The 144,179-nt window shown below is 37.5% G+C and overlaps 1 protein-coding gene and 1 non-coding gene across 11 annotated transcripts; one reads left to right on the forward strand and one right to left on the reverse strand.

The window, feature by feature from the left end:
* The first annotated feature begins 18,037 nt into the window (after positions 1-18,037).
* Positions 18,038-18,144, forward strand: LOC127124555 (small nucleolar RNA R71). Its single transcript, XR_007804034.1, has one exon. It is a non-coding gene; the product is annotated as a small nucleolar RNA R71 (small nucleolar RNA).
* A 12,094-nt stretch (positions 18,145-30,238) lies between these two features.
* LOC127118706 (receptor-like protein kinase HERK 1) lies at positions 30,239-68,186 on the reverse strand. 10 transcript variants are annotated; one of them, XR_007802315.1, is made up of 4 exons: positions 67,960-68,186; positions 67,015-67,120; positions 35,960-36,013; positions 30,412-30,555 (listed from the first exon to the last, which is right to left on the reverse strand). XR_007802315.1 is itself a non-coding variant. In XM_051048964.1 (3 exons), exons 1-3 carry the CDS (start codon positions 64,780-64,782, stop codon positions 30,392-30,394), a joined length of 1,128 nt encoding a protein of 375 aa, XP_050904921.1. In that variant the 5' UTR covers positions 64,783-64,919; the 3' UTR covers positions 30,239-30,391. The 10 variants fall into 10 exon arrangements, 1 of the variants encoding a protein (XP_050904921.1); XR_007802318.1 differs by lacking the exons at positions 67,015-67,120; positions 67,960-68,186 and adding exons at positions 36,129-36,234; positions 37,074-37,304; XR_007802312.1 differs by lacking the exon at positions 35,960-36,013 and adding an exon at positions 66,846-66,899 and having other exon boundaries at positions 30,419-30,555.
* Positions 68,187-144,179: the final 75,993 nt, after the last annotated feature.

A 144,179-nucleotide genomic window follows, 5' to 3' on the forward strand; every position in this document is an offset into this window, starting at 1 on the left:
GTCATGTATGAGCCTGTTGATGGAACTTTATTTGTATGTTTTCTAGTATTGTCAGGTCATGTTTGAACCTGTTGATGGAACCTTTTGATATCCCACAACATTGTCAGGTCATGTTTGAACCTGTTATTGAAACTCTTTGAATATTCCAGTGATCAGGTCATGTATGAACCTATTGATGAAATTCTTTGATTTTTTCCAGTGTTGTCAGGTCATGTATGAACATGTTGACTAAACTTTCCTTGATATTCAAGTTATCATCAGGTCATGTATGAACCTGTTGTTCAAACCTTCTTTGTAAGTTCCGTAATGTTGACAAGTCATGTATGAACCTGTTGTTCAAACCTTCTTTGTATGTTCCATAATGCTGCCAGGTCATGTTTGAACCTGTTAATTAAGCACTCTTTGAATATTCAAGTGTTGTCAGGTCATGTTTGAACCTGTTGTTGAAAATTCTTTGACTATTCTGGTGTTGTCAGGTCATGTATGAATCTGTAGTTAAAATCTCTTTGCATATTCCACAATTGTCTTTCCTCCAGCAAAATTGTTATCCCTAGTGAATTTCTACCCTCATTTTTTGTTTTATATGCGCCACCTTTACCACATGTCTCCATCACTACCCCATAGATCTTTGTTTCATTCTACATCCATCATAAAACATCCTTATAGGGTTTATCTTATGTTTGATCATATCCCTAGCATATCAAAATAAAAAAAAGAGTCATGCATAACATATTATATCATGTCATAGGCATTCAAGATCAAAATTTGGATCTTCTTAGTATTTAACTATCTCCCACTATAATCATATGAAGAATGCTCTATTTTATATTTTCTGATCGAAGATACTTAAATAGGGGCAACTGTCACACCTTGATTTTGACCCTGAATCGCCGATTCGAAACATGCATCATGACATATACATCATCTGCATAGCCTAACATGCATTTCACACCGTATAATGCCTAGAATATCAGTCGAAGTAAATTTTCGGATCTACAGACAAATCGGTTGAATCATTTTTCAAATGTACGTCAAATCAGCGGGCGAAATGTTTTCAAATCAAGCTTGCATACATTAGTCTTATTAATATACGTTTCATGTAGTTTAACATGGTGTTTTTGATTTATTTTTTACTAATTTTTCGATCATATTTTGATCTGTTTGTGCGTTTTAACCGGATGTTTTCTATTTCAAAATTTGATCAAAACATGTATATTTCCGAGAAGTTTATTTCACGTTGATCATTTTGATGCATTCAGTTTAAATTTTCGTGAACTTTTGCATCCAATTTTTATTCATTTTTAATCATTTTCTTTTTATCCTTTTGTCAACATGTCCACAAAAAATTAATAGAATTAACTGTACTTTTATCTATGTTTTATTTTGATTATTTATAATAGTTTGAATTTTTTTAGTTTTATTTCTTTTAAACTTATGTTATCACCAATAAAATATCCAAGGGCATGTTGGGATTTAAGCAATATAAAAAATGCTACTTGTTCACTATATATGTTGTCATTGGCCAATCCTTACGGAGGAGAACAACGGCGCCTCACCCATCCACTACATACTCCCTCTCAAAACTCACAATCTGCACCTACCATACACTTTCTTTTATTTCACTGCCAAACTTCACTTTTTCCATTTCACATATGTACAAAAATCCACATTGTCTTTATCCATCCATTTTCTTCTTTTCATGAAATTACATCCTGCTACCATAATTCTTTTATAAAATTTACTCCCTCACTTGCATATTTCAACAAACCACATTCAAAATACAACTTACAAAAAAGCAAAAAGAAATTAAAAGGATCAATTTCTTTATCCTAAAAAAAAATGCTACCTCACCTTATAATTTTCCACCGTGAATCTGCTTCACTTCAATATACTTTCGTTACTTGTTCTGCTTATCTTTATTTTTCTTTGAGTTTTAGTTTTAAATTATAAACATTTATTTTCTATTTATGTTTATTTTATTTTGATATATATATATATATATATATATATATATATATATATATATATATATATATATATATATATATATAATCTCAATATAAAATTTAACACTAACAATATATATATATATATATATATATATATATATATATATATATATATATATATATATATATATATATCTTTCAATTTAATGTTAGTTTTATGTCGATTTTGTAGTAATATTAATTTATTGTGGATAGCGCGTGTGTGTTATGCCTTCACTTTATCCTTTAACACAACAATTTTCAGACTCTTAACAACTATTTCCCGATTATTCATCATCCTCATGTCAATCAATAACACACAAAAGTTCTTCATCATTCATAAAAAACACACACATGATTCAACATGCAACGAAATTGAGAACCATAACGACATAACAAAATTGAAGGCATAAACAAGAAATTGAAGAGCAACGAACGCATCACCTGGAGCCTCCGTTGAATCTGATAGGTTTTTCTTCCTTCAATTTTTTCCATTTCGCACGCAATTTTGGTATCGTTTCATTTTTGTGTTGAAATACCATGCGGATCCATCGCTTTCCTTGATTCTTCATGGAGGAAGAAATCAAATTCTTGATTGTTCGTTGAACATCCCTGGTTGTTCGCGAGATTTAAGTGCCACAAAGTGAGATTTTTCGGTGTCGATGATGAGTTTTTCGTGTTTGACCTGAGCGTGTGGTTTGTTTGAATTTGAAAGGCAAGTCTTCGGGCAATATTCATGTGAATCCGGGTTATGGTGTTAGGAGAGTGGGCCTTTTGGCCCAATGATTCCGTGTTTAAACTACACTCCTTTAATAATGGCTAATACCCTCTATGGCCCAATGTTCATGTTCTTGCTTAATCCTTCCTTAATCCATTTTAATTTATATTAATCTTAGTTACTTTTTGTGATTAACCTTGCTTCTATTTTTTTGATATTGTTAGAATTAGGATAAATATTTGATTTTGGATCATTTGATATATTAGGAATTAATTTATGTTTAATTGATAATTAGGATCATCATTAGAATTGATTAGGTTTAATTAGTTGGATCTAGGTTTAATCATGTTAAATACATCTTTTGGATTTTTCAGAAGTTAATTCAATTGTTGTTTAATCTTGTCATGAGTAGTATAATTTTCCATTAGGTTTTGTTGATCCATATTATTTCATCTTGTTCATGATTGATTAATATGTTTAGATATTGATTTTTCCATCATTTGTCCATTAGGTTAATTCTTCATTCAATTTGTGATTACCATGTTCATGGTATCAAATTGTGATTTAGATTGTCAATCTTCCTTTGGTTAATTTGAGTTCATAATCCATGTTTAGATTGACTTTTTATCATTAGAATTAATCATTAGAATTAATTAGGGTAATTGGTGGCTAATTAGATTTTTAGATTTTTGAACTAATTCCCTAATTTCTTCAATTTGTTCACATTGATAATTTTCCCTCTAGGGTTTAGGACGTCATAGATTTGCATGCTCCCTTAGCTTGGGGTTTGTATAGATGCAACTGGTTCAATTTGATTGATCATTAATTAGGTTTGTTGTGTACCTGAATCAACTAATCTTTCCATTACCATTGATTATGTTAATCAAAGTTTGCTTTGATTAACCAACTCCTTTGAACTGTGCTAATTCCCTCAAGCTTGTACAAGTGATCAAAAGACCCTTGATCACTTGATAGAGCAAGTCCCTTGTGTTCAAGTTGTATTGGACCTCCGGAGCTCAAGACCTCAACATTTCAAGACTTCAAATTCAGTACAAGGCATTCACATTGCAGATATAGTAGACTACTGTTCAAGAACAACAAAGGTGTATCAACACTTGCCAATCACGATTAGAATTGTATGCAATGAGCATTAAGAAAGGAAGAATGATGAGATGGAGTCTCTCCTACCCTTGTCTAGAGTGCTTTTGAGTACAGGACGTAGGCCCCAAGTACTCAAAGTATTCACCTTTGCTCATAGACTTTAGTGCAATTTGAATCAAATGATTGTCAAGCCTCTTCTTCACTAACAATATTGCAAAAACAAGATCAACAAGCAAAGGTTATTCTTTAACATACTTAACAGTTATGACGCGAATTGTGTGCCATGATCCTTAAGCAACGGAGAATGATGAGATGAAGTCTCTCCTACCCATGTCTAAAGCACCTTTGAGTACGAGGCGTATGCCCAAGCTACTCAAAGTATTCGCCTTTGTTCATAGACTTTAGTGTGATTCAAGTCTAACAACTGTTAAGTACCTGTCTACTCAGATGTGGGATGCAGATTGAAGACCAGACTTCAACCTTCTAGGGTTTTCTCTTCATCTTCCTTCCTTTCTCCTATAAGACTAAAACTATTTTGTGTATAAACTAAAAAACAATTAACCATACAATTAAAATTGTACGAAATGAGCCTTAAGCAACGAAGAATGATGAGATGGAACTTCTCCTAACCTTGTCTAGAGTGCCTTTGAGCACGTGATGTAGGCCCTAGCTACTTAAAGTATCTACCTTTGTTCATAGACTTTACTACAGTTCTAATAGAGAATTTATTTTCAGAATAAAAGAAAACTCACCTCATGAAACTCATTTTTGCCATTGGGCATAATTTTATTTTAAAACCTTTTCAGAAAGGATGTATTACTTTTGTTCTACCGTGAATGAAGCTTAAGTCTCCCATGCTCGAGCATACAAACAAATTGATAGTAGAATGTTAATGTTAACAATATTCAGTAAAAACAAATAACGCATTCGTCTTAGTTCCATGAACTACGAAGCTCTGATTTCCTTATTGCACTATGAGGATACATAGGCACGAGGGCCCCAATCCTTGGCGAGCACCCTAATTATTTCAAACCTTTTTATCCTTTCCTGAGTAATCTTTAGATAGTAACACCCGTTCTTATAAAGAACAATCGAAACGGTTCCCGTTGAGTACAACAAATATGTGGGATGTTAATACCTTCCATTTGCATAACTGACTTCCTTACCCTTTTTCTCTTCCCTTGAGTTTTATCAATGTTTTCCCTTTCCTTTGAAAAAAAATAAAGTTCGATGGTGAATCTAATGTATCTTTGAGCGTGTGATGCACTCAGGTATATTTCGCGTAGCTTCAGCTGGCAACTCTGCTAGGGAAACCTAAGCAAGTCGAGCCTAGTTTGTTTGCTTTCTTTGCATGCTTTGGGTGTTTATCTTTATCGCTTTTATCACTTTATCTTTTATGCTATTTATTTCTTTCTTTACCGATTTAAATATGAATATTCTGCATATTTTGGATATATCTGTTATACTCTCTGTTGGGTTGGGGCTATGTTACCTGAGAAAAAAGCTCTATACCCAAGGTTGAGCACATACATAGGATAGTAATATGACTAGAGTCATGTTTTAACCTACTTGGAGTTAGTCCTCAATCATGGTTGACACGAGATGTCACATCTTGAGTAGATCCTTTTGGGAGCATCATTGTCCGGAGAGTCATTTGTCTAAGACAATGGTGTCTCAAAACGGGTCCTTGACTCTAGGAACCTTTTTAGGATCACCTTTGGAGGATAATACACACCTGTGAGGGGGGGGTCTGGGTTTTTCTATAGGAAACCAAGACCTTACATACCTTGTTCTCACGTAATGTCATACCTTTGAACCTGTATCAGGCAGTATACACAGGCTATCCAGAAAATGTCAATCTTTTAACTTACATCATTGTATGCTATTGTTGTAGCACTGTGTGCATACTGACCTTAGAACTTGAATTGTTGCATCGTCGAACCTTTGAATCTATGATGTATTTGATACCATTACATCCCTTGAAAAAAATGAATTACATATCATTACATCCTTCACGCATCCATCAAACTTACATGCATATCTTCCCAACAAGACCAAACCTCATATCATCTCTCCATTTTTGAACAGCATTCTGATTACCCGACATCCGTTTTGGACTAGAAGCATGTCTCAAATCACCATCGAAGAACCTCAGAGAGGTCAAGAATCATTGAGGGTGGAAGTCAACCAACTGAAGACTCGGATGAGGTTGATCATGGAAATCCTGCAAGCAATGATGAGGAAGGAAGGCAATCCCACACCAGCTGGTGTACCATAAGTGAGAACATGCCTCCCCCATAACCTCTTCCTTCGGGATATGATGTGAATTCCAACTGTATGTTCCATTCTAGAGCACCCGGACACACCCTTGAGGATTATAAGGGTTTCAAGTACAAAATGTAGGACCTGATCGATTCAAAGGTTATTGTGTTCACATTGAAAGGCATACACATAGTATACATTCCCATGCCTCCACATGAGGGCACATCTGCAATGCCATGACCAGTGCAAGTGGAAGCTATGGTAGATTAGAAGAGTACGCATTTATGGGAAGAGTTTAAGAAGGATCTGCTTGAGGGATATTTTATCAACTTCTGCAAGCATAATAACTACAATATGTGGATAGGAAATAAGGCTGATTACACCAACAATCATTAGTTTGTTCAATCATTTTCATGTGTAATTTTCTTGTTCGTCATTTGCAATAATCATTTGTAAGACTCGTTCGTTTTCATTTGATAATGACAATGAAATAAATTTGGTTGTTTTGAATCAATCCATTCATGTTTACTCATACTCTACTTGTCTGTATCTAATAATTTGTTTAAGCAAAATCAAAAGGAGAATGATGAAATTGAAAAAAACACGAAATCACTTCACGTATGCTTTTGAAACAAACCTTGCTGACGATGTAAGGCATTATTTCAAATCCCTAAATACCAGAGTTATAAGGAAGATAATCCCTAGTCAACCCCTTCAGCTAATTTAACCATGTGTTCAGTTTTTTTTTATAAAAAAAAAAAAGAAGAAACAAAAGGGAGTGTCCTATCTGAGGATCAATCATACCTTATCCCTCACGAGAGGTCGGAAGCCACAAATTCACAATGGTTGTCTCTCGCCAACGAGAGGAACGAGGCAGTTACAACCCCTTCAAATCAAGTGAACAGATGTCATACGATTTGTTCTAACAAAAGAAAAAGAAACAAGAGATCAAAATCCAAAAGAGAAAGAAAGCCCACTAAGTCGAAAACTCGAAAACGAGTGACTTAGGCAAAAGTTAGGGCATCCCTATGGATTGCAAATTTCAATTAGTCCAACAAAAAAAGGGAAATCAAAAAATGAAGCAGCAAAAGAGGAATCAAAAGAAAAATCCTCAGCAAGAACAAATTTGTGTGGTTTGATAACACTGAAACACATAGTTTATTTTGACTTGATTTACACATGTTTTAGTGTCACTTTATTACATTTTGTAGTGTTATGCTGATAATTGGTGTATGTTTCAAGTACTTTACAAGTATGAGTCGATATATGAAGAAACTAGATGAAATGACGAAAAATAGAGAAAAATGGCAAAAAAAAACATTGATGGCCACCTACATAGCGCCTACCATGGCCCCAACCATGACTAAACAGTCATGGAACCCACCTGAACGAGAAAAGGAATAAAGAAGACGCAGTCAAAGAGCTGTGGCGACTGCCACACATACTGATACGTCTCGTGACTGTATATAGAATATAGTCTATCGGGTACTTGACTGCAAGTGCACAGTCCAGTCATTTTAGTTTTAAAAGATATCGAACCCACATGGACCGATGGTCAAACTAATGCTACCGACGTTACTATGTTTAGCTAAGGGGATGATTTTTAGAAGATTGGTTGAAGAAAATTAAATCTAAGGGAAGTTGAGTTTTAAGAAAGAATTAATAAGAGCAATCAGTATGCAACACATTAATCTTCAGGGATTCGATAAGTCACCGGTGTATAATTTAAATGCCAAATATCTTTCAGTAGAAAATACTTATTCAAAAGGCTTTATCTCACACTCTCGTGATTGTGGATTCGGCCTATACCTTTAAGTCAGAATGTACGCTCTCGCTGTCCCATTTGAGGTTAAAAATACTTTTTGAAAATAGATAAGTTCTAATTGCTTTTAAAGTGCTCTCATTGTTTTTAAAATCAATGCCTAGTTTTTACTATCCAGTTTGAGCCTCACGCTCTCGCAATTGTTCGTCTCACCTTAGTTAATTTCCCACTCTCGTGGCAAAATCGTATTAAATAGCTTCTCACTTTTGTGACAAAGTTAATTAAATTTAAATTAAAAACCACAGCTGAAAAGATTGTTTAAGATAAGAAGTTTTTCACCGATTATTATTAAATCCCGTCTAATTAAATTGTTACATACCGATATCGGTAGTTTAGCCGGACATGTTAAATAGCGCAAACACAGACAAGCATAAACAGATTAACAGTGCAACAAACATAATTATAACAATAACAGAGCAACAATAATAATAATTGAATAAAAACCTGGCAATTGGATTAACATAGTACGTCGAATCTTGAAGTACTTGAGCAGTCCTCCACAGGTCGGTAGAATTCTGCTTCTTCGAAACAATTGCTTAAACTAAACCAAGTAGATTGTAGTAGTTCCCCAGTGTAGGAAACTACTACTTTGGCTAACTGAAAAACGGAAAGGAAAAAGGAAAAACGGAAACTGTAAACGGAATGGTAACTGAATTGCGATAAGGGAAATAGTGTTGCTGAAGGAAAATAATACTAGAAAGCTAAGAATACTGTAGAAAATAAATTGCAGAGAGAAAAATTAAGCATCCCCTCTTTTCCAACCTCTGTCCTTTTTATATCTCTTGGTAAGTCATGGCAGTTGAGAAAAATAAGGATGACTCGGTTGAGTGAGGAATCCACGGGAAAGTGGTTATGTTCCTGGAATTTAGGCACGTTTTGGTTGCTTCTGTTGACTGCTTCAAGACGTTAATTTTGGCCGTGTGATTTTGGTCATGGGCCTGTGACGGTCGTCATACGCCTTGTGACGGTCGTCACATCAACAGTTTTTGTGTTCTTGTTTTCTGCTGCTTTCTCTTCCTTTTCTTGTTCTTTTTCTTCCTTTTCTACAGTTTTCCCATCTATGCATGGAGATTGAAATACCTGCAAAAATAACTCGAATACTTGCGGAATAATCGGAATATAAACGAAAGTGGTATGATCTTTGAGTGTAAATCAAGGCAAATATACGATGTATTTTCGCGTTATCAAACTCCCCTAAACTTGAAAACACTAGTTAAATGCGAATACATCTCCAATTCGTACGTGGTTGTTAGGACTTTGTTAAGATGGCAAATACTCAAGTAAAACACTAAAGATACAGTGACGACACAAGTAATAAGCATTAACGTAGATCTCTCCTTTGTACAAGCCAGTACATATCATGCTATTATAGCTCAACCTAGTGTCCCTCGTTCCTATTTCACCCGGTTTCATTCTAGCGCAATCACATTAAGCCCTTTGCCTTCGCATGCACTTAGTGAGGTAGCCGGTTAGTGACTTTGATCCTTTTCTTAGCACGGGGTCTGGTACAATGGTGTGGTACCCCTTTATATATCCCTTTTTTGAAGGTTGTGGGGGATCGAACTATAGTTCTCCCTACCGAGTCCAGTACCAGGCACCTCTTAACCAACCAGTCGGGTTTTTCTATTCCTTCTTTTTGTATATCTTGCTACCGTTTGTATGGTTCATTTATAGATTTCTCGATAGAAAAAGTATGAAGGATTTTCTTAATTCGTAGGCATCAAACACTTATATTCATCGGCTCTTCACATGGTTTGTGCTTGAGATGGTGCTGATTGCTAGTATAAACTACTAGGGGTTAATCTAGAACGGAGACTTAAGGTATCGGTATAATGGATATTCAAACTGATCTTGTAGAAGTGAGGGATCTAAGGTGTCGGGACGGTATCATTCCTGTTAGATTTTTCTCAGTTTCCTAACAGAACCTCTGTAAGACAACCTATATACTCGTAGGGTATGCATTTAATCTTAAGGACAAAAAATTTGTTATGCCAAATTATGTATAAATGAATGAATGATGGTAACGATTTAATAAGGACAAACAATTTTTTTTTGTATTGGCTAAAAATAGAAACAAGTAAAGGAAAGATAAGGATTTCCCCCCACATTTAAACAAAGCATTGTCCTCAATGCGACAATATACAAAAAAAAGAGAAGAAACAAGAAGATTGTTACTCGTCGTCACGCTGTTGGCCTCTGCGTGCTCTGGCTCTTGCTCGTGCATGCTCACCTCTTCCTCGCTTGGTAGGATCCACTCCTACATGCTGAGTGTATTCCTGGATGGCATCAACGCGATGTGTCAAGGCACTCATCTGGTCTGAAAGCTCTGCCATCCCCTGGTCGTGCCAGTTTTCATAGTCGTGTTGATCCTGCTATATCTGCTGGATTGTTTGCATCATTTTCGTCTGGCATTCTTCCATCCTCTGGTTGTGTTGCAACATCTCATCGTAGATATTTTCCATGATGATGGGTCGTTGCTCGTTTCTTCGCTGGCTTCGGGAAGATGTCTCCGCAGCGTACTTAGGAGGTGGTTGTGGCATGCCTCGGTCAAGTTCCTCCTCGACTTCATCAGCTCCATTATTAGGATCTCCTTCATTTGCCTCAGGGGCATTCAGATCAAAAATCCAATTTTCCATATTCTGTGGATCTGTACGGTTCCTGTTAGGCATGATGATGCTTCGGACTATCTTGTTTCTAACCATAGGATGATACTTCCCGTCGTCTCTGGCCTTAATGAGGTGTGAAGCACGACAATAGTCGATGTCGAGGAACTCGGCTGGCAAGGCTGGAAAGTCGGCGAGCCTATCCCCTAGATTCAGGCCTAGTGCTATGGAGGTGATGATTCCCCCAAAACAGAACGCCTGGCTGCCTCTCATGCATGCCGCCTGTATGTTGGCCAATAGGAATGGAGTGGCATTGAACGCGATTGGGGTGAACACACAGTGAAGAAAGAAGAGTTCCTTGGAGTTTACCTTGTGATTGTTGACTCTTCCGAAAACTGTGTGCCCCAGGACTCGGTGGAAATATCTTATAGCTGGGTTGTGAATGTAAGTTGCATTGAGCGTATCCCAGCTTGTGGCGTTCATATTAGTAAGGCTATACCATACTCCAAATGCTATTTCTGACCATCTGTTAGGGATACAACAGTGAACTCCCTATCCATGTTGGAAACCAAGCATTCGCGCTATTTGGGTTTGGTTTAGGGAATATCCGGTATCGAACATTCTGAATGTGGCGACTTCGGTGAGAAACTGAGTTGTGCCAGGGGGGTAATGTAGGAGAAGGAACTCAGGAATTCCAAGGTCAGCGCCTCGTAAGTTGGTTGCGGTGCGGTGCAAAGCTGTGTCAAGCTGGAGTTGGTCATCATCCAACCCACGCCATCTAAAAGTCCCAGCTCCGTCAGACATTCGTTATCGACATACCTCGTAGCTTGGACTGAGCATTGATACAATTTGAGATAGTTGTCTCTTTGGCGCTCGCCGGCTTCTCCATTTCTGAATACGACGGTTGAGAGGTCGGGAGCTGCTCTCTCTTGACGGGCCATTAGTGTGATTTATGAAGATATAGGTGTTGGTGGGAGAGATGGATTTCATGAGTTACACGCTTCTCGCTTAAAAGAATGTAGAGAATTGGTTAATGGAGAGAAGAGTGGTATGAGTAGGATGATTTGATGAGGAAGAAGAGAGGAAGTGCGCCTGTTTTTATAGGCGCGCCCTCTGTTTTCGTGACGGTCGTCACAGACCTGTTACGGTCGTCACACGTAATGGTTACGTAACGGTCGTCTACAACGGTCATCTATGTGTAACGGTCATCTGCATGCTGTGTGACGAGCGTGGTGGATTCGTGACGGTCGTCACACATGTAAGATGGGCGTCACACTCCATGTGACGGTCGTCACATGCTCGTTCATAAACTTTTCATTAAATGTAGCAGTGTAATCATAAAATGTAGCAGCAGTATAATAATAAAATGACTGGAAAATAAATAAAGTTGTAAAAGCATAAATAAATAGCAATGTTATTAAATTAAAGGATTAAAGTTAAATGTAATATTAAAAGAAACAATAACTATAATGATGCTGAATAAAATAAAAGAAATAAAATGTGCTCCCTCCCCACACCAAAACATAGCAGTGGCCTCATTGCTTAGTGCGAGTGGGAGAAATCAGTGGTTAGTGAAATCAGCCACGGTTCTGTCCCAATGTAGCTACAACCTCGTTCAAGTGATCAAATTGTTCGACGACTACATCCATTAGGACTAAGACATCAAGGCGCATGATCTTTATTTCTTCTTTCACAGCGGTAATGTAAGTAAGGAAATCATCCAGACGGGTAAGAAGCATGGCAAGATTATCAGCATAGGATGGAAGTTCCTGTTCATCTATGTTATAGTAGTTTGGAGGTGTTTCAGGGTCAGATTCATCAACATGGATAGGGTCATTTAAATACTCATATATAGGCGGTGTCTCAGGAGGTGAAGGTGGACCAATTGGGTGTTCATCTAAATCATAAAGCCAGTTATTTCGGTTATGAACACTTGTTCTCTCATGGTTAGGCAGGGTAAATAGTCGGATAACTTCGTTATTAATTAGGTAATCAAATGTATCCGGCCCAAGGTTTCCTATGATTCTACGGTTAAAGCAAAATTCAATGTCCATGGGTCGGATGTGTCCAAACGGTACATGCTTATAAAGTGGGCGTCTAAGTCTAATGGCATCAGCTATCATGGTTACTAGGCCACCTATTGTGATTGGGGTGCGATTGTCTCTACCGTTATAAGTGAAGTCCATGCTAAACAGCCTAAAGGAAATCAACCCTTTGTTAAGTCCATAACCATGCTCGGGGTTATAAACTAGGGAGCTAAGGAATTCTTGGGTGAGTTCACGGTAAGTGACAAACCTTCTCTTAATAGTAGCATTCTCCCATCCTAACTGGTTAAACATAAACAAGATGATGTCTCGGATACCTAACCTATCCATGGTAGGTCCATCATAATATATGGATAAAGCCATATCCTTCTGAGCTAAATAATCATAGCGCCTTCTCTGAACTCTGCCTCTGAAAACTGTGTCTACTGGTTGCATGATGAAAGTTAGTAACTAACTAGTTATACATTTGCCTGTTAATCAGTATCCAATGTTTCTAAGTTAGTAACTAGAAGCAACAAGTATTACTGCATAGAATCAAGGAAGGGGAGCAAAAATACAAATGAAAGTCAAAGAAGGAAAATACTTAGTAACAAAGATAACAAGTAAAAGAAAAGGCGGGTTGTCTCCCACTAAGCACTTTGTTTAATGTCGTAAGTTCGACAGTAATGTTGCGATGTACTAGTTTTGGGGTTGAGCAGGCATCTCTATAAGTCTTAGACTATTTGAATAGTCTCTATTGTCAATATTATGATAATGTTTTAATCGCTGCCCGTTTACCATAAATGGTTCACTATTCCGACCTTTGATTTCTATTGCACCGCTTTTAAGGATTTTTTTGATTTCGAAAGGGCCTGACCACCTAGATTTAAGTTTTCCCGGAAAAAGCTTAAATCTTGAATTAAATATTAGTACTATGTCGCCGACATTAAACTATTTCCTAGATATACGTTTGTCGTGCCATTTCTTGGTTCGCTCTTTATATATCCTGACATTCTCATAGGCGTCTAGTCGAAGTTCTTCCGATTCGTGAATGTCCAAAATTCGTTTCTCACCAGCGGAGGTATAATTTATATTTAGGGTCTTAATTGCCCAGTAAGATTTGTGTTCTAGTTCCACAGGGAGATGACATGATTTGTCGTAGACTAATTTAAGGGGTGTGGTCCCTATTGGGGTTTTGTAAGCTATCTTATAGGCCTAAAGAGCTTCGTTTAGTTTAGATGACCAGTCTTTTCTGGATATTCCGACAGTCTTTTCTAGAATCTGTTTGATCTCTCGATTCGAAACTTCGACTTGCCCACTGGTTTGTGGGTGATAAGGTGTTGCTACACGGTGTCGGACTCCATACTTCAGAAGAAGTTTTCCAAATATATTTGATATGAAATGGGAGCCACCATCAGTAACTACTAGTTTTGGCACACCGAATCTAGGAAAGATGATGTTTTTGAACAACTTAATCACTACTCGTGTGTCATTTGTCGGAGAAGCTACAACCTCGATCCATTTTGAAACATAATCGACAGCAACGAGTATGTACTTATTACCAAAAGAAGATGGGAATGGTTCCATGAAGTTAATCCCCCATACATCGAAGACTTCCACTTCTAAGATTCTTGTTTGTGGCATTTCATCGCGTCTTGAGATGCTACCAGTGCGTTGGCACCGGTCGCATTTTATAACCGCATTATGGTCATATTTCCATAGAGTAGGCCAAAAGAGGCCCGATTGTAAGATCTTAGCACAGGTTTTTGAAGTGCTTGCGTGCCCACCATAGGGAGCGCAATGACAATGAAAGATTATGTCGTCTATTTCATCCTCAGGAACACATCGAAGGAAAATACCGTCGGTACCTCTTTTGAAAAGCAGAGGTTCATCCCAGTAGTATTGTTTTAGATCATGAAAGAATTTCTTCTTTTGTTGGTAAGATAGGTCCGGTGGAAGTACTCTAACAGCTAGGTACTTGAAAAAATCAGCATACCATGGCAGAGTTGCATTCGCATGAATTTCTTCCACGGATTCTTCTATTTCGGTATCATTTATTGTTAGTTCAGACATGTCGCTTTCCATTTGGGCTATAATTTGTTCGTAAGGTAAATCATCATTGATTGGAATTTGTTCAGGTTTATTCCCTTTGATTCGTGATAAGTGGTCTGCTACTACGTTTTTAGTACCCTTCTTATCTTTTATCTCTAAGTCAAATTCTTGTAAGAGTAAGATCCATCTTAAAAGTCTTGGTTTGGCATCCTTCTTACTTAACAGATATCTAATAGTGGCGTGGTCAGTATAGATAATGATTTTATCCCCTACTAAGTAGGAATGGAATTTGTCCAAGGCGAACACAACGGCTAAAAGTTCCTTTTCAGTGGTGGCGTAGTTCATTTGGGCTGGATCTAGTGTTCTACTTGCATAGTAGATAGCATGAAGTGTCTTATCCTTTCTTTGTCCTAGTACTGCGCCTACGACGTAATCACTCGCATCACACATTATTTCGAAGGGTAATCTCCAGTCAGATGGTTGCATTATGGGTGCGGTGATTAAAGATGTTTTTAATTGGTTGAATGTTGTTAAACATTTTTTATCAAAGATAAAATCAGCGTCTTTCATTAATAAACCCGTAAATGGCTTGGTAATTTTCGAGAAATCTTTGATGAAACGTCGGTAGAAACCGGCGTGTCCTAAAAAGCTTCGTATTTCTCGTATGGTTTTTGGAGGTTGAAGGTTCTCTATGATTTTGATCTTGGCTTTGTCTACTTCAATTCCTCTGTCAGATACTACGTGACCTAACATGATTCCTTGTTGGACCATGAAATGGCATTTCTCCCAGTTCAAAACGAGGTTTACCTTTACGCATCTTTCAAGTACCATTTCAAGGTTTGATAGACATCCTTCGAAACTCTGCCCGCAAACAGAAAAGTCTTCCATAAAGACTTCCATAATGTCATCTATAAAATCAGCGAAGATTTCCATCATGCATCTTTGGAATGTTGCGGGAGCGTTGCATAATCCAAATGGCATTCTTCGGTAAGCGAAAGTACCATAGCGGCACGTGAAGGTTGTTTTTTCTTGGTCGTCAGGATGGATTGGAATTTGAAAGAATCCTGAATAACCGTCTAGATAGCAGAAGTGGGAATGCTTAGCCAATCGTTCAAGCATTTGGTCAATGAAAGGTAAAGGGAAATGATCTTTCCGAGTGGCTTTGTTTAGTTTTCTATAATCGATGCACATTCTATTTTCGGTCACAACTCTTTGTGCTATAGATTCACCCTTCTTATTCTTAACGACTGTAACACCCCCTTTCTTGGGTACTACATGAACGAGGCTAACCCATTGACTATCGGAGATCGGGTATATGATTCCAGCATCTAGTAACTTTTTTACTTCATCCTTGACTACCGTACTTAAGATTGGGTTGATCCTTCTCTGGTGTTCTCTAGAGGTTTTACAATCTTCCTCCAGCATAATGCGATGTATACAGATAGAAGGACTTATCCCTTTTAGGTCGGAGATGTTGTATCCTAACGTAGTTGGATATTTTCTTAAGACATCTAGTAACTTTTCAGTTTCCATCTGTCCCAAGTCAGCGTTGACTATTACTGGTCTTTTGAGTTCAGTGTCTAGGAATTCGTATCTTAGGTTCTTTGGTAGTGCTTTTAATTCCAAGTCAGGTTTCTTTGGGCATGGCATGTGGTTGGGCGAAAGTGCTAAGCATTCGCATAGACTGTCGTTTTGGTATGGTTCATGCCAATTATCGTCTTCAAAGATTGGAGGGATTTGGATTTTCATTATATTAGAGTATGTGGTTTCTTGCATCTCCATCTCTCTTACGCACTCATCTATGACATCAAGTAGATAACAGGTATCGTCTATAGCTGGCGCTTGTAAGAATTGTGTTAAGATGAATTCAACCTTTTCCTCTCCAACTTCGAATGTTAGCTTACCTCTCTTTACGTCTATTATGGCTCCGGCGGTAGCCAAGAATGGCTTTCCTAATATAATAGGTGTACTGGCATCTTCTTTGATGTCCATGATTATGAAGTCTGTAGGAATGTAAAATTGTCCTACACGTACGGGGACATTCTCTAGTATACCGACAGGATATTTGACTGAGCGTCAGCTAATTGAACAGACATCTTGGTTGGTATTAATTCTCCCATATTGAGCCTTTTACATATGGTTAAGGGCATTACACTAATGTTGGCTCCTAGGTCACATAGAGCTTTGTCTATGACGAATTTTCCAATGACACAGGGTATGGAAAAACTACCTGGGTCTTTTAGTTTGGGAGGCATGTTATTCTGGATTATTGTGCTACACTCAGCAGTAAGTGTAACTGTTTTGTTATCCTCAATCTTTTTATTATTCGATAGGATCTCCTTAAGAAATTTGGCATATGAGGGCATTTGTGTGATGGCTTCTGTAAAGGGAATTGTAACGTTTAGTTGTTTCAGAAGTTCAACAAATTTCCTAAATTGCCCTGCAGTTATAGAACTTGCGAGTCTTTGAGGATACGGAATGGATGGTTTATAAGGTGGTGGAGGCACATAAGGTTTTTATTTCTCTTCGGCCTCTTGGGTATTATCTTCCATTTCCTTTGGTTCAATTACCTGCTCAGTTGTGGTTTTGTCTGGTTTTTGGTACATGGCAGGGTTTTGGAGTCTTGGATCTACGGGTCCGTCTATTTCTTTTCCACTCCTCAGTATAACGGCATTTGCATGTACTTTTGGATTAGGTTGCGGCTGTCCAGAAAATGTTCCAGCTGGAGCGGCTGTAGATGCTTGTTGTTGAGCCACTTGTGAAATCTGTGTTTCAAGCATTTTATTGTGGGTGGCTAAGGCGTCTACTTTGCTCGCTATTGTTTAAGTTTCTCTCTAGTATGTATGTTTTGGTTCAAGAAGTCTTTGTTTGTCTGAGCTTGGGTAGCTATGAAGCTTTCCATCATTAGTTCTAGGTTTTACTTCCGAGGCATGTTAGGAGCATTATTAGCTGGCTTTTGATATCCAGGCGGAACAGCTGGTGCTTGGCCAGGTGCATCCAGGGCGTTGTTATTCTTATACGAAAAATTAGGATGGTTTTTCCAACCTGGGTTGTAGGTATTCGAATAAGGATTTCCTTGTGCATAATTCACTTGATCGGTTGGGACTCCTGCTAATACCTGACATTCTGGTGCAGTGTGTCCAGGGTTTCCACATAACTCACAGTTTGGAGTCACGGTGGCTGCGGGTGGTATGGTCAAGTTGTCTAATTTTTGAACAAGGGCATCTACCTTGGCATGTACATGGTCAAGGCTACTGATTTCGTACATTCTACTTTTTGTTTGGGACTTTTCTACTAGAGTTCTTTCACCTCCCCATTGGCAATGGTTTTGGGCCATGTTTTCAATGAGTTGATAGGCTTCGTTGTATGGCTTGTCCATAAGTGCACCGCCTGCGGCAGCGTCTACTGTCAATCTTGTGTTATACAGAAGCCCATTGTAAAATGTGTGAATGATCACCCAGTCTTCGAGACCATGATGTGGACATATCCCCATCATGTATTTGTATCTCTCCCACGCGTCGTAGAGAGATTTTACATCTTTTTGTCGAAATCCGTTGATTTGAGCTCTCAGCATAGCAGTTTTGCTCGGCGGAAAATATCGGGATAAGAAAATGTTCTTCAGTTCTTCCCATGTTGTAACTGAGTTGTATGGCAAGGATTGCAACCAAGCCCAAGCTCTGTCTCTTAATGAGAAAGGAAAGAGGCGTAGTCTTATCGCATCTTGAGATACACCATTTGCCTTTATAGTGTCTGCGTACTGCACAAACTTGGTCAGGTGTTCATTAGGGTCGTCCGTAGGATTTCCAGCAAATTGATGTTGTTGGATGGCTGATAATAATGAGGGTTTCAGCTCGAAATCGTTTCGATTGATAGCAGGGGCAACAATGTTGTTGTGAGGTTCTTGTTGGGACGGGGTAGCATAGAATTTAAGAGGACGATTATGTGGTCCTTCTTCAGCCATGGTTGGTTTTTCTTCTGGTTTAGCAGTAGGAAAGAAGATATCGGGAATATCGTACCTTTGTTGGTACTCTAGTATTCGGCGTCTTATATATAAGAAACGCTCTAATTCAGCGATTGGCGGTGCTAAGTTATCGCCTTGTGAGCGAGTACTTGGCATACAATCGGGGGAAATAAGGGAAAGAAGATTATTTTTTATTTTTACCTTAGTCTATACCGTGCAACGAAAGAATCGCACTATTTGACTAAATCAGGTCCCCGACAACGGCGCCAAAAACTTGATACGTCTCGTGACTGGATATAGAATATAGTCTATCAGGTACTTGACTACAAGTGCACAGTCCAGTCGTTTTAGTTTTAAAAGATATCGAACCCACAGGGACTGATGGTCAAACTAATGATACCGACGTTACTATGTTTAGCTAAGGGAATGATTTTTAGAAGATTGGTTGAAGAAAATTAAATCTAAGGGAAGTTGAGTTTTAAGAAAGAATTAATAACAGGAATCAGTATGTAACGCATTAATCGTCAGGGATTCGATAAGTCACCGGTGTATAATTTAAATGCCAAATATCTTTCAGTAGAAAATACTTATTCAAAAGGCTTTATCTCACACTCTCGTGATTGTTGATTCGGCCTATACCTTTAAGTCCGAATGTACGCTCTCGTTGTCCCATTTGAAGTTAAAATACTTTTTGAAAATAGATAAGTTCTAATTTCTTTTAATGTGCTCTCGCTGTTTTTAAAATCAATGCCTAGTTTTTACTATCTAGTTCGAGCCTCACGCTCTCGCGATTGTTGGTTCTCACCTTAGTTAATTTCCCACTCTCGTGGCAAAATCGTATTAAATAGCTTCTCACTTTTGTGACAAATTTAATTAAATTTAAATTAAAAACCACAGACGAAAAGATTGTTTGAGATAAGAAGTTTTTCACCGATTTTTATTAAATCCCGTCTAATTAAATTGTTACATACCGATACCGGTAGTTTAGTCGGACATGTTAAATAGCACAAACACAAACAAGCATAAACAGATTAACAATGCAGCAAACATAATTATAACAATAACAGAGCAACAATATTAATAATTGAATAAAAACCTGACAATTGGATTAACAGAGTACGTCGAATCTTGAAGTACTTGAGCAGTCCTCCACAAGTTGGTAGGATTATGCTTCTTCGAAACAATTGCTTAAACTAAATCAAATAGATTGTAGTAGTTCCCTAGTGTAGGAAACTACTACTTTGGCTAACTAAAAAACGGAAAGGAAAAGGGAAAAACAGAAACTGTAAACGAAATGGTAACTGAATTGCGATAAGGGAAACAATGTTGCTGAAGGAAAAGAATACTAGAAAGCTAAGAATACTGTAGAAAATAAATTGCAAAGAGAAAAATTAAGCGTCCCCTCTTTTCCAACCTCTGTCCTTTTTATATCTCCTGGTAAGTCATGGCAGTTGAGAAAAACAAGGATGACTCGATTGAGTGAGGAATTCACGGGAAAATGGTTCTGTTCCTGGAATTTAGGCACGTTTTGGTTGCTTCTGTTGACTGCTTCAAGACGTTAATTCTGGCCGCATGACGTTCGTCATGGGCCTGTGACGGTCGTCACAGGCTGGGCGTGCCGATCGTCATATGCATTGTGACGGTCGTCACATCAACAGTTTTTGTGTTCTGGTTTTCTGCTGCTTTCTCTTCCTTTTCTTATTCTTTTTCTTCCTTTTCTACAGTTTCCCCATTTATGCATGGAGATTGAAATACCTGCAAAAATAACTCGACTACTTGCGGAATAATAGGAATATAAACGAAAGTGGTATGATCTTTGAGTGTAAATCAAGGCAAATATACAATGTATTTTCGCGTTATCACATATCTGATAACATCGAAAAACATAGTTTATTTTGACTCGATTTGCACATGTTTTATTATTATTTAGTTGCATTTTGTTGTGTTATGCTGGTAGTTTAAGCATGTTTCAGGTGCTTTATGAGTAAGAGTCGATTTATGAAGAAACCAAATGAAAAGGGCAAAAAACAGAGAAAAGCAGCAAAAATACACACGTGGCCACTTACATGGCGCCTACCATGACTAGGCAGGCGTGGAACCCACTAGAGAGGAAAATGGAAGGCCGGAGACACAATCCAAGGCTTGTGGCGACCGCCACATGCCTCATGGCATTCGTCATGGACATAAAAAAGGGCCGGAAGTACAACTTGAACTTGTGGCGACCACCATGAAGTTCAGTTCCTAAAAAAACACAACAGAAGGAATTAGTCATTCCCCATTCCCCCACATTTTTGTCCCACAAAGTCCACACGACCTAGACTCATTTCAACACTTATTTTCACTATAAAATGTTAGTTTTGAGCAATTTTTGGATCCAAGTTTGTATGCAGATATTTTATTTCTTAGTTTTAAGCAGACACTATATTCAAATAGTGATAGAGCTCTCACATTAGGGGACTATCACACCATAGCTTTCAGGATCTGTTATTGTAATCTTGGATCAAAGTTTCCAGCATTTGAAGTTATTTTCCATTCAGTTCAGTTCACTCAAAGTACTTCCGCGTTTAGTTCCAGTTATAGGTTCTTCATAATTGCTTTACTTTAATTATGTTTGTTTGCATTTATTTACAGACAATGATGTTGTCAATTGATATTACTATGAATCACATATTTATGTATAATACCATGTCTGGCTAAACTGTTTTGAGTCCAGTATGTGAGAACCGTCGTTCGGACGAGACTTAGTAATAAGTTGGCGTAAACCTTTCATAAATCATTTTTTCTAGTTTTGAGTTTTAATTATAATTCTGAAAAGTTTTGCACGAGAGTGAAAACATTAAGGTTTCATGTCAAGATTCCACAAGAGTGTGAGACTTGAACCAGATAGTAAAAATCTGGCATTATTCCTAAATACAGGGAGAGCGCTTTTGGATTAATTAAAACTTATTGATTTTCAAAAAGTATTTCCTGAAAATGGGCTAGTGAGAGCAGGCATTTTATCTTGAGGTGTAGCTAGAGTCAAGATTTCAGTCTTCTAACTCATCCCTACAAGCATATTTGGGAACCTACTTCAATAACTTATTAGCCACTGATCAGGCTTGCATGCCATGAGCTTTAGGCAATAGGGAATGATAAGAGGGAACCTCTCCTACCCTTATCTAGAGGACCTCTATGCGCGGGGTGTAGATCCTAGTCGCTCAGAGTATTCACCTTTATTCATAGATTTTAGTGCAATTCAAGTTAATCCATTGTCAAGTCTGCAACTATCCATGAGGCTCCTTTTAACTCTCCTTTTGGTTTAAACACCATTGACATCACCTCTCTTTGGGACACACCTTTATGGTTAACTCATATTTCTTTGTTTTGACACCACAATTCAAGTTGACGACGTCAGGTTATACATATCCTCTTAGGGACACACCTCTATGGTTAACCCTCTATTCTTGGTTTAAACACCATTCCCTTATCATGTTAGTCCTTGTACTTTGGTAAGGCCCTTGTCATGTGAGTCCCCGTGCTTTGACAAGTTCATATCTTTTTTCTCTTGCCTTGTTAGTCCAAGTTTCTTAGGCAAACCTTTCCTTTTTTTTGCTCTTGGTTTAAACACCACAATTTGGGTTGGCACCGTCATGGTTATACATCTCTCTCCTTAGTTTAAGCACCACCTTTATCTCTTTTCCGGTTTAAACACTGATCCTTTGGATTAAACACCACCTTTTCTTTCTCTTTGGTTTAAACACCATTTCAATCAATTTCAGTCATTTCTGGTTTAAACACCACCCCCAATCATTCTCTCTTTCAGTCTTAGTCCTCCGAACTACGGAGCTCTGACTTCCCCTTTGCACTATGAGGATACGTAGACACGAGGATGTGAATCCTTGGCGAGCACTTTTCTTTCTTTTCCCCTTTTCTCTCTCTGGTTCCACGAACTACGAGGCTCTGACTTTATCATTGGACTATGAGAATGTGTAGGCACTAGGGCCCCAATCCTCCTCGAGCACTCTCTTTCTAAACCATATTTTGTTTTGCAGGTATGTGAAGATAACAACACTCATTCAAGCAAGAGCATTCAAAACAGTTCCCATGGAATACCATGGATGTGAAGGGTGCTATACATTCCCCTTGCATAACTGACTTCCTTACCCGTTTCTCTATTTCCCCTTGGATTTTATCGATATTTTCTCTTCCCTCTTTTGGGATAAATAAAGTTCGATGGCGTCTCTGTTGAATCTTCAAGCGTGCGATGCATTCGGGAATATTTCGCGTAGCTTCACAAGGTAACAAACCTCCTATAGATAAGCCAGATCAGGGGTTACCAAGAAGATTTAGATAGGGGTTTCGCTCCCATAGGGAGACCGAGATGATTATTTGGAAGATTACTTAGTCTAGAATGGTGAAAATCACTTGTTAGCTCTAAAAAGTCAGACTCCCCATTAACACCTCTAAGGCAACTCTTAGCAAAATTAACACGAAGACCTGAATCTAACACAAAACTCAGAAGGATAGATTTGATAATTCAAAAATTATCCATCGACGCTTCAGCCAAAATAAGGGTATCATTAGTATTTTGAAGGTGAGAGACTACCAATTCAGAAGATCCAACTCTAAAACCTATAAACATAACCAAATTTAAAGTCATGGCAAACAATCCACTAGGTCCTATCCAAATAAGGTTTCTGAAAATACATTGAAAAATACTTCATCACTTCCTACTGAATTTCACTCACACCTTCAATCTAATCCCTCTTACTTGAAGATTCATGATGCCATTCCTCATCTTCCTATTTTTAACATAAGCATGAAAATATCATGTATTTGTACTTCATTCTTTCAATCACCTACTCCAAGATCTTTGGAGCAAAAGAGAGACCCTTGGTCAACTCTAAGAGCCTAGACCATAATCTCCTTTCTCAACTCATCCAACTGAAAATCAAGATTACCAAATACTTTTATGCTTCATACTTTCATAACACACTTAAGAAACTTTAGCTTCTCTTTAAGAACAAATGATGCACCATTATTTTCTATAGCATGGATGAAACTAAAATCACAAAACTCATTACCCTAAAGAAAATAACGACAAAGATAATTTATCATGTTTGAAAAGTGTAGGGGTGTGAGATAAAATTCCCTACAACAACATGCATAACAAAAGTGCATAATCATGTGAGCCTAAGAGCACCTCCAATGAGAGGTTTTTGACCAATTCTTCAAAGAACGAACCAATATAATTGTTAAATTACCGTTGGAGTTGGCCGGATGAAAATACGATATCATGTTGAAGCTGGTTATTAGCATTTGCTTTAATAATAAACAATTACTTCATTATTTAATTATTTACAATATTCTATTCAACTTTTATCTCAAAAAATACCACTTATTTAAAAGAATTATACTTAAACTTTTTATAATATATTTTTTAATTTTTAATTTTGTCTTATGATTTAATGTAATTGATGTTAACTTTTATCATTTTTATATAAAAAACTAAATTTATCTATTTTTTTTATTTCATGTTAATTGTAATTAAAAATATTTAAACTAATATTTTTAAATTATAATAAAATCAAATATTAATAAAATATAATCCATGAGATAAATTTGTGTGATTAAGTATGAAATTATGAAGTTATTTAAAGTTGTACTATTAGAGTGAAAATTAAATAAGTTACTTCAAGATTCACAAAACAACAATGTGATTAACTGTACCATTAGATAGAAAGGGGATCTGCCTTCCACATTCGTTCCCAAACACTTTTCATTTAAATCAACCATTAGGATAGTGGGTCCCAAAAAAAGAAGAAGCTATGATTAGAAAAAGGGGACCAATTAGTATTCCTAGTATGCGGCAAGGAAAGCAACCGTGTGACAGTTCACAGTACTCTTCACACACGGTAGAGACCTTGACAAAGACATCTAGTTTAACTTCTCTTCTCCTACTAATCATGAGTGTCAATATTTTCCGGAAAAAATATATATACTTTTTGTTAGTCATTTGAGTTATAGACAGACGCTTGAAATTTTTTTTACAATTTTGACAATTTCAAAATACGTTTGGATCATTATTTTGTTTCATGTGTACCAAAATTTGGATATGGAGTTAAACAAAAATGATATTATGTAGGTTAAATAGTTTAACACAATTTATTTTGGAATAAGGTGTATTTTTATTTTTATTTTTGTCTTAAATAAATTTTTTATTAATATTAATCTTTTTATAATTTTTAACTCTTATCTCACTTTTACCTCAATTTTTTATCTCATTTGAAATTTAATTGATCTCCTCATTTTTGTATATATTAATAATTAAAAATATATATTTTTAACAAATTGGTACTATTAATTAGGATAACTTATTTATTGATTTTTTTAGTTAATAAATTAATTATTTTATTCAGTTTTGTATTATGATATTAATAATTAAAAATATATATTTTTAATAAATTGATAATATTGACTAGGATAATTTATTTATTAAAAAAATTAGTTAATAAATTAATTATTTTATTCAGTTTTGTATATATGACATTAATAATTTAAAATATATATTTTTAATAAATTGATAATATTGACTAGGATAATTTATTTATTAACATTTTTTAATTAATAAATTAATTATTTTATTTAAAAGAATTTTTTATAAATTTTTTAAATAATTAATAATTTAATTGATTTTAAGAAATTAATAATTAAAATATTTTGTTAATGCAATGTGTGTTTTTAGGCACATACTATGACAACAAATTTTTTATGGTCATTTTGTGTTTGTATGACATATTTCAACGATAATCATCACTTCATGTCAAGAGAGTACTTTTTATGGTGTGTGTTAATGTAGGAATTGTGATAGTTCTTCTGATTCCATATTTTGATTTAATCATGTTAATTTTTTGTGAATAAAATCCTTTTAAAATAGTTTTTTATTTATCTCTCATTGTGTTTCATTTGATTACTATATATATATAAGTAAATCATGGAAAGCAATATATTGAAGAGGATGAGAACAAATGAATGTGAGTGTTTTGGGTAATGTAGGTGAATATTGATATGTTGAAATTTGATTTTTTTTTTGGCAAAGTGCAATTTATAGTAGATGAACTTACTATGTGTCTTATCTCTTATCTTTCTTGTTTAATCAAAAGCTATTTTTTTCCCGTAGAGACTCAGAATGCGCACAAAACTCTAAGGAGAGCAACGTAACTCAATACAACAATGTGATTTACTAATGTGATTAACTGTACCATTAGATAGAAAGGGGATGTGCCTTCCATATTTGTTCCCAAAAACTTTTCATTTAAATCAACCATTATGAAAGTGGGTCTGTAAGACCCTAATTTTGACCCTAAGATCCCTCATGGCGTCATATCATTGTTCATGGCATTTGCCTCAAGGATCATAGCATCTTGGCTCCTTAACCCTAGGGTTGAGACTTGTATGAGCTGGTTTGAGACCACCAAGCATGCTTGAATTGTATATTATTGCTTTTCTTATTTTGTATACTAACCAAAAGCACAAAATATGTCACTAACTTTGTTTGTTTTGAAGCTTAGGCAGTCATGTGATCCAAGGCTCTTAGGAGGCCCCTATACTCAATGAATTGGCCAGATGAAGAGGAAAGCAAGCATGACAATGGTTCCCAAAGCTCTCAATCATCATATATGCCTCCCAAGTGTCTCAATTTGTCAAATTGATCAAGATAAACCAAAGGGCTTGAGGATTGTTTCCCAAGGAAACCCTAATGCAGCTGTGCATTGACTGTGCCTTGCTCATGAAGCAACCTCAACTTATGATCAAATAAAATCAAGGGAATTTCTTTCATTCATCATTTTGTGCATATATGAGCCTATGTGAGTATCCTCAATCATTTATTCATCAAGATTTGAAGTTTGGACTTGAGAAGTTGATCAGTCAATTCATCTGACTAAATTGAAATCCACTAAGATCTAATTATTGATGTGTTTGTCAAAATAAGATGACCCCAAGAGAAAACATGTTCTTAATAACCATATGAACAACTTTCATGTTCATAAAAAGTTCATTTGAAACTTGGAAGGTCATCATTCATATCAAAATATTATAGGTCATTTTGACTGAAACCCTAATTTTAGGTCAACTTCCCAAGGACCTAACTCCTTCATTTTTTATTATTTTGAGGTGATACCAAGTGAATTGGAAATTTTAAAATGTATACTTCAAATTTTATGTTGGACAAACTTTCATAATCCTAAAAGAAGTACATGTGATAATACAAAACATTATAGGTCACTTTGGACCAATGCCATTGAACCTTGAAAAAGTCCAACTTCAAATGCCCATAACATTCTCATAAAAAATCCAAATGATGCAAAATTTAAGTCCAAATTTATTGTCTTGAAAATATATACAACTTTGATGTTGGAGGTTTTTCCATTTGAGGCATTCATCATTGAAACATAAGGGCTTGAAGTTGGTCCTTTTTGGCAAATTTTCCAAATGCATGTTTTGTACCCTGAACTTCATGGCTAGTTTTCAATATTTTCCAAACTCCAAATGAATTTTTGTTCAACATAGCTTTTGTCCCTTATGTCAAGACCTTTCCAAGCATTACTCACATGCATATGTTTGGATTTTTCAAATAGGATTTTTGAAGAGATGAACTTTTATGACCATTTATGCATTTCATGTTACATCTTCATACACAAGCCATTGCCTTGCAAACTGCACGTCCAAACCATTCCATAATCATTTCAGCATTCATTTGCAATTGGTTTTGGGCCTCACATGCGCCTGTACAGGCCCATGTATGGAGGATCCAACTTCATGCACACGAATTTGCTCACACTTTCCTTGAAGCTGTGGCTATAAATAGAATGCTTACCTCACTTAAATCTCAACCTAAAGGCGCCTGAATCCCTGTTGAATTCATTTCCCAACCTCTCACCAAAGGAATTTGAATTTTCACTTTCATTTTTCAAGTTTGATTTTCAACAACATCAGTTGAATTTCAATACTAATTCCTAAGCCTAGCTCTCATACCAAGCATCAAGATCAAGCTGCAAGCAAAGGATTGGTTGAGTTGAGCTCATAAAAGCTGCACTACAAAGGTTTATACCTCAACTGTTTTGCTTCGAATCTCACTGAATATTGTGCATTGCTTGTGTTGGCTTAGTTTTTTGAAGTCCTCATGTGAGAGGCAAGCCAATGGTGGCTTTAATTTTGTGAATTGTTGAACTTCAGATTGAACACCTAGTTTTTCAACCTCAGATTTCTTCTTCCATAAGGATCTTGAGTGAAAACTAAGGTTACAGGGGTGATGTACATCACCCCAGCTTTATTTTGGTGTATGGATCGCATGTTTTAGTTGAGGTTGCAAAACCTGCAATTGGTGGCCGGACTGTGCCTTCTCATCGGAGAAGACGGTGGTTTCCACCACCGTCCCCACACGTTCAAACCATGGTCGTTGGATGATGATTACCAGATCTAATCCTGGCCTTGCATTGTTATGACTTTTTAAAATCCTTCATACTTCGCGCTTGACTCTAGCATTTGGTACGCGCGCGCTTCATGTCCCTTGAATCAGCCACGTCAATTAATGAGCGTTGATCCAAGCGCTGTAGTTTTTTTTTCTATTTTATTAATTTCTGTTTTATTTTCTTTAATTCTTTTTATTTTCAAAAATTCATAACTTCTTTATTTGGAATCACAAAAATATGGGACCAATTGCAAAAAAAATTCTCTTAAATTCTAGTTTCATAAAATGACTTTTAATTATTTTTTTGATTCCATTTAATATTTTTTGTGAATTATTTTATTTCTGATTGTTTTTAATTCATTTAAAATCCATTTGATATTCAAAAATGCCAAAAATATTTTCTTAACATCTTTGGATAATGATAAGTCTATGAAAAATATTCTCATCAATTTCTTAATTGATTTGAGATTTATTTGAGATTTTAGTCCAATTATGTTATTTTTGTTCATTATTTAATTGTTTAAAAATAGTTTCTGTTTTCAAAAAAGGTTCAGAAAATTTGTCAAACCTTGTTTGACCATGTTAGACTTATGATGATCCAATTGGACTAATCCAAGTTGATTTGAATTGGATTTGAAGTTTGACCTTTATTTGTTTATTTTATTTTATGCATTATTTTAATTCCCAAAAATACCAAAAATATGTTTGACCTTTCTTGACTTCTAATCTTCATTTCACTTCTGTTTACCATTGATTGATGTTGATTTCATTCATGTTTGATCAATGTGTTTTGGTTATGTCATTTGAATTTTCATTTTGTACATTCCATTTCCATCTTCATCTTCTTCTTTTTCTTTTGACCAATGAGTTAATGATTTGTGGTTAGCCTTGACATATGAGAGGCTTAATCTTCTTTGATCACTTCATGTCAAGAGGATACTTTTTATGGTGTGTGTTAATGTAGGAATTGTGATAGTTCTTCTGATTCCATATTTTGATTTAATCATGTTAATTTTTGTGAATGAAATCCTTTTAAAATAGTTTTTTATTTATCTCTCATTGTGTTTCATTTGATTAATATATATATATATATATATATATATATATATATATATATATATATATATATATATATATATATATATATATTAATCAAATGAAACACAATGAGAGATAAATAAAAAACTATTTTGGGTGTCAGAAGAACTAGTGTCAGAAATCAATGTTTTTCAATATTTTTGGGTGTCAAAACGTCATGCATTGAGCTTTAAATGATGTGTTACTTAGATTTACATAAAATCAAGGAAAGATAAAAGAAGATACAAAAACCAATTACATATGAGTTTTTGTGTGAGACAACATATCAAAATGAGCAATCCATTAGTTGAGTGCATATTACATATAATCCCAATCTCTGTTGGAAACCTAGGGGAGTAAGTTGCAGCAGGTTATGGTCTTATATGAGACACTATTGTAAAATAAGCTCTAGAAGTCCCATATTTGCGATAACCAAGATGCCTTACATATTGTTGCTAATTCAGTTTTTCATGAGCAAACTAAGAATATTGAAATAGATTGCCATTTTATCTGTGAGAAGATTGTGTCGAGATCTTTTGTTGGTTCTAATGATCAATTAACAAATATCATGACAATGATGAATAGGATGTATGCGAGGGTACAAAATTTGATTAATTGTATTATCATATGAAATTCGATACCAGTTATGTTATGTGCTAGTCCAATCTAATATTTTGATGTGTGCTATTTGCATTACATGATGCCTCCTTAATTTGAGACAGAAGAAAATTACTACTTAATATGAATTCACCAACTGTTTCTTGCCCAGTTGTAAAATTTACAAGCGCTTATGTTGCTACTTGTTTATTGTTGAAATAATATTTAGTGTTGTCTTTTCAACTAAAATTTAAATTTAAGGTGTATTTTTTTTAAAATTATTTGCAGGTCGGGAAAGGGGAAGAGGCCTTGGACGTGGTTGTGATGATGCGGTTCAATGTTCAGCTGCGGAAGATAATTCAGACATCATAGTGGAACTTGCTCCAACAAATGCAACAGTTTCTTCTTCTTCCGCTTCTGCAAATATCGAGGACTCACCTGATTTTATCTGATGAGGGCATCTAAAGTTAGTTTTCTTGATTTTTTATTTATTTTTAAATTAGTACAATATTTGATATTTCTGCTTGTTTTATTCACGACAACTATATTGATTCAGTATTGTAATTTCAATATCCTATCAAATGTCATGTAAAACATATAATTTAAATCCGAGGATATTCAAATTACAATACTGAATCAATATAGTTGTCGTGAATAAAACAAGCAGAAATATCAAATATTGTACTAATTTAAAAATAAAAATAAAATCAAGAAAACTAACTTTAGATGCCCTCATCAGATAAAATCAGGTGAGTCCTCGATATTTGCAGAAGCGGAAGAAGAAGAAACTGTTGCATTTGTTGGAGCAAGTTCCACTATGATATCTGAATTATCTTCCGCAGCTGAACATTGAACCGCAGCATCACAAGCACGTCCAAGGCCTCTTCCCCTTTCCCGACCTGCAAATAATTTTTAAGAAAAATACACCTTAAACTTAAATTTTAGTTGAAAAGACAACACTAAATATTATTTCAACAATAAACAAGTAGCAGCAGAAGTGCTTGCAAATTTTACAGAATTCATATTAAGTAGTAATTTTCTTCTGTCTCAAATTAAGGAGGCATCATGTAATGCAAATAGCACACATCAAAATATTAGATTGGACTAGCACATAACATAACTGGTATCGAATTTCATATGATAATACAATTAATCAAATTTTGTACCCTCACATACATCCTATTCACCATTGTCATGATATTTGTTAATTGATCATTAGAACCAACAAAAGATCTAGACACAATCTTCTCACTGATAAAATGGCAATCTATTTCAATATTCCTAGTTTGCTCATGAAAAACTGAATTAGCGACAATATGTAAGGCATCTTGGTTATCGCAAATATGGGACTTCTAGAGCTTATTTTACAATAGTGTCTCATATAAGACCATAACCTGCTGCAACTTACTCCCCTAGGTTTCCAACAGAGATTGGGATTATATGTAATATGCACTCAACTAATGGATTGCTCATTTTGATATGTTGTCTCACACAAAAACTCATATGTAGTTGGTTTTTGTATCTTCTTTTATCTTTCCTTGATTTTATGTAAATCTAAGTAACACATCATTTAAAGCTCAATGCATGACGTTTTGACACCCAAAAGTACTTAAAAACATTGATTTCTTACACTAGTTTTTCTTGACATGAGAATTTTTCTTCACATAAGCAATTAGTGAACGATTCTATTCTGACATAAACAAGTTTAAATGCAAAGGTTGTTGGGAGAGAAGTGGATGTGATGACCAATTTTAGCAGCAAGACATTACAATCAAACAATTTGAAGTGTTTCACATTCAATGAAGTAAAAACTGCTACAGGGAACATTCATTCATCTAAGTGGATGAAACTCAATTTGGGATCGATGAACACTGTGATGAGGCTTAAGCACAAAAGCAACCAAGGACACCCAGTAAATGGTGGGTGAGTGTCATTTAGGCTCAATAACTTAGAATACCTATAATGTTATAATGTATAGTTGAATTTAGTACAGTGTTAGTGTTATAGACTGAATTTTCTGAAAGCATACATCAGGATTAGTAGATTGCAATATCTATCACATTGATAAACTTACCAAGTTTTACACTTTAAAGCAGCATGGATTGACAATGCCAGTTCATGTCGTTTAAATTTTCTTCTTATTTTTCTTCCAATCTAAAAGGAGAGTATCTATCATGTTATACATCCTAATACACAGGTTAAGAAGTTTCCAAAATAATTGAAAAACTCTGTTCAAGTCTTGAAGCTACCTCTTGTAAATTAAGTTATTATCAAAACATGCATGGCTTCTTCGGAACCTCACAAGAGCATAGGGAGCGGGGAATATAGGAAGCTTTCAACGAGCGAGCTTATGGCTAGTGCAAAAGTGGTAGCAGAGACCGCACAATCAGGTTTCGGAAAAGAATCAATTGGTAAGACGATAGACAAAGGGTTAAGACAATAAGTGGATAAGGTTGTTGACTATCTATTAGTTTAGTTATTATCATTTCTTGTTTCCTACTACTCCTGCTATTTTGCAGTTTGAGCATCATTTCAATTAAAAATTTAGTTATGCACTGAGGAGTATGATGAGTATGAGGAAGGTCATTGTCTAAAGATGTTCAAATTGATGAAAGAAAAAAGTCCTGTTCTGAATGAGATTGTTGAGAAGAATTTTTTGCAACCTACAAAGGTGGTTTGCTGATGTTAGTGTAACTGTCAAAAATATTAACGGAACTGCATTTTTCTAGCAACAATGTAGTTTATATTGCAGCAGGCTACATTGAGAGGTATCGTTGAAATATCGTAAAAGAGATTACTAGAGTAATATACCATGAACTGGCTCATATATTGCAATGGAACGGAAACGGTGAGGCTCCTTCGGGACTCACAGAAGGCATAGCAGATTTTGCTAGGATGAAGGGTGAATAGGCTTTAGATCAATGCAATTCTGCAGGTATAGGGAGTCGATGGGACCAATGATATGAGATAACAGCTCACTTTTTACACTAATGTGAAAATATCAAAAACGGGTTTGTGGCGAATTTGACCGCGAAGTTGAAAACGGGTTATAGTGAGAATTACTTTAATGACCGGCTAGGTAAGTCAGTTTCTCATATGTGGCATGACTCAAAGCAATGTATAACAATAACACTAGCTAAATAATAAGGAAACTATAGTTAATGCTAATAAGGAAACATGTAATGTATATGTAATATCAGAACATAGTTGTGCTAACCTAAAGAGAAGACATGTATGTATTTGTAATATCAGAACAAAGTTGTGCTAACCTAAAGAGAAAGATAATATTAGAACAAATCAAGAAGATAAAAAACATCACATACCCTCATCCGATATTGTCAAAGAAAAATCAGGTGTTGCATATTGTGTAGCAAGTTCCACTATACTGTCGGAATTATCTTCGGCAGCCGAACCATGAAAAGCCGCTTCTTGAAATTGAAGACAACACTCCAAATTCCACAAAACATCCCTCATGGAGGGTCTGTCAGCACCGCGATCTGCAACGCATCTTTCTGCTATTTCCATAAACCTCTTTAGGGAATTAGGATTGATATCCCCTATAATCAAATGCGGATCGATGATTTGATCCCACTGCCCTTTCTGAATATGATTGATCGCCCAATCTTTCAAATTGATCACATCACTAGGAAGTGATGGATCAATGACCGGCCTTGCACAGAGTATTTCAATGAGGACTACTCCAAATGAATAAACATCAGATTTTTCTGTAAGTTGCTCTCGCACAAAATACTCGGGATCGAGGTATCCAAAAGTTCCCTTGACACCGGTGCTGACATGCGTCTCATGGACACTGGGACCTGTTCTTGATATGCCAAAGTCTCCTACTTTGGCATTGAGATTTCCGTCCAATAAAATGTTCACTGATTTCACGTCCCGATGAATGACCGCAGTAGGATAAGCCGTGTGTAGATAATTGAGTCCTTTTGCCGCTCCCATGCACACATTCAATCTTTCGTTCCATGATAAACTTTGAAGACCAGAACCATACAAATGACTTCTCAAAGTTCCTTTTTCAATGAACTCGTAAACCAAAATTAACTCGTGATTCTCGTCGCAGTAACCGATCAATGACACTAAATTCCCATGGCGGAATTTAAATAGGGTTTCTATTTCAGCCCTAAACTCTTGAATGCCCTGAAGAGAAGTTCTACTCCCTCTCTTTACAGCCACCTTTCTTCCATCCCTCAATTCTCCCCTATACACTTTACCGAATCCTCCTACTCCAACGACGAGAGATTCATCAAAATAATTGGTGCTTTCTTCCACTTCAGAGAGAGTGAGAAGGTACTGATACTCTCTTCTTGATATTGTGTTTGATGTTGTTGCGACATTTGAAGTGGTTGCGGTGTTTTGAGTGAGCTCCTTCTGTTTTGTTGTAAATTTTCTTCTCCTATAAATTAGTATCCAAACAATTAACAAGATGATAAGAACAACTACACCAGCAGTAATGATACCTGAGATGAGTCCAATGTTAGTGCCAGGAGGAGTGGAAGTCGCCGGAGGAGAAGGTGGAGACACTACAACAAAAATGAGTTTACGCTACAGCTGAAAAGCGCGGCTAAAAGTACAAAAACCGTAGCCTAAGTCTTTAGTCCACGGTTATTTAGGTGTGGAATATGCCGTCGTTGCCTTTTCGTATATGCTACAGTTTTTTCACTACCACCCACGAATGGGAAAAGCATCGCCTAAAATTATTAATAGGCCGCGGTTTTAAAACTAATTTTAGACCGCGGTTTTGATTAGACTGCACCTTTATAACCGTTGCCTATCAAACAGACCATGTTTATTTGAACAATTATAGTCCACGCTTTTTGTTTAGGCTACTCTTCTAAAACGTTGCCTAATATGTTTGCCACATCTTTTTAAATTCGGTTACGCCATTTTTTATTTAAAATTAAATAATGTTTATTTAACTATGGATAATATAAAATTTATTATAAAGGATAATATAATATTAAAGTAATGATAATATTTAGTTTTGTTATTTACTTCAAAGGATTCCACTGCAAACAGTAGTGTATATCATCATAAACTTTATTTATAATTAAATATACAATAATAAACAATCTCTCCAATAATATCCCTAGTATTCTCTTTCATAAAATCCTAACAAAATCTTTTTGCCTAAGATTCCTTGTAACAAATATTCATGTACCAGCTTTTAATCTTTGTTTTGCAGGTTGAGAAAAGCATAAGAAACTTTTTGAAAAAGATGTTTCTCTTCATCTAAAGTTTCTTTTCTCTCAAATTTTCAATAGCAGAACCTTTACATTTATCTATATCCTCCTTTGTCGTCATAGAATTTTGATTACTCTTGCTGCAAAATGGAAACAAAAGAATATGCATTACAAACTGAATGCTTGCTCATTCTCTTCATCTAACTACAAATACATGCAACATGCTGGAGTTAAACATGTCCCATCCCCTTCCCAAGCTACAAGTTACTAATGAATCAAAGCTACATGCTTACACTACACTACAACAAAAACCGACACAACAACACTGAACACACAAAATCAAGGTCTCACCTGAATATATAAGAGAATAATTAATAATAAAACCAACATCTACAAAATAATATATACTATCTTAAAAATAATAAACAACATAATCTATAAAAATAAAATAATATTAGGTATTTCAATTAATCTATTAAAAAATCACTTATGTTTCGTAATGGTTTATATGTTCATTATTGATAAAAGGTGTATATTTTGTTTTTAATTCAATTCTTTAGTATGACTTTAACCATGTTGTTCAATAGTGAGATATCAGTGCTTCAGTTTGAGTTTTCTTGTTAGACATTGGTGGTTTGTCATTCAAATGACATCTTATTATTTGCTTAGGATTATAAAACTAATTCTCATAACCTTTCTAAATTAATCAAAAGTAATACAAATAAATGAATGCACAAAGTACTACGGAATTTTTCCAAGTAGCCATACATTAATACGAAGTAAAATAAGAGAAAAACAAAGATATGTTATTCTAAAAACACAATGCCTCACAAATGCATTAAGAATATTACAGATTACTTATGAAAACTAGTCACTATAAAAGCAAATATTTAAATATAGAAACTATAAGAAGTGAAAATCAAATTGGGCCAGTCAAGGGAAAGAGAAGAATAATTTACATTATGGTATCATTTCCTTAAGAAACATTCTACCCAGTGAACTGCACAAGGCTTAGGAAAAAATATGTTTTTTTTTTCTAAGCTACATTATCATGTTAATTAAGAAACTAGATAAAATTATTTAAAATAACAAGGAAATATCTTACATTTCCAAGCCACTGTCAAGTGTGTCCTCTACTGGATGTTTCCATTCATCAATTCTATTAGATAAGAAGCAAAAGTGAATCACAATAATACTATTTACAAAACTTAGATACAACAAGATTAATATAAATGAGACAAAGAGTGTGTATGTAAGAGAGATAGAGATTGCACCAATCCATAATGACAGTCAAACAAAAGTTTCTTTGAAAACTTGTTTAAAGCTTGGAACATTGATACTATAGCTTTTGGATTCCATCTTTTTTCCTTCTTCTCTGCACTGAGTGTATAAAGGGCATACAAATAAAATAAACTCATGTGTTGATAGCCAAAAATAAAGAGAACCATGACCTAAAACCCATTTTCAACTTATTGTGTTTATTTTATAAATAAATCTCAATCTAGCAAAGGTAAAGTCTTAAATTGTACATAGATATTGACACGCAAAAGATAAAATATCCAGTGCCATTAAAAATATATCAATTTAAAATCTTTATGTGCTAACGATTTTTCTAACTCAATGACGTGCGGATTAGAATACATAACTATACTCAATGTTTTAACTCTCATGTCATAACTAAGCATAATTTCCCAATTCAATCATGTGAGGGTTAGATCCAATTGTTATTTTTATGAGTTAAGACATCAACCCATTTCATTACAGAAACACTACAAGTCATTAATGAAAATTTGCTCTTCCAATTTTTTCTAAACTAAGCCACATAATATTTAGCAAGAAACAGTGATATCTTTATCATCCAAAACATGTTTTATTCATAATTTGGTTCAACTAATTTTACAAACACCTTACCCTCATTCTTGAAGAAACCTCCCACAAACAAACAAGTATTTTTCTTGAACAACTATACCAATCAATGAGTTACTGATTATGAAAGTTTAAAGCCACCGCACATTAATACTTCAACAGTAATTTGGGTTTCATGGTTCAAATAAAATCAAAAACCCCAAATGAGAAAGGCAAATCTAAAACCCTAAATCAGATAATATAACATACAACAAATTGGAGAAAGCCAAATCTAAAACCCCAAATTAGAAAATCAAACAGACAACAAATTGCAATGGAGAAGAAAACAGATAAATATACAATCATTCACTTACCTTTTATGGGTTTCAAGTTATGAAGAAACCTAGAACGATTGAGTAGGAGGGTTGAATCAATTAAAGAGAAGAATGTATGTTGAACAAGAAGAGAAGCTTGCATACGAACGCATCATATGAATGAGGTGAAGAATCCAAGCACGGACAAGGAAAAACGGAGATGCGAGTGACGGCGCAGTGCAATAGAAATTTCTCGAAAACTACCGTTCCAGGTAGAAATTTGGTTTTTTTTTATTTTACTTATATCCCATGAAAAATTCTTTTCCTAACTAATATTTTATTTATTTAATTTAAAAAATAATAATTTATCTAATCCACGTCATTATATTGTATAGGTATGACATTTAATTTGTATATCATTACGATAAAAAAAGTCCCCTATATACAAAAGGGGACGGGTTATATTACACCCACGATTCTAAAATGCAGCTTAAAACCAATAGGAGGTGGATTTTCAAACAAATTTAAAAACTTGACAACTTATGAAAAACCGTTGCGTGTTACCTTTTTAGCTACGGTTCTTAAGGCATTGTCTAATATTTCGTTGCCTAAAGTAAAAAATGTTGTAGTGAGAAATATGAGGGGAAGTTGGATGAGGTGGTGGTGGTGGGTAATCTGTAATAACAAAGGGGTAAGGTGGAGAGTGTGGCTTGGAATCCATGAGAGAAAACAAAGAAGAAATGCAGAGGAAATGAAGGATTGCAAACAGAAGTTATAAAATGCAAAGAATTGAAGAAGAAGAAGAATATGATAACGAAGAGATGTCATTGTTGATAGCAAAAAATGGCAAGAGCTGCAGAGCAGAATTTACCTGTTAGAGTAATGTTCTGACTTGTGTTGATTTGCAAATCTCTTTTAAATAAAACTAAGTAGGTAGGTACACTTCTTTTACTCCTCACTTCAATTGCGTGATAACGGTAACATATTTTTCTATTCTTTTTTTAATAATTTAATTATTTTTTTAATTATAAATTATCATCTTTTTTAAATATATTATACTTCAATTTATTTATAATTTTACTCCTCTATTTTTAATGTTTATCTCTTTACTCTTAATTTTAATGTTCTAGTTATACTGTATGTGTTGTAATTATTAAATATTTTAAATAATTATCATATGATTTTTTTAATTATAATTGTTAACAAATAATTCTTATTTTATGTTTTATTTTACTAGAATTTTATTTTTAATTGACAAACATTTTGATTTGTGTTCATTGAACATTTCACTGTGATGATGATTGGATTGTGGTAATGGCAATTTTTCAATTTGATTTTGAGTACTTAAAGTCTTTAGCGTATTCATTTTTTTTAAGTAGCAAAACAATGATATATATTAACTATTAAAGGCATAAGCTATGCCAAACAATACAGCGAAATCAGAATCCCTGCTACTAGAATTATGCATGGACCTAAATAATAAACTGCTACAGCAGAAAAACAGACATCAGTACCATATCCACCCACCCACTTTACTTTAAACCCAAGCACCTAATAAATGAGGAAATTACAAAAAGAAAAACATACAAACAGTAATAGACATAATTAGACCCCAACTTCCAAACCAGAACCAGACTAAAATATTGGCACATAAACGAACTAGTTGCTCCTTGAACCAACTGTAAGCAAACAAAAACGGAATAACAAATCACTCCGCACCTGAACACATAAGCCGACCTAATAGGCTGCTGACTTAATACTTTGTTGATGGAATAATACTTTGTATTCATATATTTATTTGGACTAATAATTTGTTGATGTCTTCTTCAATGAAGTACCAAGAAAGAAGTTGTAGATAGGCCACATCAAATGTGTTTTGAAGAGTAGGGGGATAATGACAAAGTGGTCCCATAAGGATACCTACTTAAGGGATTTGTACTTTTTCCTTTTACTTTCATTTTCATTCTTTCTAAGTTCAAGTATGTCTAGGGGATGAAAGACATCAAAACCCCCTAAAAACAAAATATAAAATTTCTTATATTTTTATTATTATTATTATTATTTTTATTATTATTATTATTATTATTATTTATTATTATTATTATTATTATTATTATATTATTATTATTTATTCCCATTAATTTATATTTATATTTGCATCAGACTTTTATTTTAAAATTTAAGCTATTCTAATTTCTTTTTTAGAAGACATTTCTACTCTAACTAAAATTTTCACATATTTTTTATCTTAAGCTTTTTTCTTTTTTTTCACTTTAATTGGGAGCATGGTCATTATTTCTCTAAAGGAGCAACATAAATTTTTTTTCTCTTCTTCTTGTTATTATTTCCATTGAATATTTAAAGTTTGATTTTTTTTTCACTTTTGTTTTGCTATCGATTAGTTTATATTTATTAGTGCATTTATTCATGTTGGAAATTAACTAAACTCTCAATGTGGAATTTCTCGAAGAATTTCGAACCAAATTTTGATAAACAAGAATCGATCTTTCTAATTGATTAGTCCTCTCGTTCTTCACTCTTTACTTGAGTGAATCAACCAATCTTGGTTGCAAGATTATTTTACTACACAATGATTATTGAAGAAGAAAATATGAATTGGGGAAGAAAGGGAAATTAGGACTTTTGAGAAAAGAATGAGAAGAAGTATTTATGCAGAGAAACTTCTCTGCTTTTCACACTAAAATTTTATTCAACTATGCAACTGAATTCATTGTTTTGTGTTACAATCAATGATATGGGATCTCCCTATTTATAGGTTGAGATTGCTTGCACGCCAAACAATCTGCAACTAACCTAACTAACTCATCTAAAATAACAAATAAAGCTAAGTCTAAAATTGTATCGATATTTCGACAACTATACAATTCGACACACATAGTATTTCGACAACGACAAACTCTATAGAAAGTTTTGCTTTGACATAAAGAATTACATTCACACCACACCACTATCATACCCCAAAATTTTCCCTCTCCTTTTCATTTTCATCTAACATTTTGGTTTAAGGTTCATTTGCATTCAGGAATATCCATATCATCTAGTGCACTAACATCATCATAGATTCAAAAGTTTGAGGTCGATTTTAATTGACAAAGACCTAGAGTTTGTTTGAAAATTAAGCCTTAGGAGTTGTGATGCTAAAATCATTGTGGAGAGCTCATCATGGTAATCAAAGGTACAAAATCCTAATCAGAGACAGTTGGTGCTTGAGACCTAGGAGATTGCATCATAGTGTTCATTCATTGCTCAAATCCTAGTTTCTCAATCTTGAAGTTTGGTGAATCTTGTGGTTTAATTTGAGAGGTTATGAACTCTAGCTTGGCTTAAGGCATTGATGGTTTGTTACTCATTTGGTTTGAGGTTTGGTTGTTGTTTGACTTGAGGTTTGACCTAGCTAAACCCTAGTTCATGGTGTTATTTGATTGATTTAAGATGTGATTACTTTCTTGTTTCATTCACATTCCATTCACTTGATTACATTGTCCATATTCCATTGAAAAAACATTACAAATTACATCATTTTTGCATAAGTTAATTTTTGGTCAACTGTTGACTTTTTGGTCAACCAATTGACCAAAGTCAACTCATCATTCTTGATCCTCTAAGACATGTTTCTATTCATTCTATCATATTTCATTTCCAAATCCTTGTTTCCCTTGGTTTTTTCATGACTTTGGGGCTTGGTCCATTTCTAGGTCTGACCACCTTTTGGACCAAGAAACTAGGTTCATGACCAGGTTTAAAACCTATTCAAACCAACATTTGGACATACCCTAACTTTTTCCATTTTTAGCTTTGTTTCATTTCAATCAATCATTAGCCATGTTAAAATATTTTTAAGCCATTTCCATACATTTCAACCATCACATGTTCATTCAATTAAACTGCTGATTCTATTTTAATTTCCATACATTTTCATTTAATCAACATTACACTCCCATAATTAACCACATCCAATTCACATTTTTAATCAAACATTCAATTTCATATATTACAACCATAAACCAAATACATAATCCATTCGAATTACAACATAGCCCAAGTTATAATATCCAACTCAAGCTCCAATTTCAATGGTGCATAGAAATCACAAGCAACCAATGAAAAAGTCCAAACACGATTCAGCCCCTACATAACATGATAGCCCATTTCCTCACATCCAAGTGTTTTACCTGCAAAAATTGTAACAAGCCAATGATCCAATACCTGCATTTTTCAAACAGATGAATTAACCAAGAAACTAAGTCCATACAGATTAACCTGCAAACGCAATTCAATCACATGACAAACTAACTCAAAACCAACTAGCTACTCACAACCTACACTTGCAAAAACTTATAACAAGTTCAAAATGAAAACATAACCTTTCATTCACCTCACTCTAACAGAAAACAAATTTCATTTAATACAAATTTCATTTGCAGAACCTGCATTTCGAATTTCCAATTTTCAATTTCATTTCATTTCACATTAACATATCAACATAATCCCTGGTTTCCAATTGACATTTCAATTTGACTGAGATCTCATTTCAGCTAATTTCATTTCTTTTCACCCTTTCTCTCTCTGGTTCCATAGACTACGAGGTTTTGACTTTCTCATTACACTATGAGAATATGTTGGCATGAGGACCACAGTCCTCATCGAGCACTCTCTTTATAACCCATATTTTATTTTGCAGGTATAGGAAGATAATAACATCCATTCAAGCAAGAGCATTCAAAACCGTTCCCATGGAGTACCATGGATATGAGGGGTGATAATACATTCCCCTTGCATAACTGACTTCCTTACCCGTTTCTCTGTTTCCCCTTGGGTTTTATCAATATTTTTCCTTCCCTTTTTCGGGATAAATAAAGTTCGGTGGCGACTTTGTTGAATCTTCAAGCGTGCGATGCATTCAGGAATATTTCGCGTAGCTTCACAAGGTAACCAACCTCCTACAGATAAGCCAGATCAGGGGCTACATTGAGAGGTATCGTTGAAATATTGTAAAAGAGATTACTAGATTAATATACCATGAACTGGCTCATATATTGCAATGGAACGAAAACGGCGAGGCTCCTTCGGGACTCACAGAAGGCATATCAGATTTTGTTAGGATGAAGGGTGAATAGGCTTTAAATCAATGGAATTTTGCAGGTATAGGGAGCCGATGGGGCCAAGGATATGAGATAACAACTCACTTTTTACACTAATGTGAAAATATCAAAAACGGGTTTGTGGCGAATTTGAACACGAAGTTGAAAACGGGTTATAGTGAGAATTACTTTAATGACCGACTAGATAACTCAGTTTCTCATATGTGGCATGACTGCAAATCAATGTATAACAATAACACTAGCTAAATAATAAGGAAACTATAGTTGATGCTAATAAGGAAACATGTAACCTATCTGTTATATCAGAACAAAGTTGTGCTAACCTAAAGATAAAGATATTATCACAAAGTAAGCGAGGACGAATAATATTAGAAAGAAAACATATAATGTTTCTCTAATATCAAAAAAACGTTGTGCTAACCTAAAGAGAAAACATGTATGTATTTGTAATATCAAAACAAAGTTGTTCTAACCTAAAGAGAAAGATAATATTAGAAGAAATGAAGAAGATAAAAAACATCACATACCTTGTCCGATATTACCAACCCCGAGAACACTCTTGTCAAAGAAAAATCAGCTATTGCATACTGTGTAGCAAGTTCCACTATATTTTCGGAATTATCTTCAACAGTCGAACCATGAATATCAGCTTCTTGAAATTGAAGGTAACACTCCAAATTCCATAAAACATCCCACTTGAAATTGAAGGCAACACTCCAAATTCCACAAACCACGCTCAAAATCCAACTTGAAAAAAACAAAAAAAAACTAAAAGGATCCATTTTTTTATCCTTAAAAAAACGCTACCTCACCTTATAATTTTCCACCGTGAATCTACTTCCCTTCAGTATACTTTCGTTACTTGTTCTGCTTATCTTTATTTTTCTTTGAGTTTTAGTTTTAAATTATATACATTTATTTTCTATTTATGTATATTTTTTTTGATATATATATATATATATATATATATATATATATATATATATATATATATATATATTGTTAGTGAAGTGTCCAAAGTGAGGTAGCAATGCCCAAAGTGCCATACCAGCAACCACTACCTTTGGGTCTTCATTACCAATAATCCTGGTTTTCTCCTCATCCAAATCAACGAGCTCAAGGCCCGAGTATCGAAATCAACATCAAAATCAGCTTATGCCTCGAAATAACTTGGAAATAAGAAATGCTCCTCGTCATCCAATCCTCATGACATATAGCCAACTTCTACAACCTCTGATTCAAAACTCGTTGCTGGTTTCCAAGTCTCTCAAGCTGGTTCCACAACCTTAACCACCCGGGTATGACCCAAATGTGAAATGTGCATAGCATGCCAGATCAAACGGGCATTCAACTGAAGACTGCAACTCTTTTAAAGCCAAAGTACAACAGTTTATTGACAACAGGTACATAGCCTTTCAAGAAGTAAGCTTGGTGGTGAACGTCAACCTATCGTCTGGATAAGTGCGAAGACCTCAAGGGGTGTCTCCCGAAGTTAATGGATCAAGTTTGAAGAAGTCAATTCCCAAAAGTTGGCCATCATTTGGTTGTTTCAGCATTTCCTTTGTAATTTCCTTGCATGTTGATTGTTAGTTGCTTTTAAGCGTTGTTGTTTTCTTCAAATTGGTAAGATTAATGAAATGTTTATGCTTATTTTGAATTAATCCATTCGTATTCACTCGTTTTTCATTTATATTAAAAACAAAAGTACTTCTCTCATTCACTTTTGTTTATCAAACCGTTGTGTTAAGAAAGATTGGAATGAGGATGATGAAAACGAAAACCTGGAATTGTTGTGGTATGCTTTAGAAGAAAACCTTGTCGATGATGTAAGGCATTATTTTAAATCCCCAAACACCAGAGAGATAAGGAGTTAGTCCCTAGTCAACCACTTTGAGCCTTAACGTTAGTAGTTCTTTCGGAACTAAAACCTTTAATTTTAACCAGGGACAAGGTACTTTGTTCAGTTAATCTGACTTTGCATTTAAATTACAAGAGGAAACATCCCACTTTACTTTGCACACAACTTAAAGTGTCAAAGAAGTTGTGAATAACCCAATATTATAGCGGTTGTTCCTCAATAACCCATAACATGACAGTCATAATTTTTCAACAAAAAAAAAGAAGAAAAAGCCCGCTAAGTCAAACACCGCAAAAAAAACCACTTAGGCAAAAATCAAGGCATCTCGGTGAATCAAAAGCTTCAAAGAAGCGGTCCAGGCAAAAATTATGGATATAAAAAAAATCAATCAAAAGAGGACAGTAAATCCTCAACAAAAACAAAATAAGGTGACTGCCATTTCAAGAAAATAGCATCTTTAATCCTCATTTTCACCTTCACACCTTCGAAGTAGAATGTGTGTATCGAATTAACTGAACGTAGGAACTAGAGATCATCAAGAAGAAGGGGTGGGTAAAAATTAAATTTTGAGCCTTATATCCTTTTGTTTAAAAAAACGTGAACCAGACTATGTTAAAACCCTTTAAAAGACCTAATTGAGGTAATGTCTATTGGGGCAAGCCACCTCAGAGCTCAATGAGTCCAACTATCCAAAGGACGGTCAATCAGACGTCTACCATTCCAGGTTTTGGTTAATCAGGGTCAGATCAATGTGGTATTCAAACATTGGGTCAAGCCACCTTGAGATCATCTCATGTCAAGCTGTTTCAAACTTACTTTCAAGGTGAACATTTTCAAAGACCCAGCAGACTGGGGCAAGATGAGCCACAGATGGGAAGACCCCCTTCATGCTTTCAAACTGCTCAAACAAATTCTTCCATACGTAACAACTATTGAGTTTAAGACGAGTGCCCAAAAATTATGCTAGTATGATTCATTAATCCTCCAAAAGGATCCCATTGGCTAAGTTGTGGCTGTCAAGCTGGATAGAATTCTCCTTTGACAAAATCTATCACAAAATTTTGGTCTAGTTCTCGGTGTTGAGGAATCATGACCTCCATAAAAAGCCTTTACAAACTCCCAGTCCACTAAAGTGTCAGCATTTTCATATCATGATCATTCATAATAAAATTCAAATCATGTATAGCCGAAATGTACTTCGTGCTCATTTTGCATTGACATATGTCTTGTTGTTGATCCTATATCCTTTGACCTCTAACTCCAGTTTGTCTTTGGTTCACTTAAACCATCATCCATTTTTCGCAGTCATTTTCAAGTCCAACTCAGTTGACACCTGTTAAAAAAGTTTTGTCCATGAGGTTTATTTCCTTTTTGGTTTATTCGATGAATTTCCGAATTACTTATTTGTTTATTGATCTATTTCTATAACTTGTCTGATGTATTTCTAGATGTTTCCCCACCTATCTGATATATTCTCGAATATGCATGTCCTATATTCTGATGTATTTCCAAAATTTCCTCGATGTATTATCGGATGTGTCTGTATTCTGATGTATTTCCAGAATATCACTTGTAATTTTGATGCATTTCCAGAATTCATTTCTTTTACTCTCAAATCATGGACATTTCATTTTTGTTCTGACGCACTTCCAAAACCCATATTCCATTCCCTAGCATTCTTTCAAGGCTTATTGGTGTCTCCTAAAATTCACTGGCACTAGCATTATTCCAAACTCAGTTGTTACTAGAACTCATGTTAAACCCAATTGTCATTCGCATCATTGTCACTCCATTTGTAAATACAATTGTAATTGGTATCTGAAGTTTGGTTGTCACCAATATCATTTCAAGTCCAGTTATTGCTGGCAAACTCTGTTAGAGGCGGTATTTGTTTTACTAATGCCCTCGGTCAAGTCCAATTGTTGTTGGCAAAATACGTTAAAAGTTGGTTGTAATCCATTACTTACGGTCAAAGTCCAATTGTTGTTGGAACCTATCTTTTAAAATTTGGTTGTAATCCATTACTTACGGTAAAAGTCCAATTGTTGTTGACAAAATCCGTTAAAAGCTGCTTGTAATCCATTGCTTACAATCCAAGTCCAATTGTTGTTGGCACGCACAAAGAGTTTTATTACCCTGTTTTTCCTGATGGTTCCGTGAAAGTCATGTATGACTCATCATCTTGAGGAATTCCCAAAAGCTTAGAGGTTTTTTCGTGTTAGAAAACTCCAATGATGTTGGTTTTATTTGATGTCTTTGTAAAGAATCATCGTAGCCTTTTGCGTGGATGATCTACTTATAAGAAGACTCCCGTTTTTCTTTGTTTTGCATAAATTCCCTGTTAGGAATCTCCAAAATCTTTGATCGGATGAATTTCTTGTGAGAAATCTCCAAAACTGTCAGATGTATTCTAAAGTGTCAAGTCATGTATGAACTCGTTGGTCAAACTTGCTTTGTATGTTTTCCAATATTGTCAGGTCATGTATGAACCTGATGTTGAAGTTTTCTTTGGGTTTTCTAGTTTGTTAGGTCACGTCTGAACCTATTAATAAAATTCTTTGATTTTATCAAGAATTATCAGGTCATGCATGAACTTGTGGACATGCTTTCTTTGAATTTTCCAGTGTTTTCAGGTCATGTATGAACCTGTTGATAAAACTCTCTTTGACTTTTCCCAAGTGTTACCAGGACATGTTTCAACCTGTGGGTGAAACATTATTTGAATATCCAAAATTTGAGGTCACGTATGAACCTATTGATTAAAATTTCCTTGATTTTCTAGTATTGTCAGGTCATGCTTGAACCTGTTGTTGAAACGCTTTGAATTTTCCAATGCTGTCAGGTCATGTATGAGCCTGTTGATAGAACTTTCTTTGTATGTTTTCTAGTATCGTCAGATCATGTTTGAACCTATTGATGGAACCTTTTGATATCCCACAATATTGTCAGGTCATGTTTGAACCTGTTATTGAAACTCTTTGAATATTCCAGTGATCAGGTCATGTATGAACCTATTGATGAAATTCTTTGATTTTTTCCAGTGTTGTCAGGTCATGTATGAAAATGTTGACTAAACTTTCCTTGATATTCAAGTTGTCATCAGGTCATGTATGAACCTGTTGTTCAAACCTTCTTTGTAAGTTCCATAATGTTGACAAGTCATGTATGAACCTGTTGTTTAAACCTTCTTTGTATGTTCCATAATGATGTCAGGTCATGTTTGAACCTGTTAATTAAGCACTCTTTGAATATTCAAGTGTTGTCAGGTCATGTTTGAACCTGTTGTTGAAAATTCTTTGAATATTCTGGTGTTGTCAGGTCATGCATGAATCTGTAGTTAAAATCTCTTTGCATATTCCACAGTTGTCTTTCCTCCAGCAAGATTGTTATCCCTAGTGAATTTCTACCCTCATTTTTTTGTTTATATGCGCCACATTTACCATATGTCTCCATCACTACCCCACAGATCTTTGTTTCATTCTGCATCCATCATAAAACATCCTTATAGGGTTTATCTTATGTTTGATCATATCCCTAGCATATCAAAATAAAAATAAAAAAGTCATGCATTCATGCATAACATATTATATCATGTCATAGGCATTCAAGATCAAAATTTGGGTCTTCTTAGTATTTAACTATCTCCCACTATAATCATATGAAGAATGCTCTATTTTATATTTTCTGGTCGAAGATACTTAAATAGGGGCAACTGTCACACCTTGATTTTGACCCTGAATCACCGATTCGAAACATGAGTCATGACATATACATCATATGCATAGCCTAACATGCATTTCACACCGTATAATGCCTAGAATGTCAGTCGAAGTAAATTTTCGGATCTACAGACAAATCGGTTGAATCATTTTTCAAATGTACGTCAAATCAACGGGCGATTTTTTTTCAAATCAAGCTTGCATACATTAGTCTTATTAATATGCGTTTCATGTAGTTTAACATGGTGTGCTTGATTTATTTTTTACTAATTTTGCTATCACATTTTGATCTGTTTGAGCGTTTTAACCGGATGTTTTCTATTTCAAAATTTGATCAAAACATGTATGTTTCCGAGAAGTTTATTTCGCATTGATCATTTTGATGCATTCAGTTTAACTTTTCGTGAACTTTTGCGTCCAATTTTTATTCATTTTTAATCATTTTCTTTTTATCCTTTTATCAACATGTCCACAAAAAATTAATAGAATTAACTGTACTTTTATCTGTGTTTTATTTTGATTATTTATAATAGTTTGAATTTTTTTAGTTTTATTTCTTTTAAACTCATGTTATCACCAATAAAATATCAAAGGGCATGTTGGGATTTAAGCAATGTAAAAAATGCTACTTGTTCACTATATATGTTGTCATTGGCCAATCCTTACAGAGGAGGACAACGACGCCTCACCCATCCACTACATACTCCCTCTCAAAACTCACAATCTGCACCTACAATCCACATTCTCTTTATCCACCCATCTTCTTCTTTTCATGAAACTACTTCCTGCTACCATAATTATTTTATAAAATTTACTCCCTCACTTGCATATTTCAACAAACCACATTCAAAATACAACTTGAAAAAAAAGCAAAAAAAATTAAAAGGATCAAATTTTTAACCTAAAAATATGCTACCTAACCTTATAATTTTTCACAGTGAATCTGCTTCCCTTCAATATACTTTCGTTACTTGTTCTGCTTATCTTTATTTTTTTTTTAGTTTTAGTTTTAAATTATAAACATTTATTTTCTATTTCTGTTTATTTTATTTTTGATATATATATTGTTAGTGGTAACTTTTATATATTTCGTTTTAATATATATATAATATATATATATATATAATATATATATATATATATATATATATATATATATATATATAATATATTATATATATATATTTCAATTTAATGTTAGTTTTATGTCGATTTGTAGTAATATTAATTTATTGTGGATAGCGCATGTGTTATGCCTTCACTTTATCCTTTAACACAACAATTTTCAGACTCTTAACAACTATTTCGCGATTATTCATCATCCTCGTGTCAATCAACAACACACAAAAGCTCTTCATCATTCATCAACAACACACACATGATTCAACATGCAACGAAATTGAGAACCGTAACGACATAACAAAAGTGAAGGCATAAACAAGAAATTGAAGAGCAACGAATGCATCACCTGGAGCCTCCGTTGAATCTGGTAGGTTTTTCTTCCTTCAATTTTTTCCATTTCGCATGCAATTTTGGTATCGTTTCATTTTTGTGTTGAAATACCCTGCGGATCCATCGCTTTCCTTGATTCTTCATGAAGGAAGAAATCAAATTCTTGATTGTTCGTTGAACATCCCTGGTTGTTCGCAAGATTTAAGTGCCACAAAGTGAGATTTTCCGGTGTCGATGATGAGTTTTTCGTGTTTGACCTGAGTGTGTGGTTTGTTTGAATTTGAAAGGCAAGTCTTCGGGCAATATTCATGTGAATCCGGGTTATGGTGTTAGGAGAGTGGGCCTTTTGGCCTAATGATTCCGTGTTCAAACTACACTCCTTTAATAATGGCTAATACCCTTTATGGCCCAATGTTCATGTTCTTGCTTAATCCTTCCTTAGTCCATTTTAATTTATATTAATCTTAGTTATTTTTTGTGATTAACCTTGCTTCTATTTTTTTGATATTGTTAGAATTAGGATAAATATTTGATTTTGGATCATTTGATATATTAGGAATTAATTTATGTTTAATTCATAATTAGGATCATCATTAGAATTGATTAGGTTTAATTAGTTGGATCTAGGTTTAATCATGTTAATTACATCTTTTGGATTTTTCAGAAGTTAATTCAATTGTTGTTTAATCTTGTCATGAGTAGTATAATTTGCCATTAGGTTTTGTTGATCCATGTTATTTCATCTTGTTCATGATTGATTAATATGTTTAGATATTGATTTTTCCATCATTTGTCCATTAGGTTAATTCTTCTTTCAATTTGTGATTACCATGTTCATGGTATCAAATTGTGATTTAGATTATCAATCTTCCTTTGGTTAATTTGAGTTCATAATCCATGTTTAGATTGATTTTTTATCATTAGAATTAATTAGGCTAATTGGTGGCTAATTAGATTTTTAGATTTTTGAACTAATTCCCTAATTGCTTCAATTTGTTCACATTGATAATTTTGCCCCTAGGGTTTAGGAAGTCATAGATTTGCATGCTCCCTTACCTTAGGGTTTGTATAGATGCAACTGGTTCAATTTAATTGATCATTAATTAGGTTTGTTGTGTACCTGAATCAACTAATCTTTCCATTCCCATTGATTGTGTTGATCAAAGTTTGCTTTGATTAACCAACTCCTTTGAACTTTGCTAATTCCCTCAAGCCTGTACAAGTGATCAAAATACCCTTGATCACTTGATAGGGCAAGTCCCTTGTGTTCAAGCTGTATTGGACCTCCGGAGCTCAAGACCTCAACAGTTCAAGACTTCAAATTCAGTACAAGGCATTCACATTGCAGACATAGTAGACTACTGTTCAAGAACAACAAAGGTGTATCAACACTTGCCAATCACGATTAGAATTGTATGGAATGAGCATTAAAAAAGGAAGAATTATGAGATGGAGTCTCTCCTACCCTTGTCTAGAGTGCTTTTGAGTACAGGACGTAGGCCCCAAGTACTCAAAGTATTCACCTTAGCTCATAGACTTTAGTGCAATTTGAATCAAATGATTGTCAAGCCTATTCTTCACTAACAATATTGCAAAAACAAGATCAACAAGCAAAGGTTATTCTTTAACATACTTAAAAGTTATGACGGGAATTGTGTGCCATGAGCCTTAAGCAACGGAGAATGATGAGATGGAGTTTCTCCTACCCATGTCTAAATCACCTTTGAGTACGAGGCGTATGCCCAAGCTACTCAAAGTATTCACCTTCGTTCATAGACTTTAGTGTGATTCAAGTCTAACAACTGTTAAGTACCCGTCTACTCAGATGTGGGATGCATATTGAAGACCAGACTTCAACCTTCTAGGGTTTGCTCTTCATCTTCCTTCCTTTCTCCTATAAGACTAAAACCATTTTGTGAATAAACTAAAAAACAATTAACCATACAATTAAAATTGTACGAAATGAGCCTTACGCAACGAAGAATGATGAGATGGAATTTCTCCTAACCTTGTCTAGAGTGCCTTTGAGCACGTGATGTAGGCCCTAGCTACTTAAAGTATCTGCTTTTGTTCATAGACTTTACTACAATTATAATCAAGACTTTATTTTCAGAATAAAAGAAAACTCACCTCATGAAACTCATTTTTGCCTTTGGGCATAATTTTATTTTAAAACCTTTTCAGAAAGGATGTATTACTTTTGTTCTACCGTGAATGAAGCTTAAGTCTCCCATGCTCGAGCATACAAACAAATTGATAGTAGAATGCTAATGTTAATAATATTCAGTAAAAACAAATAACGCATTCGTCTTAGTTCCATGAACTACGAAGCTCTGATTTCCTTATTGCACTATGAGGATACATAGGCACGAGGGCCCCAATCCTTGGCGAGCACCCTAATTATTTCAAACCTTTTTATCCTTTCCTGAGTAATCTTTAGATAGTAACACCCGTTCTTATAAAGAACAATCGAAACGGTTCCCGTTGAGTACAACAAATATGTGGGATGTTAATACCTTCCATTTGCATAACTGACTTCCTTACCCTTTTTCTCTTCCCCTGAGTTTTATCAATGTTTTCCCTTTCCTTTGAAAATAAATAAAGTTCTATGGTGAATCTATTGTATCTTTGAGTGTGTGATACGCTCAGGTATATTTCGCGTAGCTTCAGCTGGCGACTCTGCTAGGGAAACCTAAGTAAGTCGAGCCTAGTTTGTTTGCTTTCTTTGCATGCTTTGGGTGTTTATCTTTATCGCTTTTATCACTTTATCTTTTATGCTATTTATTTCTTTCTTTACCGATTTAAATATGAATATTCTGCATATTTTGGATATATCTGTTATACTCTCTGTTGGGTTGGGGCTATGTTACCTGACAAAAAAGCTCTATACCCAAGGTTGAGCACATACATAGGATAGTAATATGACTAGAGTCATGTTTTAACCTACTTGGAGTTAGTCCTCAATCATGGTTGACACGAGATGTCACATCTTGAGTAGATCCTTTTGGGAGCATCATTGTCCGGAGAGTCATTTGTCTAAGACAATGGTGTCTCAAAACGGGTCCTTGACTCTAGGAACCTTTTTAGGATCACCTTTGGAGGATAATACACACCTGTGAGGGGGGTCTGGGTTTTTCTGCAGGAAACCAAGACCTTACATACCTTGTTCTCACGTAATGTCATACCTTTGAACCTGTATCAGGCAGTATACACATGCTATCCAGAAAATGTCAATCTTTTAACTTACATCATTGCATGCTATTGTTGTAGCACTGTGTGTATACTGACCTTAGAATCTGAATTGTTGCATCGTCGAACCTTTGAATCTATGATGTATTTCATACCATTACATCCCTTGAAAAAAATGAATTACATATCATTACATCCTTCACGCATCCATCAAACTTACATGCATATCTTCCCAAAAAGACCAAACCTCATATCATCTCTCCATTTCTGAACAGCATTCTGATTACCCTACATCCGCTTTGGACTAGAAGCATGGAAATCCTGCAAGATGAGGTTGATCATGGAAGTCAACCAACTGAAGACTCAGATGAGGTTGATCATGGAAATCCTGCAAGAAATAATGAGGAAGGAAGGCAATCCCACACCAGCTGGTGTACCATAAGTGGTCACTCCTGTACACATGCATGGCTCCACCCCCATGTCATGTTCAGCCTCGGGGATTTCATCCACAATCAGGACTTTCAAGGCCTCTCTATTAGAAGCCATTTCATGTTCCCTGACCAAGGCAGAGGTACCCAGTGTAGAATCATTATCCAAATCGGTAGCGAAGCTATGATCAATAGGGCCAGAAAAGACCAAGGATACCAGAGAAAGATCCAGTTCATATGTCATATAGTTGACTTCTCCCTCTTTTGATTAATAACTCTTTGGTTCAGCTAAGGGAGAACATGCCTCCCCCATAACCTCTTCCTCCAGGAGATGATGTGAATTCCAACTGTATGTTCCATTCTAGAGCACTCGGACACACCCTTGAGGATTATAAGGGTTTCAAGTAGAAAATGTAGGACCTGATCGATTCAAAGGTTATTGTGTTCACATTGAAAGGCATGCACATAGTGTACACTCCCATACCTCCACATGAGGGCACATCTGCAATGCCATGACCAGTGCAAGTGGAAGCTATGGTAGATTAGAAGAGTATGCATTTAGGGGAAGAGTTTAAGAAGGATCTGCTTGAGGGATATTTTATCACCTTCTGCAAGCATAATAACTACAATATGTGGATAGGAAATAAGGCTGATTACATCAACAATCATTAGTTTGTTCAATCATTTTCATGTGTAATTTTCTTGTTCGTCATTTGTAATAGTCATTTGTAAGACTCGTTCGTTTTCATTTAATAATGACAATGAAATAAATTTGGTTCTTTTGAATCAATCCATTCATGTTTACTCATACTCTACTTCTCTGTATCTAATAATTTGTTTAAGCAAAATCAAAAGGAGAATGATGAAATTGAAAAAAACACTAAATCACTTCATGTATGCTTTTGAAACAAACCTTGTTGACGATGTAAGGCATTATTTTAAATCCCTAAATACCATAGTTATAAGTAAGATAATCCTTAGTCAACCCCTTCGAGCCAAGGAGTAGGAATTTCTTTCTATACATAAATCCCTCAATTTTAGCCCGAGGCAGGGTAGTCTTTAGCTAATTTAACCATATGTTCAGATTTTTTTAAAAAAAGAAGAAGAAACAAAAGGGAGTGTCCTATCTGAGGATCAATCATACCTTATCCCTCACGAGAGGTCGGAAGCCACAAATTCACAATGGTTGTCTCTCGCCAACGAGAGGAACGAGGCAGTTACAACCCCTTCAAATCAAGTGAACAGATGTCATATGATTTGTTCCAACAAAAGAAAAAGAAACAAGAGATCAAAATCCAAAAGAGAAAGAAAGCCCACTAAGTCGAAAACTCGAAAACGAGTGACTTAGGAAAAAGTTAGGGCATCCCTATGGATTGCAAATTTCAAATAGTCCAACAAAAATAAGGGAAATCAAAAAATGAAGCAACAAAAGAGGAATCAAAAGAAAAATCCTCAGCAAGAATAAATTTGTGTGGTTTGATAACACCGAAACACATAGTTTATTTTGACTTGATTTGCACATGTTTTAGTGTCACTTTATCACATTTTGTAGTGTTATGCTGATAATTGGTGTATGTTTCAAGTACTTTACAAGTATGAGTCGATATATGAAGAAACTAGATGAAATGACGAAAAACAGAGAAAAATGGCAAAAAAAAAATACATTGATGGCCACCTACATAGCGCCTACCATGGCCCCAGCCATGACTAAACAGTCATGGAACCCACCTAAGCAAGAAAAGGAATAAAGAAGACGCAGTCAAAGAGCTGTGGCGACTGCCACACATACTGATACGTCTCGTGACTATATATAGAATATAGTCTATCGGGTACTTGACTGCAAGTGCACAGTCCAGTCGTTTTAGTTTTAAAAGATATCAAACCCACAGGGACCGATGGTCAAACTAATGCTACCGACGTTAGGATGTTTAGATAAGGGAATGATTTTTAGAAGATTGGTTGAAGAAAATTAAATCTAAGGGAAGTTGAGTTTTAAGAAAGAATTAATAAGAGAAATCAGTATGCAACGCATTAATCGTCAGGGATTCGATAAGTCACCGGTGTATAATTTAAATGCCAAATATCTTTCAGTAGAAAATACTTATTCAAAAGGCTTTATCTCACACTCTCGTGATTGTTGATTCGGCCTATACCTTTAAGTCAGAATGTACGCTCTCGCTGTCCCATTTGAGGTTAAAAATACTTTTTGAAAATAGATAAGTTCTAATTGCTTTTAAAGTGCTCTCACTGTTTTTAAAATCAATGCCTAGTTTTTACTATCCAGTTCGAGCCTCACGCTCTCGCGATTGTTGGTTCTCACCTTAGTTAATTTCCCACTCTCGTGGGAAAATCGTATTAAATAGCTTCTCACTTTTGTGACAAAGTTAATTAAATTTAAATTAAAAAACACAGCCGAAAAGATTGTTTGAGATAAGAAGTTTTCCACTGATTATTATTATTAAATCCCGTCTAATTAAATTGTTACATACCGATATCAGTAGTTTAGCCAGACATGTTAAATAGCGCAAACACAGACGAGCATAAACAGATTAACAGTGCAACAAACATAATTATAACAATAACAGAGCAACAATAATAATAATTGAATAAAAACCTGGCAATTGGATTAACATAGTACGTCGAATCTTGAAGTACTTGAGGAGGCAGTTGAGAAAAACAAGGATGACTCGGTTGAGTGAGGAATCCACGGGAAAGTAGTTCTGTTCCTTGAATTTAGGCACGTTTTGGTTGCTTCTGTTGACTGCTTCAAGACGTTAATTCTGGTCGTGTGACGTTCGTCATGGGCCTGTGCCGGTCGTCACAGGCTGGGCGTGCCGGTCGTCATACGCCTTGTGACGGTCGTCACATCCGTAGTTTTTGTGTTCTGGTTTTCTGCTGCTTTCTCTTCCTTTTCTTGTTCTTTTTCTTCCTTTTCTACAGTTTGCCCATTTATCCATGGAGATTAAAATACCTACAAAAATAACTCGAATACTTGCGGAATAATCGGAATATAAACGAAAGTGGTATGATCTTTGAGTGTAAATCAAGGCAAATATACGATGTATTTTTGCGTTATCACATACCTGATAACATCGAAAAACATATTTTATTTTGACTCGATTTGCACATGTTTTATTATTATTTTGTTGCATTTTGTTGTGTTATGCTGATAGTTTAAGCATGTTTCAGGTGCTTTATGAGTAAGAGTCGATTTATGAAGAAACCAAATGAAAATAGCAAAAAACAGAGAAAAGCAGCAAAAATACACATGTGGCCACCTACATGGCGCCTGCCATGACTAGGCAGGCGTGGAACCCACTAGAGAAGAAAATGGAAGGCCGGAGACGCAATCCAAGGCTTGTGGCGACCGCCACATGCCTCATGGCATTCGTCATGGACATAAAAAAGGGCCACATGCCTGGCTGCCTCTCATGCATTCAGCCTGTATGTTGGCCAATAGGAATGGAGTGGCATTGAACGCGATCGGGGTGAACACACAGTGAAGAAAGAAGAGTTCCTTGGAGTTTACCTTGTGATTGTTGACTCTTCCGAAAACTGTGTGCCCCAGGACTCGGTGAATGTAAGTTGCGCTGAGCGTATCCCAGCTTCTGGCGTTCATATTGGTAAGGCTATGCCATACTCCAAATGTTATTTCTGACCATCCGTTAGGGGTACAGCAGTGAACTCCCTCTCCATGTTGGAAACCAAGCATTCGCGCTATTTGGGTTTGGTTTAGGGAATACTCGGTACCGAAGATTCTGAATGTGGCGACTCCGGTGAGAAATTGAGTTGCGCCATGGGGGGTAATGTAGGAGAAGGAACTCGGGAATTCCAAGGTTAGCGCCTTGTAAGTTGGTTGCAGTGCGGTGCAAAGCTGGAGTTGGTCAGCATCCAACCCACGCCATCTAAAAGTCCCAGCTCCGTCAGACATTCGTTATCGACATACCTCGTAGCTTGGACTGAGCGTTGATAGAATTTGAGGTAGTTGTCTCTTTGGCGTTCATCGGCTTCTCCATTTCTGAATACGACGGTTGAAAGGTCGGGAGTTGCCCTCTCTTGACGGACCATTAGTGTGATTTATGAAGATATAGGTGTTGGTGGGAGAGATGGATTTCGTGAGTTACACGCTTCTCACTTAAAAGAATGTAGAGAATTGGTTAATGGAGAGAAGAGTGGTGTGAGTAGGCTGATTTGATGAGGAAGAAGAGAGGAAGTGCGCCTGTTTTTATAGGCGCGCCCTCTGTTTTCGTGACGGTCGTCATAGGCCTGTTACGGTCGTCACGCGTAACGGTTGTGTAACTGTCGTCTACAACGGTCATCTATGTAACGGTCATCTGCATGCTGTGTGACGAGCATGGTGGATCCGTGACGGTCGTTAGACATGTAAGATGGGCGTCACACTCCATGTGACGGTCGTCACATGCTCGTTCACAAATTTTTCATTAAATGTAGCAGTGTAATCATAAAATGTAGCAGCAGTATAATAATAAAATGACTGGAAAATATATAAAGTTGTAGAAGCATAAATAAATAAATAGCAATGTTATTAAATTAAAGGATTAAAGTTAAATATAATATTAAAAGAAATAATAACGATAATGGTGCTAAATAATATAAAAGCAATAAAATGTGCTCCCTCCCCACACCAAAACATAGCAGCGGCCTCATTGCTTAGTGCGAGTGGGAGAAATCAGTGGTCAGTGAAATCAACCACGGTTCTGTCCCAATGCAGCTACAGCCTGGTTTAAGTGATCAAACTGTTCGACGACTACATCCATTAGGCCTAAGACATCAAGGCGCATGATCTTTATTTCTTCTTTCACAGCGGTAATGTCAGTATGGAAATCATCCAGACGGGTAAGAAGCATGGCAAGATTATCAGCATAGGATGGAAGTTCCGGTTCATCTATGTTATAGTAGTTTGGAGGTGTTTCAGGGTCAGATTCATCAACAGGATAGGGTCATTTAAACACTCATATATAGGCGGTGTCTCAGGAGGTGAAGGTGGATCAATTGGGTGTTCATCTAAATCATAAAGCCAGTTATTTCGGTTATGAACACTTGTTCTCTCATGGTTAGGCAAGGTAAATAGTTGGACAACTTCATTATTAATTAGGTAATCAAAAGTATCCGGCCCAAGGTTTCCTATGATTCTACGGTTAAAGCAAAATTCAATGTCCATGGGTCGGATGTGTCCAAACGGTACATGCTTGTAAAGTGGGCGTCTAAGTCCAATGGCATCAGCTATCATGGTTACTAGGCCACCTATTATGATTTGGGTGCGACTGTTCTTTGCAAGGTGAATGAATCTCTCCATCATAAATGTCACAACATTGACATGTCGACCTTGGTCGACACAGAGTAAGATAAAAAGTTCATCTCGTGACACTATGGTGTCGTTCTCTTCCTTTCCAAACAGGGTGTGGGCTAGTATTTTATGGAAGTAGCGGATATCAGGGTTGTGGATCATTTGGGAGTGCATCTCGTTTGGGTTAGGGTGGTAGTCTCCAGTTAAACTACCCCAAAAGTAATCTAGGTCGATGTCATTGATTAATTCCTCCTGGCGGGTAGTGAAAACAAATGGGCCACTAGAAAATCCTAGGAGGTCAGCAAGGTCTCTACGGTTATAAGTGAAGTCCATGCTAAACAGCCTAAGGGAAATCAACCCTTTGTTAAGTCCGTAACCATGCTCGGGGTTGTAAACTAGGGAGCTAAGGAATTCTAGGGTGAGTTCACGGTAAGTGACAAACCTTCTCTTAATAGCAGCATTCTCCCATCTTAACTGGTTAAACATAAATAAGATGTTGTCTCGGATACCTAACCTATCCATGGTAGGTCCATCATAATATATGGATAAAGCCATATCCTTCTGAGCTAAATAATCATAGCGCCTTCTCTGAACTCTGCCTCTGAAAACTGTGTCTACTGGTTGCATGATGAAAGTTAGTAACTAACTAGTTATAAATTCGCCTGTTAATCAATATCCAATGTTTCTAAGTTAGTAACTAGAAGCCACAAGTATTACTGCATAGAATCAAGGAAGGGGAGCAAAAATACAAATGAAAGTCAAAGAAGGAAAATACTTAGTAACAAAGATAACAAGTAAAAGAAAAGGCGGGTTGTCTCCCACTAAGCACTTTGTTTAATGTCGTAAGTTCGACAGTAACGTTGCGATGTACTAGTTTTGGGGTTGAGCAGGCAGCTCTATAAGTCTTAGACTGTTTGAATAGTCTCTATTGTCAATATTATGATAATGTTTTAATCGCTGCCTGTTTACCATAAATGGTTCACTATTCCGACCTTTGATTTCTATCGCACCGCTTTTAAGGATTTTTGTGATTTCGAAAGGGCTTGACCACCTAGATTTAAGTTTTCCTGGAAAAAGCTTAAGTCTTGAATTAAATAGTAGTACTATGTCGCCGACATTAAACTCTTTCCTAGATATACGTTTGTCGTGCCATTTCTTGGTTCGCTCTTTATATATCCTGGCATTCTCATAGGCGTTTAATCGAAGTTCTTCCAGTTCGTGAATGTCCAAAATTTGTTTCTCACCAGCGGAAGTATAATTTATATTTAGGGTCTTAATTGCCCAGTAAGATTTGTGTTCTAGTTCCACAGGGAGATGACATGATTTGCCGTAGACTAATTTAAAGGGTGTGGTCCCTATTGGGGTTTTATAAGCTGTCTTATAGGCCCACAGAGCTTCATTTAGTTTAGATGACCAGTCTTTTCTGGATATTCTGACAGTCTTTTCTAGAATCTGTTTGATCTCTCGATTCGAAACTTCGACTTGCCCATTGGCTTATGGGTGATAAGGGGTTGCTACACGGTAGCGGACTCCATACTTCAGAAGAAGTTTTCCAAAGATATTTGATATGAAATGGGAGCCACCGTCACTAACTACTAGTTTTGGCACACCGAATCTAGGAAAGATGATGTTCTTGAACAACTTAATCACTACTCGTGTGTCATTTGTCGGAGAAGCTACATCCTCGATCCATTTTGAAACATAATCGACAGCAACGAGTATGTACTTATTACCAAAAGAAGATGGGAATGGTTCCATGAAGTCAATCCCCCATACATGGAAGACTTCCACTTCTAAGATTCCTGTTTGTGGCATTTCATCGCGTCTTAAGATGTTACCATTGACTATCGGAGATCGGGTATATGATTCCAGCATCTAGTAACTTTTTCACTTCATCCTTGACTACCGTACTTAAGATTGGGTTGATCCTTCTCTGATGTTCTATAGAGGTTTTACAATCTTCCTCCAGCATAATGCGATGCATACAGATAGAAGGACTTATCCCTTTTAGGTCGGTGATGTTGTATCCTAACACAGTTGGATATTTTCTTAAGACATCTAGTAACTTTTCAGTTTCCATCTGTCCCAAGTCAGCGTTGACTATTACTGGTCTTTTGAGTTCAGTGTCTAGGAATTCGTATCTTAGGTTCTTTGGTAGTGTTTTTAATTCCAAGTCAGGTTTCTTTGGGCATGGCATGTGGTTGGGCGTAAGTGCTCAGCATTCGCTTAGACTATCGTTTTGGTATGGTTCATGCCAATTATCGTCTTCAAAGATTGGAGGGATTTGGATTTTCATTATATCAGAGTATGTGGTTTCTTGCATCTCCATCTCTCTTACGCACTCGTCTATGACATCAAGTAGATAACAGGTATCGTCTATAGCTGGAGCTTGTAAGAATTGTGTTAAGATGAATTCAACCTTTTCCTCTCCAACTTCGAATGTTAGCTTACCTCTCTTTACGTCTATTATGGCTCTGGCGGTAGCCAAGAATGGCCTTCCTAATATAATAGGTGTACTAACATCTTCTTTGATGTCCATGATTATGAAGTCTGTAGGAATGTAAATGTGAGCAAATTCTTTACTTTGAATAAGTTTTGAATGATAGCAAATTGTGTGATCATTGTCTAATTGTTGGTTGTGCATTATTTCGCATGTTTCAATTGTGTTTTTAGCCTATAATATTGTTTCGTGTCTATATATAAAGATCCACATTGATACAATTCTTTAAAGAACTCATAAAAACTATTTTGTGTTAGCATGTATCAATACATGTTCTTTTGCATCGATACATACACCTGTTTTAAATTACAAAACGTTTTTGCTTCAGTATGTATCGATCCATACGAGCCTTGCATCGATACATAAACTTATTTTAAATCACAAAACGTTTTTGCTTTAGTATGTATCGATCCATACAAGCCTTGCATCGATACATAACCTTGTTTTAAATCACAAAACGTTTTTGCTTCAGTATGTATCGATCCATACGATCCTTGTATCGATACATGTTAGTTAAAATGTTCTATGGATCGATACATACGAGCTTTGTATCGATACATGCTTGTATTAATTCTCAAAAATTAATCAAAGCTACAACATGTATCGATGCATAACCTTTTGTATCAATACATAATTCTGTTTTGTCTACTAACAGCTTCTGTCTTTCATATAAGAAGCATTTTTGACAGTTTAGACGGGGTACGAATTCACAAGTGAAAAACAGTTGTAACACCAATCAAAGGAGTGTGTAGCAGCAATTGTTTGAGCAGTTAGAAACCTGAAAGATACTTCATCTTCTTCTTCTTCTCAATCACTTTTCTTCAAGAACATCAACACATAATCATTCTTGTTCTTTGGATTAAAGGATCAACGAGATAACGTTCAGTGGAACGATCAAGGATCTAGCTGAGGTGTTCAGTGGAACGATCGAGGATCTAGCTGAGTTGAAGGTTCAAGGGGGTTTCGAGGAAAAACCAGTTGGTTTGTCCTTCAAGAACTGGAGTGTTCTTGCGGGTTTGTTAGTCACGTTTGCAGAACAGATTCAGCCGCAGCGTAGGGTTTGGAAATTGGTTAATTTCGCAAACAGGTCGTGGAACCGGTGAATTGTTTGCAATTTCTTGCAGGAAATTCTTGATCGAGCTCAGATCAAGTGGAGGTTTATACAAGAAGAAGATCTTGAGATTTAGAATTATGTCTGTGTATTGAAACCTTGTATCAACAAATTCGGCATTATTGATAATTACAGTTCTCAATTTCATTTGAAATTGAGAGGGAGACGTACCCACACGCGTGGACGATGTGGGGAACTTCCTTACCAAATCTCTGCGTATCGTATTCTTTCCTTATCTCTTTTTATGTTTTCCAACAGTTTTGTGAATTCAGTTGGTGTTGTGTGGCTGTATTTTTAGTGATACAACATGGGCAAGAAAACGTCTTTATCTAAACGCCACCACTGTTCATCATTGATCACATACACACCAAGTGTTTGACAAAACTGTCAGCTGAAGTTTTATTCATTGGAATCAGAATTTAATGATAAGTGCATTTGATTAGATAACATTCTGGTGTTAATATTCTCTGTCGTTCTTATTCAAATCCAACAATAAATTCGTGTGTCCGGTTTTCTAGTAGCGGTTCAGAATAGACGAAAGTCGAATCGGGACTGTAATTTTCCGCCAAGTTTTAATAACTCTGATAAAATTTTAAAATCCGTTTATTTTCAAGAGGTGATCTATTCACCCCCCTCTCGATCACTAGCCACACCGTATAACAAGTGGTATCAGAGCACCGGTTCGTTGGTGTTCTGTGGTTGCCTGTAACGATATGGATTCTGAACCAAAGGGGGCGTATAATAGAGCGCCGATTTTCAACGGTGAAAATTACGGCTACTGGAAAGGCTGCATGCGAGTTCATATAAATTCTGTTGATAGGCTAGTATGGGCTGCCATTGAAAATGGTCCTTTTCAAATTACTATGACAAATGCGGCTGGCGCCATAGTTCCTAAACCAGAAGGTGATTGGAATGAGAAAGATGAGAAAAAGTGGTCAAGTGATTGGAGAGCTCGAAATATGCTAATTTCGGCACTTGGTGTTGATGAGTATTATCGAGTATCCCATTGCACGACAGCTAAAGAAATGTGGGATGCTTTAGAAGTTGCCCATGAGGGTACTACTGAAGTAAAACAGTCCCGCATTAACACTCTCAATCAAGAGTTTGAGCTCTTTCGCATGAAACAAGGAGAATCTATCTCCGACATGCAAAAGAGATTTACTCATCTCACTAATCGGTTGAATGCACTAGGAAAACCTGTTTCCAATGAAATTGCTACTAATAAAATTCTGAGGTGTCTTAGCAGGGAATGGCAACCTAAAGTAACAGCTATTAAGGAAGCCAACGATCTAACGAGACTTACGATTACAACTCTGTTTGGAAAGCTGGAAGAACATCAGCAAGCATTATAAAGTCTTGAAAAGTTTGAGAATAAAAGTAAGAAGGAAAAGGAGAAGAAGAGAGACAAAGAGGGAGAGAAGAAGCCAATAGCTCTTGTGGCCTCTAGCTCTAAGTCCTCACGAAAAGAGCAAAGTGACAATGATTCTAGTAGTGACAAAGATTAGGATGATCAGGAAATGGGACTGTTTGTAAGGAGATATAATAGATTCATTCGAAAGAATGGAGTCAAGCATTCCGACAAAAACCTCATGAAGTTTCGAAGACAATCTACAGATTCAAAACAGGAAGAGAATAGGAAGAGTAGAGGAAAAGGATCTTGTTTTAATTGTGGTAAATCTGGACATTATAAAACAGATTGTCCTATGAAGTATAAGGATCAAAGAAAAGCTCCACCAAAAGAGTACAGCAAACAAAGAAGAGCTTACATTGCATGGGAAAGCGATAGTGATTCATCAAGCACACAAAGTTCAAGTGATAGTGATGAAACCGCAAATCTGTGCCTTATGGCTCACACCAAAAATCTGTCCTACCACAAGAAGAAAATCAATGATATGAGATAACAGCTCACTTTTTACACTAAGGTGAAAATATCAAAAACGGGTTTGTGGCGAATTTGACCGCGAAGTTGAAAACGGGTTATAGTGAGAATTACTTTAATGACCGGCTAGGTAAGTCAGTTTCTCATATGTGGCATGACTGCAAAGCAATGTATAACAATAACACTAGCTAAATAATAAGGAAACTATAGTTAATGCTAATAAGGAAACATGTAATGTATTTGAAATATCAGAACAAAGTTGTGCTAACCTAAAGAGAAAGATAATATTAGAACAAATGAAGAAGATAAAAAACATCACATACCGTCATCCGATATTGTCAAAGAAAAATCAGGTGTTGCATATTGTGTAGCAAGTTCCACTATACTGTCGGAATTATCTTCGGCAGCCGAACCATGAAAAGCCGCTTCTTGAAATTGAAGACAACACTCCAAATTCCACAAAACATCCCTCATGGAGGGTCTGTCAGCACCGCGATCTGCAACGCATCTTTCCGCTATTTCCATAAACCTCTTTAGGGAATCAGGATTGATATCCCCTATAATCAAATGCGGATCGATGATTTGATCCCACTGCCCTTTTTGAATATGATTGATCGCCCAATCTTTCAAATTGATCACATCACTAGGAAGTGATGGATCAATGACCGGCCTTGCACAGAGTATTTCAATGAGGACTACTCCAAATGAATAAACATCAGATTTTTCTGTAAGTTGCTCTCGCATAAAATACTCGGGATCGAGGTATCCAAAAGTTCCCTTGACACCGGTGCTGACATGCGTCTCATGGACACTGGGACCTGTTCTTGATATGCCAAAGTCTCCTACTTTGGCATTGAGATTTCCGTCCAATAAAATGTTCACTGATTTCACGTCCCGATGAATGACCGCAGTAGGATAAGCCGTGTGTAGATAATTGAGTCCTTTTGCCGCTCCCATGCACACATTCAATCTTTCGTTCCATGATAAACTTTGAAGACCAGAACCATACAAATGACTTCTCAAAGTTCCTTTTTCAATGAACTCGTAAACCAAAATTAACTCGTGATTCTCGTCGCAGTAACCGATCAATGACACTAAATTCCCATGGCGGAATTTAAATAGGGTTTCTATTTCAGCCTTAAACTCTTGAATGCCCTGAAGAGAAGTTCTACTCCCTCTCTTTACAGCCACCTTTCTTCCATCCCTCAATTCTCCCCTATACACTTTACCGAATCCTCCTACTCCAACGACGAGAGATTCATCAAAATAATTGGTGCTTTCTTCCACTTCAGAGAGAGTGAGAAGGTACTGATACTCTCTTCTTGATATTGTGTTTGATGTTGTTGCGACATTTGTAGTGGTTGCGGTGTTTTGAGTGAGCTCCTTCTGTTTTGTTGTAAATTTTCTTCTCCTATAAATTAGTATCCAAACAATTAACAAGATGATAAGAACAACTACACCAGCAGTAATGATACCTGAGATGAGTCCAATGTTAGTGTCAGGAGGAGTGGAAGTCGCCGGAGGAGAAGGTGGAGACACTACAACAAAAATGAGTTTACGCTACAGCTGAAAAGCGCGGCTAAAAGTACAAAAACCGTAGCCTAAGTCTTTAGTCCACGGTTATTTAGGTGTGGAATATGCCGTCGTTGCCTTTTCGTATATGCTACGGTTTTTTCACTACCACCCACGAATGGGAAAAGCATCGCCTAAAATTATTAATAGGCCGCGGTCTATTAATAACCGTTGCCTATCAAACAGACCATGTTTATTTGAACAATTATAGTCCACGCTTTTTGTTTAGGCTACTCTTCTAAAACGTTGCCTAATATGTTTGCCACATCTTTTTAAATTCGGTTACGCCATTTTTTATTTAAAATTAAATAATGTTTATTTAACTATGGATAATATAAAATTTATTATAAAGGATAATATAATATTAAAGTAATGATAATATTTAGTTTTGTTATTTACTTCAAAGGATTCCACTGCAAACAGTAGTGTATATCATCATAAACTTTATTTATAATTAAATATACAATAATAAACAATCTCTCCAATAATATCCCTAGTATTCTCTTTCATAAAATCCTAACAAAATCTTTTTGCCTAAGATTCCTTGTAACAAATATTCATGTACCAGCTTTTAATCTTTGTTTTGCAGGTTGAGAAAAGCATAAGAAACTTTTTGAAAAAGATGTTTCTCTTCATCTAAAGTTTCTTTTCTCTCAAATTTTCAATAGCAGAACCTTTACATTTATCTATATCCTCCTTTGTCGTCATAGAATTTTGATTACTCTTGCTGCAAAATGGAAACAAAAGAATATGCATTACAAACTGAATGCTTGCTCATTCTCTTCATCTAACTACAAATACATGCAACATGCTGGAGTTAAACATGTCCCATCCCCTTCCCAAGCTACAAGTTACTAATGAATCAAAGCTACATGCTTACACTACACTACAACAAAAACCGACACAACAACACTGAACACACAAAATCAAGGTCTCACCTGAATATATAAGAGAATAATTAATAATAAAACCAACATCTACAAAATAATATATACTATCTTAAAAATAATAAACAACATAATCTATAAAAATTAAAATAATATTAGGTATTTCAATTAATCTATTAAAAAATCACTTATGTTTCGTAATGGTTTATATGTTCATTATTGATAAAAGGTGTATATTTTGTTTTTAATTCAATTCTTTAGTATGACTTTAACCATGTTGTTCAATAGTGAGATATCAGTGCTTCAGTTTGAGTTTTCTTGTTAGACATTGGTGGTTTGTCATTCAAATGACATCTTATTATTTGCTTAGGATTATAAAACTAATTCTCATAACCTTTCTAAATTAATCAAAAGTAATACAAATAAATGAATGCACAAAGTACTACGGAATTTTTCCAAGTAGCCATACATTAATACGAAGTAAAATAAGAGAAAAACAAAGATATGTTATTCTAAAAACACAATGCCTCACAAATGCATTAAGAATATTACAGATTACTTATGAAAACTAGTCACTATAAAAGCAAATATTTAAATATAGAAACTATAAGAAGTGAAAATCAAATTGGGCCAGTCAAGGGAAAGAGAAGAATAATTTACATTATGGTATCATTTCCTTAAGAAACATTCTACCCAGTGAACTGCACAAGGCTTAGGAAAAAATATGTTTTTTTTTTCTAAGCTACATTATCATGTTAATTAAGAAACTAGATAAAATTATTTAAAATAACAAGGAAATATCTTACATTTCCAAGCCACTGTCAAGTGTGTCCTCTACTGGATGTTTCCATTCATCAATTCTATTAGATAAGAAGCAAAAGTGAATCACAATAATACTATTTACAAAACTTAGATACAACAAGATTAATATAAATGAGACAAAGAGTGTGTATGTAAGAGAGATAGAGATTGCACCAATCCATAATGACAGTCAAACAAAAGTTTCTTTGAAAACTTGTTTAAAGCTTGGAACATTGATACTATAGCTTTTGGATTCCATCTTTTTTCCTTCTTCTCTGCACTGAGTGTATAAAGGGCATACAAATAAAATAAACTCATGTGTTGATAGCCAAAAATAAAGAGAACCATGACCTAAAACCCATTTTCAACTTATTGTGTTTATTTTATAAATAAATCTCAATCTAGCAAAGGTAAAGTCTTAAATTGTACATAGATATTGACACGCAAAAGATAAAATATCCAGTGCCATTAAAAATATATCAATTTAAAATCTTTATGTGCTAACGATTTTTCTAACTCAATGACGTGCGGATTAGAATACATAACTATACTCAATGTTTTAACTCTCATGTCATAACTAAGCATAATTTCCCAATTCAATCATGTGAGGGTTAGATCCAATTGTTATTTTTATGAGTTAAGACATCAACCCATTTCATTACAGAAACACTACAAGTCATTAATGAAAATTTGCTCTTCCAATTTTTTCTAAACTAAGCCACATAATATTTAGCAAGAAACAGTGATATCTTTATCATCCAAAACATGTTTTATTCATAATTTGGTTCAACTAATTTTACAAACACCTTACCCTCATTCTTGAAGAAACCTCCCACAAACAAACAAGTATTTTTCTTGAACAACTATACCAATCAATGAGTTACTGATTATGAAAGTTTAAAGCCACCGCACATTAATACTTCAACAGTAATTTGGGTTTCATGGTTCAAATAAAATCAAAAACCCCAAATGAGAAAGGCAAATCTAAAACCCTAAATCAGATAATATAACATACAACAAATTGGAGAAAGCCAAATCTAAAACCCCAAATTAGAAAATCAAACAGACAACAAATTGCAATGGAGAAGAAAACAGATAAATATACAATCATTCACTTACCTTTTATGGGTTTCAAGTTATGAAGAAACCTAGAACGATTGAGTAGGAGGGTTGAATCAATTAAAGAGAAGAATGTATGTTGAACAAGAAGAGAAGCTTGCATACGAACGCATCATATGAATGAGGTGAAGAATCCAAGCACGGACAAGGAAAAACGGAGATGCGAGTGACGGCGCAGTGCAATAGAAATTTCTCGAAAACTACCGTTCCAGGTAGAAATTTGGTTTTTTTTTATTTACTTATATCCCATGAAAAATTCTTTTCCTAACTAATATTTTATTTATTTAATTTAAAAAATAATAATTTATCTAATCCACGTCATTATATTGTATAGGTATGACATTTAATTTGTATATCATTACGATAAAAAAAGTCCCCTATATACAAAAGGGGACGGGTTATATTACACCCACAATTCTAAAATGCAGCTTAAAACCAATAGGAGGTGGATTTTCAAACAAATTTAAAAACTTGACAACTTATGAAAAACCGTTGCGTGTTACCTTTTTAACTACGGTTCTTAAGGCATTGTCTAATATTTCGTTGCCTAAAGTAAAATATGTTGTAGTGAGAAATATGAGGGGAAGTTGGATGAGGTGGTGGTGGTGGGTAATCTGTAATAACAAAGGGGTAAGGTGGAGAGTGTGGCTTGGAATCCATGAGAGAAAACAAAGAAGAAATGCAGAGGAAATGAAGGATTGCAAACAGAAGTTATAAAATGCAAAGAATTGAAGAAGAAGAAGAATATGATAACGAAGAGATGTCATTGTTGATAGCAAAAATGGCAAGAGCTGCAGAGCAGAATTTACCAGTTAGAGTAATGTTCTGACTTGTGTTGATTTGCAAATCTCTTTTAAATAAAACTAAGTAGGTAGGTACACTTCTTTTACTCCTCACTTCAATTGCGTGATAACGGTAACATATTTTTCTATTCTTTTTTAATTATTTAATTATTTTTTTAATTATAAATTATCATCTTTTTTAAATATATTATACTTCAATTTATTTATAATTTTACTCCTCTATTTTTAATGTTTATCTCTTTACTCTTAATTTTAATGTTCTAGTTATACTGTATGTGTTGTAATTATTAAATATTTTAAATAATTATCATATGATTTTTTAATTATAATTGTTAACAAATAATTCTTATTTTATGTTTTATTTTACTAGAATTTTATTTTTAATTGACAAACATTTTGATTTGTGTTCATTGAACATTTCACTGTGATGATGATTGGATTGTGGTAATGGCAATTTTTCAATTTGATTTTGAGTACTTAAAGTCTTTAGCGTATTCATTTTTTTTAAGCAGCAAAACAATGATATATATTAACTATTAAAGGCATAAGCTATGCCAAACAATACAGCGAAATCAGAATCCCTGCTACTAGAATTATGCATGGACCTAAATAATAAACTGCTACAGCAGAAAAACAGACATCAGTACCATATCCACCCACCCACTTTACTTTAAACCCAAGCACCTAATAAATGAGGAAATTACAAAAAGAAAAACATACAAACAGTAATAGACATAATTAGACCCCAACTTCCAAACCAGAACCAGACTAAAATATTGGCACATAAACGAACTAGTTGCTCCTTGAACCAACTGTAAGCAGACAAAAACGGAATAACAAATCACTCCGCGCCTGAACACATAAGCCGACCTAATAGGCTGCTGACTTAATACTTTGTTGATGGAATAATACTTTGTATTCATATATTTATTTGGACTAATAATTTGTTGATGTCTTCTTCAATGAAGTACCAAGAAAGAAGTTGTAGATAGGCCACATCAAATGTGTTTTGAAGAGTAGGGAGATAATGACAAAGTGGTCCCATAAGGATACCTACTTAAGGGATTTGTACTTTTTCCTTTTACTTTCATTTTCATTCTTTCTAAGTTCAAGTATGTCTAGGGGATGAAAGACATCAAAACCCCCTAAAAACAAAATATAAAATTTCTTATATTTTTATTATTATTATTATTATTTTTGTTATTATTATTATTATTATTATTATTATTATTATTATTATTTATTATTATTATATTATTATTTATTCCCATTATTTATATTTATATTTGCATCAGACTTTTATTTTAAAATTTAAGCTATTCTAATTTCTTTTTTAGAAGACATTTCTACTCTAACTAAAATTTTCACATATTTTTTATCTTAAGCTTTTTTCTTTTTTTTCACTTTAATTGGGAGCATGGTCATTATTTCTCTAAAGGAGCAACATAATTTTTTTTTCTCTTCTTCTTGTTATTATTTCCATTAAATATTTAAAGTTTGATTTTTTTTTCACTTTTGTTTTGCTATCGATTAGTTTATATTTATTAGTGCATTTATTCATGTTGGAAATTAACTAAACTCTCAATGTGGAATTTCTCGAAGAATTTCGAACCAAATTTTGATAAACAAGAATCGATCTTTCTAATTGATTAGTCCTCTCGTTCTTCACTCTTTACTTGAGTGAATCAACCAATCTTGGTTGCAAGATTATTTTACTACACAATGATTATTGAAGAAGAAAATATGAATTGGGGAAGAAAGGGAAATTAGGACTTTTGAGAAAAGAATGAGAAGAAGTATTTATGCAGAGAAACTTCTCTGCTTTTCACACTAAAATTTTATTCAACTATGCAACTGAATTCATTGTTTTGTGTTACAATCAATGATATGGGATCTCCCTATTTATAGGTTGAGATTGCTTGCACGCCAAACAATCTGCAACTAACCTAACTAACTCATCTAAAATAACAAATAAAGCTAAGTCTAAAATTCTATCGATATTTCGACAACTATACAATTCGACACACATAGTATTTCGACAACGACAAACTCTATAGAAATTTTTGCTTTGACATAAAGAATTACATTCACACCACACCACTATCATACCCCAAAATTTCCCTCTCCTTTTCATTTTCATCTAACATTTTGGTTTAAGGTTCATCTGCATTCAGGAATATCCATATCATCTAGTGCACTAACATCATCATAGATTCAAAAGTTTGAGGTCGATTTTAATTGACAAAGACCTAGAGTTTGTTTGAAAATTAAGCCTTAGGAGTTGTGATGCTAAAATCATTGTGGAGAGCTCATCATGGTAATCAAAGGTACAAAATCCTAATCAGAGACAGTTGGTGCTTGAGACCTAGGAGATTGCATCATAGTGTTCATTCATTGCTCAAATCCTAGTTTCTCAATCTTGAAGTTTGGTGAATCTTGTGGTTTAATTTGAGAGGTTATGAACTCTAGCTTGGCTTAAGGCATTGATGGTTTGTTACTCATTTGGTTTGAGGTTTGGTTGTTGTTTGACTTGAGGTTTGACCTAGCTAAACCCTAGTTCATGGTGTTATTTGATTGATTTAAGATGTGATTACTTTCTTGTTTCATTCACATTCCATTCACTTGATTACATTGTCCATATTCCATTGAAAAAACATTACAAATTACATCATTTTTGCATAAGTTAATTTTTGGTCAACTGTTGACTTTTTGGTCAACCAATTGACCAAAGTCAACTCATCATTCTTGATCCTCTAAGACATGTTTCTATTCATTCTATCATATTTCATTTCCAAATCCTTGTTTCCCTTGGTTTTTTCATGACTTTGGGGCTTGGTCCATTTCTAGGTCTGACCACCTTTTGGACCAAGAAACTAGGTTCATGACCAGGTTTAAAACCTATTCAAACCAACATTTGGACATACCCTAACTTTTTCCATTTTTAGCTTTGTTTCATTTCAATCAATCATTAGCCATGTTAAAATATTTTAAAGCCATTTCCATACATTTCAACCATCACATGTTCATTCAATTAAACTGCTGATTCTATTTTAATTTCCATACATTTTCATTTAATCAACATTACACTCCCATAATTAACCACATCCAATTCACATTTTTAATCAAACATTCAATTTCATATATTACAACCATAAACCAAATACATAATCCATCGAATTACAACATAGCCCAAGTTATAATATCCAACTCAAGCTCCAATTTCAATGGTGCATAGAAATCACAAGCAACCAATGAAAAAGTCCAAACACGATTCAGCCCCTACATAACATGATAGCCCATTTCCTCACATCCAAGTGTTTTACCTGCAAAAATTGTAACAAGCCAATGATCCAATACCTGCATTTTTCAAACAGATGAATTAACCAAGAAACTAAGTCCATACAGATTAACCTGCAAACGCAATTCAATCACATGACAAACTAACTCAAAACCAACTAGCTACTCACAACCTACACTTGCAAAAACTTATAACAAGTTCAAAATGAAAACATAACCTTTCATTCACCTCACTCTAACAGAAAACAAATTTCATTTAATACAAATTTCATTTGCAGAACCTGCATTTCGAATTTCCAATTTTCAATTTCATTTCATTTCACATTAACATATCAACATAATCCCTGGTTTCCAATTGACATTTCAATTTGACTGAGATCTCATTTCAGCTAATTTCATTTCTTTTCACCCTTTCTCTCTCTGGTTCCATAGACTACGAGGTTTTGACTTTCTCATTACACTATGAGAATATGTTGGCATGAGGACCACAGTCCTCATCGAGCACTCTCTTTATAACCCATATTTTATTTTGCAGGTATAGGAAGATAATAACATCCATTCAAGCAAGAGCATTCAAAACCGTTCCCATGGAGTACCATGGATATGAGGGGTGATAATACATTCCCCTTGCATAACTGACTTCCTTACCCGTTTCTCTGTTTCCCCTTGGGTTTTATCAATATTTTTCCTTCCCTTTTTCGGGATAAATAAAGTTCGGTGGCGACTTTGTTGAATCTTCAAGCGTGCGATGCATTCAGGAATATTTCGCGTAGCTTCACAAGGTAACCAACCTCCTACAGATAAGCCAGATCAGGGGCTACATTGAGAGGTATCGTTGAAATATTGTAAAAGAGATTACTAGATTAATATACCATGAACTGGCTCATATATTGCAATGGAACGAAAACGGCGAGGCTCCTTCGGGACTCACAGAAGGCATATCAGATTTTGTTAGGATGAAGGGTGAATAGGCTTTAGATCAATGGAATTTTGCAGGTATAGGGAGCCGATGGGGCCAAGGATATGAGATAACAACTCACTTTTTACACTAATGTGAAAATATCAAAAACGGGTTTGTGGCGAATTTGAACACGAAGTTGAAAACGGGTTATAGTGAGAATTACTTTAATGACCGACTAGATAACTCAGTTTCTCATATGTGGCATGACTGCAAATCAATGTATAACAATAACACTAGCTAAATAATAAGGAAACTATAGTTGATGCTAATAAGGAAACATGTAACCTATCTGTTATATCAGAACAAAGTTGTGCTAACCTAAAGATAAAGATATTATCACAAAGTAAGCGAGGACGAATAATATTAGAAAGAAAACATATAATGTTTCTCTAATATAAAAAAAACGTTGTGCTAACCTAAAGAGAAAACATGTATGTATTTGTAATATCAAAACAAAGTTGTTCTAACCTAAAGAGAAAGATAATATTAGAAGAAATGAAGAAGATAAAAAACATCACATACCTTGTCCGATATTAACAACCCCGAGAACACTCTTGTCAAAGAAAAATCAGCTATTGCATACTGTGTAGCAAGTTCCACTATATTTTCGGAATTATCTTCAACAGTCGAACCATGAATATCAGCTTCTTGAAATTGAAGGTAACACTCCAAATTCCATAAAACATCCCACTTGAAATTGAAGGCAACACTCCAAATTCCACAAACCACGCTCAAAATCCAACTTGAAAAAAACAAAAAAAACTAAAAGGATCCATTTTTTTATCCTTAAAAAAACGCTACCTCACCTTATAATTTTCCACCGTGAATCTACTTCCCTTCAGTATACTTTCGTTACTTGTTCTGCTTATCTTTATTTTTCTTTGAGTTTTAGTTTTAAATTATATACATTTATTTTCTATTTATGTTTATTTTGTTTTGATATATATATATATATATATATATATATATATATATATATATATATTATATATATATATAATATATATATTATATATATATATATATATATATATATATATATTATATATATATATATATATATATATATATATATATATATACAATATATATATATTGTTAGTGAAGTGTCCAAAGTGAGGTAGCAATGCCCAAAGTGCCATACCAGCAACCACTACCTTTGGGTCTTCATTACCAATAATCCTGGTTTTCTCCTCATCTAATCAACGAGCCCAAGGCCCGAGTATCGAAATCAACATCAAAATCAGCTTATGCCTCGAAATAACTTGGAAATAAGAAATGCTCCTCGTCATCCAATCCTCATGACATATAGCCAACTTCTACAACCTCTGATTCAAAACTCGTTGCTGGTTTCCAAGTCTCTCAAGCTGGTTCCACAACCTTAACCACCCGGGTATGACCCAAATGTGAAATGTGCATAGCATGCCGGATCAAACGGGCATTCAACTGAAGACTGCAACTCTTTTAAAGCCAAAGTACAACAGTTTATTGACAACAGGTACATAGCCTTTCAAGAAGTAAGCTTGGTGGTGAACGTCAACCTATCGTCTGGATAAGTGCGAAGACCTCAAGGGGTGTCTCCCGAAGTTAATGGATCAAGTTTGAAGAAGTCAATTCCCAAAAGTTGGCCATCATTTGGTTGTTTCAGCATTTCCTTTGTAATTTCCTTGCATGTTGATTGTTAGTTGCTTTTAAGCGTTGTTGTTTTCTTCAAATTGGTAAGATTAATGAAATGTTTATGCTTATTTTGAATTAATCCATTCGTATTCACTCGTTTTTCATTTATATTAAAAACAAAAGTACTTCTCTCATTCACTTTTGTTTATCAAACCGTTGTGTTAAGAAAGATTGGAATGAGGATGATGAAAACGAAAACCTGGAATTGTTGTGGTATGCTTTAGAAGAAAACCTTGTCGATGATGTAAGGCATTATTTTAAATCCCCAAACACCAGAGAGATAAGGAGTTAGTCCCTAGTCAACCACTTTGAGCCTTAACGTTAGTAGTTCTTTCGGAACTAAAACCTTTAATTTTAACCAGGGACAAGGTACTTTGTTCAGTTAATCTGACTTTGCATTTAAATTACAAGAGGAAACATCCCACTTTACTTTGCACACAACTTAAAGTGTCAAAGAAGTTGTGAATAACCCAATATTATAGCGGTTGTTCCTCAATAACCCATAACATGACAGTCATAATTTTTCAACAAAAAAAAAGAAGAAAAAGCCCGCTAAGTCAAACACCGCAAAAAAAACCACTTAGGCAAAAATCAAGGCATCTCGGTGAATCAAAAGCTTCAAAGAAGCGGTCCAGGCAAAAATTATGGATATAAAAAAAATCAATCAAAAGAGGACAGTAAATCCTCAACAAAAACAAAATAAGGTGACTGCCATTTCAAGAAAATAGCATCTTTAATCCTCATTTTCACCTTCACACCTTCGAAGTAGAATGTGTGTATCGAATTAACTGAACGTAGGAACTAGAGATCATCAAGAAGAAGGGGTGGGTAAAAATTAAATTTTGAGCCTTATATCCTTTTGTTTAAAAAAACGTGAACCAGACTATGTTAAAACCCTTTAAAAGACCTAATTGAGGTAATGTCTATTGGGGCAAGCCACCTCAGAGCTCAATGAGTCCAACTATCCAAAGGACGGTCAATCAGACGTCTACCATTCCAGGTTTTGGTTAATCAGGGTCAGATCAATGTGGTATTCAAACATTGGGTCAAGCCACCTTGAGATCATCTCATGTCAAGCTGTTTCAAACTTACTTTCAAGGTGAACATTTTCAAAGACCCAGCAGACTGGGGCAAGATGAGCCACAGATGGGAAGACCCCCTTCATGCTTTCAAACTGCTCAAACAAATTCTTCCATACGTAACAACTATTGAGTTTAAGACGAGTGCCCAAAAATTATGCTAGTATGATTCATTAATCCTCCAAAAGGATCCCATTGGCTAAGTTGTGGCTGTCAAGCTGGATAGAATTCTCCTTTGACAAAATCTATCACAAAATTTTGGTCTAGTTCTCGGTGTTGAGGAATCATGACCTCCATAAAAAGCCTTTACAAACTCCCAGTCCACTAAAGTGTCAGCATTTTCATATCATGATCATTCATAATAAAATTCAAATCATGTATAGCCGAAATGTACTTCGTGCTCATTTTGCATTGACATATGTCTTGTTGTTGATCCTATATCCTTTGACCTCTAACTCCAGTTTGTCTTTGGTTCACTTAAACCATCATCCATTTTTCGCAGTCATTTTCAAGTCCAACTCAGTTGACACCTGTTAAAAAAGTTTTGTCCATGAGGTTTATTTCCTTTTTGGTTTATTCGATGAATTTCCGAATTACTTATTTGTTTATTGATCTATTTCTATAACTTGTCTGATGTATTTCTAGATGTTTCCCCACCTATCTGATATATTCTCGAATATGCATGTCCTATATTCTGATGTATTTCCAAAATTTCCTCGATGTATTATCGGATGTGTCTGTATTCTGATGTATTTCCAGAATATCACTTGTAATTTTGATGCATTTCCAGAATTCATTTCTTTTACTCTCAAATCATGGACATTTCATTTTTGTTCTGACGCACTTCCAAAACCCATATTCCATTCCCTAGCATTCTTTCAAGGCTTATTGGTGTCTCCTAAAATTCACTGGCACTAGCATTATTCCAAACTCAGTTGTTACTAGAACTCATGTTAAACCCAATTGTCATTCGCATCATTGTCACTCCATTTGTAAATACAATTGTAATTGGTATCTGAAGTTTGGTTGTCACCAATATCATTTCAAGTCCAGTTATTGCTGGCAAACTCTGTTAGAGGCGGTATTTGTTTTACTAATGCCCTCGGTCAAGTCCAATTGTTGTTGGCAAAATACGTTAAAAGTTGGTTGTAATCCATTACTTACGGTCAAAGTCCAATTGTTGTTGGAACCTATCTTTTAAAATTTGGTTGTAATCCATTACTTACGGTAAAAGTCCAATTGTTGTTGACAAAATCCGTTAAAAGCTGCTTGTAATCCATTGCTTACAATCCAAGTCCAATTGTTGTTGGCACGCACAAAGAGTTTTATTACCCTGTTTTTCCTGATGGTTCCGTGAAAGTCATGTATGACTTATCATCTTGAGGAATTCCCAAAAGCTTAGAGGTTTTTTCGTGTTAGAAAACTCCAATGATGTTGGTTTTATTTGATGTCTTTGTAAAGAATCATCGTAGCCTTTTGCGTGGATGATCTACTTATAAGAAGACTCCCGTTTTTCTTTGTTTTGCATAAATTCCCTGTTAGGAATCTCCAAAATCTTTGATCGGATGAATTTCTTGTGAGAAATCTCCAAAACTGTCAGATGTATTCTAAAGTGTCAAGTCATGTATGAACTCGTTGGTCAAACTTGCTTTGTATGTTTTCCAATATTGTCAGGTCATGTATGAACCTGATGTTGAAGTTTTCTTTGGGTTTTCTAGTTTGTTAGGTCACGTCTGAACCTATTAATAAAATTCTTTGATTTTATCAAGAATTATCAGGTCATGCATGAACTTGTGGACATGCTTTCTTTGAATTTTCCAGTGTTTTCAGGTCATGTATGAACCTGTTGATAAAACTCTCTTTGACTTTTCCCAAGTGTTACCAGGACATGTTTCAACCTGTGGGTGAAACATTATTTGAATATCCAAAATTTGAGGTCACGTATGAACCTATTGATTAAAATTTCCTTGATTTTCTAGTATTGTCAGGTCATGCTTGAACCTGTTGTTGAAACGCTTTGAATTTTCCAATGCTGTCAGGTCATGTATGAGCCTGTTGATGGAACTTTCTTTGTATGTTTTCTAGTATCGTCAGATCATGTTTGAACCTATTGATGGAACCTTTTGATATCCCACAATATTGTCAGGTCATGTTTGAACCTGTTATTGAAACTCTTTGAATATTCCAGTGATCAGGTCATGTATGAACCTATTGATGAAATTCTTTGATTTTTTCCAGTGTTGTCAGGTCATGTATGAAAATGTTGACTAAACTTTCCTTGATATTCAAGTTGTCATCAGGTCATGTATGAACCTGTTGTTCAAACCTTCTTTGTAAGTTCCATAATGTTGACAAGTCATGTATGAACCTGTTGTTTAAACCTTCTTTGTATGTTCCATAATGATGTCAGGTCATGTTTGAACCTGTTAATTAAGCACTCTTTGAATATTCAAGTGTTGTCAGGTCATGTTTGAACCTGTTGTTGAAAATTCTTTGAATATTCTGGTGTTGTCAGGTCATGCATGAATCTGTAGTTAAAATCTCTTTGCATATTCCACAGTTGTCTTTCCTCCAGCAAGATTGTTATCCCTAGTGAATTTCTACCCTCATTTTTTTGTTTTATATGCGCCACATTTACCATATGTCTCCATCACTACCCCACAGATCTTTGTTTCATTCTGCATCCATCATAAAACATCCTTATAGGGTTTATCTTATGTTTGATCATATCCCTAGCATATCAAAATAAAAATAAAAAAGTCATGCATTCATGCATAACATATTATATCATGTCATAGGCATTCAAGATCAAAATTTGGGTCTTCTTAGTATTTAACTATCTCCCACTATAATCATATGAAGAATGCTCTATTTTATATTTTCTGGTCGAAGATACTTAAATAGGGGCAACTGTCACACCTTGATTTTGACCCTGAATCACCGATTCGAAACATGAGTCATGACATATACATCATATGCATAGCCTAACATGCATTTCACACCGTATAATGCCTAGAATGTCAGTCGAAGTAAATTTTCGGATCTACAGACAAATCGGTTGAATCATTTTTCAAATGTACGTCAAATCAACGGGCGATTTTTTTTCAAATCAAGCTTGCATACATTAGTCTTATTAATATGCGTTTCATGTAGTTTAACATGGTGTGCTTGATTTATTTTTTACTAATTTTGCTATCACATTTTGATCTGTTTGAGCGTTTTAACCGGATGTTTTCTATTTCAAAATTTGATCAAAACATGTATGTTTCCGAGAAGTTTATTTCGCATTGATCATTTTGATGCATTCAGTTTAACTTTTCGTGAACTTTTGCGTCCAATTTTTATTCATTTTTAATCATTTTCTTTTTATCCTTTTATCAACATGTCCACAAAAAATTAATAGAATTAACTGTACTTTTATCTGTGTTTTATTTTGATTATTTATAATAGTTTGAATTTTTTTAGTTTTATTTCTTTTAAACTCATGTTATCACCAATAAAATATCAAAGGGCATGTTGGGATTTAAGCAATGTAAAAAATGCTACTTGTTCACTATATATGTTGTCATTGGCCAATCCTTACAGAGGAGGACAACGACGCCTCACCCATCCACTACATACTCCCTCTCAAAACTCACAATCTGCACCTACAATCCACATTCTCTTTATCCACCCATCTTCTTCTTTTCATGAAACTACTTCCTGCTACCATAATTATTTTATAAAATTTACTCCCTCACTTGCATATTTCAACAAACCACATTCAAAATACAACTTGAAAAAAAAGCAAAAAAAAATTAAAAGGATCAAATTTTTAACCTAAAAATATGCTACCTAACCTTATAATTTTTCACAGTGAATCTGCTTCCCTTCAATATACTTTCGTTACTTGTTCTGCTTATCTTTATTTTTTTTTAGTTTTAGTTTTAAATTATAAACATTTATTTTCTATTTCTGTTTATTTTATTTTGATATATATATTGTTAGTGGTAACTTTTATATATTTCGTTTTATATATATATATATATATATATATATATATATATATATATATATATATATATATATATATATATATATATATATATATATATATATATATATATTATATATATATATTTCAATTTAATGTTAGTTTTATGTCGATTTTGTAGTAATATTAATTTATTGTGGATAGCGCATGTGTTATGCCTTCACTTTATCCTTTAACACAACAATTTTCAGACTCTTAACAACTATTTCGCGATTATTCATCATCCTCGTGTCAATCAACAACACACAAAAGCTCTTCATCATTCATCAACAACACACACATGATTCAACATGCAACGAAATTGAGAACCGTAACGACATAACAAAAGTGAAGGCATAAACAAGAAATTGAAGAGCAACGAATGCATCACCTGGAGCCTCCGTTGAATCTGGTAGGTTTTTCTTCCTTCAATTTTTTCCATTTCGCATGCAATTTTGGTATCGTTTCATTTTTGTGTTGAAATACCCTGCGGATCCATCGCTTTCCTTGATTCTTCATGAAGGAAGAAATCAAATTCTTGATTGTTCGTTGAACATCCCTGGTTGTTCGCAAGATTTAAGTGCCACAAAGTGAGATTTTCCGGTGTCGATGATGAGTTTTTCGTGTTTGACCTGAGTGTGTGGTTTGTTTGAATTTGAAAGGCAAGTCTTCGGGCAATATTCATGTGAATCCGGGTTATGGTGTTAGGAGAGTGGGCCTTTTGGCCTAATGATTCCGTGTTCAAACTACACTCCTTTAATAATGGCTAATACCCTTTATGGCCCAATGTTCATGTTCTTGCTTAATCCTTCCTTAGTCCATTTTAATTTATATTAATCTTAGTTATTTTTTGTGATTAACCTTGCTTCTATTTTTTTGATATTGTTAGAATTAGGATAAATATTTGATTTTGGATCATTTGATATATTAGGAATTAATTTATGTTTAATTCATAATTAGGATCATCATTAGAATTGATTAGGTTTAATTAGTTGGATCTAGGTTTAATCATGTTAATTACATCTTTTGGATTTTTCAGAAGTTAATTCAATTGTTGTTTAATCTTGTCATGAGTAGTATAATTTGCCATTAGGTTTTGTTGATCCATGTTATTTCATCTTGTTCATGATTGATTAATATGTTTAGATATTGATTTTTCCATCATTTGTCCATTAGGTTAATTCTTCTTTCAATTTGTGATTACCATGTTCATGGTATCAAATTGTGATTTAGATTATCAATCTTCCTTTGGTTAATTTGAGTTCATAATCCATGTTTAGATTGATTTTTTATCATTAGAATTAATTAGGCTAATTGGTGGCTAATTAGATTTTTAGATTTTTGAACTAATTCCCTAATTGCTTCAATTTGTTCACATTGATAATTTTGCCCCTAGGGTTTAGGAAGTCATAGATTTGCATGCTCCCTTACCTTAGGGTTTGTATAGATGCAACTGGTTCAATTTAATTGATCATTAATTAGGTTTGTTGTGTACCTGAATCAACTAATCTTTCCATTCCCATTGATTGTGTTGATCAAAGTTTGCTTTGATTAACCAACTCCTTTGAACTTTGCTAATTCCCTCAAGCCTGTACAAGTGATCAAAATACCCTTGATCACTTGATAGGGCAAGTCCCTTGTGTTCAAGCTGTATTGGACCTCCGGAGCTCAAGACCTCAACAGTTCAAGACTTCAAATTCAGTACAAGGCATTCACATTGCAGACATAGTAGACTACTGTTCAAGAACAACAAAGGTGTATCAACACTTGCCAATCACGATTAGAATTGTATGGAATGAGCATTAAAAAAGGAAGAATTATGAGATGGAGTCTCTCCTACCCTTGTCTAGAGTGCTTTTGAGTACAGGACGTAGGCCCCAAGTACTCAAAGTATTCACCTTAGCTCATAGACTTTAGTGCAATTTGAATCAAATGATTGTCAAGCCTATTCTTCACTAACAATATTGCAAAAACAAGATCAACAAGCAAAGGTTATTCTTTAACATACTTAAAAGTTATGACGGGAATTGTGTGCCATGAGCCTTAAGCAACGGAGAATGATGAGATGGAGTTTCTCCTACCCATGTCTAAATCACCTTTGAGTACGAGGCGTATGCCCAAGCTACTCAAAGTATTCACCTTCGTTCATAGACTTTAGTGTGATTCAAGTCTAACAACTGTTAAGTACCCGTCTACTCAGATGTGGGATGCATATTGAAGACCAGACTTCAACCTTCTAGGGTTTGCTCTTCATCTTCCTTCCTTTCTCCTATAAGACTAAAACCATTTTGTGAATAAACTAAAAAACAATTAACCATACAATTAAAATTGTACGAAATGAGCCTTACGCAACGAAGAATGATGAGATGGAATTTCTCCTAACCTTGTCTAGAGTGCCTTTGAGCACGTGATGTAGGCCCTAGCTACTTAAAGTATCTGCTTTTGTTCATAGACTTTACTACAATTATAATCAAGACTTTATTTTCAGAATAAAAGAAAACTCACCTCATGAAACTCATTTTTGCCTTTGGGCATAATTTTATTTTAAAACCTTTTCAGAAAGGATGTATTACTTTTGTTCTACCGTGAATGAAGCTTAAGTCTCCCATGCTCGAGCATACAAACAAATTGATAGTAGAATGCTAATGTTAATAATATTCAGTAAAAACAAATAACGCATTCGTCTTAGTTCCATGAACTACGAAGCTCTGATTTCCTTATTGCACTATGAGGATACATAGGCACGAGGGCCCCAATCCTTGGCGAGCACCCTAATTATTTCAAACCTTTTTATCCTTTCCTGAGTAATCTTTAGATAGTAACACCCGTTCTTATAAAGAACAATCGAAACGGTTCCCGTTGAGTACAACAAATATGTGGGATGTTAATACCTTCCATTTGCATAACTGACTTCCTTACCCTTTTTCTCTTCCCTGAGTTTTATCAATGTTTTCCCTTTCCTTTGAAAATAAATAAAGTTCTATGGTGAATCTATTGTATCTTTGAGTGTGTGATACGCTCAGGTATATTTCGCGTAGCTTCAGCTGGCGACTCTGCTAGGGAAACCTAAGTAAGTCGAGCCTAGTTTGTTTGCTTTCTTTGCATGCTTTGGGTGTTTATCTTTATCGCTTTTATCACTTTATCTTTTATGCTATTTATTTCTTTCTTTACCGATTTAAATATGAATATTCTGCATATTTTGGATATATCTGTTATACTCTCTGTTGGGTTGGGGCTATGTTACCTGACAAAAAAGCTCTATACCCAAGGTTGAGCACATACATAGGATAGTAATATGACTAGAGTCATGTTTTAACCTACTTGGAGTTAGTCCTCAATCATGGTTGACACGAGATGTCACATCTTGAGTAGATCCTTTTGGGAGCATCATTGTCCGGAGAGTCATTTGTCTAAGACAATGGTGTCTCAAAACGGGTCCTTGACTCTAGGAACCTTTTTAGGATCACCTTTGGAGGATAATACACACCTGTGAGGGGGGTCTGGGTTTTTCTGCAGGAAACCAAGACCTTACATACCTTGTTCTCACGTAATGTCATACCTTTGAACCTGTATCAGGCAGTATACACATGCTATCCAGAAAATGTCAATCTTTTAACTTACATCATTGCATGCTATTGTTGTAGCACTGTGTGTATACTGACCTTAGAATCTGAATTGTTGCATCGTCGAACCTTTGAATCTATGATGTATTTCATACCATTACATCCCTTGAAAAAAATGAATTACATATCATTACATCCTTCACGCATCCATCAAACTTACATGCATATCTTCCCAAAAAGACCAAACCTCATATCATCTCTCCATTTCTGAACAGCATTCTGATTACCCTACATCCGCTTTGGACTAGAAGCATGGAAATCCTGCAAGATGAGGTTGATCATGGAAGTCAACCAACTGAAGACTCAGATGAGGTTGATCATGGAAATCCTGCAAGAAATAATGAGGAAGGAAGGCAATCCCACACCAGCTGGTGTACCATAAGTGGTCACTCCTGTACACATGCATGGCTCCACCCCCATGTCATGTTCAGCCTCGGGGATTTCATCCACAATCAGGACTTTCAAGGCCTCTCTATTAGAAGCCATTTCATGTTCCCTGACCAAGGCAGAGGTACCCAGTGTAGAATCATTATCCAAATCGGTAGCGAAGCTATGATCAATAGGGCCAGAAAAGACCAAGGATACCAGAGAAAGATCCAGTTCCTATGTCATATAGTTGACTTCTCCCTCTTTTGATTAATAACTCTTTGGTTCAGCTAAGGGAGAACATGCCTCCCCCATAACCTCTTCCTCCAGGAGATGATGTGAATTCCAACTGTATGTTCCATTCTAGAGCACTCGGACACACCCTTGAGGATTATAAGGGTTTCAAGTAGAAAATGTAGGACCTGATCGATTCAAAGGTTATTGTGTTCACATTGAAAGGCATGCACATAGTGTACACTCCCATACCTCCACATGAGGGCACATCTGCAATGCCATGACCAGTGCAAGTGGAAGCTATGGTAGATTAGAAGAGTATGCATTTAGGGGAAGAGTTTAAGAAGGATCTGCTTGAGGGATATTTTATCACCTTCTGCAAGCATAATAACTACAATATGTGGATAGGAAATAAGGCTGATTACATCAACAATCATTAGTTTGTTCAATCATTTTCATGTGTAATTTTCTTGTTCGTCATTTGTAATAGTCATTTGTAAGACTCGTTCGTTTTCATTTAATAATGACAATGAAATAAATTTGGTTCTTTTGAATCAATCCATTCATGTTTACTCATACTCTACTTCTCTGTATCTAATAATTTGTTTAAGCAAAATCAAAAGGAGAATGATGAAATTGAAAAAAACACTAAATCACTTCATGTATGCTTTTGAAACAAACCTTGTTGACGATGTAAGGCATTATTTTAAATCCCTAAATACCATAGTTATAAGTAAGATAATCCTTAGTCAACCCCTTCGAGCCAAGGAGTAGGAATTTCTTTCTATACATAAATCCCTCAATTTTAGCCCGAGGCAGGGTAGTCTTTAGCTAATTTAACCATATGTTCAGATTTTTTTAAAAAAAGAAGAAGAAACAAAAGGGAGTGTCCTATCTGAGGATCAATCATACCTTATCCCTCACGAGAGGTCGGAAGCCACAAATTCACAATGGTTGTCTCTCGCCAACGAGAGGAACGAGGCAGTTACAACCCCTTCAAATCAAGTGAACAGATGTCATATGATTTGTTCCAACAAAAGAAAAGAAACAAGAGATCAAAATCCAAAAGAGAAAGAAAGCCCACTAAGTCGAAAACTCGAAAACGAGTGACTTAGGAAAAAGTTAGGGCATCCCTATGGATTGCAAATTTCAAATAGTCCAACAAAAATAAGGGAAATCAAAAAATGAAGCAACAAAAGAGGAATCAAAAGAAAAATCCTCAGCAAGAATAAATTTGTGTGGTTTGATAACACCGAAACACATAGTTTATTTTGACTTGATTTGCACATGTTTTAGTGTCACTTTATCACATTTTGTAGTGTTATGCTGTTAATTGGTGTATGTTTCAAGTACTTTACAAGTATGAGTCGATATATGAAGAAACTAGATGAAATGACGAAAAACAGAGAAAAATGGCAAAAAAAAAATACATTGATGGCCACCTACATAGCGCCTACCATGGCCCCAGCCATGACTAAACAGTCATGGAACCCACCTAAGCAAGAAAAGGAATAAAGAAGACGCAGTCAAAGAGCTGTGGCGACTGCCACACATACTGATACGTCTCGTGACTATATATAGAATATAGTCTATCGGGTACTTGACTGCAAGTGCACAGTCCAGTCGTTTTAGTTTTAAAAGATATCAAACCCACAGGGACCGATGGTCAAACTAATGCTACCGACGTTAGGATGTTTAGATAAGGGAATGATTTTTAGAAGATTGGTTGAAGAAAATTAAATCTAAGGGAAGTTGAGTTTTAAGAAAGAATTAATAAGAGAAATCAGTATGCAACGCATTAATCGTCAGGGATTCGATAAGTCACCGGTGTATAATTTAAATGCCAAATATCTTTCAGTAGAAAATACTTATTCAAAAGGCTTTATCTCACACTCTCGTGATTGTTGATTCGGCCTATACCTTTAAGTCAGAATGTACGCTCTCGCTGTCCCATTTGAGGTTAAAAATACTTTTTGAAAATAGATAAGTTCTAATTGCTTTTAAAGTGCTCTCACTGTTTTTAAAATCAATGCCTAGTTTTTACTATCCAGTTCGAGCCTCACGCTCTCGCGATTGTTGGTTCTCACCTTAGTTAATTTCCCACTCTCGTGGGAAAATCGTATTAAATAGCTTCTCACTTTTGTGACAAAGTTAATTAAATTTAAATTAAAAAACACAGCCGAAAAGATTGTTTGAGATAAGAAGTTTTCCACTGATTATTATTATTAAATCCCGTCTAATTAAATTGTTACATACCGATATCAGTAGTTTAGCCAGACATGTTAAATAGCGCAAACACAGACGAGCATAAACAGATTAACAGTGCAACAAACATAATTATAACAATAACAGAGCAACAATAATAATAATTGAATAAAAACCTGGCAATTGGATTAACATAGTACGTCGAATCTTGAAGTACTTGAGGAGGCAGTTGAGAAAAACAAGGATGACTCGGTTGAGTGAGGAATCCACGGGAAAGTAGTTCTGTTCCTTGAATTTAGGCACGTTTTGGTTGCTTCTGTTGACTGCTTCAAGACGTTAATTCTGGTCGTGTGACGTTCGTCATGGGCCTGTGCCGGTCGTCACAGGCTGGGCGTGCCGGTCGTCATACGCCTTGTGACGGTCGTCACATCCGTAGTTTTTGTGTTCTGGTTTTCTGCTGCTTTCTCTTCCTTTTCTTGTTCTTTTTCTTCCTTTTCTACAGTTTGCCCATTTATCCATGGAGATTAAAATACCTACAAAAATAACTCGAATACTTGCGGAATAATCAGAATATAAACGAAAGTGGTATGATCTTTGAGTGTAAATCAAGGCAAATATACGATGTATTTTTGCGTTATCACATACCTGATAACATCGAAAAACATATTTTATTTTGACTCGATTTGCACATGTTTTATTATTATTTTGTTGCATTTTGTTGTGTTATGCTGATAGTTTAAGCATGTTTCAGGTGCTTTATGAGTAAGAGTCAATTTATGAAGAAACCAAATGAAAATAGCAAAAAACAGAGAAAAGCAGCAAAAATACACATGTGGCCACCTACATGGCGCCTGCCATGACTAGGCAGGCGTGGAACCCACTAGAGAAGAAAATGGAAGGCCGGAGACGCAATCCAAGGCTTGTGGCGACCGCCACATGCCTCATGGCATTCGTCATGGACATAAAAAAGGGCCACATGCCTGGCTGCCTCTCATGCATTCAGCCTGTATGTTGGCCAATAGGAATGGAGTGGCATTGAACGCGATCGGGGTGAACACACAGTGAAGAAAGAAGAGTTCCTTGGAGTTTACCTTGTGATTGTTGACTCTTCCGAAAACTGTGTGCCCCAGGACTCGGTGGAAATATCTTATAGCTGGGTTGTGAATGTAAGTTGCGCTGAGCGTATCCCAGCTTCTGGCGTTCATATTGGTAAGGCTATGCCATACTCCAAATGTTATTTCTGACCATCCGTTAGGGATACAGCAGTGAACTCCCTCTCCATGTTGGAAACCAAGCATTCGCGCTATTTGGGTTTGGTTTAGGGAATACTCGGTACCGAAGATTCTGAATGTGGCGACTCCGGTGAGAAATTGAGTTGCGCCATGGGGGGTAATGTAGGAGAAGGAACTCGAGAATTCCAAGGTTAGCGCCTTGTAAGTTGGTTGCAGTGCGGTGCAAAGCTGGAGTTGGTCAGCATCCAACCCACGCCATCTAAAAGTCCCAGCTCCGTCAGACATTCGTTATCGACATACCTCGTAGCTTGGACTGAGCGTTGATAGAATTTGAGGTAGTTGTCTCTTTGGCGTTCATCGGCTTCTCCATTTCTGAATACGACGGTTGAAAGGTCGGGAGCTGCCCTCTCTTGACGGACCATTAGTGTGATTTATGAAGATATAGGTGTTGGTGGGAGAGATGGATTTCGTGAGTTACACGCTTCTCACTTAAAAGAATGTAGAGAATTGGTTAATGGAGAGAAGAGTGGTGTGAGTAGGCTGATTTGATGAGGAAGAAGAGAGGAAGTGCGCCTGTTTTTATAGGCGCGCCCTCTGTTTTCGTGACGGTCGTCATAGGCCTGTTATGGTCGTCACGCGTAACGCTTGTGTAACTGTCGTCTACAACGGTCATCTATGTAACGGTCATCTGCATGCTGTGTGACGAGCATGGTGGATCCGTGACGGTCGTTAGACATGTAAGATGGGCGTCACACTCCATGTGACGGTCGTCACATGCTCGTTCACAAATTTTTCATTAAATGTAGCAGTGTAATCATAAAATGTAGCAGCAGTATAATAATAAAATGACTGGAAAATATATAAAGTTGTAGAAGCATAAATAAATAAATAGCAATGTTATTAAATTAAAGGATTAAAGTTAAATATAATATTAAAAGAAATAATAACGATAATGGTGCTAAGTAATATAAAAGCAATAAAATGTGCTCCCTCCCCACACCAAAACATAGCAGCGGCCTCATTGCTTAGTGCGAGTGGGAGAAATCAGTGGTCAGTGAAATCAGCCACGGTTCTGTCCCAATGCAGCTACAGCCTGGTTTAAGTGATCAAACTGTTCGACGACTACATCCATTAGGCCTAAGACATCAAGGCGCATGATCTTTATTTCTTCTTTCACAACGGTAATGTCAGTATGGAAATCATCCAAACGGGTAAGAAGCATGGCAAGATTATCAGCATAGGATGGAAGTTCCGGTTCATCTATGTTATAGTAGTTTGGAGGTGTTTCAGGGTCAGATTCATCAACGGGATAGGGTCATTTAAACACTCATATATAGGCGGTGTCTCAGGAGGTGAAGGTGGATCAATTGGGTGTTCATCTAAATCATAAAGCCAGTTATTTCGGTTATGAACACTTGTTCTCTCATGGTTAGGCAAGGTAAATAGTTGGACAACTTCATTATTAATTAGGTAATCAAAAGTATCCGGCCCAAGGTTTCCTATGATTCTACGGTTAAAGCAAAATTCAATGTCCATGGGTCGGATGTGTCCAAACGGTACATGCTTGTAAAGTGGGCGTCTAAGTCCAATGGCATCAGCTATCATGGTTACTAGGCCACCTATTATGATTTGGGTGCGACTGTTCTTTGCAAGGTGAATGAATCTCTCCATCATAAATGTCACAACATTGACATGTCGACCTTGGTCGACACAGAGTAAGATAAAAAGTTCATCTCGTGACACTATGGTGTCGTTCTCTTCCTTTCCAAACAGGGTGTGGGCTAGTATTTTATGGAAGTAGCGGATATCAGGGTTGTGGATCATTTGGGAGTGCATCTCGTTTGGGTTAGGGTGGTAGTCTCCAGTTAAACTACCCCAAAAGTAATCTAGGTCGATGTCATTGATTAATTCCTCCTGGCGGGTAGTGAAAACAAATGGGCCACTAGGAAATCCTAGGAGGTCAGCAAGGTCTCTACGGTTATAAGTGAAGTCCATGCTAAACAGCCTAAGGGAAATCAACCCTTTGTTAAGTCCGTAACCATGCTCGGGGTTGTAAACTAGGGAGCTAAGGAATTCTAGGGTGAGTTCACGGTAAGTGACAAACCTTCTCTTAATAGCAGCATTCTCCCATCTTAACTGGTTAAACATAAATAAGATGTTGTCTCGGATACCTAACCTATCCATGGTAGGTCCATCATAATATATGGATAAAGCCATATCCTTCTGAGCTAAATAATCATAGCGCCTTCTCTGAACTCTGCCTCTGAAAACTGTGTCTACTGGTTGCATGATGAAAGTTAGTAACTAACTAGTTATAAATTCGCCTGTTAATCAATATCCAATGTTTCTAAGTTAGTAACTAGAAGCCACAAGTATTACTGCATAGAATCAAGGAAGGGGAGCAAAAATACAAATGAAAGTCAAAGAAGGAAAATACTTAGTAACAAAGATAACAAGTAAAAGAAAAGGCGGGTTGTCTCCCACTAAGCACTTTGTTTAATGTCGTAAGTTCGACAGTAACGTTGCGATGTACTAGTTTTGGGGTTGAGCAGGCAGCTCTATAAGTCTTAGACTGTTTGAATAGTCTCTATTGTCAATATTATGATAATGTTTTAATCGCTGCCTGTTTACCATAAATGGTTCACTATTCCGACCTTTGATTTCTATCGCACCGCTTTTAAGGATTTTTGTGATTTCGAAAGGGCTTGACCACCTAGATTTAAGTTTTCCTGGAAAAAGCTTAAGTCTTGAATTAAATAGTAGTACTATGTCGCCGACATTAAACTCTTTCCTAGATATACGTTTGTCGTGCCATTTCTTGGTTCGCTCTTTATATATCCTGGCATTCTCATAGGCGTTTAATCGAAGTTCTTCCAGTTCGTGAATGTCCAAAATTTGTTTCTCACCAGCGGAAGTATAATTTATATTTAGGGTCTTAATTGCCCAGTAAGATTTGTGTTCTAGTTCCACAGGGAGATGACATGATTTGCCGTAGACTAATTTAAAGGGTGTGGTCCCTATTGGGGTTTTATAAGCTGTCTTATAGGCCCACAGAGCTTCATTTAGTTTAGATGACCAGTCTTTTCTGGATATTCTGACAGTCTTTTCTAGAATCTGTTTGATCTCTCGATTCGAAACTTCGACTTGCCCATTGGCTTATGGGTGATAAGGGGTTGCTACACGGTAGCGGACTCCATACTTCAGAAGAAGTTTTCCAAAGATATTTGATATGAAATGGGAGCCACCGTCACTGACTACTAGTTTTGGCACACCGAATCTAGGAAAGATGATGTTCTTGAACAACTTAATCACTACTCGTGTGTCATTTGTCGGAGAAGCTACATCCTCGATCCATTTTGAAACATAATCGACAGCAACGAGTATGTACTTATTACCAAAAGAAGATGGGAATGGTTCCATGAAGTCAATCCCCCATACATGGAAGACTTCCACTTCTAAGATTCCTGTTTGTGGCATTTCATCGCGTCTTAAGATGTTACCATTGACTATCGGAGATCGGGTATATGATTCCAGCATCTAGTAACTTTTTCACTTCATCCTTGACTACCGTACTTAAGATTGGGTTGATCCTTCTCTGATGTTCTATAGAGGTTTTACAATCTTCCTCCAACATAATGCGATGCATACAGATAGAAGGACTTATCCCTTTTAGGTCGGTGATGTTGTATCCTAACACAGTTGGATATTTTCTTAAGACATCTAGTAACTTTTCAGTTTCCATCTGTCCCAAGTCAGCGTTGACTATTACTGGTCTTTTGAGTTCAGTGTCTAGGAATTCGTATCTTAGGTTCTTTGGTAGTGTTTTTAATTCCAAGTCAGGTTTCTTTGGGCATGGCATGTGGTTGGGCGTAAGTGCTCAGCATTCGCTTAGACTATCGTTTTGGTATGGTTCATGCCAATTATCGTCTTCAAAGATTGGAGGGATTTGGATTTTCATTATATCAGAGTATGTGGTTTCTTGCATCTCCATCTCTCTTACGCACTCGTCTATGACATCAAGTAGATAACAGGTATCGTCTATAGCTGGAGCTTGTAAGAATTGTGTTAAGATGAATTCAACCTTTTCCTCTCCAACTTCGAATGTTAGCTTACCTCTCTTTACGTCTATTATGGCTCTGGCGGTAGCCAAGAATGGCCTTCCTAATATAATAGGTGTACTAACATCTTCTTTGATGTCCATGATTATGAAGTCTGTAGGAATGTAAATGTGAGCAAATTCTTTACTTTGAATAAGTTTTGAATGATAGCAAATTGTGTGATCATTGTTGTAGCACCTCAAATTTGCACCTATCATTGTACATACATTCTCATATTAGGTCATAACATAACATGGTCCACTGCATAGCATTGCATTGTCCTATTTGCCTCAAGTGCAAGCCAATCAAGAGAATTAGGTCAAACTGGTCAGGAGATCAGTCAGTCAAGCAAGCAAGTGCATTTCTCAAGGAGCCAAGTGTAACACCCTTCTACCCAAACGACATATTTAAATAGATTATCAGAGTACAACATGTAGAAGAGTTTACATTTCTTACAACATAACAATTATCGCATCACAACATAAAACATATTATTTATTTTATTAAAACTTCGCAGCGGACAACAACATTAATATTATCATTCATCATATAACAATTCATAATAATGGTTCACATTATCTCAACAAAACATCTCAACATGTTAGTCATCATAAACAACGTAAAGAATAATCAGTTATCTATCGAATCCCATAAACCCGGTGTCACATGACCAGAGCATTTGACTCGACTCTGTAGAATAACTCTACACTTATTCTTCAAACCTCAACAATAGCTACTCCTCTTTATCTGCACATTGCTCATCACAGATGAACATAAACATATGCAGAAGGGGTGAGAATTACATTATTAAATAATAATATAACGACAGAAATATAAACATAAATATATTTCACATATGCCAACACAGCTCATCATAATCATCATAATCAACATATTCATGAACATCAACAAAACAACATATCAAATGCAATGCACACACCCATGCATGACTCAACACGACTCGGTATACCCATTTTGTGACCAACTACAGGATCACCACTCCCAGATTCATCACCATAGAATCCGAGTTCCCCGCAAGGAACCAAGCCTCTCAACAAGCCCGGAGTCAACAACATCATTGGAACTCAGTCCGTTCATCACTAGGCATCGGCCTTTCATGAATGCATGCACACCAAGCATGCATCATAATCAACATAGCAACAACAACATCATATATTCATGTTATCATCATCATTAACACATTCTATCACAAAAGCATATCACATCATGCCACATAATCAAACACAGTATTATCACACTCTACTAATATCTATACCACTCAAAGCAACGGGAAATGATCCCTCGTATACCATGCATCAGCTAAGTTACCTCGCTCAGCCTAACCAACCAAAACTGTACAACAACAGCCCAGGAAAGACCACAAGTCTGCCCATACGCGTATTGCCTATGCCCATACGCGTATTGCCCACGCCTGACCAAATCCATACGCGTATTGCCCATGTCCATACGCGTATGCTACGCGTATCACATTCCCATACGCGTACCAACAGAGACCAAAACACGTTCAAAACATCATCTTCCTCGTCCATACGCGTATTGCCTAGTGCCATACGCGTACCAGCAGTCTCATACGCGTATTGCCTAGTGCCATACGCGTATGACCAGAAACCAGATTTCCAGATCTGCAATGGCTTTTTCTGCTACGAGATCTATCCAAATTCATCCTTCCACAGTCCAAATTTCACACAAAATCACTCATATCATCTAATACAAATAGTCCCCTATTCGATTTCACAAATCCTAACATCATTGCATATGATTTCTACGAATTCCTTCGATTAAAATCCCAATTTCGTTCATCCAATATTTCACCATTTTCAGCATATTATTGTTTAATAAGGTTCATACCCCTTACCTCTTTGGATTGAAGGAAGCTCTGAGCAATCTTTGGCCTTTTCCTCTTCCTTCTCTTTCTCTTCAGCGTTTCTCCCCCCTTTCTCTGACTCTGAGGCAAAACACGTGAAAACAACCTGAGTCCTCACTTTGGCCTCTTTTATCCAATTTCCACTTTTACCCTTCCACTCTTCATATTCCATTTATTTTATTTATTTAATTATTATTAAAATAAATAACATCTATAGTAATAATAAAAATAATCCAATAATTCAACTTTATTTAATTAAATTAATAAAATAATATTAACTCAATTAAATAATTCTCTTATTTTAATCGGGGTGTTACAACTCTCCCCCACTAAAAGAGTTTTCGTCCTCGAAAACATACCTCAAGCAAATAGAGCCGGATACGACTCCTTCATCTGATCTTCACGCTCCCAAGTCAAGCTCTCACCAGCTGGACCTCCCCAAACAACTTTCACTAGAGCAATCTTCTTACCTCTCAGGGTCTTCTCTTCTCGGTCATCTATCCGAATTGGCAACACCTCAACGGTCAAATTATCCCTCACCTGGATATCATCCAACTGAACAACATGCGAAGGATCCGCAATATATTTTCTCAACTGAGATACATGAAACACATCATGCAGATTAGAAAGCGACGGCGGTAAAGCTATCCGATACGCCACTTCCCCAACCCTCTTCAAAATCTGATACGGACCCACAAACCTCGGAGTAAGCTTTTTAGACTTTAAAGCTCTACCCACACCTGTCGTCGGAGTAACTCTCAAGAACACATGATCTCCCTCTTGGAACTCAAGTGCCTTTCTCCTGTTATCATGATAACTCTTCTGACAACTCTGAGAAATCTTCATTTTCTCCTGAATCATCTTAACCCTTTCAGTCGTCTGCTGCACAATCTCAGGTCCGAGTACAACACTCTCACCTGATTCATACCAACACAATGGAGTTCTACACCTCCTACCATACAATGCTTCATATGGAGCCATACCGATACTAGCATGAAAACTATTATTATAAGTAAACTCCACCAACGGCAAATAACTATCCCAAGAACCACTCTGCTCCAACACACAAGCTCTCAACAAATCCTCCAAGGATTGGATAGTTCTTTCAGTCTGACCATCAGTCTGAGGATGATAAGCTGAACTCAACCTCAACTTAGTCCCCAACGCTTTCTGCAAACTTTCCCAAAATCTAGAAGTAAATCTGGGATCTCTATCAGACACAATACTGGATGGAATACCATGCAGCCTCACTATCTCCTCAATATACAACTCTGCCAACTTCTCTAAAGAGTGATTAATCTTCATCGGCAAGAAATGCGCCGACTTAGTCAATCGATCCACAATCACCCAAATAGAATCATTACCTTTCACCGTCCTCGGCAATCCCGTCACAAAATCCATGGAAATGCTATCCCACTTCCATTCAGGAATCTTCAAAGGTTGCATCATACCTGCCGGTTTCTGATGTTCAATCTTTGACTTCTGACAAGTCAAACAGGCATACACAAACTTAGCAACATCTCTTTTCATACCAGCCCACCAAAACAACTTCTTCAAATCTTGATACATTTTAGTTGCACCTGGGTGGATGCTCAATCCACTCCTATGGCCCTCTTCAAGAATACTCTTTTTCAATTCAGACACCTCAGGAACACAAACTCTACCTTTAAATCGCAGGATGCCATTCTCATCAATCTCAAAATTACCACCATTACCCTGGTTAACCATAGTAATATGATCAACTAGAGCGACATCAACTTGCTGACCATTCCGAATATCTTCTAGAATTCCACTAGTCAACTTCAGCATACCCAACTTTACACTATCAGCGGAAACTTCACAACCCAAACTCATATCACGGAACTGTTCAATTAACTCAAGCTCCCGAACCATCATCATAGACATATGTAGAGACTTTCTACTCAGCGCATCTGCAACTACATTAGCCTTACCGGGATGATAACTCAATTCAAAGTCAAAATCCTTCAGTAATTCTAACCACCTTCTCTGCCTCATATTTAACTCTTTCTGATCAAACAGATACTTCAGACTCTTGTGATCACTGAACACTTCGAATCTGGAACCATACAGATAATGCCTCCACATTTTCAACACAAATACAACAGCTGCAAGTTCTAGATCATGCGTAGGATAATTCCTCTCATGAACTTTCAACTGTCTAGAAGCATAAGCTACAACTTTACTATTCTGCATCAAAACACCACCAAGACCCATCAAAGAAGCATCACAATAAACAACGAAGGACTCACCAGGATTAGGCAAGATCAACACTGGAGCACTGGTCAACCGCCTCTTCAACTCAACAAAACTCGCTTCACAAGCTGCATCCCACACATACACTTGACCCTTCTTAGTCAACTGCGTCAACGGCAATGCCAACCTAGAGAAGCCCTCAATAAATCTGCGATAATAACCAGCTAACCCCAGAAAACTGCGTATCTCAGTAGCAGACTTCGGAGTCTCCCACTGTAATACAGCATCAACTTTAGCAGGATCAACAGAAATCCCACCACTCGAAATCACATGGCCAAGGAAACTCACTTCCTTCAACCAGAACTCACATTTAGATAACTTTGCATATAATTTCTTTTCTCTTAACACCTGCAAAACAATTCTCAGATGTCCTGCATGCTCTTCTTCCGTCTTAGAATATATCAATATATCATCTATGAACGCCACAACAAAATTATCAAGGTACGGATGAAATATACGATTCATATATTCCATAAACACACCTGGAGCATTAGATACACCGAACGGCATCACAGTGTATTCATAATGACCATACCTCGTACGGAAAGCAGTCTTCGCAATATCATCTGACTTCACTCGGATCTGATGATAACCCGACCGCAAATCAATCTTACTGAAAACATGAGCTCCAACCAACTGGTCCATCAAATCATCAATCCTCGGCAATGGATACCGATTCTTGATAGTCACCTTATTCAACTGCCGGTAATCGACACACAACCTCATCGTACCTTCTTTCTTCTTCACTAACAATACTGGTGCACCCCAAGGAGAAACACTTGGACGCACAAACTTCTTCTCAAGCAATTCTTCAAGTTGCTTCTTCAATTCAACTAATTCAGTTGCCGACATTCTATAAGGAGACATCGACACTGGACTTGTACCTGGTACTAAGTCAATGGCAAATTCGACTTCACGTTCTGGAGGTAATTCACTTACATCCTCCGGAAACACATCCTGAAATTCACAGACAACAGGCAAATCTACACTCACCACTTTCTTATCCGCTTGCAGAGACGCAAATAAAGCGAATATCTGAGCTTCATCTTTCACAAAATCCCCCACCTGCTTAGCAGATAGAAATCTTGCCTCATCCTTCTCACCAACTTCAGAAAATCGCACCGTCTTCCTATAGCAGTTGATAAACACGCCATAGAATTCTAGCCAATTCATTCCCAGAATAATATCGATTTGGTGCAAGGGTAAGCACACCAAATCAACCACGAACTCTCTCTCAAAGATCGTCAAATGACAACCTCGACAGACAACAGAAGTCTTCACAGAACCATTAGCAGGAGTATCTATCACCATACTTCCGCCTAGGGACGACATAATCACACCAATCCTGGTCGCACACTCATACGAAATAAACGAATGGGTAGCACCAGTGTCAATAATAGCAAGCAATTCAACATTATTAATCAAGCAAGTACCTTTAATCAGATTATCTTCTTTAGGAGCTTCAGCCCCACTCAGAGCAAACACCCTACCAGTAGTATGAGCTGCAGTAGCCGCCTTCTTCGGTTTCGAGCACTGCGAACTGATATGGCCTTTCTCGCCACAATTAAAACATGTCGGACCAGCATCCTTACATTCCGTAACTCTATGACCAGCCTGACCGCATCGGAAACATCTCAGCACTTTCTTGGTACAGCTATCCGCACGGTGGCCTGGCTCGCCACACTTGAAACATTTACCAGCTATGGGAGATCCTCCTCCACTTGGCTTCTTCTCATCTACCACTTTCTGCTTACCCTTACCATTCGGAGATGCATAAGGACTACCACGATCCTTATTCTTCTTCTCACTAAGACTCTTGTAGTGAGCAGTCCTAGCCTTGCTATCTTCATCAAATATCCTGCACTTGTTAACCAGTGTAGGAAACCTACGAATCTCCTGGTAACCAATGCCCTGTTTGATCTCGGGACGCAACCCGTTCTCAAACTTGACACACTTGGATTCCTCAGCATCAGCATTATTATAATGAGGACAATACTGTACCAGCTCCTCAAACTTCGAAGCGTAATCAGCAACAGACATGTTACCCTGCTTCAGTCCCAGAAATTCCATCTCCTTCTTACATCGCACATCAGCAGGAAAATATTTCTCCAGAAAGGCCGTCTTGAACCTTTCCCAAGTCATCTCAGCACCTGGTACTTCAATCCTCTGTCGAGTGTTATCCCACCAGTTTTCAGCCTCTTCAGATAACATATGCGTACCAAACTGCACCTTCTGTGCTTCAGTACACGTCATCACCCGGAAAATCTTCTCAATTTCCTTCAGCCAAATCTGAGCACCATCTGGATCATAGCGCCCCTTGAATGTAGGAGGGTTATTCTTCAGAAACCTTCCCAAATTCCTAAACTCGTCGACCGGCGGATTCTGCTGCGCCTGCATAGCCTGCGCCATAGCAGTCAAAGCCTCAGCAATCGCACGGTCATTTTCTCCAGCCATACTCTGCACGACACAACTACAACCGTTAAATATCGACAGTGTCATTTACACTAATCGACCAACAGGGAAAACATCACATTATGACTCGACTGGACTGACCATGCTCTGATACCACTAATGTAACACCCTTCTACCCAAACGACATATTTAAATAGATTATCAGAGTACAACATGTAGAAGAGTTTACATTTCTTACAACATAACAATTATTGCATCACAACATAAAACATATTATTTATTTTATTAAAACTTCGCAGCGGACAACAACATTAATATTATCATTCATCATATAACAATTCATAATAATGGTTCACATTATCTCAACAAAACATCTCAACATGTTAGTCATCATAAACAACGTAAAGAATAATCAGTTATCTATCGAATCCCATAAACCCGGTGTCACATGACCAGAGCATTTGACTCGACTCTGTAGAATAACTCTACACTTATTCTTCAAACCTCAACAATAGCTACTCCTCTTTATCTGCACATTGCTCATCACAGATGAACATAAACATATGCAGAAGGGGTGAGAATTACATTATTAAATAATAATATAACGACAGAAATATAAACATAAATATATTTCACATATGCCAACACAGCTCATCATAATCATCATAATCAACATATTCATGAACATCAACAAAACAACATATCAAATGCAATGCACACACCCATGCATGACTCAACACGACTCGGTATACCCATTTTGTGACCAACTACAGGATCACCACTCCCAGATTCATCACCATAGAATCCGAGTTCCCCGCAAGGAACCAAGCCTCTCAACAAGCCCGGAGTCAACAACATCATTGGAACTCAGTCCGTTCATCACTAGGCATCGGCCTTTCATGAATGCATGCACACCAAGCATGCATCATAATCAACATAGCAACAACAGCATCATATATTCATGTTATCATTATCATTAACACATTCTATCACAAAAGCATATCACATCATGCCACATAATCAAACACAGTATTATCACACTCTACTAATATCTATACCACTCAAAGCAACGGGAAATGATCCCTCGTATACCATGCATCAGCTAAGTTGCCTCGCTCATCCTAACCAACCAAAACTGTACAACAACAGCCCAGGAAAGACCACAAGTCTGCCCATACGCGTATTGCCTATGCCCATACGCGTATTGCCCACGCCTGACCAAATCCATACGCGTATTGCCCATGTCCATACGCGTATGCTACGCGTATCACATTCCCATACGCGTACCAACAGAGACCAAAACACGTTCAAAACATCATCTTCCTCGTCCATACGCGTATTGCCTAGTGCCATACGCGTACCAGCAGTCTCATACGCGTATTGCCTAGTGCCATACGCGTATGACCAGAAACCAGATTTCCAGATCTGCAATGGCTTTTTCTGCTACGAGATCTATCCAAATTCATCCTTCCACAGTCCAAATTTCACACAAAATCACTCATATCATCTAATACAAATAGTCCCCTATTCGATTTCACAAATCCTAACATCATTGCATATGATTTCTACGAATTCCTTCGATTAAAATCCCAATTTCGTTCATCCAATATTTCACCATTTTCAGCATATTATTGTTTAATAAGGTTCAGACCCCTTACCTCTTTGGATTGAAGGAAGCTCTGAGCAATCTTTGGCCTTTTCCTCTTCCTTCTCTTTCTCTTCAGCGTTTCTCCCCCCTTTCTCTGACTCTGAGGCAAAACACGTGAAAACAACCTGAGTCCTCACTTTGGCCTCTTTTATCCAATTTCCACTTTTACCCTTCCACTCTTCATATTCCATTTATTTTATTTATTTAATTATTATTAAAATAAATAACATCTATAGTAATAATAAAAATAATCCAATAATTCAACTTTATTTAATTAAATTAATAAAATAATATTAACTCAATTAAATAATTCTCTTATTTTAATCGGGGTGTTACACCAAGGCCCTAGGGTTGGTCCAACATGTTCACATGACTTGGGGATCCATTTGAAGTGTTTAGGTCAAAGATTGGATGTTCAGAAGTCATCAGTCAATGCACAGTTTGCCAGAAACCCTAAAAAGTCAAACTTGGTCAACTGTGTCTGATTTTATGGTTTTGATGGTTGGATTTGGTTTGAGAGGTCTCATTCATGTCCATATAGTCTTCATATATCATGTCAAACACCATCATGGAAGAATTTGAAGCCAGATCAGAAATTTCCAAAAAGGGAAACTGGACCTGTAATTGAAACTTGCCAAAAATGGAAAGTCTTGATCCTCAAACTTACATCATGATACAAGCTTCAAATGAATTTTTTCCCAACATGAAAGTTGAAGATCTTGTTCTCCCATTTCCAAAAAGTCCAAGAACACTCAATTCCCATGTATGGTTGGCAAGTTATGATCAAATCATTTTCAGAAATTTCTGAACTTCAAAAGGCCATATCTCTCAAACCATTTGGCCAAATTGGGTGGGGTTTTTTCCAACAAGTCAAATTTGATCCCCTCTTTCCAAAAATGTAACCATCACTCACCAAAACATCATAGATCAAAATGGCATTTTTTGACTTACTTGAATTAATTTCAAGTGAAGTGAAATTTTGACTTTTTGAAATAACCATTTGTAATCACTTTGGCCATTGGAATATGTTCAGAAATGATATTTGAGACTTGTTGGAAGCCCATTTTCATGCAGTACACACACCCATCACCTACTTGCTTGAAAATTGGCCAAAAGTACACTTTTTTTACCAACTCCATTCCACATTTTCATGGACCTTGATTCAGTACCACAAAACAGCAGATATATATCATTTTTTCTGCCATTTGAAAACCCTAGCAGCAGCCACAAGATATCACAGAAAAACACTTGCTCTCAAAAAACTCATTTTTCATCATCTTTCAAAATCTGCCAAAAAACTCCAAATAACCCGACCTTGCCTTTGTTGATTCATCATCCAAACAACATCTTGAGCTCATTCCAACATTGTTTCTCCACCTGTAGAAGCCTCTTGCCCGACTGTTTTTCCAAGGTGTCATCAATGGCAAAGTGTGGTTGAAGTCTTTTCAAGCTGTTGCAAGCCAAAGCATCTTCACCATTCATCATTAGGAGGGTTTTATAGCATCTGTTTCAGGCCAAAAACACAAGATAGCAACTGAATCCACACTGCCCTTCCACTTTGGTAAAATTTCGACCTCCTTGTTTCTTAAAATAAATACATGCTTTAGAAAGGTCTATCCATGCTGAGCTTCATGATGTTTTTGTTTTCGAAAATGGTTGGTTATTTCTGAAGTTATGTTGTTTTGAAGTTTGATGATAAAACTTGTTTGTGCTCGATTCATGATGTGTGTGATGTTTTAATGAAAAGTGATGATGGATTCGTGTTTGCCATGCCTTGATGATCATTTGTGTGTGTTCAATTGAGATTTCTGGAAAAAAATTGAGAAAACTCGAATTGGGGATGAAGATGATATACACTGTACATGAACCCTAGATGATCTTCATGCATTGCCCAAATTTTTCTGCTTTTCACGTTGCATGGCCACTGTACATCCATAACAGCCAATGAAAACATTTCCTTGCCTCGCCCTAAACGCAGCCGTTTGGTTTAAGTGCCCCCATAATTACAAGTTTGCCACTCGGGGCACATGACACATTGAATTATTTTGGTTTCTTTTTCATTTTAATTCCATTTGATCATCAAACTTTGAAAAATCACATCTCCTTCATTTTAATTCCAAATTTCATGAAAAGTTTTGCATAATCTTCATCATGAGCTCTACTTTTTTATCATAATTTTTTCAGAATTTTTTGATCATTGGATTTTATTTGGCACATTGGTTTGTGACATGTGCTCATATTTTGTACCTTTTGCCAAAACATTTGTGAAATGGTGATACTTTATCCAATGACCCCCAAATCTTTTGTGCTTAAACTAGGCACACTCATGGTGATTTTGGTGTAGAGTTTGTGAATTTATCATTGCTGGTTTGTGAGTTATGATTTTTTGAATTAGGGTGTGACAATTTGTGTCACACCATTGATGTCCAACTTCATGATTTTCATTACCATGCTTCTTGACCTCAAATTGGTTTGAATTTTTGCATGAATATACTCTTGGATGTCTAGTTTACATGTGAATTTTCTTGGAATTATTTGTGGCATTTCCTAATTGTTTGGGATTTTCTCCCCTGTTTGGTCTTATGTTGACTTTTTGTGACACATGTTCCCATTTCATTTGTGAAATTCTCATACTTTATTAGATGGACATGAAATTTCACATGTGATTACTAGACATCTTAAGCTTTGCCATGGTGTTGATCCCATTCATTTCTCATCTGTTATCATTGAGTTATGATTTTTTGAAGTTGATACATGTTTGTTTGACTTCTTTGTGCATGCTTGAAATTGTTTTGACTTCCTGATTTTAATTGACCATCTTCCCATGATCCAAATGAGCTGAAATTTTATATGCATGTCATGTTATGGATTGTGATTGAGCATGAATTATTTGTTGATTTTTGGAATTGTTTATGTTTGGTTTTGAGCTAAGTCTTGCTGTTGACTTTTATGAGCTCTCATTTGCCATGCTTTGACTTCTTTTGTCTATGAAATGATGATGATGCATGATATGAACTTGAAACCAATTGGGTTTGTTTCTTGATTGTTTGAACATGATTTTGGACACTTGTCATTTGCTGTTTTGACTTTCTCATTCTCTTTTGACCCTAGGCTTGTCCTAGTGGTCCTGTTACTCACCTTTGAGCTCATGTTTTCAGGTTGACCAACAAATGACCAATGAGACCAATTCTTTTTTGATTGAGCTTGCTTGATTATCATGAGCTAACCTCTTTGTTTTGTAGGTTGCTTGGCTCATATGCCTTGAGCTTTGTGCTTTGCACATTTGCCTGTTTATTTTGACTGTTGATTCCTACTTCCTGTTGCTTTAACTTTTGAATTGTGTACTGATCTGTTTGACTATTTCAGGTATCATTAGTTGCTTAGTTCTTTGAACTTGCTTTGCTTTGCTTTAATAGCAACTTGCTTTGAGGTATAATTCCTTTTTCTTCATGTAGTCTGGAAGACCTGGCCTGTTACTTGGCCAGGCAACTGTCTGAAGTCCTCCTTAAGAGGCGATGTTTGTGACTGTTTACATTTGTCCTTGCATAGAGTCAAAGACCTCCTAAGTGAAGAGGCAATTGGCAGAACCCAAGGGATATGCAACCTATCCCCTGCTATTCTGTGTGTCATCTGCTTTGCTCACACCACTGTGTTAATGCATTGCAGATACAAACCCAAGATCTTGTACAATTGTACAGTTGAGTCAGTTTCACATGTGTAGAAGGGTTCCCACTTTCTGAACCCACACGTTCTTGTCTTAAGCTCTCCCAGGCCAGGGATAAGAGCTGTGAAGTCTCATCTTCACTCACCCTTCATCTGCTTCACCTTGGCTCTCAATGTCAAGGTTAAGAGCAACAACTACCCAGTTCCAGTGGTTTGTTTGTTGAGGTTGATATGACCCCTCGACTAAAACCTGACCTTGTTTCAACCCATTGCTTGCATATAGTGTGTGCTACCTGTGCTTGTATGTTTGTTTGACTTGCTTCCTGTGCAAGTTAGGGTTAGTTTAGACTTGCTTCCTGTGCAAGTTAGGTTTTGCTTGGCTTGCTCCCTGTGCAAGTTAAGTGTGTGTGTGGCTTGCTTCCTGTGCAAGTCATGATTAGGATAGGCTGGCTCCCTGTGCCAGTTAGCTAGAAACCTTAACTTAGGGATGATTTGCATGATAACATCTAGGCTCGAGTCGTAGTCTCCCTAGTTGTGTCACCCTCTGTTATCTGGTTAGGCTAGTCCTTTTTCCCTCCGTAGGGGAACTACGTCGCCCTGATCCTCATACCAGATGAGGTACGTAGGCAGGAGATGAGCTGATCTCTCCGGGCGCCTGTGTCTTTGTTTTGTCTTGTTGTGTGCTTGGAAGCTGATGTAAGTCCATCGAGTGGCATTTGGGTTCCAGTGTGGTTTTGTTGGTTCGAATGCTGATGTAAGTCCAGTGATTGGCGTTCAGGCTCCACGTTTGCCTCTTTGTGTGTGTTTTGGTTCGGATGCTGATGTAAGTCCAGTGATTGGCATTCAGGCTCCACGTTTGCCTTTGTGTGTGTCTTGTTTGTGTGTGTGTCAGCCGAGCTACGAATGCTCTGATTCTCCTTCGTCCAAGGAGATACGTATGCATAGGATGCGATATCCTAGCGAGCATGTGCCGTTTCCCAGTCCGAACTACGTCGACTCTGATGTCTGTGCTTGACAGACTACGTAGGCCCAGGATGCGATATCCTGCCGAGTCAGTCTTGTCTGTTTTCTGTGTCTCTTTCAGCCTGTGTAGATGTTTATTTGAGCAGTGTTTTAGCAACCATTTTCCTTTCTATTGTGCGTGGATCCCGTCGAGTACGACGGATGCGTAGGGGTGCTAATACCTTCCCTTCGCATAACCGACTCCCGATCCCATTCTCTTTGGTCGCGAGACCACGTCTTTTCCAGGTTTACTCTGAGCGTTTCCTTTCCCTCTTTTGGGATAAATAACGCACGGTGGCGGCTCTGTTGTTTCTTCTTTTCCCGCCGGTTTTTCGCGTGATGCGACAGCTGGCGACTCTGCTGGGGATTCTAGAGAAGTTGACCTATGCTGGTCCATCTTCCCTAAGCGAGTCTCTCCTAGCGCTCTCTAGGTTAGGGTTTTGGTTGTTGTTGGCTGTTATCTATTGCATTCATTTGTATATATGTGCATTTATTGTTTGCATTTATGTTTGCATTAACGTTTGCATTCATATTCATCTGTTCACCTGGCTGGCTGGTTGTCTGTTTCTCTCTGTTGGGGTGGGAGTTACATGAGGTAAAAGGCCCAATACCCAGGCCATGAGTGAAATCTAGGATACTTAGGAATAGAGTGATTCATGGGAAGCGGGTGGTATTGCGCCACTTAGCAGAACATTGGTATCACGAGCAGTTCAGACCCTGGTGGGATATTATCGTTACATACTTCGGGTGTGTATATGATGATGTTCTGCGAAAGGTTATTTATGCTGCGTTTCTCTCGACCTTACCCTGGCCTAGACGACACCCGTGAGTGGGGAGGGAATGATCATTATTACAGGTACAGTTGGTGACTTGTTGGTGACTTGTTGGTGACTTGTGATCCTGTTGGTGACTATTGGTTCAGAATTTTGGGGTCTCAGATGACTTTGGGTTTCAGATGAATTTGTGGTTCCGAGTTCAAGCCGAAGCTTTGATCCTGTGTTCTGAGAGACACAGCCAACCAGTCGTGTCTGCATCATTTGCATCATAGCATGTTTATTTTCAAAAAAAAATACGCAAAAAAAAAGGGAAAAAAAAAAGAAAAAAAAACAAAAAAAAACTAATCCCTGCATGCATATCATTTCTCAGGTACATTCCAGAGCTTGTTCACTGATAGAGATGGCAACAGTCCCAGAGTTGAAGCGGAAGACTTGTTCCTACAACTTTCACCGTGAACCTTTGACGTCTCTGATTGAGTTGAGCAACCTTATGACCAGTGGTAACCAGAAGGGGTTTGTTGACCGGTATGGAGATATTCTGACACTGTTGAAGATGGTAGTCGATCCGGTGCCGTTGCAGACTCTTCTACAGTTCTACGACCCAGAGCTTCATTGTTTCACCTTTCAAGATTATCAGTTGGCGCCTACTCTTGAGGAGTACTCCATTCTGCTGAGTGTCCCGGTCCGGTATCAGGTTCCTTTCTTGGATGTGCCCAAGGAGGTTGATTTCAGAGTTGTTGCCAGAGCTCTCCATTTGGGTATCAAGGAAGTCAGTGATAGTTGGAAGTCCAGTGGGGATGTTGTAGGATTGCCTTTGAAGTTTCTGTTGAGGGTAGCTAGAGAAGAAGCAGAGAAGGGAAGTTGGGAAGCCTTTCATGCTCAGTTGGCCGTCATGATCTATGGGATTGTCCTGTTTCCGAGTATGCCCAATTTTGTTGACTATGCTGCAGTTAGTATTTTCATTGGAGGAAATCCAGTTCCTACTCTATTAGCTGACACTTACTATGCTATTCACAGTAGGCATGGTAAGGGTGGGGCTATCAGGTGTTGTCTCCCGCTTTTGCTCAGATGGTTCTTGTCTCTCCTGCCAGTCAGTGGACCTTTTGTGGATGCTCAGAGCACGCATAAGTGGACTCGGAGGGTTATGTCTCTTACCTCCTATGATATCAGGTGGCAATCTTACCGGATGGATGTGCGTAACGTCATTATGAGCTGTGGAGGATTCCGTAATGTGCCACTCGTAGGGACTAGGGGTTGCATCAATTACAACCCGGTTCTTTCTCTCCGCCAGTTGGGGTTTGTGATGAAGGGAAGACCACTTGAGGCTGAGGTAGCAGAAAGTGTGTATTTTGAGAAGCAGAGTGACCCGGCTAGATTGGAGCAGATAGGGAGAGCTTGGAAGTCTATTGGTGTGAAGGATGGATCTGTCTTAGGGAAGAAGTTTGTCGTTGCTATGCCCGATTACACTGATTGGGTCAAGGAGAGAGTAGAAACTTTGTTGTTACCCTACGATAGGATGGAGCCGTTGCAGGAGCAACCACCTTTGATCCTTGCTGAGAGTGTGCCTGCGGAGCACTACAAGCAAGCCCTGATGGAGAATCGCCGTTTGAGAGGGAAGAAGCAAGATACCCAGATGGAGTTGTACAAAGCCAAAGCTGATAGGTTGAATTTGGCTCATCAACTCAGAGGAGTGCGAGAAGAGGATGCTAGCAGACTGAGAAGCAAGAAGAGATCCTACGAGGAGGTGGAGAACATGTTAGATGCAGAACACCGGGAGTGCTTGAGGTTGCAGAGGGTTGAGGCCAGCTATCAGAAGAAGATCAGAGACTTGGAGAAGCAACTCAGAGATAAAGACATCCAGTTGAAGAAGGAAGTAGACTTGAGACAGGCATCAGAGAACCACCTTGGAGGAGAAGTGGTAGAGCTTAGACGACAACTGAAGGAGAAGATCACTCTTTTGCCAGAATGTTCAGAATGTGACCTGTTGATAGACCAGTGTCAGTACTTGAAGACTCTCATTCCGGGAGGCCGTTTGTCTTAGCTTGTATCTTTGATATGTATGTTGAGAATCACCTCCAGGCTTGTTGGATGGGATTCATTGTTGTACTCCGATTGTTTGGATTTTCTTTGTCGACTTTGTTGTATGATCCTGTTACTCATATAGATGAGGTTGTTGGTTTCACCCTGTACTCATCACTCTTGTGTATGTTGTTTCTGTGCTTCTATGTTGTTCTTGCCGCAGGTTGCCATCTTTTGAGGATGACTCAAACTCTTTGAATGCCTGAGGAATGAACATATCATGTGCATCATACGCATCATTAGCACCATACTCATATCATTTTGCATAACAGGTGTTCTTGGTCGTGACTTCTCACTCTTGGTTCCTGTTCAGGCAGGATAGCTGATCAACGTCCGCACCGCTACTCAACAAGACTGAATCAACAGAGAGGTATGGATCAAGTTCAAGCTGAGTTGGCTGAGATGAAGGCTAACATGGCCCAGTTTATGAATATGATGCAAGGGGTTGCGCAAGGTCAGGAAGAGCTTCGAGCCATGGTTCAGAGACAAGAGGCTGCAATTCCACCGGTCAACCATGCTCCGCCAGAGGGAGGCCCGGTCAATGATAATAATGTTGTTGCTGCTGTACCCATCAACAACTATGCTACAGGTGATGAGTTGGGGGGAATTCGAATCAACGGTCAACCTATTGCTCCAGATGCCGCTAATGCCAAAGCAGTCCGTGCCCCGGCCCGTAATCCTGTTCCGATTGTTGACAGACAAGAGGATATGTTCACTCTGCTCAGTGAAGACGAAGACGTTCTGGGAAGGGTTGATGAGAGGGATCGTAAACTTGATGCCCTTGCTGAGAAGATTAGAGCTATGGAATGTCAGAATTCTCTCGGTTTTGATGTTACCAATATGGGGTTGGTGGAAGGTTTGAGAATCCCTTACAAGTTCAAAGCACCGTCCTTCGATAAATACAACGGTACTTCTTGCCCTCGCACCCATGTGCAGGCTTATTATCGAAAAATCTCTGCGTATACCGATGATGAAAAGATGTGGATGTATTTTTTCCAAGATAGTCTATCTGGGGCTTCTTTGGACTGGTACATGGAATTGAAGAGAGATTCTATCCGATGCTGGAGGGATCTGGGTGAGGCCTTCTTGAGGCAATACAAACACAACATGGACATGGCACCGAGCCGGACTCAACTGCAGAGTCTATGTCAGAAATCCGGAGAGAGCTTCAAGGAGTACGCCCAGAGGTGGCGTGAACTGGCTGCTAGAGTTCAACCCCCTATGCTGGAGAGGGAGTTGACATATATGTTTATCGGCACTCTTCAGGGTGTGTTTATGGACCGGATGGGGAGCTGCCCATTCGGCAGTTTTTCTGATGTTGTCATTTGTGGAGAGAGGACTGAGAGCTTGATTAAAACTGGGAAGATCCAAGATGCCGGTTCCTCTTCATCTAAGAAGCCGTTTGCTGGGGCACCTCGTCGAAGAGAGGGTGAAACTAATGCTGTTCAATACCGCAGAGATCAGAACAGAAGTCAACGCTGTCAGGTTGCTGCAGTGACCATTCCGGCACCTCAACCTCGTCAACAACAACAACAAAGAGTCCAACAACCGCAACAACAACAACAACAACAGCAACGTCCGTATCAGCCCAGACAAAGGATGCCTGATCGACGTTTTGATTCGCTACCCATGTCGTACGCCGAACTGCTGCCCGAACTACTCAGGTTGGGGATGGTTGAGTTGCGTACAATGGCTCCGCCTACAGTATTGCCTCCTGGGTACGACGCCAACGTCCGTTGTGACTTTCACTCTGGGGCACCAGGGCATCATACTGAGAAGTGCCGGGCTCTCCAGCACAAGGTCCAAGATTTGATCGATGCCAAGGCGATCAACTTCGCTCCAATGCCTAACGTCGTAAACAACCCTATGCCTCAGCATGGTGGGCATAGAGTGAACAATATTGAGGGGAAGGAAGCTGAAGATCTGGTTGTTAGTGTTGATGATGTTCAGACTTCTCTGCTAGTTGTGAAGGGCCGTCTGCTGAATGGGGGTGTCTACTCGGGCTGTGATGAGGATTGTTTGGGCTGTGCAGAATCTGAGAATGGTTGCGACCAGTTAAGGGCCGGTATCCAGGGTATGATGGATGAGGGTTGTTTGCAATTCAGTAGGGCTGTAAAAGATCGTGGGACAGTATCAACTATTACCATTTACTTTAAACCGTCTGAAGGACGTGGACAAAGGGTCGTTAGTGCACCTGCAGCAAATGGTACCCCAGTTACCATTTCCGTGCCTGTAACCATCAGTGCTCCAACTACTATCGCTGCGTCGGGAAGAAGGGCTGTTGAGAGTAGTAGAGCCGTGCCGTGGAAGTATGATAATGCTTACCGCAGTAACAGAAGGGCTGAAAGTCAGACGAGACAAGTGAATCAAGCTCCAGTGACAATTGGTTTACCGAATAGAGTTCCTGCAACTGTTGGTCCGGCTGTGGATAATGTAGGGGGTCCAGGAGGTTTTACCAGAAGCGGTCGTCTGTTCGCACCGCAGCCTTTGAGGGACAATAATGCTGAGGCTCTCGCCAAAGCAAAGGGTAAGCAAGCTGTGGTTGAGGAAGAACCTATCCAGAAGGAAGCGCCCGAGGGGACATTTGAGAAGGACGTGGAGGAGTTTATGAAGATAATCAAGAAGAGTGACTACAAGATTGTAGATCAGTTGAATCAAACTCCGTCCAAGATTTCTATACTTTCACTGTTGTTGTGCTCTGAGGCACACCGTAATGCCTTGCTGAAGATGTTAAATTTGGCTTACGTGCCTCAGGAGATTTTTGTCAATCAACTGGAGGGTGTGATGGCCAATGTGAGCACCAGGCATGGTGTAGGATTCACCAACCTGGACTTACCGCCTGAAGGGCGGAACCATAACAAAGCCTTGCACATCACCATGGAGTGCAAGGGGGCAGTGTTGTCTCACGTATTGGTAGACACCGGGTCGTCGCTGAATGTGTTGCCTAAGCAGATTCTGAAGAAGATTGATGTGGAAGGGTTTGTACTTACTCCCAGTGACCTGATCGTTCGTGCTTTCGACGGCTCCAAACGTTCTGTGTGTGGGGAAGTTACCTTGCCTGTGAAGATAGGTCCTGAGGTATTCGATATCATCTTCTATGTTATGGACATCCAGCCCGCCTATAGTTGTTTATTGGGGCGTCCATGGATTCATGCAGCAGGGGCAGTCTCGTCGACTCTCCATCAAAAGCTCAAGTATGTCTGGAACGGTCAGATTGTGACCGTGTGCGGTGAAGAAGAGATTCTGGTGAGTCATCTATCCTCGTTCAAATATGTTGAGGTGGATGGCGAGATCCACGAAACCTTATGCCAGGCGTTTGAGACTGTGGCTCTTGAGAAAGTGGCATACGCTGAGCAGAGGAAGCCAGGTGCTTCAATTACTTCTTACAAGCAGGCTAAGGAGGTTGTTGATTCTGGCAAAGCTGAAGGCTGGGGCAAGATGGTGTACTTGCCTGTCAAAGAAGACAAATTTGGCGTTGGTTACGAGCCTCTCCAAGCAGAGCAGAATGGCCAAGCGGGTCCGAGTACTTTTACCAGCGCTGGGCTGATGAATCATGGCGACGTCTCTGCAACCGGTAGTGAAGACTGTGACAGTGATTGTGATCTGGACAACTGGGCTCGCCCGTGTGCACCAGGGGGGTCTATCAACAACTGGACGGCTGAAGAAGTGGTTCAAGTTACTCTTCTGACAGAGTAATTTTCTGTTGTTTTGTCATTTTGCATGAAAATCCTACGATCTGCCCAAGGCGTAGTGATTCATTGTAGGGCCTCATCATGTTTTAATGATTATCATTAATGAAGGACATTTTTTGAAATCAAACTTTGTGATCCCTGTCTTTCTATTTTTTGTTTTCATCCTTTTTCAAAAACAATAAAAATGGCAATGTTTTTGTTTTTTGTGACTTTATTGAACTCTTTTTTCTAAAACAAAGCATTAAACATGCAGAAGCGATCTTATGGCATTCACTATGAACAGTTCTGTTATGGCTCAGTATGATTTCGACAATCCCATCTACCAAGCTGAAGAGGAGAGTGAGGAAGACTGTGAACTTCCTGCAGAATTGGTCAGATTGCTGAAGCAGGAGGAAAGGGTCATCCAACCTCATCAGGAGGAGTTGGAGGTTGTTAATTTGGGTACTGAGGACGCCAAAAGAGAAATCAAGATTGGGGCTGCTTTAGAGGACTCTGTCAAGAGGAGGCTGATTGAGATGCTGAGAGAATATGTGGAGATATTCGCCTGGTCATATCAAGATATGCCTGGGTTAGATACAGACATTGTGGTGCATCGATTACCTCTTAGAGAAGGATGTCCTTCGGTCAAGCAGAAGCTTCGTAGAACAAGTCCTGATATGGCAACTAAGATCAAGGAAGAGGTTCAGAAGCAGTGGGATGCAGGTTTTTTGGCTGTTACGAGTTATCCCCCATGGGTGGCCAACATCGTTCCTGTGCCGAAGAAGGATGGTAAAGTCAGAATGTGTGTCGATTACCGGGATTTGAATAGAGCGAGTCCGAAAGATGATTTCCCATTACCTCACATTGATGTATTGGTTGATAATACGGCTCAATCCTCGGTATTCTCTTTCATGGATGGTTTCTCTGGGTATAATCAGATCAAGATGGCGCCAGAGGACATGGAAAAGACGACATTCATTACACCTTGGGGCACGTTCTGCTATAAGGTGATGCCATTTGGGCTAAAGAATGCTGGTGCTACCTATCAGAGGGCAATGGCGACTCTCTTTCATGACATGATGCACAAAGAAATCGAAGTGTACGTAGATGATATGATTGCGAAGTCGCAGACAGAAGAGGAGCACTTGGTTAATTTGCAGAAGCTGTTTGATCGGTTGAGAAAGTTCAAGCTGAGGTTGAATCCGAACAAGTGCACGTTTGGGGTGAGATCAGGGAAGCTTTTAGGTTTCATTGTCAGTGAGAAAGGGATTGAGGTTGATCCAGCAAAAGTCAAAGCTATTCAAGAGATGCCTGAACCGAAAACGGAGAAGCAAGTCCGTGGGTTTTTAGGGAGGTTGAACTACATTGCAAGGTTCATATCTCACCTAACTGCCACATGTGAACCAATTTTCAAACTGCTCAGAAAGAATCAGGCGATCAAGTGGAATGATGACTGTCAGAAGGCTTTTGACAAGATTAAAGAGTATTTACAGAAACCTCCAATCCTTATACCTCCAGTTCCAGGGAGACCTCTGATAATGTACCTGTCAGTGACTGAGAACTCGATGGGGTGTGTATTGGGACAGCATGACGAGTCTGGTCGAAAAGAGCATGCCATATACTACCTTAGCAAAAAGTTTACCGACTGTGAAACAAGATATTCACTGCTCGAGAAAACTTGCTGTGCTTTGGCCTGGGCTGCTCGCCGACTGAGGCAGTATATGTTGAACCATACTACCTTGTTGATTTCTAAGATGGATCCAGTGAAGTACATCTTTGAGAAACCGGCTCTCACCGGACGCGTTGCTCGTTGGCAGATGATTCTAACAGAATATGATATTCAGTACACGTCACAAAAGGCCATCAAAGGTAGTATTCTGTCAGACTACCTCGCCGAGCAACCGATTGAAGATTATCAGCCTATGATGTTTGAATTCCCTGATGAAGACATCATGTATCTTAAGATGAAAGATTGCGAAGAGCCTCTTGTCGAGGAAGGACCGGATCCGGATGACAAATGGACACTGATGTTTGATGGGGCTGTGAATATGAACGGTAACGGTGTGGGTGCGGTGCTGATCAACCCTAAAGGTGCTCATATACCTTTTTCTGCCAGATTGACGTTTGACGTCACCAACAACGAAGCTGAGTATGAGGCTTGTATCATGGGGATAGAAGAAGCCATTGATCTGAGGATCAAAACTCTTGATATATTTGGAGATTCCGCTCTAGTGGTCAATCAAGTCAATGGGGATTGGAATACGAATCAACCGCATTTGATTCCGTATAGAGATTACACCAGAAGAATACTGACGTTCTTCAAGAAGGTGAAGTTGTACCATGTCCCTCGGGATGAGAATCAGATGGCTGATGCTTTGGCAACTTTGTCGTCTATGATCAAAGTTCATTGGTGGAATCATGTGCCACATGTTGCGGTGAATCGACTCGAGAGGCCTGTGTATGTGTTTGCAGCCGAGTCTGTTGTGATTGATGAGAAGCCGTGGTATTATGACATCAAGAACTTCCTCAAGACTCAGGAGTATCCTGAAGGTGCGTCGAAGAATGACAAGAAAACCCTGAGAAGGCTAGTTGGAAGCTTCTATTTGAATCAAGATGATGTGCTGTATAAGAGAAACTTTGACATGGTCTTGCTCAGATGCGTGGACAGACCCGAGGCAGACATGTTAATGCAGGAAGTTCATGAAGTTTCCTTCGGTACTCATGCCGGCGGACATGCAATGGCTAAGAAATTGTTGAGAGCGGGTTATTACTGGATGACTATGGAATCCGATTGTTTCAAGTATGCTCGGAAGTGCCATAAGTGTCAAATCTATGCTGATAAGGTGCATGTACCACCAAGCCCTCTGAATGTCATGAATTCGCCTTGGCCGTTTGCCATGTGGGGCATTGATATGATTGGGAAGATTGAGCCTACTGCTTCGAATGGACATCGCTTCATTTTAGTAGCGATTGACTATTTCACCAAATGGGTGGAAGCAGCTTCCTATGCTAATGTTACCAAACAAGTAGTTATCCGGTTCATCAAGAAAGAAATCATATGTCGTTATGGAGTTCCTGAGAGAATCATCACTGACAATGGTTCGAATCTTAACAACAAGATGATGAAAGAACTTTGTAAAGATTTCAAGATTGAACATCACAATTCTTCTCCTTACAGACCGAAGATGAATGGTGCTGTAGAAGCGGCAAACAAGAATATCAAGAAGATTGTGCAGAAGATGGTCGTTACGTACAAAGATTGGCATGAGATGCTGCCTTTCGCTTTGCATGGGTACCGTACCTCAGTACGTACGTCGACCGGGGCAACCCCTTACTCCCTTGTGTATGGTATGGAAGCTGTCCTACCTGTTGAAGTGGAGATTCCTTCTCTGAGAGTTTTATTGGATGTCAAGCTGGACGAAGCCGAGTGGATTCGAACAAGGTTTAACGAGTTGAGCCTTATCGAGGAGAGACGGCTAGCAGCTGTATGTCATGGACAGTTGTATCAGAGAAGGATGAAGCGAGCCTTTGATCAGAAAGTGCGTCCTCGAAGCTATCAGATAGGTGATCTAGTTTTGAAGAGGATCCTCCCTCCCGGTGCAGATAACAGGGGCAAGTGGACTCCTAATTATGAAGGTCCATATGTTGTGAAAAAGGTATTCTCCGGTGGAGCCTTGATGCTTACAACTATGGCTGGTGAAGACTTTCCGTCTCCTGTTAACTCAGATGTAGTCAAAAAATACTTCGCATAAATTGACCCGCTGGACAAAAAAAAAGAGTCCAGGCAAAAAAGGGGCATCCCGGCGAACCAAAAAACAGAAAGAAAAGGTTCGGGCAAAAATTAGGGATAAAATGAAAAGAATTTGTACACCCGGTAAGTCGAAAACCCGCAAGGGCGGCTTAGGCAAAAATGGGTATCCCGGTGGATTGAAAACCCGAAAGGGCGATCCAGCCAAAAGAGGGATTAAAGCGAAGACTACAGTCTGAGTTGTCTGTACTTCATCGAGCTTTGTCGTCTGCCATCTCGAAAGATGTGATCCGTCCAGTCATTCTTCTCAGAAAGCAAGGAGTTGGGAGGAAAACTGATGATCTGTGAGTTATAACAGAATTGGGAAATAGTGGATGCCGTGTTCACGTTGCCATTAGGATAGATTTTTCCTTTTGTGCGCAATTACCTCTTTCTAGGAATTGCCTCCCAATGTATTTGCCTTTTCAGGCACATTTTCAATCAATAAAAGTCGTTATTCAGATAAATGGCTCTCTTGTTTTTATTTTTACTGTTTTGTTTGCAAAAATGTCCGAATTTTTGATAAGCATTGCATATAAGAACATGAAGGCTAAACAATAGCTTGCAGGATGATGAAACATTTGAAAATCATTTTGAATGTTGAGGACACTTGAGCGTATCTTGTCCATGTATCCCCTGGGGGCATTTTGTTGTGCTGTTTTTCAGGTTGGCATCTGTGAGGACGTTTCCTCAGCAGATATTTCCCCAAGCAAGTATGGAAGCTATCAGAGCTATGCTCCCCTGCGGAGACGTCTTTGGATAGTGCCTTCTATTCCCCAACAGATCTAAGGATTGCCTATCCCCAGCAGGCCTGTATTTGCCGATTTCCTCCCCGAGTGAGGCAGGTTCATTGAAATTTATCTCCAACATTTATCCTATCTGTGGACTGAAGGATATCCCCAGCGGAGTTTACCTTTCCCCAGCAGCAGTGCTATTCTCCAACATGAGTGAGAAGTCGTTGCTCTCCCTGCAGAGTCTCCCCGCAGAGTTGGAGTACCCGATCAGTTTTGGCTCCCCAGCCGGAGTTTTTCATCATTTTGCATTTTGCATGTAGTAATCATTGCATCCTCAAAACCGCGTAGCATTTCCATTCCATATGGAGCATTACGCCATAGAAAAATTCAAACATATGCATTCATGTGTTAACCTCACCAGACCGTATCCCCGGCAGAGGCGGATCATTTCATTCAACATCAGCACAGCAAGTCTGCTACAGTTGCTCTTGACAGCATTCAGGATTGATATCCCCACAAAGGTTTATTACCTCACCCGTTGGTGACAAAAAGTTTGTTTCTCCCCAGTGAGACCCCCAGCAAGTGGTCAACCTTGCCTTGACATATCTAAGATGTCGCTCTTGTGATACCGGTAAATGTCATGCCAGCACCCGCGTGTGTTTCATTTTTGGTGTCGGTAGACACCATTGTTTCGGTGTCTGTAAACATCGGGTTTTCTCCCCAGTCATCAGTAAATGTCTGGTCATCATTTTTTGGTGTCGATAAACACCATTGTTTCGGTGTCTGTAAACATCGGGTATTCTCCCCAGTCATCAGTAAATGTCTGGTCATCATTTTTTGGTGTCGGTAAACACCATTGTTTCGGTGTCTGTAAACATCGGGTATTCTCCCCAGTCATCAGTAAATGTCTGGTCATCATTGTCGGTGTCGGTAAACACCATTGTTTCGGTGTCTGTAAACATCGAGTCTTTTCTGCAGTCATCGGTAAATGTCTGATAATCCCCAGCTAGAGATCCCCAGTAGAGTCATCGGTAAATGTCCTATCTGTTTTCCAATTGCAAATATTTGTTTTTTCCCTTAGTGAAGTGTTCCCCGGTCATCGGTAAATGTCTGGTCGTTTTTGGATGTCGGTAAACATCATCTTCGATGTCGGTAAACGTCGAGTCTCATCCCAGTCATCAGTAAATGTCTGGTCATGCTTTTTTTCCTTGTTGATAAAATCAAGATCCCCAGAAGTCGTCGGTAAACATCTTGTCTGATTACACCACAAAGATTTTGTTCCTCCCCAAGTGGAGACGCCATCGGTAAATGGCCCTGTATGCTTCGATATCGGTAAATATTGAATGCCCAGTTTTATCCGCTATCAGTAAATGGCCCCGTTTTCTTCGATATCGGTAAATAGCGGATCCCCAGTTGCAGTAGCCATCGGTAAATGGTCGGGTTGAAGTTGATATCGGTAAATGTCAAGTTTCTTTGAAGCCACCATCGGTAAATGGTTTTGCTTCCTTTTACATCAGAAGTTGTTTCCCAGCAGCCATCGGTAAATGGTCTTGCTGAAGTTGATATCGGTAAATATCAAGTTTCCAGTTTCTAACCATCGGTAAATGGTTTCGCTTTTTTTTGAAGTTGTCATGCAGCCGTCATCGGTAAATGACTTGGCTCTTCTTGTATCATATCCAGCAGAGTGCAAATTTCTACGGTTCTTGGTATTCAATCCCTGTTTACCCTGGAAGTCTGACAGCCGTTGCTATCATCCGTTCGGGTTCCCAGCTGATTGAATAGGGGCAGCTGTAGCACCTCAAATTTGCACCTATCATTGTACATACATTCTCATATTAGGTCATAACATAACATGGTCCACTGCATAGCATTGCATTGTCCTATTTGCCTCAAGTGCAAGCCAATCAAGAGAATTAGGTCAAACTGGTCAGGAGATCAGTCAGTCAAGCAAGCAAGTGCATTTCTCAAGGAGCCAAGGCCCTAGGGTTGGTCCAACATGTTCACATGACTTGGGGATCCATTTGAAGTGTTTAGGTCAAAGATTGGATGTTCAGAAGTCATCAGTCAATGCACAGTTTGCCAGAAACCCTAAAAAGTCAAACTTGGTCAACTGTGTCTGATTTTATGGTTTTGATGGTTGGATTTGGTTTGAGAGGTCTCATTCATGTCCATATAGTCTTCATATATCATGTCAAACACCATCATGGAAGAATTTGAAGCCAGATCAGAAATTTCCAAAAAGGGAAACTGGACCTGTAATTGAAACCTGCCAAAAATGGAAAGTCTTGATCCTCAAACTTACATCATGATACAAGCTTCAAATGAATTTTTTCCCAACATGAAAGTTGAAGATCTTGTTCTCCCATTTCCAAAAAGTCCAAGAACACTCAATTCCCATGTATGGTTGGCAAGTTATGATCAAATCATTTTCAGAGATTTCTGAACTTCAAAAGGCCATATCTCTCAAACCATTTGGCCAAATTGGGTGGGGTTTTTTCCAACAAGTCACATTTGATCTCCTATTTCCAAAAATGTAACCATCACTCACCAAAACATCATAGATCAAAATGGCATTTTTTGACTTACTTGAATTAATTTCAAGTGAAGTGAAATTTTGACTTTTTGAAATAACCATTTGTAATCACTTTGGCCATTGGAATATGTTCAGAAATGATATTTGAGACTTGTTGGAAGCCCATTTTCATGCAGTACACACACCCATCACCTACTTGCTTGAAAATTGGCCAAAAGTACACTTTTTTTACCAACTCCATTCCACATTTTCATGGACCTTGATTCAGTACCACAAAACAGCAGATATATATCATTTTTTCTGCCATTTGAAAACCCTAGCAGCAGCCACAAGATATCACAGAAAAACACTTGCTCTCAAAAACTCATTTTTCATCATCTTTCAAAATCTGCCAAAAAACTCCAAATAACCCGACCTTGCCTTTGTTGATTCATCATCCAAACAACATCTTGAGCTCATTCCAACATTGTTTCTCCACCTGTAGAAGCCTCTTGCCCGACTGTTTTCCAAGGTGTCATCAATGGCAAAGTGTGGTTGAAGTCTTTTCAAGCTGTTGCAAGCCAAAGCATCTTCACCATTCATCATTAGGAGGGTTTTATAGCATCTGTTTCAGGCCAAAACACAAGATAGCAACTGAATCCACACTGCCCTTCCACTTTGGTAAAATTTCGACCTCCTTGTTTCTTAAAATAAATACATGCTTTAGAAAGGTCTATCCATGCTGAGCTTCATGATGTTTTTGTTTTCGAAAATGGTTGGTTATTTCTGAAGTTATGTTGTTTTGAAGTTTGATGATAAAACTTGTTTGTGCTCGATTCATGATGTGTGTGATGTTTTAATGAAAAGTGATGATGGATTCGTGTTTGCCATGCCTTGATGATCATTTGTGTGTGTTCAATTGAGATTTCTGGAAAAAAATTGAGAAAACTCGAATTGGGGATGAAGATGATATACACTGTACATGAACCCTAGATGATCTTCATGCATTGCCCAGATTTTTCTGCTTTTCACGTTGCATGGCCACTGTACATCCATAACAGCCAATGAAAACATTTCCTTGCCTCGCCCTAAACGCAGCCGTTTGGTTTAAGTGCCCCCATAATTACAAGTTTGCCACTCGGGGCACATGACACATTGAATTATTTTGGTTTCTTTTTCATTTTAATTCCATTTGATCATCAAACTTTGAAAAATCACATCTCCTTCATTTTAATTCCAAATTTCATGAAAAGTTTTGCATAATCTTCATCATGAGCTCTACTTTTTTATCATAATTTTTTCAGAATTTTTTGATCATTGGATTTTATTTGGCACATTGGTTTGTGACATGTGCTCATATTTTGTACCTTTTGCCAAAACATTTGTGAAATGGTGATACTTTATCCAATGACCCCCAAATCTTTTGTGCTTAAACTAGGCACACTCATGGTGATTTTGGTGTAGAGTTTGTGAATTTATCATTGCTGGTTTGTGAGTTATGATTTTTTGAATTAGGGTGTGACAATTTGTGTCACACCATTGATGTCCAACTTCATGATTTTCATTACCATGCTTCTTGACCTCAAATTGGTTTAAATTTTTGCATGAATATACTCTTGGATGTCTAGTTTACATGTGAATTTTCTTGGAATTATTTGTGGCATTTCCTAATTGTTTGGGATTTTCTCCCCTGTTTGGTCTTATGTTGACTTTTTGTGACACATGTTCCCATTTCATTTGTGAAATTCTCATACTTTATTAGATGGACATGAAATTTCACATGTGATTACTAGACATCTTAAGCTTTGCCATGGTGTTGATCCCATTCATTTCTCATCTGTTATCATTGAGTTATGATTTTTTGAAGTTGATACATGTTTGTTTGACTTCTTTGTGCATGCTTGAAATTGTTTTAACTTCCTGATTTTAATTGACCATCTTCCCATGATCCAAATGAGCTGAAATTTTATATGCATGTCATGTTATGGATTGTGATTGAGCATGAATTATTTGTTGATTTTTGGAATTGTTTATGTTTGGTTTTGAGCTAAGTCTTGCTGTTGACTTTTATGAGCTCTCATTTGCCATGCTTTGACTTCTTTTGTCTATGAAATGATGATGATGCATGATATGAACTTGAAACCAATTGGGTTTGTTTCTTGATTGTTTGAACATGATTTTGGACACTTGTCATTTGCTGTTTTGACTTTCTCATTCTCTTTTGACCCTAGGCTTGTCCTAGTGGTCCTGTTACTCACCTTTGAGCTCATGTTTTCAGGTTGACCAACAAATGACCAATGAGACCAATTCTTTTTTGATTGAGCTTGCTTGATTATCATGAGCTAACCTCTTTGTTTTGTAGGTTGCTTGGCTCATATGCCTTGAGCTTTGTGCTTTGCACATTTGCCTGTTTATTTTGACTGTTGATTCCTACTTCCTGTTGCTTTAACTTTTGAATTGTGTACTGATCTGTTTGACTATTTCAGGTATCATTAGTTGCTTAGTTCTTTGAACTTGCTTTGCTTTGCTTTAATAGCAACTTGCTTTGAGGTATAATTCCTTTTTATTCATGTAGTCTGGAAGACCTGGCCTGTTACTTGGCCAGGCAACTGTCTGAAGTCCTCCTTAAGAGGCGATGTTTGTGACTGTTTACATTTGTCCTTGCATAGAGTCAAAGACCTCCTAAGTGAAGAGGCAATTGGCAGAACCCAAGGGATATGCAACCTATCCCCTGCTATTCTGTGTGTCATCTGCTTTGCTCACACCACTGTGTTGATGCATTGCAGATACAAACCCAAGATCTTGTACAATTGTACAATTGAGTCAGTTTCACATGTGTAGAAGGGTTCCCACTTTCTGAACCCACACGTTCTTGTCTTAAGCTCTCCCAGGCCAGGGATAAGAGCTGTGAAGTCTCATCTTCACTCACCCTTCATCTGCTTCACCTTGGCTCTCAATGTCAAGGTTAAGAGCAACAACTACCCAGTTCCAGTGGTTTGTTTGTTGAGGTTGATATGACCCCTCGACTAAAACCTGACCTTGTTTCAACCCATTGCTTGCATATAGTGTGTGCTACCTGTGCTTGTATGTTTGTTTGACTTGCTTCCTGTGCAAGTTAGGGTTAGTTTAGACTTGCTTCCTGTGCAAGTTAGGTTTTGCTTGGCTTGCTCCCTGTGCAAGTTAAGTGTGTGTGTGGCTTGCTTCCTGTGCAAGTCATGATTAGGATAGGCTGGCTCCCTGTGCCAGTTAGCTAGAAACCTTAACTTAGGGATGATTTGCATGATAACATCTAGGCTCGAGTCGTAGTCTCCCTAGTTGTGTCACCCTCTGTTATCTGGTTAGGCAAGTCCTTTTTCCCTCCGTAGGGGAACTACGTCGCCCTGATCCTCATACCAGATGAGGTACGTAGGTAGGAGATGAGTTGATCTCTCCGGGCGCCTGTGTCTTTGTTTTGTCTTGTTGTGTGCTTGGAAGCTGATGTAAGTCCATCGAGTGGCATTTGGGTTCCAGTGTGGTTTTGTTGGTTCGGATGCTGATGTAAGTCCAGTGATTGGCGTTCAGGCTCCACGTTTGCCTCTTTGTGTGTGTTTTGGTTCGGATGCTGATGTAAGTCCAGTGATTGGCATTCAGGCTCCACGTTTGCCTTTGTGTGTGTCTTGTTTGTGTGTGTGTCAGCCGAGCTACGAATGCTCTGATTCTCCTTCGTCCAAGGAGATACGTATGCATAGGATGCGATATCCTAGCGAGCATGTGCCGTTTCCCAGTCCGAACTACGTCGACTCTGATGTCTGTGCTTGACAGACTACGTAGGCCCAGGATGCGATATCCTGCCGAGTCAGTCTTGTCTGTTTTCTGTGTCTCTTTCAGCCTGTGTAGATGTTTATTTGAGCAGTGTTTTAGCAACCATTTTCCTTTCTATTGTGCGTGGATCCCGTCGAGTACGACGGATGCGTAGGGGTGCTAATACCTTCCCTTCGCATAACCGACTCCCGATCCCATTCTCTTTGGTCGCGAGACCACGTCTTTTCCAGGTTTACTCTGAGCGTTTCCTTTCCCTCTTTTGGGATAAATAACGCACGGTGGCGGCTTTGTTGTTTCTTCTTTTCCCGCCGGTTTTTCGCGTGATGCGACAATTGTCTAATTGTTGGTTGTGCATTATTTCGCATGTTTCAATTGTGTTTTTAGCCTATAATATTGTTTCGTGTCTATACATAAAGATCCACATTGATACAATTCTTTAAAGAACTCATAAAAACTATTTTGTGTTAGCATGTATCAATACATGTTCTTTTGCATCGATACATACACCTGTTTTAAATCACAAAACGTTTTTGCTTCAGTATGTATCGATCCATACGAGCCTTGCATCGATATATAAACTTATTTTAAATCACAAAACGTTTTTGCTTTAGTATGTATCGATCCATACAAGCCTTGCATCGATACATAACCTTGTTTTAAATCACAAAACGTTTTTGCTTCAGTATGTATCGATCCATACGATCCTTGTATCGATACATGTTAGTTAAAATGTTCTATGGATCGATACATACGAGCTTTGTATCGATACATGCTTGTATTAATTCTCAAAAATTAATCAAAGCTACAAAATGTATCGATGCATAACCTTTTGTATCAATACATAATTCTGTTTTGTCTACTAACAGCTTCTGTCTTTCATATAAGAAGCATTTTTGACAGTTTAGACGGGGTACGAATTCACAAGTGAAAAACAGTTGTAACACCAATCAAAGGAGTGTGTAGCAGCAATTGTTTGAGCAGTTAGAAACCTGAAAGATACTTCATCTTCTTCTTCTTCTCAATCACTTTTCTTCAAGAACATCAACACATAATCATTCTTGTTCTTTGGATTAAAGGATCAACGAGATAACGTTCAGTGGAACGATCAAGGATCTAGCTGAGGTGTTCAGTGGAACGATCGAGGATCTAGCTGAGTTGAAGGTTCAAGGGGGTTTCGAGGAAAAACCAGTTGGTTTGTCCTTCAAGAACTGGAGTGTTCTTGCGGGTTTGTTAGTCACGTTTGCAGAACAGATTCAGCCGCAGCGTAGGGTTTGGAAATTGGTTAATTTCGCAAACAGGTCGTGGAACCGGTGAATTGTTTGCAATTTCTTGCAGGAAATTCTTGATCGAGCTCAGATCAAGTGGAGGTTTATACAAGAAGAAGATCTTGAGATTTAGAATTATGTCTGTGTATTGAAACCTTGTATCAACAAATTCGGCATTATTGATAATTACAGTTCTCAATTTCATTTGAAATTGAGAGGAAGACGTACCCACACGCGTGGACGACGTGGGGAACTTCCTTTTGTTCTACCGTGAATGAAGCTTAAGTCTCCCATGCTCGAGCATACAAACAAATTGATAGTAGAATGCTAATGTTAATAATATTCAGTAAAAACAAATAACGCATTCGTCTTAGTTCCATGAACTACGAAGCTCTGATTTCCTTATTGCACTATGAGGATACATAGGCACGAGGGCCCCAATCCTTGGCGAGCACCCTAATTATTTCAAACCTTTTTATCCTTTCCTGAGTAATCTTTAGATAGTAACACCCGTTCTTATAAAGAACAATCGAAACGGTTCCCGTTGAGTACAACAAATATGTGGGATGTTAATACCTTCCATTTGCATAACTGACTTCCTTACCCTTTTTCTCTTCCCCTGAGTTTTATCAATGTTTTCCCTTTCCTTTGAAAATAAATAAAGTTCTATGGTGAATCTATTGTATCTTTGAGTGTGTGATACGCTCAGGTATATTTCGCGTAGCTTCAGCTGGCGACTCTGCTAGGGAAACCTAAGTAAGTCGAGCCTATTTTGTTTGCTTTCTTTGCATGCTTTGGGTGTTTATCTTTATCGCTTTTATCACTTTATCTTTTATGCTATTTATTTCTTTCTTTACCGATTTAAATATGAATATTCTGCATATTTTGGATATATCTGTTATACTCTCTGTTGGGTTGGGGCTATGTTACCTGACAAAAAAGCTCTATACCCAAGGTTGAGCACATACATAGGATAGTAATATGACTAGAGTCATGTTTTAACCTACTTGGAGTTAGTCCTCAATCATGGTTGACACGAGATGTCACATCTTGAGTAGATCCTTTTGGGAGCATCATTGTCCGGAGAGTCATTTGTCTAAGACAATGGTGTCTCAAAACGGGTCCTTGACTCTAGGAACCTTTTTAGGATCACCTTTGGAGGATAATACACACCTGTGAGGGGGGTCTGGGTTTTTCTGCAGGAAACCAAGACCTTACATACCTTGTTCTCACGTAATGTCATACCTTTGAACCTGTATCAGGCAGTATACACATGCTATCCAAAAAATGTCAATCTTTTAACTTACATCATTGCATGCTATTGTTGTAGCACTGTGTGTATACTGACCTTAGAATCTGAATTGTTGCATCGTCGAACCTTTGAATCTATGATGTATTTCATACCATTACATCCCTTGAAAAAAATGAATTACATATCATTACATCCTTCACGCATCCATCAAACTTACATGCATATCTTCCCAAAAAGACCAAACCTCATATCATCTCTCCATTTCTGAACAGCATTCTGATTACCCTACATCCGCTTTGGACTAGAAGCATGGAAATCCTGCAAGATGAGGTTGATCATGGAAGTCAACCAACTGAAGACTCAGATGAGGTTGATCATGGAAATCCTGCAAGAAATAATGAGGAAGGAAGGCAATCCCACACCAGCTGGTGTACCATAAGTGGTCACTCCTGTACACATGCATGGCTCCACCCCCATGTCATGTTCAGCCTCGGGGATTTCATCCACAATCAGGACTTTCAAGGCCTCTCTATTAGAAGCCATTTCATGTTCCCTGACCAAGGCAGAGGTACCCAGTGTAGAATCATTATCCAAATCGGTAGCGAAGCTATGATCAATAGGGCCAGAAAAGACCAAGGATACCAGAGAAAGATCCAGTTCCTATGTCATATAGTTGACTTCTCCCTCTTTTGATTAATAACTCTTTGGTTCAGCTAAGGGAGAACATGCCTCCCCCATAACCTCTTCCTCCAGGAGATGATGTGAATTCCAACTGTATGTTCCATTCTAGAGCACTCGGACACACCCTTGAGGATTATAAGGGTTTCAAGTAGAAAATGTAGGACCTGATCGATTCAAAGGTTATTGTGTTCACATTGAAAGGCATGCACATAGTGTACACTCCCATACCTCCACATGAGGGCACATCTGCAATGCCATGACCAGTGCAAGTGGAAGCTATGGTAGATTAGAAGAGTATGCATTTAGGGGAAGAGTTTAAGAAGGATCTGCTTGAGGGATATTTTATCACCTTCTGCAAGCATAATAACTACAATATGTGGATAGGAAATAAGGCTGATTACATCAACAATCATTAGTTTGTTCAATCATTTTCATGTGTAATTTTCTTGTTCGTCATTTGTAATAGTCATTTGTAAGACTCGTTCGTTTTCATTTAATAATGACAATGAAATAAATTTGGTTCTTTTGAATCAATCCATTCATGTTTACTCATACTCTACTTCTCTGTATCTAATAATTTGTTTAAGCAAAATCAAAAGGAGAATGATGAAATTGAAAAAAACACTAAATCACTTCATGTATGCTTTTGAAACAAACCTTGTTGACGATGTAAGGCATTATTTTAAATCCCTAAATACCATAGTTATAAGTAAGATAATCCTTAGTCAACCCCTTCGAGCCAAGGAGTAGGAATTTCTTTCTATACATAAAACCCTCAATTTTAGCCCGAGGCAGGGTAGTCTTCAGCTAATTTAACCATATGTTCAGATTTTTTTAAAAAAAGAAGAAGAAACAAAAGGGAGTGTCCTATCTGAGGATCAATCATACCTTATCCCTCACGAGAGGTCGGAAGCCACAAATTCACAATGGTTGTCTCTCGCCAACGAGAGGAACGAGGCAGTTACAACCCCTTCAAATCAAGTGAACAGATGTCATATGATTTGTTCCACAAAAAGAAAAAGAAACAAGAGATCAAAATCCAAAAGAGAAAGAAAGCCCACTAAGTCGAAAACTCGAAAACGAGTGACTTAGGAAAAAGTTAGGGCATCCCTATGGATTGCAAATTTCAAATAGTCCAACAAAAATAAGGGAAATCAAAAAATGAAGCAACAAAAGAGGAATCAAAAGAAAAATCCTCAGCAAGAATAAATTTGTGTGGTTTGATAACACCGAAACACATAGTTTATTTTGACTTGATTTGCACATGTTTTAGTGTCACTTTATCATATTTTGTAGTGTTATGCTGATAATTGGTGTATGTTTCAAGTACTTTACAAGTATGAGTCGATATATGAAGAAACTAGATGAAATGACGAAAAACAGAGAAAAATGGCAAAAAATAAATACATTGATGGCCACCTACATAGCGCCTACCATGGCCCCAGCCATGACTAAACAGTCATGGAACCCACCTAAGCAAGAAAAGGAATAAAGAAGACGCAGTCAAAGAGCTGTGGCGACTGCCACACATACTGATACGTCTCGTGACTATATATAGAATATAGTCTATCGGGTACTTGACTGCAAGTGCACAGTCCAGTCGTTTTAGTTTTAAAAGATATCAAACCCACAGGGACCGATGGTCAAACTAATGCTACCGACGTTAGGATGTTTAGATAAGGGAATGATTTTTAGAAGATTGGTTGAAGAAAATTAAATCTAAGGGAAGTTGAGTTTTAAGAAAGAATTAATAAGAGAAATCAGTATGCAACGCATTAATCGTCAGGGATTCGATAAGTCACCGGTGTATAATTTAAATGCCAAATATCTTTCAGTAGAAAATACTTATTCAAAAGGCTTTATCTCACACTCTCGTGATTGTTGATTCGGCCTATACCTTTAAGTCAGAATGTACGCTCTCGCTGTCCCATTTGAGGTTAAAAATACTTTTTGAAAATAGATAAGTTCTAATTGCTTTTAAAGTGCTCTCACTGTTTTTAAAATCAATGCCTAGTTTTTACTATCCAGTTCGAGCCTCACGCTCTCGCGATTGTTGGTTCTCACCTTAGTTAATTTCCCACTCTCGTGGGAAAATCGTATTAAATAGCTTCTCACTTTTGTGACAAAGTTAATTAAATTTAAATTAAAAAACACAGCCGAAAAGATTGTTTGAGATAAGAAGTTTTCCACTGATTATTATTAAATCCCGTCTAATTAAATTGTTACATACCGATATCAGTAGTTTAGCCAGACATGTTAAATAGCGCAAACACAGACGAGCATAAACAGATTAACAGTGCAACAAACATAATTATAACAATAACAGAGCAACAATAATAATAATTGAATAAAAACCTGGCAATTGGATTAACATAGTACGTCGAATCTTGAAGTACTTGAGGAGGCAGTTGAGAAAAACAAGGATGACTCGGTTGAGTGAGGAATCCACGGGAAAGTAGTTCTGTTCCTTGAATTTAGGCACGTTTTGGTTGCTTCTGTTGACTGCTTCAAGACGTTAATTCTGGTCGTGTGACGTTCGTCATGGGCCTGTGCCGGTCGTCACAGGCTGGGCGTGCCGGTCGTCATACGCCTTGTGACGGTCGTCACATCCGTAGTTTTTGTGTTCTGGTTTTCTGCTGCTTTCTCTTCCTTTTCTTGTTCTTTTTCTTCCTTTTCTACAGTTTGCCCATTTATGCATGGAGATTAAAATACCTGCAAAAATAACTCGAATACTTGCGGAATAATCGGAATATAAACGAAAGTGGTATGATCTTTGAGTGTAAATCAAGGCAAATATACGATGTATTTTTGCGTTATCACATACCTGATAACATCGAAAAACATATTTTATTTTGACTCGATTTGCACATGTTTTATTATTATTTTGTTGCATTTTATTGTGTTATGCTGGTAGTTTAAGCATGTTTCAGGTGCTTTATGAGTAAGAGTCGATTTATGAAGAAACCAAATGAAAATAGCAAAAAACAGAGAAAAGCAGCAAAAATACACATGTGGCCACCTACATGGCGCCTGCCATGACTAGGCAGGCGTGGAACCCACTAGAGAAGAAAATGGAAGGCCGGAGACGCAATCCAAGGCTTGTGGCGACCGCCACATGCCTCATGGCATTCGTCATGGACATAAAAAAGGGCCACATGCCTGGCTGCCTCTCATGCATTCAGCCTGTATGTTGGCCAATAGGAATGGAGTGGCATTGAACGCGATCGGGGTGAACACACAGTGAAGAAAGAAGAGTTCCTTGGAGTTTACCTTGTGATTGTTGACTCTTCCGAAAACTGTGTGCCCCAGGACTCGGTGGAAATATCTTATAACTGGGTTGTGAATGTAAGTTGCGCTGAGCGTATCCCAGCTTCTGGCGTTCATATTGGTAAGGCTATGCCATACTCCAAATGTTATTTCTGACCATCCGTTAGGGATACAGCAGTGAACTCCCTCTCCATGTTGGAAACCAAGCATTCGCGCTATTTGGGTTTGGTTTAGGGAATACTCGGTACCGAAGATTCTGAATGTGGCGACTCCGGTGAGAAATTGAGTTGCGCCATGGGGGGTAATGTAGGAGAAGGAACTCGGGAATTCCAAGGTTAGCGCCTTGTAAGTTGGTTGCAGTGCGGTGCAAAGCTGGAGTTGGTCAGCATCCAACCCACGCCATCTAAAAGTCCCAGCTTCGTCAGACATTCGTTATCGACATACCTCGTAGCTTGGACTGAGCGTTGATAGAATTTGAGGTAGTTGTCTCTTTGGCGTTCATCGGCTTCTCCATTTCTGAATACGACGGTTGAAAGGTCGGGAGCTGCCCTCTCTTGACGGACCATTAGTGTGATTTATGAAGATATAGGTGTTGGTGGGAGAGATGGATTTCGTGAGTTACACGCTTCTCACTTAAAAGAATGTAAAGAATTGGTTAATGGAGAGAAGAGTGGTGTGAGTAGGCTGATTTGATGAGGAAGAAGAGAGGAAGTGCGCCTGTTTTTATAGGCGCGCCCTCTGTTTTCGTGACGGTCGTCATAGGCCTGTTACGGTCGTCACGCGTAACGGTTGTGTAACTATCGTCTACAACGGTCATCTATGTAACGGTCATCTGCATGCTGTATGACGAGCATGGTGGATCCGTGACGGTCGTTAGACATGTAAGATGGGCGTCACACTCCATGTGACGGTCGTCACATGCTCGTTCACAAATTTTTCATTAAATGTAGCAGTGTAATCATAAAATGTAGCAGCAGTATAATAATAAAATGACTGGAAAATATATAAAGTTGTAGAAGCATAAATAAATAAATAGCAATGTTATTAAATTAAAGGATTAAAGTTAAATATAATATTAAAAGAAATAATAACGATAATGGTGCTAAATAATATAAAAGCAATAAAATGTGCTCCCTCCCCACACCAAAACATAGCAGCGGCCTCATTGCTTAGTGCGAGTGGGAGAAATCAGTGGTCAGTGAAATCAGCCACGGTTCTGTCCCAATGCAGCTACAGCCTGGTTTAAGTGATCAAACTGTTCGACGACTACATCCATTAGGCCTAAGACATCAAGGCGCATGATCTTTATTTCTTCTTTCACAGCGGTAATGTCAGTATGGAAATCATCCAAACGGGTAAGAAGCATGGCAAGATTATCAGCATAGGATGGAAGTTCCGGTTCATCTATGTTATAGTAGTTTGGAGGTGTTTCAGGGTCAGATTCATCAACAGGATAGGGTCATTTAAACACTCATATATAGGTGGTGTCTCAGGAGGTGAAGGTGGATCAATTGGGTGTTCATCTAAATCATAAAGCCAGTTATTTCGGTTATGAACACTTGTTCTCTCATGGTTAGGCAAGGTAAATAGTTGGACAACTTCATTATTAATTAGGTAATCAAAAGTATCCGGCCCAAGGTTTCCTATGATTCTACGGTTAAAGCAAAATTCAATGTCCATGGGTCGGATGTGTCCAAACGGTACATGCTTGTAAAGTGGGCGTCTAAGTCCAATGGCATCAGCTATCATGGTTACTAGGCCACCTATTATGATTTGGGTGCGATTGTTCTTTGCAAGGTGAATGAATCTCTCCATCATAAATGTCACAACATTGACATGTCGACCTTGGTCGACACAGAGTAAGATAAAAAGTTCATCTCGTGACACTATGGTGTTGTTCTCTTCCTTTCCAAACAGGGTGTGGGCTAGTATTTTATGGAAGTAGCGGATATCAGGGTTGTGGATCATTTGGGAGTGCATCTCGTTTGGGTTAGGGTGGTAGTCTCCAGTTAAACTACCCCAAAAGTAATCTAGGTCGATGTCATTGATTAATTCCTCCTGGCGGGTAGTGAAAACAAATGGGCCACTAGGAAATCCTAGGAGGTCAGCAAGGTCTCTACGGTTATAAGTGAAGTCCATGCTAAACAGCCTAAGGGAAATCAACCCTTTGTTAAGTCTGTAACCATGCTCGGGGTTGTAAACTAGGGAGCTAAGGAATTCTAGGGTGAGTTCACGGTAAGTGACAAACCTTCTCTTAATAGCAGCATTCTCCCATCTTAACTGGTTAAACATAAATAAGATGTTGTCTCGGATACCTAACCTATCCATGGTAGGTCCATCATAATATATGGATAAAGCCATATCCTTCTGAGCTAAATAATCATAGCGCCTTCTCTGAACTCTGCCTCTGAAAACTGTGTCTACTGGTTGCATGATGAAAGTTAGTAACTAACTAGTTATAAATTCGCCTGTTAATCAATATCCAATGTTTCTAAGTTAGTAACTAGAAGCCACAAGTATTACTGCATAGAATCAAGGAAGGGGAGCAAAAATACAAATGAAAGTCAAAGAAGGAAAATACTTAGTAACAAAGATAACAAGTAAAAGAAAAGGCGGGTTGTCTCCCACTAAGCACTTTGTTTAATGTCGTAAGTTCGACAGTAACGTTGCGATGTACTAGTTTTGGGGTTGAGCAGGCAGCTCTATAAGTCTTAGACTGTTTGAATAGTCTCTATTGTCAATATTATGATAATGTTTTAATCGCTGCCTGTTTACCATAAATGGTTCACTATTCCGACCTTTGATTTCTATCGCACCGCTTTTAAGGATTTTTGTGATTTCGAAAGGGCTTGACCACCTAGATTTAAGTTTTCCTGGAAAAAGCTTAAGTCTTGAATTAAATAGTAGTACTATGTCGCCGACATTAAACTCTTTCCTAGATATACGTTTGTCGTGCCATTTCTTGGTTCGCTCTTTATATATCCTGGCATTCTCATAGGCGTCTAATCAAAGTTCTTCCAATTCGTGAATGTCCAAAATTTGTTTCTCACCAGCGGAAGTATAATTTATATTTAGGGTCTTAATTGCCCAGTAAGATTTGTGTTCTAGTTCCACAGGGAGATGACATGATTTGTCGTAGACTAATTTAAAGGGTGTGGTCCCTATTGGGGTTTTATAAGCTGTCTTATAGGCCCACAAAGCTTCATTTAGTTTAGATGACCAGTCTTTTCTGGATATTCTGACAGTCTTTTCTAGAATCTGTTTGATCTCTCGATTCGAAACTTCGACTTGCCCATTGGTTTATGGGTGATAAGGTGTTGCTACACGGTAGCGGACTCCATACTTCAGAAGAAGTTTTCCAAAGATATTTGATATGAAATGGGAGCCACCGTCACTAACTACTAGTTTTGGCACACCGAATCTAGGAAAGATGATGTTCTTGAACAACTTAATCACTACTCGTGTGTCATTTGTCGGAGAAGCTACATCCTCGATCCATTTTGAAACATAATCGACAGCAACGAGTATGTACTTATTACCAAAAGAAGATGGGAATGGTTCCATGAAGTCAATCCCCCATACATGGAAGACTTCCACTTCTAAGATTCCTGTTTGTGGCATTTCATCGCGTCTTAAGATGTTACCATTGACTATCGGAGATCGGGTATATGATTCCAGCATCTAGTAACTTTTTCACTTCATCCTTGACTACCGTACTTAAGATTGGGTTGATCCTTCTCTGATGTTCTATAGAGGTTTTACAATCTTCCTCCAGCATAATGCGATGCATACAGATAGAAGGACTTATCCCTTTTAGGTCGGTGATGTTGTATCCTAACACAGTTGGATATTTTCTTAAGACATCTAGTAACTTTTCAGTTTCCATCTGTCCCAAGTCAGCGTTGACTATTACTGGTCTTTTGAGTTCAGTGTCTAGGAATTCGTATCTTAGGTTCTTTGGTAGTGTTTTTAATTCCAAGTCAGGTTTCTTTGGGCATGGCATGTGGTTGGGCGTAAGTGCTCAGCATTCGCTTAAACTATCGTTTTGGTATGGTTCATGCCAATTATCGTCTTCAAAGATTGGAGGGATTTGGATTTTCATTATATCAGAGTATGTGGTTTCTTGCATCTCCATCTCTCTTACGCACTCGTCTATGACATCAAGTAGATAACAGGTATCGTCTATAGCTGGAGCTTGTAAGAATTGTGTTAAGATGAATTCAACCTTTTCCTCTCCAACTTCGAATGTTAGCTTACCTCTCTTTACGTCTATTATGGCTCTGGCGGTAGCCAAGAATGGCCTTCCTAATATAATAGGTGTACTAACATCTTCTTTGATGTCCATGATTATGAAGTCTGTAGGAATGTAAATGTGAGCAAATTCTTTACTTTGAATAAGTTTTGAATGATAGCAAATTGTGTGATCATTGTCTAATTGTTGGTTGTGCATTATTTCGCATGTTTCAATTGTGTTTTTAGCCTATAATATTGTTTCGTGTCTATACATAAAGATCCACATTGATACAATTCTTTAAAGAACTCATAAAAACTATTTTGTGTTAGCATGTATCAATACATGTTCTTTTGCATCGATACATACACCTGTTTTAAATCACAAAACGTTTTTGCTTCAGTATGTATCGATCCATACGAGCCTTGCATCGATACATAAACTTATTTTAAATCACAAAACGTTTTTGCTTTAGTATGTATCGATCCATACAAGCCTTGCATCGATACATAACCTTGTTTTAAATCACAAAACGTTTTTGCTTCAGTATGTATCGATCCATACGATCCTTGTATCGATACATGTTAGTTAAAATGTTCTATGGATCGATACATACGAGCTTTGTATCGATACATGCTTGTATTAATTCTCAAAAATTAATCAAAGCTACAGCATGTATCGATGCATAACCTTTTGTATCAATACATAATTCTGTTTTGTCTACTAACAGCTTCTGTCTTTCATATAAGAAGCATTTTTGACAGTTTAGACGGGGTACGAATTCACAAGTGAAAAACAGTTGTAACACCAATCAAAGGAGTGTGTAGCAGCAATTGTTTGAGCAGTTAGAAACCTGAAAGATACTTCATCTTCTTCTTCTTCTCAATCACTTTTCTTCAAGAACATCAACACATAATCATTCTTGTTCTTTGGATTAAAGGATCAACGAGATAACGTTCAGTGGAACGATCAAGGATCTAGCTGAGGTGTTCAGTGGAACGATCGAGGATCTAGCTAAGTTGAAGGTTCAAGGGGGTTTCGAGGAAAAACCAGTTGGTTTGTCCTTCAAGAACTGGAGTGTTCTTGCGGGTTTGTTAGTCACGTTTGCAGAACAGATTCATCCGCAGCGTAGGGTTTGGAAATTGGTTAATTTCGCAAACAGGTCGTGGAACCGGTGAATTGTTTGCAATTTCTTGCAGGAAATTCTTGATCGAGCTCAGATCAAGTGGAGGTTTATACAAGAAGAAGATCTTGAGATTTAGAATTATGTCTGTGTATTGAAACCTTGTATCAACAAATTCGGCATTATTGATAATTACAGTTCTCAATTTCATTTGAAATTGAGAGGGAGACGTACCCACACGCGTGGACGACGTGGGGAACTTCCTTACCAAATCTCTGCGTATCGTATTCTTTCCTTATCTCTTTTTATGTTTTCCAACAGTTTTGTGAATTCAGTTGGTGTTGTGTGGCTGTATTTTTAGTGATACAACATGGGCAAGAAAACGTCTTTATCTAAACGCCACCACTGTTCATCATTGATCACATACACACCAAGTGTTTGACAAAACTGTCAGCTGAAGTTTTATTCATTGGAATCAGAATTTAATGATAAGTGCATTTGATTAGATAACATTCTGGTGTTAATATTCTCTGTCGTTCTTATTCAAATCCAGCAATAAATTCGTGTGTCCGGTTTTCTAGTAGCGGTTCAGAATAGACGAAAGTCGAATCGGGACTGTAATTTTCCGCCAAGTTTTAATAACTCTGATAAAATTTTAAAATCCGTTTATTTTCAAGAGGTGATCTATTCACCCCCCTCTCGATCACTAGCCACACCGTATAACAAGTGGTATCAGAGCACCGGTTCGTTGGTGTTCTGTGGTTGCCTGTAACGATATGGATTCTGAACCAAAGGGGGCGTATAATAGAGCGCCGATTTTCAACGGTGAAAATTACGGCTACTGGAAAGACTGCATGCGAGTTTATATAAATTTTGTTGATAGGCTAGTATGGGCTGCCATTGAAAATGGTCCTTTTCAAATTACTATGACAAATGCGGCTGGCGCCATAGTTCCTAAACCAGAAGGTGATTGGAATGAGAAAGATGAGAAAAAGTGGTCAAGTGATTGGAGAGCTCGAAATATGCTAATTTCGGCACTTGGTGTTGATGAGTATTATCGAGTATCCCATTGCACGACAGCTAAAGAAATGTGGGATGCTTTAGAAGTTGCCCATGAGGGTACTACTGAAGTAAAACAGTCCCGCATTAACACTCTCAATCAAGAGTTTGAGCTCTTTCGCATGAAACAAGGAGAATCTATCTCCGACATGCAAAAGAGATTTACTCATCTCACTAATCGGTTGAATGCACTAGGAAAACCTGTTTCCAATGAAATTGCTACTAATAAAATTATGAGGTGTCTTAGCAGGGAATGGCAACCTAAAGTAACAGCTATTAAGGAAGCCAACGATCTAACGAGACTTACGATTACAACTCTGTTTGGAAAGCTGGAAGTGTAACACCCCAATTAAAATAAGCTAATTATTTAATTTAAATTAATATTTTATTTATTAATTTAATTGAATAATTAGAAGTTTGGATTAATAATATTATTATTTTGGAATAATAATTATTGGGATTATTATTATTGGATTATTATTTTTATTATTGGAATAAAGTGGAAATCAGTAAAAAGGTCCCATTTAGTAAAAAGGTTATTGTTTTCACGTGAAAAGGAAAAAGAGACAGATCGTGGAAAAGGGCAAAAAGAGAACCAGAGAACAAGGGATTGAAGGGAGGAAAAGCTTGAAGCTGCAGAATTTGCCGGATTAACTCAGGTAAGGGGGGTTTATCGTTGATTAACGGGTATTGTATGATAATATGTCATGGGTAGTGATAGACCTTTAATTTACCTTTGAATTGGATGATTATGATGAATTTGTGGAAATAATTGATGAACGAAATTGGGTGATAACCGAAAGAAATTCGTAGGAAATTGCATGTGATAATGTCAGGAGTTGTGAAATCGAATAGGGAATGATTCGGGTTAGATGATATGAGTGATTTCTGTGTAAATTTGGACTGTGGAAGGTGAGATCGAATAGAACTCGTAGCAGGAAAAACCATAGCAGATCTGGAAACCTGGTTTCTGGTCATACGCGTATGGCACTAGGCAATACGCGTATGGGATGGCTGGTACGCGTATGGCGCTAGGCAATACGCGTATGGATGAGGAAGATGAAATTTTGAACGTAAAATGGTCTCTGGTGGTACGCGTATGGGGAAGTGATACGCGTAGCATACGCGTATGGAATTGGGCAATACGCGTATGGCTTGGTCAGGATTTAGGCAATACGCGTATGGCATGGGCAATACGCGTATGGGCAGGATTGTGATTTCCTGTGCTGTTGTTGTGCAGTTTTTGACTGGTTAGGCTGAGTAGTGAGACTTAGCTGAGGTATGATGTAATAGGGATCATTTCCCGTTGTTTTGAGTAGTATAGGTATTAGTAGAGTGTGCTAATACTGTGTTTGATTTTATGGCATGTTGTGATATGCTTTTGTGATAAATGTATTGACAATATGTTGAGGATAGGTGTTGATATGCAGGATGCTGTGAATGTATCAGTTATGTATGCATTTGTGAATAGACTGTTTGTGGCTTAGAGTGTGAGCATATGTCTATTTTGAGTTGTTGTTGTTGTTGTATTGCTAGGTAATTAGCATGCATGATTAGCCTGTGGGGCTGTAGCTAATTCCCATGGTGAGGAATTAGTGAGTGAATTCTTGTGGAATTGTTGCTGATGTTGGCATACTAGATGAGTAGTGTGCATAGTCTAGCCTTTGGGGCTGTAGCTAATTCCCATGGTGAGGAATTAGTGAGTGAGTCATTAGATCTCAATGAGTGGGACTAGTGAGCTCAGTAGCCGTATCCAGAGGGATCGGTGAGCTTGGACTATATGTTCAAGAAGAGTCGGTACCGCATTTCATGGAGTCTCATTACATAATGAATGCATGGCATAGCCTGTGGGGCTGTAGCTAATTCCCATTGTGAGGAATTAGTGAGTAAATCGTTGTGTTGTGTTGTTGGTGTTGAGCATGTTTTGAGATTTTACCTATGCTATTTGTTATTGTTGAGTATGAGGTTGCGTTGATACTGCTGTTATGGAGTGGGTAGTCTGGTTAGGGTGATTTGATGCGTTATTTACTTAACATTACATGTTGTTGTATAATGCTTGTTATATTGATTGAGGAACTCACCCTTACAACTATTTTTCAGGTAACGAGCAGTGAGTTGAGTAGAAGATAATGTTGGAGTCTAGTGTAGTCTCCTAGTGGGTCATGCTCTGGTAGATGTAACATCGGGATGGGATGTTTGAATATTTTATGATTGGTTGTGAATCATTTTGCATGTAATATGTTACATGTTTGGAATAATTGAATTGATTTCTATCCGCTGCGTATTATGCAGATACTTTATATTTTGAATTGGATAAATGAGCATGACAGGACACTTTGATGATTAGTGTGTGATGTTTGTGTGACACCCTTCGGGGCATAATTACTCTGATTAATATGTTATTATTTTTTTTATTTAAATAATTTGGGGTATTTTAGAAGGGTGTTACATTAGTGGTATCAGAGCATAGTCGGTCGTGTCGAGTCGTAGTTATTCTGTTTCCCCTGTACGGGATAGGTGTTGTGTAACCCTATCAGTACTTACTATTTTAGCTTGTTGGGTTTTCAGAATAGAGATGGCTGGAAGAGGTAGAGATGATGCTGCGATTGCTGAGGCTCTGGGTATGCTAGCTGGAGTACTTGGAGGAAATCCGAATGTGGTGGGAATGGGAGCTGCTCGTCAGTTGAGTGAGTTCCAAAAGAACAATCCTCCAATGTTCAAGGGAGCATACGATCCAGATGGTGCTCAGAAGTGGTTGAAGGAGATTGAGAGAATCTTCAGAGTAACTGAGTGTGCTGATAATCAGAAGGTCAGGTTCGGTACGCATATGCTGTCAGAAGAAGCTGACGATTGGTGGGTTGCTACCCGCACTGAGTTGGAAACTGCTGGAGATGCTGAGATTTCTTGGGCTGTGTTCAGAGAGAGATTTCTGAGGAAGTACTTTCCCGAGGATGTCAGAGGAAAGAAAGAAATTGAGTTCTTGGAATTGAAGCAGGGTAACAGGTCCGTTACGGAGTATGCTGCCAAGTTCACAGAGCTGTCGAAGTATTACACTCCCTATGCTGAGGCTGCTGGGGAATTTTCCAAGTGTGTGAAGTTTGAGAACGGGTTGCGTCCCGAGATCAAGCAAGCGATTGGATATCAGAGGATTAGAGTGTTTTCTGATCTGGTTGACTGTTGCAGGATTTTTGAACAGGATTCCAAGGCCAGAGCTGAGAGCTATCAGCAGAGGGTTGATAGGAAAGGCAAGAATCAGATTGATCGTGGAAAACCGTATACAGCTGGCAAAGGTTTTCAGAGGCAGAGTGGAATGAAAAGGCCTAGCGGGGGAGACTCTAGTGCTCCTGTTAAGTGTTACCGATGTGGTCGGGCTGGACATCGTGTTCATGAGTGTACCAGTGCTGAGATGAAGTGTTTCAAGTGTGGAAAAGGTGGTCATTTGGCTGCAGAGTGCCGGTTGAAGACTGTGACTTGTTTCAACTGTGGAGAGTTGGGTCATATCAGTCCACAGTGTCCAAAGCCAAAGAAAGAGAATCAGTCAGGAGGCAAGGTTTTTGCTTTATCGGGTTCTGAGACTTCTGCAGATGATCGTTTGATCCGAGGTACGTGTTATATTAATGGCTTTCCTCTTGTAGCTATTATTGACACAGGTGCGACTCATTCTTTTATATCTTTGGATTGTGCTGTGAAACTTAAGTTAGAGATATCTGAGATGCGTGGTAGTATGGTGATTGATACTCCTGCGAAGGGTTCAGTGACTACTACTTCTGTTTGTTTAAGTTGCCCCTTGAGTATTTTTGGTAGAGCCTTTGGGATAGATCTTGTGTGTCTTCCATTAGTGCAGATTGACGTTATTCTGGGTATGAACTGGTTGGTGTTCAACCGAGTTTCTATCAACTGTTTTGATAAGACTGTGATATTTCCTGAGATTGAAGAAGGAAAGAGTTTGTTTCTATCAGCCAGGCAGGTGAATGAGGAAGTGGCAGATGGGGCAGAGTTGTTTATGCTGTTAGCGACTTTGGAAGCTAAAGATAAACTGGTGATTGGCGATCTAGCTGTAGTGTGTGATTTTCCTGAGGTGTTTCCGGAAGAAGTGAATGAATTGCCACCAGAACGTGAAGTTGAGTTCTCGATTGATTTGGTACCTGGTACTAGACCAATATCGATGGCTCCGTACCGTATGTCTGCTGTTGAGTTAGCTGAATTGAAGAGTCAATTGGAAGATCTGTTGGATAAGAAATTTATTCGTCCGAGTGTGTCACCGTGGGGTGCACCAGTGTTGTTGGTTAAGAAGAAAGAAGGTACTATGAGGTTGTGTGTGGACTACAGGCAATTGAATAAAGTGACGATCAAGAATCGGTATCCTTTACCGAGGATTGATGATTTGATGGATCAATTGGTTGGTGCTAGTGTGTTCAGCAAGATAGACTTGAGATCTGGGTATCATCAGATACGTGTGAAAACTGAAGATATTCAAAAGACTGCTTTCAGAACGAGGTATGGACATTATGAGTATTCTGTAATGCCTTTTGGTGTGACTAATGCGCCGGGAGTATTCATGGAGTACATGAATAGAATTTTCCATCCGTATCTAGATCAGTTCGTTGTGGTATTTATTGATGACATTTTGGTGTATTCGAAATCTGAAGAAGAGCATGCTGAGCATTTGAGAGTGGTTTTAGGAGTGCTGCGAGAAAAGCAGTTATTTGCTAAACTCTCAAAGTGTGAATTTTGGTTAGAAGAGGTTAGTTTTCTTGGTCATGTGATTTCAAGAGGTGGTGTTGCTGTTGATCCTTCTAAGATAGAAGCGGTATCTAAGTGGGAAGCTCCGAAGTCAGTTTCTGAGATAAGAAGTTTTCTTGGACTTGCAGGTTACTATAGGAAGTTTATTGAGGGATTCTCTAAGTTGGCATTACCGTTGACAATGTTGACCAGAAAGGGGCAAGCGTTTGTTTGGGACTCAAAATGTGAAGAAGGTTTCCAAGAGTTAAAGAGAAGGTTGACTACTGCTCCTATTCTGATATTACCGAGTTCGTCGGAACCATTTGAGGTTTTCTGTGATGCTTCATTGTTGGGTTTAGGTGGTGTGTTGATGCAGAATAAGCAGGTTATAGCTTATGCTTCGAGACAACTGAGGGTTCATGAGAGGAACTATCCGACACATGATTTAGAGTTGGCAGCTGTGGTATTTGTTCTGAAGTTATGGAGGCATTATTTGTACGGGTCAAGATTTGAAGTTTTCAGTGACCATAAGAGTTTAAAGTATTTGTTCGATCAGAAAGAGCTGAATATGAGACAGAGGAGATGGTTAGAATTTCTGAAGGATTATGATTTTGGTTTGAATTACCATCCGGGTAAAGCAAACGTTGTGGCTGACGCATTGAGTCGGAAATCATTGCATATGTCTATGCTAATGACTAAAGAGTTGGATTTAATTGAGCAGTTTAGAGATTTGAGTTTGGTGTGTGAGAGTACTCACAATAGTGTTAAATTGGGAATGTTGAAATTAACAAGTGGTATTCTGAACGAGATCAGAGAGGGTCAGAAATCCGATATGCTTTTGGTTGATAAGTTGACGTTAGTGAATCAAGGTCAAGGTGGTGAATTCAGAGTTGATGAGAATGGTGTTTTGAGATTTGGCGATCGGGTGTGTATTCCGAATGTTATTGAGCTTAAGAAGAGTATTCTTGAGGAGGGACATCGTAGTGGCTTAAGTATTCATCCTGGAGCTACGAAGATGTATCATGATTTGAAAAGGTTATTTTGGTGGCCGGGAATGAAAAGAGAAATTGCGAGTTTTGTTTATTCCTGTTTGACTTGTCAGAAGTCAAAGATTGAGCATCAGAAGCCGTCTGGGCTAATGCAACCGTTGGCTATTCCGGAGTGGAAGTGGGATAGTATCAGTATGGATTTTGTTGCTGGTTTGCCGAGGACAAATAAGAATTTTGAGGCTATTTGGGTGATTGTTGATAGATTGACGAAGTCGGCTCATTTCATTCCGATCAGAATGGATTATCCGTTAGAGAGGTTGGCTGAGTTGTATATTGAGAAGATTGTAAGTTTGCATGGTATTCCGTCGAGTATTGTTTCGGACAGAGATCCTAGATTTACATCAAAGTTTTGGGATGGGTTGCAGAGAGCTTTGGGAACTAAGCTGAGATTGAGTTCTGCATATCACCCGCAGACTGATGGTCAGACTGAGAGGACGATTCAGTCATTAGAAGATCTTTTGAGAGCTTGTGTTTTGGAAAAAGGAGGTGCTTGGGATTGTTATTTGCCTTTGATTGAATTTACCTACAACAATAGTTTTCATTCGAGCATTGGTATGGCACCGTTTGAAGCTTTGTATGGTAGGAGATGTCGGACACCTTTGTGTTGGTATGAGTCCGGTGAGAGTGCTGTGGTTGGACCGGAGATTGTTCAACAAACTACGGAAAAGATTAAGATGATTCAGGAGAAGATGAGAATTGCTCAGAGTCGTCAGAAGAGTTATCATGATAAGAGGAGGAAGTCACTTGAATTCCAAGAGGGAGATCACGTGTTTCTTCGTGTTACTCCGATAACTGGTGTTGGTCGAGCTTTGAAGTCGAAGAAGTTGACACCTCGATTTATTGGTCCTTATCAGATTTTGGAGAGGATAGGAGAGGTAGCCTATCGTATCGCCTTACCACCGTCGCTTGCGAATTTGCATGATGTTTTTCATGTGTCTCAGTTGAGGAGATACATTCATGATCCGTCGCATGTAGTCCAAATAGATGATGTACAGGTGAGAGATAACCTGACTATTGAAACATCACCTATGAGGATCGAGGATCGAGAGTTGAAGCAGTTGCGGGGTAAAGAGATTGCCTTGGTGAAGGTAGCTTGGGGAGGACCAGCAGGTGGCAATGTGACTTGGGAACTTGAGAGTCAGATGAAGGAGTCTTATCCGGAGTTGTTCGCTTGAGGTATGTTTTCGAGGACGAAAACTCTTTTAGTGGGGGAGAGTTGTAACACCCCAATTAAAATAAGCTAATTATTTAATTTAAATTAATATTTTATTTATTAATTTAATTGAATAATTAGAAGTTTGGATTAATAATATTATTATTTTGGAATAATAATTATTGGGATTATTATTATTGGATTATTATTTTTATTATTGGAATAAAGTGGAAATCAGTAAAAAGGTCCCATTTAGTAAAAAGGTTATTGTTTTCACGTGAAAAGGAAAAAGAGACAGATCGTGGAAAAGGGCAAAAAGAGAACCAGAGAACAAGGGATTGAAGGGAGGAAAAGCTTGAAGCTGCAGAATTTGCCGGATTAACTCAGGTAAGGGGGGTTTATCGTTGATTAACGGGTATTGTATGATAATATGTCATGGGTAGTGATAGACCTTTAATTTACCTTTGAATTGGATGATTATGATGAATTTGTGGAAATAATTGATGAACGAAATTGGGTGATAACCGAAAGAAATTCGTAGGAAATTGCATGTGATAATGTCAGGAGTTGTGAAGTCGAATAGGGAATGATTCGGGTTAGATGATATGAGTGATTTCTGTGTAAATTTGGACTGTGGAAGGTGAGATCGAATAGAACTCGTAGCAGGAAAAACCATAGCAGATCTGGAAACCTGGTTTCTGGTCATACGCGTATGGCACTAGGCAATACGCGTATGGGATGGCTGGTACGCGTATGGCGCTAGGCAATACGCGTATGGATGAGGAAGATGAAATTTTGAACGTAAAATGGTCTCTGGTGGTACGCGTATGGGGAAGTGATACGCGTAGCATACGCGTATGGAATTGGGCAATACGCGTATGGCTTGGTCAGGATTTAGGCAATACGCGTATGGCATGGGCAATACGCGTATGGGCAGGATTGTGATTTCCTGTGCTGTTGTTGTGCAGTTTTTGACTGGTTAGGCTGAGTAGTGAGACTTAGCTGAGGTATGATGTAATAGGGATCATTTCCCGTTGTTTTGAGTAGTATAGGTATTAGTAGAGTGTGCTAATACTGTGTTTGATTTTATGGCATGTTGTGATATGCTTTTGTGATAAATGTATTGACAATATGTTGAGGATAGGTGTTGATATGCAGGATGCTGTGAATGTATCAGTTATGTATGCATTTGTGAATAGACTGTTTGTGGCTTAGAGTGTGAGCATATGTCTATTTTGAGTTGTTGTTGTTGTTGTATTGCTAGGTAATTAGCATGCATGATTAGCCTGTGGGGCTGTAGCTAATTCCCATGGTGAGGAATTAGTGAGTGAATTCTTGTGGAATTGTTGCTGATGTTGGCATACTAGATGAGTAGTGTGCATAGTCTAGCCTTTGGGGCTGTAGCTAATTCCCATGGTGAGGAATTAGTGAGTGAGTCATTAGATCTCAATGAGTGGGACTAGTGAGCTCAGTAGCCGTATCCAGAGGGATCGGTGAGCTTGGACTATATGTTCAAGAAGAGTCGGTACCGCATTTCATGGAGTCTCATTACATAATGAATGCATGGCATAGCCTGTGGGGCTGTAGCTAATTCCCATTGTGAGGAATTAGTGAGTAAATCGTTGTGTTGTGTTGTTGGTGTTGAGCATGTTTTGAGATTTTACCTATGCTATTTGTTATTGTTGAGTATGAGGTTGCGTTGATACTGCTGTTATGGAGTGGGTAGTCTGGTTAGGGTGATTTGATGCGTTATTTACTTAACATTACATGTTGTTGTATAATGCTTGTTATATTGATTGAGGAACTCACCCTTACAACTATTTTTCAGGTAACGAGCAGTGAGTTGAGTAGAAGATAATGTTGGAGTCTAGTGTAGTCTCCTAGTGGGTCATGCTCTGGTAGATGTAACATCGGGATGGGATGTTTGAATATTTTATTGATTGGTTGTGAATCATTTTGCATGTAATATGTTACATGTTTGGAATAATTGAATTGATTTCTATCCGCTGCGTATTATGCAGATACTTTATATTTTGAATTGGATAAATGAGCATGACAGGACACTTTGATGATTAGTGTGTGATGTTTGTGTGACACCCTTCGGGGCATAATTACTCTGATTAATATGTTATTATTTTTTTTATTTAAATAATTTGGGGTATTTTAGAAGGGTGTTACAGGAAGAACATCAGCAAGCATTAGAAAGTCTTGAAAAGTTTGAGAATAAAAGTAAGAAGGAAAAGGAGAAGAAGAGAGACAAAGAGGGAGAGAAGAAGCCAATAGCTCTTGTGGCCTCTAGCTCTAAGTCCTCACGAAAAGAGCAAAGTGACAATGATTCTAGTAGTGACAAAGATTCGGATGATCAGGAAATGGGACTGTTTGTAAGGAGATATAATAGATTCATTCGAAAGAATGGAGTCAAGCATTCCGACAAAAACCTCATGAAGTTTCGAAGACAATCTACAGATTCAAAACAGGAAGAGAATAGGAAGAGTAGAGGAAAAGGATCTTGTTTTAATTGTGGTAAATCTGGACATTATAAAACAGATTGTCCTATGAAGTATAAGGATCAAAGAAAAGCTCCACCA

The sequence above is a fragment of the Lathyrus oleraceus genome, chromosome 2 (assembly GCF_024323335.1).
Source record: "Lathyrus oleraceus cultivar Zhongwan6 chromosome 2, CAAS_Psat_ZW6_1.0, whole genome shotgun sequence".
Taxonomy (NCBI): Eukaryota; Viridiplantae; Streptophyta; class Magnoliopsida; order Fabales; family Fabaceae; genus Lathyrus; species Lathyrus oleraceus.

Coding starts and splice junctions, on each gene's coding strand:
- LOC127118706 (XM_051048964.1), bottom strand. Junction 30,556..32,979: donor TTTGACAATATCGGATGAGG/GTATGTGATGTT, acceptor AATTATTTGCAG/GTCGGGAAAGGGGAAGAGGC.